This window comes from Ailuropoda melanoleuca, chromosome 11 (genome assembly GCF_002007445.2).
Source record: "Ailuropoda melanoleuca isolate Jingjing chromosome 11, ASM200744v2, whole genome shotgun sequence".
Lineage (NCBI taxonomy): Eukaryota > Metazoa > Chordata > Mammalia > Carnivora > Ursidae > Ailuropoda > Ailuropoda melanoleuca.
The window spans coordinates 101,281,197-101,425,375 of record NC_048228.1 but is presented as its reverse complement, the minus strand read 5'-3'; the positions used below and the strand labels follow the sequence as shown (position 1 = coordinate 101,425,375).

General features: G+C 39.7%; 1 protein-coding gene and 1 pseudogene across 2 annotated transcripts; both read right to left on the bottom strand.

Moving 5' to 3' along the window:
• Window positions 1-31,765: 31,765 nt before the first annotated feature.
• RAB28 (RAB28, member RAS oncogene family) lies at window positions 31,766-139,079 on the bottom strand. 2 transcript variants are annotated; one of them, XM_034672116.1, is made up of 8 exons: window positions 138,808-139,079; window positions 134,121-134,217; window positions 128,894-128,982; window positions 116,645-116,774; window positions 55,236-55,339; window positions 41,887-41,964; window positions 33,924-34,018; window positions 31,766-32,669 (listed from the first exon to the last, which is right to left on the bottom strand). In XM_034672116.1, the coding sequence occupies exons 1-7, from the start codon at window positions 138,880-138,882 to the stop codon at window positions 33,929-33,931; spliced, it is 663 nt and encodes a 220-aa protein (XP_034528007.1). In that variant the 5' UTR covers window positions 138,883-139,079; the 3' UTR covers window positions 31,766-32,669; window positions 33,924-33,928. The 2 variants fall into 2 exon arrangements, with proteins under 2 accessions (XP_034528007.1, XP_034528006.1); XM_034672115.1 differs by lacking the exon at window positions 33,924-34,018.
• On the bottom strand, window positions 69,800-85,055 carry LOC109489588 (annotated as a pseudogene).
• Window positions 139,080-144,179: the final 5,100 nt, after the last annotated feature.

Below are 144,179 nucleotides of genomic sequence, written 5' to 3'. Positions count from 1 at the left end.
TGCTCTGGCGTTCCCACAGTGGAGCGAAGCTGGAGATGGGCTGTAACTTGTGTGTGGAGGGAACCAGCTTCTGCTCACTTACATCATCTAGAATGTGACTTTGTGACTTCCCAATCCTGAGAATGGAGAGTCTCTGTGAACAGCAAAGGCTTCCTTGGTAGACAAGAAGCCGGTAGAACCAAGTATCTTTTGACAAATCTCACCTAGACAACCACAGTGTTCAACAAGAGGACTTGGAAGGGATTTCACTGTAAACAGATGCTCTGTAAAGTGCAAGCCAGAAGCCCAAGGGATGTATGCTTTTCAAGAATTCCCCAAGTTCATGTCTTGCTGCTCATGTCTGGAGCACAAGTGGGTCAAGGTGCATATTTCCTGCTTTCCATCAGGCTGCTTTGAGCCCCGCGGTGGTGACAAGTTAGCGCGGAGGAAGAGCACTGTGTTTTGGGAAGCAGAGTCCTGAGCTCAAGGCCCCATTCTAGCTGTGTGACCAGAAGAGAGTGGCTCAGTTTAATTGTGTATAAAAAACAAGGATGAAAATACTGCTCATGCAAAGTTGAATGAAATGAAATGAAACAGACAGAAATACCTACCATGGTGTCCGGCCTNGAGCACAAGTGGGTCAAGGTGCATATTTCCTGCTTTCCATCAGGCTGCTTTGAGCCCCGCGGTGGTGACAAGGTAGCGCGGAGGAAGAGCACTGTGTTTTGGGAAGCAGAGTCCTGAGCTCAAGGCCATGCACCCCATTCTAGCTGTGTGACCAGAAGAGAGTGGCTCAGTTTAATTGTGTATAAAAAACAAGGATGAAAATACTGCTCATGCAAAGTTGAATGAAATGAAATGAAACAGACAGAAATACCTACCATGGTGTCCGGCCTAAAATGACAATTCGATATGCTATGCCTGTCTTCTCAGTAAAAACTACTGACCTTTGAAAAGAAGGTTCTAGACACGGAGCATGAGGTGACGTTGAAAGGTGGTCCATCAGTTGGTGTCCCTTGGTGGGCACATCCTTTGGGAACGCATCATGGCCAGGGTCTGGTCCTTAGTCTCTGAGGCTTAGAAACTGGTTCAGCATGGGGCACCTGGGTGGCTCAGTCATTAAGCGTCTGCCTTTGGCTCAGGGTGTGATCCCGGAGTCCTGGGATCGAGCCCCACATCAGGTTCCTNGCTCAGTCATTAAGCGTCTGCCTTTGGCTCAGGGCGTGATCCCGGAGTCCTGGGATCGAGCCCCACATCAGGTTCCTCGCTGGGAGCCTGCTTCTTCCTCTCCCACTCCCCCTGCCTGTGTTCCCTCTCTCACTGGCTGGCTCTCTCTGTCAGATAAATAAATAAAATCTTTAAAAAAAAAAAAAAAAGAAAGAAATTGGTTCAGCATACCCAGGGAAACAATCAATCTCTTACTGATGGCGGATATGAGAAGTCTACCCTGTTCCTGCGATCCCTCCTAAATGTCAAGGGTTGGTCATCAAAATCATCCCATAATGAGCAGAATGAAAGCAAAAGTATGGAAGGACTGAATCCAGATGTCATCTAGACTGCTGTCCTCTGAGGATTAAGTTTTCATTTAAATCCTGTGTTTTGTTTTTGGTGATAGTCTTTTGAAAAGCATAAAGTATATTCTAGATCTACCACATGTGGTTACCAAATTTTTTTTAACTTTTTATTTAAACTCCAGTTAGTTAGCATACAGTGTAATATTAGTTTCAGGTGTGCAATACGGTGATTCACTTACATACGACACGTTGTGCTCATCACGACAAGGCTACCAAATTGTAAATTCAAACTGATGAGAATTCAATAAGTTTAGAAGTTCAGCTCTTCGGTCACACCAGCCACATTCCACGTGCTCATGGCTACCACAGTGGACAGCACAGAAAGTTCTATCAAACGATGCTTTCCTACATCACTGTCTCATCAAGTATTGATGTAAGAGTTAAGATTTTTTATTATGATTTGTCTTTACCCCTGAATTAGAGCCACGCAATAGCACTTTGACAAAGGCTAAGGCTGAAAAACCGAGAACTCAGTGAACATGATACGCGGCTGTTGCCAGCAGTAGCGACAGCCGTACTAAAACTGTACTGAAGTTGTCCTATCAGCACAGAGAACAGGCAGGAAGCGACAGGAGGGGTCGCTGTGATGGTCTCTGCAACCAGAGTCGAGATGGCAGAGGTATGACCTGTGGCTTCTCAGGCTCTTGCAGCCTGAGAGCAAAACAGAGTCCACAATCCGAGTGAAAAAACAGAATCAGCAGGCTCCCCAGGAGCCCCTGCCCCCTCATTCCTCTCAATCCACCCAGAAGCTCTCCACGCAGTGTGCCCTGTGTGCCTGAGAACACACAGATTGTTGGTTGGAAACAAGGTCTTCCCGGCTGAGGGACAGAGCCTGCCATGTCATCTTCTCCTGTCGGGCCTGGTCGGGTGACTCTCTGCCTCTTCCTGCCCCGGAAGCCGGAGACCCCTGCGCGGCCCCCTCCCAGCCTGGGGAAGTCTGAGGGAGAGGAAAATCTACCACGTACTTGGCTTTGTCTCTTTAAGTGACATCTTTCAGACAACAAGATGTGTGGTAAAGACATTGTTTGGGGCGCCTGGGTGTCTCAGTCAGTTAAGCGTCTGCCTTTGGCTCAGGTCATGATCCCAGGGTCCTGGATGGAGACCCATGTCAGGCTGCCTGCTCAGCACGGAGTCCGCTTCTCCCTTTCCCTTTGCCCCTCCCCCCTGTTCTTGCACACTCTCTCTCTCCCTCTCTCTCAGATAAATAAATACAATCTTTAGAGAGAAAAATACCATTATTTTATTGTTATATTTTACTCCCTTCGGACACCAGCAAGGGTCCCCAGCAGGAGGCAAGAGCCAGAAGACTAACCAAGTGCGAGACACCATGCCCTCCGCACCCTTCCCACCGCACCTCAAGTCCTCAAAAAAAATGTGCATCTTCATTTCATTTTCCATTGAGATGCACTCCTTCAATCCAAGTGGAAAAAAATTAAATTAAAAAAAAAAAAAGAGAATCTAAGATCCTTAGAGATCTATGAGGAGCTATGTTAAATATATATGTAAGAAGAAGACAGGAAGGTATGACCTGTGGTTACGTGTGGGTAATGAGACTCCCTTGTTCAACAACTACCTCCTGAGTGTCTTCTAGGTGCCAAGCAGCGTCCAGGCACTAAGGACACCGCCTTGAACACAGCCAACAAACCAGTCTACGTTCATGGCATCCAGTAGGGGGAGACACAATGCGAAACAAGTAAGATACATAGTCTATCAGACGCTGATGGTTGAGTGCCGTGATGACAAATGAAGCAAAGATGGGGGACCGGCAAGGCTCAGAAGGTGGAGGTGAGGGGGGGTTGAAATAGAGTGTTCACTCATGAAGAATCCCGCTGACCAGACAGCATTTGAACATGGACCCCAAAAGGTAAGGGAGTAGCCCAAGCCCAGTGGAGAACCTGAAACTCCTCCCTCTGGGGGCTCAGCCTTCTCTCTCTCAAATCCTTAAGAATCACTTCTGTCTTCCAAATACCACCACCAGCCAAGATTTTATTGAGCGCCACTTTCGGGAATTTGCATTAACAAAACAATACCCTGGGTTGTTTGGTTTTGTTTTTTAGCATTCCAAACATAAAAGTATAATATTAAACTTCCTCTTTTAAATCAGTCACGGCCCAGAAATTCCATTAGACTCTCTGTCCCCCAAGTAACTGCCTTTTGGAAGCAACACTTTCAACCGGTGGTATTCTTCCCAAGCCCGCTTTGGGTTTCTGTCTCTTTGAAAATTCGCATTTTCACATCCCCTCTCACTCACAGACATTTTTGCATTTTGCATATGCCCACCCGTTCTAGTAGCAGTCGAGGAACAGTCTGAAAAATACCCTTTAGGTATTTCACAGAGGAAGAGAAATCGGTTCGAACAGAAGCACGGGGAGAGCTGAAGAGCGCCCATGTGAGCGCCAGGGAAGGCCTCCACCAGCTCCCTGATTCACTACTAGCTTTGAGAGGGTCCGAAGTCGAAGGAGTGGGGGAATGAACGACCACTGACGACAACCACAGGCAGCAAAGGGGTAATTCGAGGGTAACACCTCGAGGTCACCACAAGACCTCCCGCTTGCCTGAACCCACACATCTGCCCATGGCTGCCAGAGGCGCAATGATGCTGATTTGGTCTCTGTTCCCCTTGTAAGTCCCACCTGAGTCCTGTTGTCGGGGACAAAATCTAATCAGGGAGATTGTTGCAAGGAATTCTGGAAAGGGTCATTCCCAGGCTCCAGCCCCTGGGATTTAGGAGAGAGCCCAATATCATCACCCTAGGTCGGAGACAGCAGTGCTTACGTTGACAGGAGACTGTCCTGCCCCGTCAACTCACCCTGATTTTCAGCTGACAAAGGGAGCTCATGTAATACCCCTTCCCTGCCATCCCCGCTCAGGGCAAGCATGGGACAGGCTCAGTCGAGCTTCTCAAGCCGAGTAGGAGAGCTTCATCTCCTGCGTGTCCTGAGCCTGACAGGCGACCTGAGGGAAGGCAGCAGGTGGAATTCTCCCAGGGGCAGGACTTAGCTCCCAGGATGGCGTCAGCGGGAGGGCTATGGATCCAATTCCCCCTCGGACAAGAAAGCTGCACAGGACACCTCCAGCCCCCTTTCAGGGTTCAGGTTGTCCCTTTCTCTTGCCCCCTTCCTCTTTGCAGCCCCATCACCCCATCCCATCCCACCCGACCTCCCACACAGAAAGCCCTGGAGTTTGAAATCCTCTCAATACACCCTGACATGCCATCAGGAAGAGCCCTCGTGGAGCATTAACACAAATTCTCTCCTGAGTATCAATGAAAGCGCATTCCCTTGGGCCCCGTTTCCCACAAAACATTGTCTAATCTCCATTCTCCCCGGGAGGTGCTTTCTCTCAACCCAGGGAGACATGACTCCCCTCTTTGGAGTGGCCCCAAATATTACTTCTTTTAACTCCAAAAAGAAAGACAAAAGGAGTTGAGTGTTCCAGTCATTCTGGAAGGGTGTTGAGCCCCCGGAGCAGCACTTAGTTGGGTTCCCAGGCTCTGAGACTGAGGGAAGCAGTGGTCTGCAGTGGGCTCTCCCTACATGAGGACGCTCAGTTCCCACGAATGGGAACTGTGGAGGTCCTCTGGGGGTGACCGTCGGGGGCAGTCAGGCCTTAATAAAATCACGTGGTGTGCAAATGACATCCTACAGAGAGCAGAACTGTTTTATTGATTCCAAGTGAATTGGCAGCCATCCTATCCTAGAGGATCGAGGGGTGGTCGGATCTGCACGGTAGACTGTGCTGGTGAAGTGAAGCCAGACACCACGTCTGCTAATAAGGAACTGAAATCACAAACACGCTCACACTGCAGAGTGAGGACTCAAAGCACACCTGTGTGAATGACGCAAAGCATGTTCCTGGATAAAAATCAAACGTCGTATCTCCTTAAGTTAGCCCAGGAGCGTGTTTAGTAGGAGGTCCATATTATGGCCTTTGCCCTTAAAAGCACCTGAAGTTCTGGAACTTTCCGATCACAGACCCTTTGAGAATCTGGCGAATGACACAGCCTATGTTCCATGTGTTCTTCCGGCTCCCTCCTTCCGGCAACTGTGTGGACCTCCTCCCCCAACATGGTTCCGTAAGGCTGCCGATATCAGTGTGTACAGATAGGGTGCAAACGGGTGACCCAGGTTGATCAACCAGAGGGGCTCAAGGCCCTAGTGCCAGGGAATGGTGACCCATGCAGGGGACTGAGAGTCACTGTCTCACCATCTGGGAAAACTAATCTGGGAGGGATGGGAGTAGAGTGCTTGATGGCTTTTTTTGTCCACCAAGCAGAAAGAACCCCAAATCAGAAGGAAGTGACAGGCAAGTTGAGTTGAGAGGTGGAAAAAGAGAAATAGAATAACCATATTCAGCCATTCTGGAAGCTATTAGTGCCCTGGGTATGAGCCCGTGAAAAATAAGCCAATAAATTACCTTTATGCTCAAGGTTTCTGTCTTATACAACCAAGAGAGTCCAGGATAAACAGATCCTCTCCCTAAAGAAAACACACATACCTACTCGTGCATAAAATAATTCATATAATATCAGAGTTTGAAGTCCTTCCAAGGATCCTACGTAAAGAGCCCTGCCCACCCCACTTTCTAGATGGTCTTAGAGTAGAGCCAATTTTACCATCAAAACCTTCTTCCTGTGCATCAGGTTTCTGCTGCATGTTAAAATGTTAGACCCTGGAAAGGTAAATACCACGAGTCATTACTAGTCAGTAACAACCATTTACAAATAGTCCGAGGATAATAACTATGATTCAGAACTACCCACATAGACGTTATTTGGCCACAAATGATGGACAAGTGACATTTGGCTCTTAGGATTTGAGTTCAAGCAAGTCATTTTCCCCATTCAAGTGGTTTCCCTATTTGTATAATGAAAAGTCTGGATGTGTGTCCAAAGGTGCTTTCGCTAAAGGATCTGTTAAATTAACCACAAGTGCTTCTTCCATCTTCGATCATAATGCCATTTAAAGCTGGGTCAACAAAGGAAACATTTCCTTAATGAGCCCAACACTTTGCCTTCCCCCATCTGTGAGTCCCGATGTTACGCTGCCTAGCTTGGTTTCTTGTCCGCTGGAGTTGCTTATTAAAATAGCAAGCAGAGGAGCCTAGCAGAATCAACAGTGCCTCCCATTTCCCTTTTCATGGCTGTTCTTTGAGTTATTCCAAGAAGAATCGAAACTCAATTAAATTCTCTAGGTTCTGCGATCTCCCTGGGAGGATTGGGAAATGAATGTATTAGTCGGTACGTATTTATATACTTAAAAACAGAGCCAAACATTTTAAGATACAATGCCCAAGTACTTGGGAATATTCTCATTGGAGGAATAAAATGTAGACCTTGCAATTTGAAACACGGAAGCACCTTTGTGCTAGAATCATCTCCAGAGAAAATGAGCAGATGAATAACTGTGGCCAAAATATGGCATCTGTCTCTTCAAAATAATATACTGGAATCCTGGACTGAGCCTCCTCTGTGTTCACCCTAAGGCTTTGTCACACCTGCAATGATGGATGCACAGGGGGGTCCCAACAGGAGATAGATAGATATATACATCTTTTGGAAGTAGGGTCCTAGCCCAGTGTGGAGCCCAACATGGGGCCTGAACTCATGACTCCGAGATCAAGATCCAAACTGAAATCAAGAGTTGAACCCTTAACCGACTGAGCCACCCAGGTGCCCCACCAACAGGAGATATATATATATATTTTAACTTTATACTTACACTTTATTTTTTCCCCATTTATTTTTTTACTATGTTCAATTAGCCAACTATAATATGTCATTAGTTTTTGATGTAATGTTCAACGATTCATTAGTTGCGTATAACACCCAGTGCTCATATATTTTCATAAGCGAGAGAGATAAGAGTATCCTGGTAGAGAAGAGCTCTCCACCCTGTGAGCTCCTGTACACAAGTCTGGCCAAAGAGTAACGTGTTTGCATCAGTGGGGTGAGCCTGGGTACAGCTCATGTTGTCAGTTAGACAGACAACCCAGAGGTCCCATACATAGGGCTCTCACCAGATTTGTGGGAAGGGGGTTGCCATGGAAACATGAATCCAAGTCAGAAGAATGGGCCAGCTTTAGGACAAGGGACCTTCAACCAGGACGCCAAGGGCAGGGGCACCAGCTGGACCTGGCGTGTCTGAGGCCAGTTTCGGCATCTTGAGCAGGCACTGGGGGTCTCAGCAGCCCTGGTGCAAGATTCAACAAGCCGTGCCCAGAAGACGTAGGGTTCTAGAAACCAAGAGTGGCAGAAGAACAAAGCTGAAGCCACACAATGCTGAGATGGCACATTCCTGGAGGGCACAAGATGTAGCCACTTCTTGGGGCTCTCTGGAAGCCTCTCAGGGGTACTCGGAGGCTGGAGCTTCTCCTCTCCCCACTGTCACCTTCCCTGGCCCCTGGCACAAAGGCAGAGTTGTTTTATTTATGTTTTTACTGTTTTTACATTTCATGGCATCTTATTCGGAGAGCCGCCCTATTTTCCCTCAAGATGACATGGGCAGCAGAAATGCCAGTGAGGTAGGCCAAATGGAGCTCTGCCTAACCGTTGGTCAAAAGATAATTAGAACATGGAACTCTTGGGTCGGGTCCTACCATTTCGGGCCCTCTGTCCAAGTCGACATTATAGCGTCAAACAGACCAGCTGCCAGATCTCTACCTCTCCTCTCTCTGGATTCCCTTAGTTCTAAAGCAATGCTATGCCATCAGCGTGGAGAGCTTTTAACCGAAACACCCAGTGATGGCCAAGGTGACAAAATGAGATTGGAATATTCCAGACAGAATGTGATGGAAATGAAACTTTAAAATCTTGACCTAAAACGAGGGAAGGGGGGCGGGCCTGTTTCCTGGCAAGTGGACCCTCTCTAACTGTCGCAGTCATCACTGTTCCGCGGTCTGCTATTCAAGAGTCTGTGCTGTGCACAAATTGACGCCAAGAAGTATGCAACCTGGTTAACAATGAGGCAAGACATTAGTTGCCATTTGTGCAAAGAAGAGATGCCCATGGGCAATATGCGCGTGAAAAGATACTCAAAGTCACTCATCTTTAGGGAAATGGAAATCAAGACCACCGTGAGACACCACTTCACAGGTGGATGAATGGAGAAACAAAACAGCATGTAGACATACCGTGGAATGTGCCGTGGCTGTAAAAAAAGGAATGACAGCCTGGCACATTCTATAACATGGCTGAACCTTGAAGTGAAAGAAAACAGGGACGAAAAGGGCAAATATTGCATGATACACCTAGCGCGGCCACATTCATGGAGACGAGGGCTGCCAGAGGCCAGGGAGGGGGGAGTGAAGACCGACTTCCGTTTGGGAAGCTGGGAAAGTTCTGGAGATGGATGGTGGTGATGCTTGAACAACAATATGAATATACTTAATGCCATTGAACTGGACGCTTAAAAATGGTAAAAATGGTTAAGTGTTACGTTATATAGATTTTACCATAATTTTTTTTTTAAAGAGGGTGTATTTCCATGCGTGCCACACGTCCTTGAGCAACGATCGTGTTTCCAGGTGGAGTATCTTTGGCTTTTGCTGGCCCCACACGTTTGTGGAGATGGACGCCCTGTCACCGAGACAAGCCTTACATCACCCGGATCAACAAAGCAGACACTCCAGAGGTTTCCGTTGGCATCCAGGAGTAAGCGGATTCACGAGACCCTGTACAATGCAGGCTGGCACTCTGTGGCAGAGAACAGGAAGGGACAAAGCAAAATGGGACGTCAGTGTCCACATGGTGGGCCCCCCCCCGCCGTGTCCCGTGGCTGCAGGAGCCCGCAGAGGCATGGAGCCTGCCGCCCGGGGAACCCGGGGGTCCGCAGTCAGCTTCTCGGCCCGCTCAGCGGCCTCTACAAGACGCCGGCCCCCCTTACGCAGCACATGTGGTTTACAAAAAGGAGAAGCAGCAGCAAAAAAAAAAAAAGAAAGAAAAGAAAACCACACCACTCCATATGCATATGAAGCCCTTGTTTAGAGAGTCTCAAAAGGGAAGTTCTTAGTCTATAATATCTCTTCTCTGAAATTCCTTCCGGGCCTCCTCCGACCTCAGCACCATATAGAGACATCAGTGTTTATCCAAATCGCCTCCTGCTTCCTGTGGCTTCTTGGTCCGCTGGGCCCCTGGCAGTCCTGGCTTCCCTCGGACGCCCAGAGCTGATTTGCTAGCTTGCCTCTTCCTTGCCCATTCTTTTCATTTTCACACTTACTTTTAGTTCACCTGTTGGCCCCCAAAGGCTGGTGAAGCACATAGACACTGTAAAGGTTAGCAAAATAGACATAAACAAGACCTGGGTGTGGGGGGAGGACAAAAATACTTAAACTATAAAAAGTACAGCTGCTGTAGCTTGACTTCAGAGATGCATTGTCACATCAGCTATCTTCCTCTAAATGAAGTCTAGAAGTTTCTAAGCCAAGCAAGACTTTCGAGGGTGGTAAATTCTGACGTTTCAGGGATACTGAGTGACACGGTCGTGTTCTGACTTCCAGCACTGACCTCCTGGAGATTTACCTGAGTGATACCACAAGACCGTTTTCTCTTGGGTTCTATCCTCTTTGACGTGGCCAAATTGGGGATGAACGGGTCTCCCAGTTACGAACTTTTTCTATGACATATTTTCTGTCATATGGAAAAATTCTAGCACTGTGGTAAAGCCAGTGAGGAGCCATCGTGTCCCCTTGCCCCGTGAAGTCCTTCCTCCCTGGTAACTCTACTCTCCATGTCACCGTATCTGACTACCAGACCCCCTGCCCACCGACCTGTCCCATTACAGTGTCTAAGCAATTGAAAAATGGTTGGAAGAGCCATGTGGGATAAATTTCCCACAAGGTTAATGGTGGATTGGTGAAGGCAATTGGACACAATGCTACATCCTATTACCACCTCCCTGACTTGAAGAGAATAGTGGTCAACCTCCCACCTACCCTGGGTAAAACACAAAAGTGAGCCCAGAAATCCATCTCCTTTGTCTACTACGTGCCAGAAGACAGGCTGGAAACCTGAGTTAAGCCCACAGAAGAAGAGAGAGAAGGAAAGGCAAGCAAGGAAGTAAGCTTGAACAATGACCTTTCATATAGTAAACCCACTGATTACTAATTTAGGATAGCAGTCTATTTAAAAATAATAATAATTGCATTGAGTCAAATAGCAGACTTCTGGATAGACCTGCTTGGCTATTTATCAATTATTTCCCAGTGTGGCAGACATTGGTGGTTGGTTGACCCAATTGTCATGTCCAGGTGCCACCTCCCTATTCATATTTTCTACATTGTTCTAAAAGCTAAAATTTGACCTTCTGGCCTGTCGTGTACTCAGGATGGCCTTGTGATGGTTCAGCTCTGATCAGTGGGAGGTAAGAAATAGCCCCTGGGAAAGGTGTCTGTGGTGGGCGGGGTGACAGCCCCCAAAGCTGCTCATGTCCTGGTCTTTGTGACTGTTATCTTCTCTGGCAAAGGGACTCTGCAGATAAGTTGAAGGTAAGGGTCTTGAGATGGGGAGATTATTCTGGATTACCAGTAGGCCCAATGTTACCACAAGGTCCTCATAAGGGACAGGGAGGCAGGGAGTCAAAGGAGATGTGACGACAGCAGCAGAGTCCAAGTGATGTGAGAAAAGAGAGACCCAGCTGGCCATTGCTGGCTTTGAGCACAGAATGGGACCACAAGCCAAGGACCACAGTGGCCTCTGAAGCTGGGGAAGGATTTTCCCCTAGAGCCTCCGCCAAAGAGCACAGCCCTACCAGTCCCTCAGCCTGAGCCCAGTGAGAATCCATTAAGGACTTCTGACCTCCAGAACTATCAGATAAGAAATTTGTGTTGGTTTTAGCCACTGTTATTTTGGGGTTAAACTTGTGATAATTTGTTACAGCAGCCAATGAGAAACTATACAGTGTCTCTTCCCAAATAAACACATGTCACCCTTTTTGTCCTACCCCCTTCTTGCTGCCTGGGATGTGAATATGGAGTCTGGAGGGATGGCAAGCACCTTGCAGTCTTGCCACAACACCCATGAGGATGAACAGCCCATACTCAAGACGGCGGAACAGAAAGAGTCTGGGTCCCTGGTGACTTCACCGAGCCACCAGCCCTGAGCTGCTTGTCCCTGAACTTCTTGTCTCATGAGAGAAATAAAACATGAATGTTGAAGTCACTAGAGTAGGTCTTGGTGCAGGGGTATCCTGGAGCGGACTGAACCAGCTCCTGAGAGAGAATTGTTAAATTTTCGGTTTAATTTCAATTTAATGAAAATTTAAGTTATATAATCTTACACTCAAATTGTTAAAAGTCATAAATACTCAAAAGTCATCAATTCCCAAATATGTTACAAATTTTGCTATCATCTGTGTTCATGAGGCTACAGACACACATTGCCCCTGAATGTGGGGATCGCACGTACCTCCCAACTCCATACTACTGGATGGCACACGCTCTGCGAGATACTATAGAGCTTCCAAATCCACATTTGGTGACATCACAATGGGACTTGCAATCAGCCATGGTGGGAGTATTTCCACCATGGAAATCAGCAAAAACTACAAATCAGCATTTTATTTGTCCCCAGTCACTTGTTAATCATTTACTGTCTCGCCACTGGTTTCTGTGCTCTGCAGCCAAATACATTTCTAACTGACGCATCCCTAACGATATTCCGTGCTACTCGTAGTCAGAGAAAAGCCTCAACTTGTCAACTCAGATCCCATGAACATTGAAGTACCAGGTACGGTGTGCTAGGCAGGCTCTTTCTTATTCCACCCCACAAAATCCTTCCTCTATCCCTGGAACGTAAATATTCGAAACCCATTTCACACACGAGGAAACCAAAGCTCAGGGTGAAGAGGGCTTTGCCAATGAAGTCCGGCCAGTGAGGGGCCAAGATAGGATATGAACACCCTTCCATCTGACCCAGAAATCTGTACTCATTCTCCAGCAACATGATGGGTTTTAAACATCGCAGGCACTGAAGAAATACTTGTTGAGTTAGTTATTGAAACAAATATTAAATATTCGTTCCAGAGAGTTAGGGACTCAAGAAGCGGAGCTCACGTGCAAGGCAGCTTTCACACCGTATGTGCAAAAGACATTGGCACAGAGCTACTTTCCCTGAACATCAAAGAGAGCCCTGAAACTCTTATGGTTAGAAGATTGGGTTTCATGAAAGTATTAAATTTATGTTTTTTCGAACAGCATCACTGGGGGAGGGACCGTGGTTACAACTCTCTCATCTTGAAATAGACACAGAGCAATTTCCTTCTTTGCTGGTTGTCAGCCTGGCTCCCAATCATTGCCCCCGGAGCTGGCAGAATTTCAATGACTCTAAAATTAATCTGTGGGGCAGAGAGTTTGTCCAGAGCCTTAAAGTTCCAGGAGCTTTTCTGTGGTCGAAAAGTTAGTGCCTAAAATGGGAAGTCGGGAGGTCAAAGGTGAAAGCCCAATTCTTGGCCCACCTGGGGACTTTGGATGATCCTGTGGACACATTTCTCCCCGGTTTTATGACGGGAAACTGCACAAATTATGCTGAATTAGAGTGTTCAGCCCCTAACACAGAATTTCTAGGTACCTACATGGGATTTTTAAAATTAACTTGTTCAACATTTGTTTGGATTCCTAAGGAAGACAGACATGTGAACAGATAAACAGTGTGATGTATGTAGTGAAGAGGACATGTCCAGGCTGCTAGGATTGCACAGGACCTGCAGTGACCCAGCCCATGAGATGGGGAGGAGGAGACCAGGCAAGGCTTTCTGAGATGATGAAAACTGAGGCTAGACTTAAAGAAAATATTGAACTCAGAAGTGAGACATGAGTATAAGGGATTTCAGGTAAAGGGAGTAATGCCTCTATTAAGCAATTAAGATGGTTAAACAACAAGAAGGTCAGTGTTATAAAGCATAAGAGTGTAAGAGTCAGAGTGGCAGAAAAATAGCTAAAGGGGTAAGCGAGGGCCAAGATGCCCTTGGATATCCCCAGCAGAGTAGGGAACTTGGATATCCCAGGAGAGCACCTGAAGTCTACCCCATATGCAATAGGAAGCCATTAGAAGTTTCAACCAGGGGATGATGTAGCCAGATCTGTGGTTAGGAACATCCTAAAGGCTCCCAAATCCTTTAAAGGGTAACTTCAGGGGCACATGGGTGGCTCAGTGGGTTAAGTGTCCGACTCCTGATGTCAGCTCAGGTCATGATCTCAGGGTCGTGAGTTCGAGGCCTGCGTCAGGCTCCGTGCTTAAAATTCTCTCTCTCTCCCTCTCCCTCCACCCTTCTCCCCCTGCCCCCCACATGCAAACACTCTCTCTCTCTCTTAAAAAAAAAAAAAGAATGAAAGAAAGGTAACTGCAAAAGAGTAGATAGGAGATGAGAGCCAAGGACAGAGCTGTAGTGGGAGGGGAAAGGGTCAGCATACAGATTCAGAAACATTCACTGGCAGAGTCACAGGATGTAGGGATCGCGTTTAGAGCTAGTCTAGGGTAACCCTGAGTCTGTGGCTTGGGCACCTAGCTGGGGGTGATACCAGTCACTAAGTACAGGCATGGAAGCCAGTCTGGGTCAAGAGGAGTTGTAGAATGTGTGTGCATCATCCAAGCAGAGACGTCCAACAGAAAATGGACATAAGAGTTTCAGAGGCCATACTTCATTCATTCTCAAAGCTAATCTAGAGCAAATCCCAGCACACATAAAGCTCTTGACAAGTATTTGTACATCGAAAGGTTGGAAGCCTGAATAAGGTTTGGGAGAATGGCTCAAGTTGGTAATAGAGGTTAGCGACTAGTGAGAGGGGTTGAAACTGAAAATGAATGAAATGGCAGAGAAAGAGAGTCTCTAAAGTAAGAAGATAAGAGGGCCAAGAATGAGACCCTTGGGAGCACCAACATGCAGGAATGGGTGAGACAGCCCAGTACAAGGGGATGGAGACCAAGGCACAGAGAGGTTGGAGAGGGACTAAGACAGCGACGTCATGGAGGCCAAGGAAGTCAGGTGGAGAAGCAGGGGCCTAACGATGCTCACAGAGAAAGGTCCACAGGAGCCTTCCAGGGGCCTCTGCAAGAGCAATTCCAGTAGAATAAAGGAGACAGAAGCCAGAATACCCTGGGACGTAACATGGGGGTGAGGAGAGGGATACTAGGTGGGATCATAAGAAGACTCAAGCTCAATGGGGGGAGGGGGGATGTTTTAGGACATGGCTGGAAATGTTAAAGGGTTGAAAATATGGGAAAGAGATGGGATCATCCACCCTCTAAGATGCCACAGGAGGTGCCCAGGCAGGAGGTTGGCCACAGAAGTGGAAAGAATGGTGCTGTGGCTCCATCGGAGACTGTGGAAGATACAGGCAGGCAGAGATTCCTCTGCAAGAACAGAGAACAGAAACTGCATCATTCACTATAGCTAAAAAGTTGAGGAAACTCTATGGCCATAAAGAGGGAAATGGTTGTGTAATTATATCTACCCAATAAAATATGCTCATAAAAGTAATAGTTTTGAGATTCTATGACCACATTTAAAAAGGAGTTATAAAATGATGCTAAACGAAAAAGATGAATGATTCCTAATTCAGGAGTTACAATTCTTTTCATAAGAAACTTCAGAAAAATTTCTAAATTATTTCTATCAGCTGTGATCATGTTAAGGTGTGGAGATTTTGCAGGAGCTTCTTAGTACTGTGTTTTTGATTTTCTACAAGTTTATTGACTTTATTGTGAAAATTTAAAAAATAATAAGATGGGACTTACTTAATAGATAAGCTTTTCTTAGGCAATAATTCCCTTCCTTCCACATTAATGTATCCAAGGATCATTAGCTCATATCATATCATATCATATGACCCAAGATCATATCCAGGAGCTCCAGAGAGCATTTCCCTCCTCTAGAAATCTTCCTCCCGTTCTTCAAGTTACACGTGATGGGACCATCTGATCCGCCTCCTAATCTACTCACCTTTTCCTCCCCTGCCCTTCCGCTGGAGAATCCGGAGGCCACCTCTGCCGTGAACACAGGCTTTCAGTTGCTGTGTCCAAAAAGCTGCGTCCAAACCACAGCAAAGCTTCTGTCCTCACCGTGGGACAGGTGGCTGAGGTGCCAGCCAGCCCTGAAATTAGCATGTGTTCCATTGCATACTTTGCCAAAGGTCTCACCTAATTCTGCAAATGTAATTGAGGCAGGGACTCTACAGGGAGAACTCAGGGACTGGAGTGAGACAGAACTGGGTTAAAATCTCCGTGCCCTCTTCTTACTAGGATAAGACCCAAAAATGGAGCCTCAGTCTCTACAATTGTAAAATAGGGGTAATGAAACCTGCCTCACTGACTTTGGAGAATTTTTAAAAAGCATCACGGGGCGCCTGGGTGGCTCAGTCGGCTGAGCATCTGACTCTTGGTTTCCGCTCAGGTCATGCTCTCAAGCGTTGTGGAATTGAGCCCCATGCTGGGCTCCACACTCAGTGCATCATCCGCTTGGGATTCTCTCCCTCCCCTTCTCCATCTTCCTCCCCCACTGCCCCTCTCCCTGCTCACACACTCTCTCTATATATTTAAAATAAATAAATAAAATCTTTTTTTTAAAAAAAGCATCGTGTGTGTGTATACTTATTTTATCTATACATGACAATATCTATATTTAAATGTCTATATTTACATCTATAACTACTCTAGAATTTCACAGCTTGGGGGTTGCATTTCCATGCGTTCATTCACAAACTGTCTGAGACCCTGAGCAAGTTATTTAACCATCAATGACTGAGGACAAGACAGGATAACGGGGGACATCCCTGTGGATGCTGGGGAGGATAGATGGTGGTAAAGACCAAATGTAGCAGCCTTTCTAAAAAGCTTCCAGAACTTGTCCGTGACCCTTGGGAAAGATGGAACACACCATTCAGATATAAAAGGGGCTTGAGACAAAAGTTAAGTTTGTTGTAGAAAGATAAAGATAGATTTCTTGCTCCCCTGAGTTTGCGCACCAAACAGTGCACGGTAATTTGGGTGAGAAGGTAGAAATAGACTTAGCTGCAAGTGTGGGAGAAGGTAGCAAGACAAACCCATGCCCCATTCCTGATCTAATACTCTCATTTCACGAAGCAGTCAGTGGAAGGCCAGACGGATGAAGCAAATTGTTCTTAATCACATAGCAAACTAGAATTTAGGTCTTCTAAATCTCAGGCTCACATTGCCTCCCAAAATAGTTTGTTATGGTTTTACCGAAAGCAATAGAATGGGAATGTGATGCCCTAGGATGGACTGACCAAAGCACTGAGGCTGAGCCATTTTCCCAAATTGCAATTGCTTGAAGGAGGAGTCATTATGGGAAAGGCAACGCCAACGGTTCCTCAGTGATGTCTGGGGACACACACCAGTGCGTCCGAACTGACTGACCTGAGAGATTGTCGCCTATGGAGTCTACGTATATCAGAGTTTGTTGAAGCCGTGACGGTCCAGCCCTGTGGCTGTCCCCTCATTGCTTCAGCCCTGCGGCCACTCCCACGTCCTTCAGCAGCACTCATTCTTAAGGCAGGATTGCCTGTGTGGATCTCTGCCAATGAGGCTCTCTTGAACCTTCAATCCAAGTGACATTAGGTCATTTTCTATCTAAATTATTGTGTTGCTTAAGATGACTTTGGCTGCCAGTAAATGAAACCTACCTTGATTTAGCTTAGGTAAGCATGTGAGTTTCTGGTAAGGATGCTGGGTCTCACTCAAGGACAGACAGGTCTTTGGACTCCAGGATATATTGATTGAGATATATCGTGGACTGAGAAGTCAGGCAACTCTGGGGTTGGATTCTGGTTCCCAGGGGCCTGAATGCCATCAAAAGCTCTGTTTCCCTCTTTCATTTCTAAGCCACGTTCCATTCCTAAATTCAGTACTCCTAGGGAAGGAACTCACTGGTCCGTTTGGATCAAGAACTCACCCGGAGCTAACTTGGCTAGAGAGGTCGAGTCACAATTAAATGTTCCAGTTTCTGCTTTCACTGAAGGATGAGCTGGGAGCAGACAGGCACTTAGAGTTCATTTTAGTTTTTATTAAGTGCAGAGCTCTGTACTAGATTCTTGTAGAGAAGAGCAGCAAGGGAAACAGATAGCTGGTGAGGAATCAGATTCCTCCCTCCAGGAGACCCCCGCTTTGTAAGGGAAAATGACATAATAGAGTCTATGCAGAGCCACTACCATGGGGATGGGGGGTATAGAGAGAATGAAATCCCTTCTTACCCAGGGCTTGGATTCCAAAGTTAGCAGGCAAAGCAAGAAAGGTCTGCAGTCAAGTACGATTGCCCTAAATACTTGAATCACACCCAACACAACAAGATTCTCAAGACAGGAGACAAGCAGAGCCACACTGACTCAGCACGCACCCCACATCTCCCACCTCTCTCTCCAAAATACGTGTTCAACTGAATGGACGGACAGGCAAAATCACCCACATTATTTATAATAGTTCTCTTCTTTTCATGCTGTTTTATCAAGCAGTTAAATCTTCAGATATTAAATACATTAGGATGTGACTCATGACCTTGCCAAGCCACACAGCACTGAGTTTGGGAACCAGAATCCAACCCCAGAGCTGCCTGACTTCTCAGTCCACGATCACGCCCCTACACACTGTCTCCCGGAGTTACTTCATCCTCCATTGTCTGAGCCTTTAAAGGTGGAGGGTCCTACCTGATCCTCCGTGCCAATCCCTGGCCCCCAGCCCAGGAGCTGCGCAGAGCTCTGCTCAGGAAAGTCCACGTGAGTAGGGCTAGGATGGGCTGAGCGGGATCGGGAGCTCGTCTGGACAAGCACAGGGGACAATGATTGCAGGACAGCTGGTGCAATGCCATTCATTTTCCTGGGTTGCATATGCTACACAGAGCTTATCAAGGAGATGTTTATAAATGGGGAGAAGGGAGGACATTGCTGGTTTTAACAGATTAACTATAACATGTTGGTTCAGTGACCTGATAGTGCATTTCCACGAACTGTTCGTTTACACTTGACTCTTTCCTGGACGGTAGGCAGATAAAGAGGCCACTGGGTTGACAGCAGGGAGGCTGGCCATGCCCAGAGCTTCCATTAGCAGCGAAGCGTGGACCCTGCAGGCTCTGATACAGCCTAGAATCCAGCCAGAACTCACACTTTGCTCTTTCCTACAGGGCCATTGAAGACCTTCCACGTCCCCTCGCCTGGAGCCCCTCTCTGACCAGCTCTGTGCCAGGACTCCTGCCCAAAGGACACAGAAGAACTCAGCTGTTGCTGCCTCGGTCAGATATTCGGTCACAACTGCTCGGGTCAGGCGGAAAGGACCCCAGCGCACGTGCAAGTCTATGTTCTTATCTGGAATAGGAAAACCCACTCTCTGGGAACACTAACACATACCGAGTCCTAATCCGTGCCGGCCGCTCTCACGGTGCTCGTCTTGTTTAACCTCCGTACTACTCCGAGAGGTAATATTATTCTCCTCATTTTGATAAAACCGAGGCTCAGAGAGATCAAGTTAACCAAACTGATGCAATCCACAGGTGGCAGAACGGGGGTTCTCACTCAGGTCTGTCGGAGTTTAATATATGTTCTTCTCACATGCCATGTGCCCCAATCCAGGTATCGTAACTTTTTGAGGAAAAGGGGGTGCTTGTCATTTTCAGAATGCTTGTGGTGATGGGGCTGACAGAGAAAGCCACTAGGCAGTTTTCTTGAATCATCAATGAGCCTAAGAATCAACTAGGGAGCTTGTTAAAAGTGCAAATGCGCAGAGATTCAGAGACACTGGATCTCAGTTCATCCAGGAAGCTGCATTTTCAATCGTAAGCAGCTGTGGTCATGCTGGTGCGGGCCGCTCAGAGCGCGTATCACAGCTGCAGGGCCTCCTCTCCCTTCCGGAGGGCAAGGGTCTCAGGTGAGCGGGTTACGAGCTCCTATTCCAATCCTTTCCGGAGCTTTCCTAGCTCCCTGTAAGTGCACCTATGTTGGCAGTTTCTTTTGGATGTCTAAATACCCGCACGTCCCTTCCCAGAACTTCAATTTGGCCAAGATTTCCCTCGGCCATGTGCTTCACTGAAGGCTAAGGCACCCCCCACATCAAGGGCTAAAACTTGGGAGAGTTACAGCAATGATTCTTAACCCTAGACCCTCATCCTGAAATGTGTATGCACACACGTGCTCCCCTGCATACTCACCAGGGCACTAACCAGGGCTCAACCAATCTCTAAGGGTATAACGTAGACAGCAGTATGTGTTTTAAAGACTTCCCAATTCATTCTCTTCTGGAGCTGAGAGTCACTGGCCCTAGCCATTTCCCTTACCACTAGTCTGGAATGAGCATTTGACAAAATTCTGGCCAACTAAAGGAATGAGAAGTCTTCTGGGAGGTGGGGCTTTGGGGGAAATTTTTCTTCTTTCTTTAGAGGAGACATGAGAATGGTATGGACACCTTTTCCTGTTTCTGACCTTTGGGTTTTGTGGTATAAAGATGTAAAGCCTGGAGTTATTGCAGCCATTTTGGGACCATGAGGCAGCCAGCCTAACAGCCAACAGGCTGAGAATGGCAAAGAAGAAAGGGAAGTATCTGTGAACCTGGTGGCATCTTTGAGCAACTTAGTTCAAAAACCCTGGACTCCGCTTACCCTGATGATATTTGTTGTGAGAAGCGATTGATAGTCTCAATTGTCTAAGATGCTTCAAATTAAAAGTTCTGTTACTTGAAGCCAAAAAAATCTCAGCAGATATGCACACTAATGAGCTTTACCTGCCTCCTGCCTGAGCCATTTCTACCTGGGGCAGAAGGACAGCAGCAGCTGGGGCCCATAGACAGTAAGGCCTAGTGAGAGTCCGTCTTGCTGCCTAAAAGATGAATAACTAAAGTGAGCCCCAGGCATGTCATTAAATACCTAGTTACCTTGAGAGCTATTCCAATAATAACTCTGACATTTATTATGCACTTACTTCATGCCAGAAACTGTGCAAAGTGCTAGAAGTAATGGCACTTCATTCCATCCTTAAAATTACCCAGTGAGATAAGTATTATCTATGTTTTACACATCGGGAAACTGAGACCCAGAGAAGCTAAGGAATTGGACCGAGTTTGCGTTGCTAGAGAGTGGCAGAGACAGAATGCGAACCCCCATCTGTCAGACTGTCAAAGCTTTTCTTCTCTCCAGGAGACCATGTTGTTTCGTTCCCCGATGACTTATGATGCTGTGTGTTCGCACATTCACTGAAGCGCTTAACGACGTGAATAAAACGCATTAGTCATTGTAATCCCTAATAGAGATAACAGAAATATTAGCAAAGGCTGCGGGGAAAACCGTTCAAGTGAGGCCTAATTTTTTACAAGGCCAAGGAATGATTTACTTTATCATAGCAAAGAATTTTATTTGACAAACGCATACTTTATCATCTCTGGTCTGCTGAAAATGTGAGTTTACATTTTTCCTAGCCATAAAATTGAAATAATTTTGGCTCCCAAAACTTAAAAGACATCCCATTCTAGGCTCAAGCGTTTCCCTGGAAATGTAAAGGCTAAATACGGAGCATGAATAACCACCACTCCCGTGGGGCAGGACAGACTCCGGAGTCACGGAGAGCAGGGCTCAAATCCCGGTTCTGCCTCTTGTGAACTGTGTGATTTTGGACGGAGACCCGTCACTCCTCTGAGTCTCTGCTTTCTGGTCTGTAAGGGGAGACTCAAAGCTGCCACTGCAGGCCTGGGGCGAGGACTCGACGAGACGGCCTCTGTACATACTGCACGGCAAAGAGGACGTGCTAGAAAGGTTGCCTGGCCTGAAAGATAGGTACAGAATGCCTGGTACGGGACCCGGCGCTGAGTAGCTCGCTACCCAGTAAACCTCTGATGCCTTCCCTCTATCCTCCCTCTCCTGCCCCCCATCTTCCCGTCTTCGGGGCTGGGCCTCTGAGGACAAGCCGGACTAGGTCACACCGGGGGGTGGCGGGGGAGAGGTTGTGAGACAGAGGACACATCTTGGTTCACTCAGCTGTCTGTTAGCTTCTAGAACATCTTCCCTCCATCCCGACCCAAACACGGGGCAGCACGCCAGTCTGTTCGTGGGCCACCTGCCAGTTTGGAAGACAAATCTGAAAAAGTGTCAGGGGATTGGGATAAGGGACAGAACAGGGGGTGGGGATGGGGTGAGAGGGAATGGTTAAGCTGGCTCAAAAGCCAAGGGTCTTTGGGAAGCCAGGTGGAGACAACCCTTCACCCCCAAATTAGAAACAAATGAGGCAGTTTCAAGGGAATCTAGACTGCTGGTGGAAGAAGCAAAAGAGGGGCCTCAGCAGGAGACTGTCTACCTCTCACAAGGGGGCTCTACAGGCTCCGTGAGCCAAACTGGTCTCCAAGTCGCACCAAGAAAACAAACAGGAAAGATCGATATCCACTCACTTGTTTGGAAGTGTTGGAAGTTTTCCAAGTCCTTCCTCCCATGATTAGAGTCTCCCATCAGCCCCAAGAAGTTCCTAGGATAGTCCCATGGTTATCATTCCATTTTACAGATTTGCAAAGTGGGGCTTCAAAACTGGCGGTGAGTTCTTGGTCACTGAGCGGTGAGTCCGTCCAGCGGTTTCCAAACAGCCTCCAGGCCCCTGCATCAGGGTCGGGCCCCAGACTCGGTATCTTGTTAAGCTGCTTGGGTCATTATGATGATCAGCCAGGTTTGGGAACCAACTCGCTGCGGATAAAGACACGGAGCCTGACGGAGGCAGAGGAACGTGCCCAAGGTCATACAGCTGGCTAGTGGCTCGGCCAAGGCTGGCCCCTCTGTCCACAGTCACGGCTCTTCGAGAGCTCATGGTCGGAAGGGGAGAGTCACAGCCGCGGGACGGGTGGGAGGTGATCCGCAAGCCCGAGCTCCCCGGCCGGGGTGTCTGGTGAGGCTGCCGTCAGACGAAAGGTAAAGGATTCACCTCCATGTACAAGTCAGGGGCACGAGGGGGCTTAGAGACTTCTGCCCAAGGGGAGAAGGGGTGCGGCGGGAAGGACTAAGACTTCAGAGGAAGGCAGAGAAAAATAAGGAAAACAAAGACTCCTTATATGGAAGGCTGGTTACTTCTGTTTTAATAAGCCACTTGTGTGTTGTGATTTTATACAACTCATGTTAGAATAAACGATTTTGAATGAGAGCTTTCTAAGGATATTTACGGGGTATGGAAGGCACAAGCTGACATCTAAAATACGTGAACACCAAAATAGAGGCAGCGGGAAAATGCTCCTGTGGACACGCGTCTTCATTGTCGCACAGAGACCGTATCTGCCTTTGCTCACGGATCCTGATGAAAGTCAGTCCACATCAGTGCTGTGTGGGCGCGAGGCAGGAAAGCGAACCCGCTAAATTTACATGAGGAATTCACTGTTCTCTAATGTCGCCGAGGTCATGGGGAAGTGACTCTCAAAGTCAGCCTCACTTTGCAAATCTCACTCTCTTAGCAGGGTAAGTTGTACAATATTTCTGAATCGCAGTTTGGTAAACTTTATGAAAACACAAAATTATATTCAAGATGCCCTTTGAACCAGAATTCTACTAGAACTTTATTCCGTGGATACATATATCAAGGCAAATATAGAAAGTTACACATAGGACGTTCAACAAAGCATAGTTTCCAGTAACAGTGAAAACTTGGGAAAACAACACATGTCCATAGATGGAGGAATGATTAAATAAATCATCGCATTATACACTCGAAAACCAGGAAGCCATTAAACATGATGATTTGTGTTCGTGCTTATGGATGTAGGAAAGTACCTATCCTTTCACTTAGTGATAAACGCTAATTTAAAAATGAGTTATTTAATATAATGAAACTCATTATTAGCATAGACTTGTGGACTGATACACAGAGACATCTGGAAGGTGGCTTTTCATCAACATGTCAACAATAATGAGCAGGGCAGGAGTGGTTTTAATTTCTTTATTTTTCTCTGTATTACTTTAAAGTATTTTTAAGTAACTCTTAAAGTTTTATCTGATATATTTACATCTTGAGTGTACTTGTGGTGGGAGGCAGGGATCCAGGTTTATTCTTATTCCTCACTGTTGGCTGCTTATCCTAATAATACTTGTTGAATGATACACCCTTTCCCCACTGATTTGAAAAGTCATCTAGTGATTATTGCTGAAGAATAGAAAGGTTTATTAGGCTTTTTTTAAAATTATAATTGTCATACAATATTAGAGTAGTTTCAGATGTACAAGATAGTGATTTGATATTTCAGATAGTGATTTGATATTTTTATACATCATGAAATGATCACCATGACAGGTCTAGTTACCATCAGTCACCACACAAAGTTATTACAATATTATTGACTATGTTTCTTATGCTGTACATTCCATCCCCATGACTTATTTATTTTATAAGGGGAAGTTTGTACCTACTAATCCCCTTCACCTCTTTCTCCCATCCACTCCCCCCCTTCCCCTCTGGCAACCACTAGCTTGTTCTCTGTATCTAAGAGTCTGTTTTGGGGAGCCTGGGTGGCTCAGTCGGTTAAGCATCTGCCTTCGGCTCAGGCCATAATCTCAGGGTCCTGGGATCAAGCCCCACATTGGGCTCCCCACTCAGTGGGGAGTCTGCTTCTCCCTCTGCTTGACACTCCCCCTGCTTGCTCTCTCTCTCTCGCAAACAATAAAATCTTCAAAAATAAATAAAAATAAATAAGAGTCTGTTTCTATTTTGTTTTGTTCATTTGTTTTCTTTTGTTTAGATTCCATGTATAAGGGGCGCCTGGGTGGCTCAGTCAGTTAAGCGTCTGCCTTTGGCTCAGGTTCCTGGGATCGAGTCCTGCATCTGGCTCCCTGCTCAGCGGGAGCCCGCTTCTCCTTCTCCTGCTCCCCCTGCTTGTGTTCCCTCTCTCTCTGTCAAATAAATAAAATCTTAAAAAAAAAAAAAAAAGATTCCACGTAGAAGTGAAGTCCTATGTCATTTGTCTTTCTCTGACTTACTGCATCTAGCAGAGTACCCTCTAGGTCTGTCACAGATGGCAAGATCTCATCCTTTTTCACAGCTAATGTTCCTCTGGACATATACACAGCATCTTTATCCATTTATCTATCAAGGGACACTTAGGTTGTTTCCATATCTTGGCTGTTGTAAATTATGATGCAGTGAACATAAGGGCACATATATCTTTTCAGATTAGTGTTTTGTTTTCTTCAGAAAAATTCCCAGAACTGGAATGACTGGATTGCATGGTGGTTCTGTGTTTTATTCTTTGAGGAAACTCCATACTGTTTTGTACAGTGGCGGCACCAATTTACATCCCTACCAACAGTGCATGAGTATTTTATAATCAGAAAAATGACAGGGGATCTTATCATTCGCAGATTAAAATTTTTGAAGAAATTAGTCCTAGGCAATAAGAAACTCCAATGTGATTTAATGGAGATGGCAAATATTTGTTATTTTTAGTCTGTATATACATGTAATTCATTTATATATTCAGTCATCAAAGCAGTTTGTTTATTCGTTGGAAACTGCTTAATAAGCACTCAGTGTGCATCGGCCACAGGGATACTAATAAGTAAGGAGCCTCACACAATAGTTAAGAAGTCAGGCTTCTGGGGCGCCTGGCTGGCTCAGTCGGTAGAACGTGCAACTCTTGATCTCAGGGTTGTGAGTTTGAGTCCCACGTTGGGTGTAGAGATTACTTAAATAAATAAACTTGAAGAAGGAGGAGGAGGAGGGAAACAGGGAGGAGGGAGAGGAGGAGGAGGAGAAGTCAAGCTTCTGAGCCCAGCAGCCCTGGGTTTCAATCCCTGTTCTATCACTCCACAACTGTACAACCTCCAACAAGTTATTAAACTGCCCTAAGCCTCAGTTTCCCCATCTACCAGAGAGAACACAGATATCCACCCCCCTAGTCACCTAGTGCTGGGAAGCAAATTGTCCCAAGATTTCACGACTTCAAACAACATTAATGATTTATTAGCTCTCGTCGCTTCTATGGACTGTGGGGGCGCCTCTGTTGGGCGCATCTAGGACAGGGCCTCTGGCGAAATTGCAGTCAGGTGAAAAGCCAGAGGGTTCACTTCCAAGCTGGCTGCATCAATAAGCTGGCAAGTGGATGCTGACTGTTAGTGGGATGTCTTCTTTCGATGGCGCTCTCCACTTTGTTGCTTGAGTGTCCTCGTGGCTTGGTGTCCGGCTTCCCTCAGAAGGGGCAGTCTGAGGCACCAAGGTGGAAGCCGTAATGGTCTTATGAGCTAACCCTGGAGATCACACTCCACACTCCACCCACCACCTGTGGGTCACATGGGTTAGTCCTGCTTCAGCGTGCGAGGGGGTGACACAGCATGTGACTAGCCGGAGGGGAGGGTCCTAGGGCCATCTTGAAGGCCGATTACCACACGCACCAGCTGAGAAGATGGTACAGAGGCCTCACGATGCACCTGCACTGCGTCCATAATACGCCGCGGTAAAGAGCAGACACAACTGCTCTTCACAAACGGGTCTCAGGAAACTGAGCCCAGAGACAGTAAGTGGTTCAACTCATCAAACAGCCCACTGGTTCTGAGCCAGCAGGAGCAGGTTCTAACTTGATGCTTCGGGGTCCCTTTTTCCATAGAGAAAATCCCAGTAGAGACACACAGGTGCGGGACCACTTACTAGAATGAAGTGGTCACCAGAGTTGAAGAAATTAGTCCTAGGCAATAAGAAACTAGATGTGACACAACATTGCATAAAGCAATCTCTTCCCTCCTTGAAGATGAACGGGTGCCTCAGAAGAAAGAGTGGGGAAGCTGTTAGAGGATTCTGAATGTCAGGCTGAGGGAGTCATTTTCCTTTCATAGAAAAGGCCGCGGGGAGCCACTGAGGAGTTTGGAACAAGACGGTTCATTCAAACCCGTGGGCCAAGTTTATTCTCCCAGCTGCGTGTGCAGCAGCTGGAAGTCTCAGAAGGAGGCAGGCCGTGGGAGCAATGCAGGCATCGGGGATGAGGGCAGCGATAGTGGGCAAGGAGAAGCGGCCTGGCACACACCGTGGCCGGGAATCCCATCCATGGGCCACCTGCGGATGTGGGTGCACTAAGGATGGAGGAGGCCAGGGCCCGAGGCTTAGGTGACAGCGGTTCAGTGAGCTGGCCCACATGCGGCGCCAGTGAGATCTGTGTCTCCGACCCAAACTACAGCCCCGAGCCTCCCTTCAATCTACAGCGTGGGAGGCCCAGGGACATTCAATACAACTTGGAAGCAGGACTTTAAAACAAATAGTCTACCTTTCCTCTCATTCCCTGCTCTCCAGTGTAGAAAACTAAAGCGATGAAGGAGCGGACAGGATGGAATGTACGCGGTTCTGAGCTCAGCCCAAAGGCCCTCCTCCTCTGAAAGGTTCACTTCCTGGGGCTGAAGGTGCTGGAGGGAGGGTGTTTCAGGCCAGGCTGTCAGTCCCGGCCTCACCTCCCTTATCAAAGCCGTCCTGACCACTCCCTCCCGCTGCTCTGGGCAGGGCTTACCCACTCTCAGGGCCCTTCACCTGGTTTACCAGCATGGCTTCTCTCCTGACACTCAGGGTGCCACGGTGCCCTAATAATGCGAGCGCAGAGACCAGAGCCCCGGGCATCGTATGGCCCCAAGGCCCAGCATGAACACTAGGATTTTGTTTTCCAAGTACAAGTTTGACAAATAATTTTCTCTTCTAATTTCATCAGTTTTACATCCAGACACAAAGGTTTCCAGTCACAAGGGTTGCAGTCTGGCCACCAAGGCCATCCATGGGCTGCCACTCACATCACAGGGAGAATAGAGCTATCACCCATTTTCCGGGACGGCAAAATGCCTTGTTCTACCAAAATAGCATGGCAATTTTCTAAAAGAGGGAAGCAAAGTGACTTGTTCTAAAAGAGGGAAGCAAAGTGACTTGGGAAAGGAATCTTTGTTTCCAGTTGGCACAATGATTCTATATGGGCTAGAAGTGGCTCTATATACACATAGGCTTTACTGGGCCGACAGAACTTAAAAACTGGATGGGAACGGCTTTAGACAGGGCACTCCAGCTTCACCCCCACTCCCTACTTCCTTATACGCTTCCTCGCTTTTTATTCATTTGCCTGCCCAGCCCCTGATGCCCCATGTTTGTGGACCTGAGATGTGACACAACATTGCATAAAGCAATCTCTTCCCTCCTTGGCAAGCAGATGTGTGCAGTCTTCTTTCTAGAGCTTCTACCCACCCATCCTATTTCTGGGGTCCAATAGGTTCTATAATAGATTAGCCTTTTTCTAAAGCACAGCCTTTCGCCTATTTAAAGACTACCATCGGAGTCTCTCCGAGGCCCGCTTTTCCATATTAAGCATATTGTCTTCCTTCACAGGACATCGGACCCCCTCACTGTTATCAGAACATGCTGTCAGCCTCTTAAAGAGAGACCCTGTGTAAGGGGAAAAGTATTGCGAGCAAGGTCTAATCCCTTGCAATCTGAAGTGTCATCCAAAAGCCAGCAGTGTCAAATATCACTCCGGAGCTTGTTATAAATGCAGAACCTCACATCCCACCTGGGATCTACTGACTCAAGGCTCTCCAGGGGAGCCGCACGCACAAACCACCTCGGAGAACGGCCTCTCTTTGCATTAACGTAGCCTAAGATGACATTCCCTTTTGAAGGCGATTATGTTACGCGGGGGACTCTGATTCCTGTTATCTGAAATCCCTATCTGACCACACTCACTGCTAAGCCACATCTTCCTGTATCGTATTACAGTTTTATTGAAACATTTAACAGTCCGATCACATTTTTATGAGTTATACATGTGCCTAGACTAAGATCTTAAGGACCAAACGCAGATCATGTTTACCCCTGTCTTTGGTGCCAAGCCAAAGCCCAATACGTAATAGTTGCTTGTGTTAAGAATTAAGAAAAAAATAAACAGTAGCTGAAATGAAAAAGGAAATTGAGTCACGCTGTTAAAACAATTTGTGACATGGCTTGCTCGGGGGTTCCACTTCAGGGACTGGTATTCTCTCACTTCTCCCCTCTGCCCCCTTGGGATCAGCTCTGTACCTGGGCAGCCCCTCCCTCGGTGTTCTCAAGATAGTGGCCAAGGTTGCTCAGAGCCATAACCTTTCTCGTTCAAAGCCAGTGGGCAAAGAGTAATCTGGAAACTTCAAGGGGTGGAAGCTTTTTTCTTTTCTTTTCTCTTTTTAGAAACCTCAGCAAATGTCCCCTCCAGTTTCATTAGCTTTCATGGAGTTACCCCCTCATTTCTGAGCCAATTCCTGAAGCCAAGAGAAATTAATATCCTCACGGGTTCAAGCCAATGAGGATCCAGTCCTAGAGCTCTGAGTGGCTGGAAACGGAGGGGGGGCTCCACCAGGCAATGAGGAAAAGCTGTTGGGAGGAGTGGTGGCATGGATGCCAGGGAGACGGCGAACAGACGTCCACCATGGTGCTCAGTAGGTCTGCATTTCCACTGCCTTTGAATCTCGCGACCGTTCTCCAGGATGGCCAACATTACAGCAATCACTAGCATGGGCTATGGCCAGAAAACTTTTCTATTTTTAAATGACACACAAATTATTATGCTCCATCGCATTGTTTCAGTGATCGACTTTAAAGGGCCCTGGCTTACCTCCTCCTGGAATAATAAAACAGTCACAGGAGTTCTTTGGGCCCCTCCAAAAACCACTCTAGAGCGGTTTGCCACACATAATAGAGGGTGCACTTGAAAGGCAGCATCCAATGACCAGTTCTGGCCGAAAACTTTTGTGTTTTTTGAAAGTTCAGTAAGCACCAGAAGTGACCACAATGTGTTTGAAACTTTATAGCATGTGTCTTCAGGAGACAAAGTGCCTAAAACTAGATGGAAAGACTTGTAATTTTTTAAATTAAAAACTGTAGACAGGAGAGGTAACAGTCAAAGTAAAATAAGCATGAATCCTACGTTTTTGTTTCAAAAATAAAACCCGAGGTATGGGGAAAATTGTAATATGGAATTCAGAAATCTGCTTTGGCCATATGCTCTATTTCATGGTCACTGTGCCTGCTTTCCTTGGCCAAAAGGCTCTCAGTGATGGGTCAAGCCTCGCTGGAAAAGACATAAAACCGATGGGACCAAAGGCACAGGGTGGGGAGGGGGGCACGTTTCTATCCTCACCTTGGTGATCAGAGGGGACATTTACCATCACCGGCCTCTTCGGACTACGTTACTGGTCTAGGTGGTCGTGTGGGAAGGTGGAGGGACCAACACTGGCCATCACTACTGCCTGAAACACTCAGGCCTGGTCAACTCCCAGGAAGGAGGTCAGGTGTGTGATCTTCACAAATGAAGGCAGCCCCCACGGCTACCGGCCTTGTCCATCCTATCTCAGCAGTTTGTGTGGGTCCTGGCTCCACCACTGACTCCAGGAAGGAGTTGGTGCAGTCACTCACTCACTCTCGGCTTTGGTGTCCTCATGTGTAAAATGAGGGCAATGATACACCTGTCATAGACTGATGTGAGAAAAAAAACAGCTCATGTGGCAAGTGTCTGAAAATGTCTAGGAAAAGCCACCCTACAAAGGCCATTCTCCCTCCTGCCCCCTGCTCAGTCCCATTCAGTGCTCGAACCGCATCAACACACAACTAAAGTGCTTTGATCACAGACCTCTTGTCATTTCTCTCTGCCTCCTCCAGAATGCCTTGTAGCACTCAGCTTGTACAATCCTATGTATGTGTTAAGTCATACCTGCGGAAATCAGATTAAGAAAAAGATCAAGAAAATCTTCCAGTTTTCACATAGATGTAAAAACAACACAAAATGACCACAAGAGCATGGCCTCGTCTCTTACTGAACATACAATCTAGGGCAAGTTTAGTTGAACAGCAGACTTAATCAGAGCTTTTAAAATAGCAACAACAGGGGCACCTGGGTGGCTCGGTCAGTTAAGCATCTGCCTTTGGCTCAGGTCCCATGAGGGTCCTGAGATCTCGAGCCCCAGGTCAGGCTCCCTGCTCAGCAGGAAGTCTGCTTCTCCCTCTCCCCCCACCCTTCCCCCTGCTTGTGCTCTCTTTCTGTGTCAAATAAACAAAATCTTTTAAATAAATAAACAAATAAATAAAATAGCAACAACAAATCTCTCTCCTATTAGGCTGTAAAGTCCTTGAAAGTTGAGCTCTCTTTTATTTAAATTTATATTCTCCTGAGAAACAGGGAGACTATCCTCTCCCTAGAAGGCTGGCTGGCATGTTAGGAGCTGCCGAAAGGAAGGATAAAATGAAATACTTTGAAGGGCTTATCACTTGAAAGGTGTAAAAGGCTGCTTAATTGCTATAAAGTAAAAAACACAGAAATCAGAGTTAAGAAAGATTGGACTTGCTACCTGATGACTACAGAAGTCACAATCCTTAAATTTCTTCAACTTCAAATCACTCTTGAGAAGTGGTGACCCCTGGCCTGGAGACAGATTTCCTCTCGGGTCTAGCTTTGATCCCACGTCCTCTGGCAAGTTCTTTTTCTGTCCAAACTTCAGTTTCCTTAGCCACACAGGATATGAAATAACAAGTTCTCTAAGATCCCTTACAGCTGTAAAATGAGGTGTCCAAAATTCCTGCACACATTTGTGGCAAGTCTCCTATGAGAAAGGCACCCTGCTCGGCGCCCCGCAGAGGCGGGACATAGAACAGACCCAGACTGTTCTCAGCAGGCTCGTGGCTTATTAAGGAATAAAACACGAGGGCACAAATCGCTGTGATTCGAGGCAGGAGAGGGTCACAGCCATCCCATAGGTACTCCCGAGGCACTTGCGCCGTATAGACGAGGACTGGCTTTGCGGAGGGGCGGCATTCGTTCCTGTTTTGATGTGGCAAATACGAAGCACCCACTGGGCCAAGCACTGTGCCTTCGCACAGAAAACACAACCGTGACCAAGATACACAGAGCCCTGCCCTCACCGTGCCTGAAGGCTGGCTGGCAGAAGACAGATTTCGGGGTGGGGGTGGGGGGAGTTCCAGGCGGGGGGAGCCGTGTGTTCAGACAGGAAGGCAGAGCATCATAAAGCACGCAGCAGTGAGTCCGGGCTCTACCTACGCAGAGGTAAGCAGCACGGAAGGTCGGGATGAGAAAAGGGAGAGACGCAGGGTGCGCCTCGTGCGGAGCCCGACATGCCGGCCGTGGACCTGAATCAGTCCCACAAAGTAACCTACCCGTCCGAGAGACGGAAAGCTTAGGAAACGTGACGCACCCCCTCACTCTGTATCCAAATACACTTTGTCTGCTGTAACTAAAAGGCAGACACCCGAAAGAAAATTCCCCCAAAAAAGTAACTGAAATAAGTTTATTTGCAGGAGAAGAACATCTGAACATCAGGTACAGTCTGACCCACAACGATCCAACAACAGCCGTGCCTCGTGCCAGGAGCACGGACGGGTCGGAGGAGACATCAGCTGAACACATCAGAAAGCCATCGCACCTCAGTGACACAATACGTAGTGACCATGACTCAGGAATAAAAATACGACAGCAAGTACGACACTGTGAGCTACGGTTACAATACCAACAATTTAGGCCCTTTTTAAAAAAATGAAAAAAATAGATTACAGCTTTATTTCAAGCATTTTCATTTGGATACAACTTTATATATTTTCACTCACAATAGACAGCAAAAGAATGCCTTCTGAAGTATCTGTAGATAAAATATATAAGTTATCTAAACGTGTGCAGTGGGAAGCGCCCCGCCAGGCAGGAGTTCAGGTGAGAGAGTGAAACCGTGCCGGCCACATCCTGGCTGCCGGTCAAGACTAGCACAGTCTTCACACTTGTCTAAAAAGGTTTACGTCAGAGATAAAAGACGGGAAAGAGAACCAGCATCATTCCTTTTCAGTGAAGCATTCTAATGCCAGACAAGGGGCTTTCCATGTTGGATTCCAAGTGTGTTGTCCCGAAGTGCAATCCAGTGCAATCCGTCCGGGCCGAGGAGCTGCCGGAGGCCGTGGCGGCCGCGCCGAGGAAGCCGGGAGGAAAGTGTTAACTGAACACTACAGAGATGGCCACTGATAACAGAGCTTCTAAAGGCCCTGGGCCCACACGGGGCGAAGGGCAGCCAGGACCACGGGTGCAAAGGTAACGTGCGCTCACTGAACTGCACACATAGAGCTCCTGGGAGGGTTAACAGTTCTCGACATAGGTTCCTGGTTGTAGTTTACAATATCTGCCTTCACCACCCTCTGTCATAAAAGAAAACAGAGTTATTATCAGCACATCAGAACATTTAGAAAGAGCTCGTTAAAGTATATTTTTATTTTCTGAACTTTGGTGAACTTCTGATGACAGACATCATAAATGAAGCCAGAGCTGGTATTAAAAGAATCAATCAGAACAAACTGATGTAGAGCTGAGATGCTGGGCAGTGAGGGGCTTGGGTCTGGTTTTTGGGTTTTTTGTTTTATAAGGATAGAAGAGCAATTCTTTTACTGAGTCGTCCCTGGTTTTATAACATTAACTTGAGGTTACAAGTCTAATACAAAATTGACAAATCAATATGAAAAACTAAACCCTGGATATAATTTAAAGCAAAGGAATGAGAATTAATCACTCACATGTTTTAACTCATAGCAAGACCTCATAATTTCAAGTAAATATATGTCATTATTTATTAATATTTAAATAAACCATTATACCCAGCCATAACTTTTTTAGAATGTCTGCAGCAATTTGCAAGTTACCAAGAAAACGTGTAAATGTTAAATAGGAGTCACATATAAAGGAGAAATGTTTTGAGCAACCCAATTTTTAAAACTTTTCCAATTTTTAAAACTTTCCTCCCAAATCCCTAATTTACTTCCAAAGAGTTCACTATTGGGTTATGAATAATGACTCTAAGAAAATACAGAATGAAAAATTTAGAAAATTACCTCATATTCATGTTTTACTAAAACAATTTAAACCAAGAGACACTTTTAACTCTTCTTTCCATCCCCCCAACCCACACTTCAAGGAATATCTTCAATGATGAATTTAGCAATATGCCCTAAGTAATAATTAAAACTAAAACAGCTCCTTCACTGTTCTCAACTCTATTACTAAGTCTGCATACAGAAGCAGACAAAGAAAGGTAATTCAAGGCAAATTTTAAAAATACTCTTTCAATTTCCCTGCTATTTCAGGAAAAAATGGGAAGCACTGAATAATGTAATAACTGTCTCAATTCTCCACGCACATGTGATAAACACAACCATAAAGACAAATATGTTTGAAAGTAACTGAAATGCTATTTTAATTTGTTCCAATTCCTTGTTTGTCAGTCTCCTGGCAAAGAATCAATTTTTCAAAGTTCTAAAACAGGATTTACCATGAACAATATTAATTCCCAATAATGTACAATAATCATTTGAACTTCTCTACTCATAAGGAATAAGGAGCAAGATAGCTAGTCCCCCCGCCCTCCTCCCCCAAATTGCAGTCGATTTACCCATTAATACCTGCACTACTGTACTGAACAGATTCTACTCTGAGCAGAGTTGGTATGTTGATTATCTTCTTCCGGGTACTTCACTATTTCTGCCCTGACAATATGCTGCCAATTCCACACAACATAAACAAGATGAAGAAGAAAGAGGGCGGAAAAGAAAAAAAAGAAAAAATGGAAAGTACGTTCAATGACTGAAAATAGAAGGGAACACCAAAGCAGAAAAATACATACATAAATTTAAACATGTCACAGAAAAAAACAGCAGAATATATGCATATAAAAGGAAAGAAAATGAGTGAAGATCCATGAAACATTATTCTTTGCAACTCTATTTAATTATTGAAATAGACGTGTGTACCGAACCTCCCAGACAAGTTGCGAGTTCTCTTTTTGGTATTACACAGACACATTATATCTATAACACCCAGAATTTCAGAGGACAACAAAGAATTACAGGGCTTTTCTATACTAAAGTGCAGTAAAAGTATTTAATTCCATCTTTTTCAACAAATATTACTGAAGATCTCTCTGTGTGCCAGTCACTCTATATTGGGACTGCACGGGTGAATTACACAGGCTCTGTTCACAAGGTGCTCTGGACTAAACAGAGAGAGAAACATGTACACAGCTAATTGCCATACAAGATAAGAGCTTTACTAGTGGACTTACAATATGTTGAGGGAACACAGGAGAAGGAGTAATTAATTTTCTTTGAAGGTGGGGAGTGGACGCATAAATCAAGAGGAAGCCATGTGCCACTTACAATCTTTACACTTAATAATATCTATTACTTGTCAAAGACTTCTTTTTGATGCTCATTCCCTCATCCCACACAACCCTCACCTCCATGCTTCCAAATTCCATATAGAAATAAACACGTTCGAAACACACTTTTCTATCATTTAAGAAAAAGTCCAGACATATAGTGTTCAGGCACAATAGCTACTGTTTCAAATATCAAAAGTTTTGCTAAATAAAAAATCAAAACTACTTTGATAGATTTTGGATTGCTATAACCCTTAGGATGAAAAGAGCATGTATGAAAAGTATGTATGATAGAGATAACGTGCTCCCCTCAAATTTCTTACACTTGAAATTATCCTCACTTTTTTCAAATATCGTATTTCAGAAAATCTTTCTTCATATTACTATCTATTAATTAACACATATAGAAACACATGTTAATACGGGCAGTTGTTTGTGATAACATTTATAACGACTGGATAAACAACGGAGAGTAAATGAAGAAGATTCTATGTATATTAGCCTTGGATGGGCTCTGCTCCAATTCTCTAGCAAGCAGCATTAACTTCTGGACAAGACTCATGATTTACTAGGCATTCAGCCTGATGCTATCAACAGAAGAATTACCAACTGCCACATGAGGTATTAACGTTGAACACCATTATCCGACCTCCCCAAACCTAACTGTTTCATGCCAAACTATGGGTTACAGTAAAGAAAAGGGATTTTCATAATCAGTAAGCAACTCATTAATCCTCCACAATGTTGGTTTAAATCCTATCCTATAAACACAACCAGGTTACTGACCTGTGGTCAAGACATTTTGGTTGAAGTACTGACTAACATAAATGACTTGGATTTTCACCATTAATTTTCATCAAATTAATGAAGAACTAACAAGGCAACATCTTTCTTGGAGGCCTTGGCTGTCTGACATAAAGCTTTCTACAAAGTTTCTCAACTGGAAGCCAGACTAAGGCTCTGCAGATTCAAAACTTTGCTTTCTATGAGGAGAAAAACATAATTTCCATGCCATAACTTCATGGTAGCTGGTTTCATAGTAGTCAGCTTGTTTACAAGCCATTCACTGATGTTTTCAGAGAAAATGTTACCTACAAAACACCACCTTGTACCTGTGGAGTCACAAAGTACACTCTGCTATTGTTCTCTGCAATTAGTTAATGGAGTGAAAATAAAGAAATGGCCCTAAGAGGAAAGAAGCCGTGTGGCTAAACACCAGCTTAACCCTTATTTTGTCAGAGTATTTACTTGTGAGTGGATATTGGAAAGGGAAGCGGCAGCTACGCAGAGGTGAGCAAGAAAGCAACCTAGAAGCTGGGGCAGGAAGGTGTGGAGAGTAGAGATGGACTCTTGGGAGGACACTGAAGATCAGTTTGGCCCATTCTGCGACTGTGTCTTAACCCAGATAGTAGCAACACATCTGCCATTGCAAAAGTTGTAGTTTGTCATGTTCAGGATATGGAGTAAACATACCCTAAAGGTTTCAACACTTGTCACTATCACTCATCCAAAGCTAATCACTATTCTAGATATTGAAGACATTCAGATAAATAATACATAATCTCTGTTTCCGAGATGTGTAAGAGTCTAGCACAGAATACAGAGATGTAAACTATTAAAGAATATTATGGTTGATATATATTCAAAGTGCAACAAAATTATAGATTACCACTTAATGCATGGTTATAGCATTTTTTAAAGCATGGAACTTTGCACACAGTAGGAACTTAAAAGAAACTTCTTTTCTTTTTCTTCCATATAAAGTGCCCTTAGATGCAGCCAGTAACTTTCGTAACTTTGGGTGCAAGTTACTTTCCCACTTCAGTGTTTATAACCTCCTGATATAAAAACACAAGGTTTATCTACAACGTCTCTAAAGTCCCACCTTTAGATCTTGAAACTATATGAAAAGTAACTTTAAGAGGTGATGAGGAAAAGAAAAATATGGGCTATGATATGGAAATCCATTAAGCAATGTTCAGTGTCTGAGAATTAGAATAGTATGTACAAAGCGAGTAAGTTCTGCAAGGAAGACAACTGACGTTTAGGATAAGAAAGGAATCTCAGTGCAGTTTTTGTAAACAGACTGGAAAAAATAATAAAGATTAACATCTACGTAAGAAAAATCTAAGCTCCTTATGGCTCCTTAAGGAAGGTCAATATTCAGATAAAGCTACAGAGACGGACCCTAGGATCAGGGGTTAAATGGGCACTTGAGTTGTACAGTTATGTGCATGCCTACTACATACCAGGCCCTATGCTAGACATGTTCATATGCAGCATGAAAATATTCAGAGGGGACCTATATATATATATATTTTTTTTTAAGTGAGTTTAGTGTCTCAGACATGAGAGAAATTTTTGTTTTGAGGAAACTAATGCTTACCGAATTCAAACCAAACAGAAATTCATAGTTTATTTTTTTTTTAAACATTTTATTTATTTATTTGACAGAGAGTGAGGCAGCCNAAATTTTTGTTTTGAGGAAACTAATGCTTACCGAATTCAAACCAAACAGAAATTCATAGTTTATTTTTTTTTTAAACATTTTATTTATTTATTTGACAGAGAGTGAGGCAGCCAGGGAGAGAGGGAACACAAGCAGGGGGAGTGGGAGAAGAAGAAGCAGGCTCATAGCGGAGGAGCCTGATGTAGGGCTCGATCCCATAACACCGGGATCACGCCCTGAGCCGAAGGCAGAGGCTTAACGACTGCGCCACCCAGGAGCTCCAGAAATTCATAGTTTATTAACTGACAAGTGAAAATGTCAAGGCTTAAAAATGCATTAAGAACTCTTGGGATCCCTGGGTGGCTCATGGCTCAGTCCGTTAAAGCATCTGCCTTCAGCTCAGGTCATGATTCCAAGGTCCTGGGATCAAGTCCTGCATCAGGCTCCTTGTTCAGCAGGGAGCCTGCTTCTCACTCTGCCAGAAGCTTCCCCCTGCTTGTGCCCCTCTCCTTCCCTTTCTCTCTCTCTCTCTGACAAATTTTTTAAAAAACCAACCCTCTTAACATCAGGTATATACTGCAAAACCTCCTTGCAATTCAGACCGAAAGAGATAAGACACAGGAGTATGCATTTTCTCCTTGGATTATCTGGTGCATCACTGAAAAGCTGAATGCTGCACCTTTGAGACAACAGCAATTAGAAATTCAGTTTTTTTCCCTAAAGGTTTGACTACTTTGTAAATAAACAAACAAACAAAAAAACTTGAACAATATGGGAAATGAGGACATTATTAACAACTAGTCCCAGTTTTTACACCATCTTAGAGGAGAATAGTTAGGGGAGAAAAGAGGACTGATAAATGACACAAATGCAACTACTGCTTAAATCAGGGACTGTGGACAAGGCAGCTAGAGTGTACAGAAGTGTTTAAATAGCTGTCTGCCCCACCTATTCTGGGAGCTCCGTGAGGACAAGGACTTCCACGTATTCCTCTCTGGATTCCCAGATTCTACTGTGGCCCCTGGTAAGAAGTAGACCACCAAAGAATGTGTGCCGTATTCATGAACTGTGTTCCCTTTCTTTCCTCCCTTTTCCCCTTCCCCCTCCTTGCAAAGCTTGCAAAATATGCTGGTAACTCACTTTAAAGAACTCCCTAGGAGGAACAAACAAGGTTAGAACTAAAACAGCGGAATCTCTTTAAATAATCACTGAATACAACCAAGACTATAACCTGATCATAAATACCTATGTCACAAACTGAATTACTATAGCATCAGTTTCCATGTGACTGGTGAGTCTAAAGACCAGCTCCTTCTCCAGAAAATAATACAAAACACTTTCAAATGCTACACCAAATTCCCTCAGGAATCTTTCAAAAAACACAGAAAACAAGTGTGCACTCTCTTTCCCTCTTTGCCTTGCCTCCCTGCCCCACCTCTTTTTCTCTCCCCCTCTCTCAGTCACTTACCAGTTAGAATGGCCATCATCAAGAAGAAAGCAATAAATGTTGGGGAGGAAGTGGAGAAAAGGGAATCCTTTTACACTGCTGGTGGGAATGTACATTGGTACAGCCACTATGGAAAACAGTGTGGAGGTTCCCCCCCAAAGTAAAAACAGAACTACCATACAATCTTGCAATTCTAACTCTGGGTATTTTGCCAAAGAAAAGAAAAACACTAACTTGAAGATATATGCACCCCCATGTTCATTGCAACATTATTTACAATAGCTCAAGATATACAAACAACCTAAGTGTCCATCAACAGCTGAATGGATAAAAAAATGTGGTACATATATGGGGCACCTGGGCGGCTCAGTCCATTGAGCATCCGACTCTTGGTTTCAGCTCAGGTTGTGATCTCCTAAGTCATGATCTAATGGATCATGAGATCAAGCCCCATCTCAGGGTCTGTGCTCAGCATGGAGCCTGCATAAGACTCCCTCCCCCTCTCCTACCCTTCTGCCCACATTCAGACACAGGCGTTCTCTAAAATAAATAAATAAATCTTTTTTTAAAAATGTAGTACATATATATACAATGGAGTATATATATGAGAAAGGAAGACATTCTGTCATTTGTGACATGGATGGACCTTGAGCATGTTATGCCAAGTGACAGATGTCAAACAAAGACAAGTACTGTGTGATATCACTTATATGTGGAATTTTAAAAAGCCAAACTTGTGAAAACAGAGAATAAAATGGTAGTTGCCAGGGATCGGATGTGGGGAAGACAAAGAGATGTTGTTTAAGGGTACAAATTTAAAACAAATAGTCAATAAGCCCTAGAGATATAATGCACAGTACAGTGAAGACAGACAACAATATTGTATTATAATCATCAAACGTGTTAAGACACTAGAGCTTAATTATTCCAACTGCTAAGAGAAAAGGTAATTATGTGATACAGGTGCTAATTATCACTACAATGGTGATCATATTACAATACATAAATGTATCAAATTAACATGTCATACACCTTAAGTTTATCCAATGTTATATGTCAAATATATACTTTAAGATTTTATTTATTTATTTGACAGGGACAGAGAGAGCGTGAAAGGGAACACAAGCAGGGGAAGTAGGAGAAGGAGAAGCAGGCTTCCCGCTGAGCAGGGAGCCCAATGTGGGGCTTGATCCCGGGACTCTGGGATCATGACCTGAGCTGAAGGCAGATGCTTAACGACTGAGCCGCCCAGGCGCCCCGTCAAATATATTTCAATTAAAAAAGAAATAACTGTGCTCAACACAGCTTGCTGGCTTGCATGTAAGTTCTTAGAAACCTCTTTTTAAAATCTAAACTTTTGAAATGTTTCCACTGAGAAATGTTGTTAATTGTGAAATCAATAATTTAATTGGCAAAGACACCAAATTCATGAGATTCGGGAAAGAAGAATGAGATTTCCCTACACAAAGGATTCTGACAAACAATAAAAGAGGGCTCTCGTAATGTGAACTCATCTTCAAATGAATGAATTCAAAGTAAACTCCACCAACAAACTGAAGACTGAGTTAAGTGTCATCACATAATAAACAAGATGGGGTGGACTAAAAAGGTAAGGTGCACAGGAAAGGTAGAGCTATGCAGTTAACACATCTGATACCCTATTTAGTTAAAATATGCCTAGATGTTAAGTCCATCTCTAAAGTCAAGATAGTAGCTTTCTGGCTCTTGTGACTAAGAGTGAGCTGAGAACATTAATAAAGCATCCCTAAAATTTTGCCTTTTAAAAATATCCAAGTTAGTCCATCTCTCTGGAGTTACGGCTGAAACTGAGCACTGTTGTGGAGATTAGGCAGTATACGGCATTCTTTCCCAGAGTGGCTGCCTGTGACCTACCAGCACACCTTCGCCTCTAGGAGGGCCCACCAATCACTCAAGCTCCCTTTTTTCCATTCCAAGAGTCGGAAGCGTAACCTAATGAGCCACCAAAACGCCCCTCCTCTTAAGATTTTCTTAAAAACATTTTCTTGTCTCTAGCTTATTTAAGGAATACAGTACATAATATATAAAACATACAAAATATGTGTTAATCAACTGTTTATCAGTAAGGCTTCCAATCAACAGTAGGCAACAGTAGTTAAGTTCTGGGAGCATCAAATGTTACATGTGGATTTTCAACTGTGGGGGGATGGTCTGTGTCCCCAATTCCTGAGTTGATCAAGAGTCAATTGCAACTATTTTTATGTGTCTGGGAGTAATTTACATGGCATAAGATATCTTAACACCGTGACTGAGCATAATAAGTGCTGAAAGAAATGTCTTTTGAAAAATGAGAAATAAAAAGAGATTTCCAGAGTTTCAAATATTGTAATCAAGTCCTAGAAAGAGTCACATCAGCATAAAAATTTTCAATTGATATCTGCTTTGTTTTAAAACACACACACACACACACAGAGTGACCATGAAAATAAGACAGATCACTGAAAAAATTAAAGAAAATATAAGGATGGGAAAAGACAACTGTATCTTTTTAGCTGTATGGGATGGGCATAGAGTGGACAGGATTGAGGAAAAATGTAATTTATTTGTTGCTTCTAGCAAACCAAAAACTTAACTTTAAACTCTAGGCTCTTACTCTGATTTTTCATTCTATCAAACATGTAAATTGGTATACCATTATGGTGGTATTTTTAAATGCTTGATTGTTGGTATTCACATTTATTTTATTAGTCTAAGAAATAGTGAAAGAATTCCAAAATCTTCAATAATTAATACCATTATTAAATTGTGCATTAAATTTACAATAAAATAACATCGAGAATTAATATCATTACAGTAGGGGGTGTTTTAGAGAAGAAGAGAGAACACAGACTTAAAGAAAAAGTAATGTTTTACCAAAGTGAACATGGAGGATGCCAAATGGAGTAAACTCTAAGACTAAACTTAGATAAATTGTTGGGATTTTTGTATGAAATATAAAAAGAATATTGTAGTACAGAAATCCTGGAAGAACTTAAAGAAGGAAGTACAAAACAATATGGTCAGCATCTTAACCCATTATTTAACCACTGATGAAATGTGTATTAATCTCAATTTTAGGACAAAATGAAGTTTCAAGGGTATCATAATTGGGCAAAAAGTTAACATCCTCCATCTTCCACAATAAACACTGATTCATTCATACACACAATTTATTCCTAAGGCTTTTAGGGATATGTACATAGAATGCATAAATGTGAAAGGAATCAGTGGTGAAAATTAATATCTTTTAGGAAATAAATTGATTTTTAAAAATATAAAGTTCAATATAATCACCTGTGACTGTTCTATTTCTGCTTTGTTTAACTTGATTCCAAGGATTTCAGCAGCAACTTTCTGAAAACACAGGAAGACCTACATAACAAAAATAGGTTTAAATGATTTAAAACAGGCATGCTTAAGTTAACCTTCAAATAAATTGAACTTTCTAAAAAATGATAAACATCAAGAATTGTGAAAATATGATGTACCAGGTTATTACAAAAATAGCTTTGTCAAATATACTAACATTTTAAGTGTAATAATTTTTAAATGATTAAATCATAATTTGAAAACCATGCAATTCACTAAATTGGTCTAAACACAAACACATTAAAAATTTACATTTTAAAAATTTTATTTTTTTTAAGATTTTATTTATTTGAGAGAAAGAGAGATCACAAGCAGGAGGAGGGACAGAGGGAGAGGGAGAAGAAGGCTCTCCACTGAGCAGGGAGCCCAACGATGCAGGGCTGGATCCCAGGACCCAGGGATCATGACCTGAGCCAAAGGCAGCCGCTTAACTGACTAAGCCACCCAGATACCCATACATTTTAAAATTTTTAACATAAGAGTTAATTACAGATGCCACATTAAAAAAAAAAAAAAAAAGACTACTAGCATAATAAACTCCTAAAAGTACTGGGGAAAATAAATTAGTCTGTACTTTAGTACCCAGGTTTTTCACTGCCAATTCTATATTGGTCTTTTGATCTGGCTTTAGCCTATCTTAAAAGATCTTACCTTCCGACCGCGGCCTCGCCCTCGCCCTCGCCCTCGCCCTCGCCCTCCGCCCCTGCGCCTGCACCGGGTAGGCCGCCCCCCCCACACACACACGCGCACCCCGTAGGCGACCCCCGCCCGCGTCCCAGCCGGCCCCCCCTTTCCAAATTTAAAGGGGGCGCAGCAGTAACGCCTCCCGCCTCAGGTGACCTCTCAGGGGGTCTCCCCGGCAGAGGTGCCCCGCCGCTGAGGAACATGGCGAAGGTGGAGCAGGTCCTGAGCCTCGAGCCGCAGCACGAGCTCAAATTCCGAGCATGATGTAGAAATAAATAAAATTATACCCACAACTGCATCAAAGACAGAAACACCAACGGTATCTAAAGCTCTGAGTTCTTCTTTGGATGACACTGAAGTTAAGAAGGTGATGGAAGAGTGTAAGAGGCTGCAGGGGGAAGTGCAGAGGCTCCGGGAGGAGAACAAGCAATTCAAGGAAGAAGATGGACTCCGGATGAGGAAGACCTCGCAGAGCAAGAGCCCTGTTTCTGGGTTGGCCACGGCTGTGAAGGAGGAGGGCCTTAGCGCCCGCTCCTCGCGCTGGTGGTCGTCGTCTTCATCGTTGGCGTGATCATAGGGAAGATCGCCTTGTAGAGGTGGCAGGCAAAGGGTGGCACACTGGATTGATGGGCCGCCATACCATGGGGTTTGAATTTATCATAACCATGTGTAAAAAGAAGTTAACGTGTGATGACATCTCACAGGTCTTGCCTTTAAATTACCCCCTCCCTTCGTGTGTGCACGCGTGCACATACACACACACGCAATTATAACATAACAATCTTTTAGAAAGTGAAAAATGTATAGTAAATGATTGGGGGGAAAAGAATGGTCTTTATTAATGACAAGGGAAACCGTGATTAAATTGTAATGGCATGTTGTGTCACTTTAAACATTTGTAGCCTTGGTACATGTGGCTGGGTTGATTACCTCTCTTAGAACAAGACACTCTTCCTGCCTGTTGGTGCTGGCCCTTGGGGAGCGGAAGCCCAGTGCGGCGGGGAGGGCCGTCACCTCCACGTAGCAACCCCCACCTGTTCACTCAACCCCCAACCCCGGGCTGACGCTCCACCTTCCTCTCTGCCCTGCCCCTGGCTGTTAGTTCCTTGGGACTGATGAACAGGGTCAGAGGCCAATGGCATTGTGCTGTGGTGGCATCAGATCTGCCTGTCGGGAGTGGGAGGCGGATGCTGACCGACTGACCCAAAACTTTGGAAGTGAAAGTCAATGCTTTGTTCTCTTAAAGGGACCAAGCTAAATTACTGTTGGTTCATGTAGTGAGATTGAATTGTTATTCAGAAATGTTTAATGCATATTTAACTTATTTAATGTATCTCATCTCATGTTTCCTTATTGCCACAAGATTTATAATTAATGCTGTGGCCTAAAGATCACCTTTGCTACCTAATGCCGGTGGGTGACGATGGCATTGCTGCTGGAGGGCCGTGGGCTCCTTTCCCTGTGGAGGTTCTGGGCTCTCCGTACACATGGAGGTGTGGTTGGTTAAAATGTTGGAGAACAGCTGCCAGGAAGTGTTTCTCTGTGTAAATAAATAGCCACCGTCAAAGAGAGGGAAGTTCTTAGTAGCAGCAGTGAACTCTGTTACCCTTTCAAATGGAGAAGTAGCCGATCTTCTGTTCCTTCATTGCCCCTCTACCACCACGCCTACTTCCAGCACGTGTGCCCCTGGTCTGGTCCCGACCTTTCCCATGTGACCCTCGCTCAGAATGGGGCGCCAGAATGGTAGCAGACAGGGAACCAGCTAGGTGGGGCGGGGGAGGGGTGAGAGGCTCTTCAGATAATCGTCGAGTAGTGATGGAGAGTTTGACTGTAAATGAATTTTATGCCATAAAAGACCAACCCAATTCTGTTTGACTATGTAGCATCTTAAAAAGAAAAAAAAAATAAAGCCCCAGAAAAAAAAAAAAAAAAGAAGATCTTACTTTCCAACCCTTTAATAATCTTTATGGCTTTCATCAATTTCAATAAATTCTCCATATCTCTTGAGCAAAACAACTTAGTAATCTTTATTTTATTGGTTCAGGGTAAAGGAGCAGTATACTCTGTTATCATTAAACAGAAATCAACAGTATTTTCTATAAACAGCCTTTCATACATACTTAGCTTATGCTGGGCCCACTAGGATTCCTAGGACTTCAATCCAGACACTGATGGCAATGATATACTTGTCTCTGCTTCTTAAGTGTCTTATCATATTTTTAGCCCTACTTATCTCATGATTACTTACTGAATATTTATTGCAACTAATTTTGATTTCTAAAAAAAAAAAAAAAAGATACATATCTCCAAAAGGCTTATGCCATTTATACCCTAAAAATCATTACATATGATAGTTCACTGATGGTCAACATTCAAGAAAAATAAGAAAGCTAGTGTGGTGGAACGGAGAGAAAGTGGGGGATTGTGAAGGAAAATAAGCAAAGAGATTAAGGGAGTACAAATCACATGAGATCTGGTAGGCTATGGAAAGATTTTTACTGAGTTAAATGGAAGCCATGGGAAGGTGGCTTGATGTGACTTCTATTTTAATAGGGTCAGTCTGATTACTGTATTGAGTATTCTCACTACAGAAGATGAAGGGAACAAAAAGAGGAGCCAGCAAGGACACTAACGTAAGAGATGATGGAGGCTTGAAACAAAGTGGTAGTAGTAGAGAGGGTATATCCAGACGTATCTGCATACATCATGAAAGTAGAACCAAGAGGACTTGGCAATAGATGTGGGGTATAAAAGAAAGAGAGGAGTCAAGAATGATTCTAAAATATTCTCCGCCTTAGCAATTAGTAGAAGATCTTCCATTTATTGAACTGGGGAAGACTATGGGAGATTTCAGGAAAGACTTCAAGAGTTCAGTTCTGAACCTGAGTAAAATTAGGGCCGCTTATCAGGCAGCTGAGTGGAGGTGCTGGGCAGGCAGCTGGACTATAGGAGTCTGGAGTTCAGGGAAGAGGTCTGGTCAAAGCCCTGGGCCTAAATGAGGTAACTAAGGGGAAAAGTTTAGAAAAAGATATCCAAGGACTGAGCCCTAAGGCACTCCAATATTCAGAAGTTGGAGTGAGAGGGAATCAGCAAAAGGAACTGAGAGAGAGTAGCTAGTGAGGTAGGAGTAAACAGGAGGTGTAGTATCCTGGAAGGTAAGTGAGGAAAGTATTTCACAGAAGAGAGGGATTAACTGTTTCATATGCCTCAACTAAGTCAAGTAAGATGAGGACTAATAACTGACCACCACATTTAGCAAAAACGAGGTCACTGGTGACTTTAATAACAGTAGTTCAGGTGAAATACTGGATGAAAAAGTCCAGCTGAAACTGTTCAAGAGAAACTGTAAAGAGAAAACTGTAGACACCTCTTTCAAAACACATCCCACTGGAACTAGGGGAAAGAAAGAAAGCAACAGCTAGAGAAGAGTGTGGGACCAAGAGTTTCTTGTTTTTAAGATAAGTCATGATATTTTGTATGCTGAACGAATAATCCAGTAGACAGAAAACAAATGATGATGCAGGAAGGAGAGAGAATTGCTGAGTAATCAATGTTCATTACTAGGCCAAGAGAAATGGGACTAATGCAAAGTGGAGGAATGGGCCCTAGCCAGGAGCACAGAAGGTCTGTCCCACAGTAACCGCAAAGAAGACAGAAGATATGGGAACAGAGGCAGGGAGTGAGGCGAGTGGGGGCAAACGTGGTGGTAAGAGTATGCAGTTATCTTCTCTTGACTTCAAATTTCTATAGAATAGGAAACAAGGTCATCAGCTGAGAGGATGGATGAGAAAATGTTGAAGATCTGAAGAGAGAAGAGAAGCTATGAAAACAGTCATCTAGGTGAGAGGGAGTGATGATGGCCTAGGGACACGTGGTAGAATTACTGAGCAGCATTAAGGGCTCATGTCAGGCTAGTGATTGCGAATTTTAAGTGAAACCTCCAGCATGGCTCTGTCTCTCTCGCATCATGTTCAAATGCCTGGGGGCTGCCACAGAACAGTGGGGGCTTGGTTTAAACCAGAGCTAAGGTTTAGCCAAATGAGTCTGATAAAGTCAAAGAGAGGAAAGGGAACTGAGGGCATATGCATGGCAATGATTTTTGGTTGGCCATGAGATTTAAGTTAGGAAAATGAGGACATGAAAGCAGGTTAAGGACATTAAAAAGGCGTTAAGATCAGCGTCTGGCAGGTCCTGCCAGGACTGCAAATGGACTGGATGAGGGCACTCAGGACTATGAGCTGGAAAGACCGGAGGGTGGTCAGTGATTAGGATGTCTGACACTGAGATAGGAGGTAACAGAAGAGCTGTAGTGATTTGTAATGACAAAGCCTGGGAGTGAGTGGCTGAGATGGGGTGCAGGACAAACAAAGACACTGAAATCACTAAGAATTACAACAAAGGTATTGTTAGAGAAAGTACAGTCAGGAGCTCAACTCCCCGGTGATGAGGAAAATAACCTGAAGATGGAGATGACTAAAGTCTCAAAGTGATTCCACAAGAATAAACCACTTCAAAGTTGCATTTCGAAAGAAAATAATGAGAATTTTTAAGGATGGTTCGATATAAGTACACAAAAAATATGGAGTGGTTAAACACAAGATAAAATACCGGAAATTAAAATAATTCTAGGGGCGCCAGGGTAGCTCAGTCAGTTAAGCTTCCAACTCTTGATTTCAGCTCAGGTCGTGATCTCACGGTCGTGAGACTGAGCCCTGCATCAGGCTCCACACTGGGCAGGGAGACTGCTTAAGATTCACTCTCTCCCTCTCCCTCTGCCCCTCACATGCTCGCTCGCTCCCTCTCAAAATTAATTGATTGATTAATGACAGAAGACCCCAGAAAGGTAAGTGAGGGTGAAGCCCAATCCATGAACTTATCAAGAAGTACTGATTTTATATATTTTTAAATAGCATGTGTGGGTGGGTATGCGCCCATGTTTGCATTATCTTGGGGGAAAGGGTTCTGACAATAATCAGAAAATAAACTTAGGGGGAGGAGGTTAAGATGGCGGAGGAGTAGGGGACCCCTTTTTCAGCCGGTCCCCTGAGTTGAGCTGGAGAGGTACCAGACCAGCAGGAACATCCACCGGAATCAGCCTGAGACGCAGGAAGATACATCTGGATCTCTACAAATGAACATCTCCAGCGCTGAGTATCGAGGTACGAAGCGGGGAGCCGTGAAACCGCGCACAGATATCGGAAGCTAAACAGAAGGGGGAGGGAGCCGCCGTGTCAGGGCGCCGGGAAGCGGTAGCCACCTGCAAGGGGGAGCGGACAGACCGCGGACCCGCACGCTTGAGACAGCAGGCTGAGAAGGGAGCTCCGGGAGCGCACGCGGGACGGCTGGCGGTTGGCGGGCCACCTGCACGGGGGAGCAGGCGGACTCGCGGACGGCACCCGCGAGACAACAGACTTAGAACGCGAGCTCCAGGAGCGCGCGCGCAGGGCGGCTGGCGGGCCACCTGCACCGGGGAGCGGGCGGACCGCGGACCCGCACTCTGGAAACGGCAGACTGAGTCCGTGAGCCGGGAGCGTGCACCACCAAGCATCTCACGGAGCTCCGGAGCTCCGGTGTGCTCACTGGATCGAGGCTGAGACCGGGAGCTCCGGGAGCGTCCGCGGGGCGGCTGGCGGCTGGAGGGCCACCTGCACGGGGGAGCAGGCGGACTCGCGGTCAGCACCCGTGAGACACCAGACTGAGACGGGGAGCTCCGGGAGCCCGCGCGGGGCGGCTGGCGGCGGGCGGGGTTGGAAACACAAAGGACAGAGACGTGCCGGCCCTGGAAGTGAGGGCTGGGACGCCGGGTGTGGGGCGCACAGCCCGGGATGCTGCAGGGTTGAGCAGCACCAACAGAAACAGAGTTAAAGTGGCCAGAACATCAGTGGAGAACGATCCGCGATCCCTCTGTTCTGAGACAGAGGCTGAATTTCAGCCGCTGCTGCTCTCTCAGAAGAGGCATAGCAAACCGCCAGGGAAAGCCGCCAGAGAACAAAAGCCCGGAAATACCGGCTCACAGGGTGCCCATCCCCATCCCCCCTCGCAAGGGACACAGAGACTCTACCCAAACAGGGTTTTCTGAGTACCTGCAGGCAGGCCCCTCCCCCAGAAGGCAGGCTGAAAAATCAAGAAGCCCACAACCCGGAGCGCCTGAGTGGCGCAGTCACCAAGCACCTGTCTTCGGATTAGGGTGTGATCACAACGCTCCGTAAGGAGTCCTTCATCGGGCTTCTCCACCGGGAACCTGCTTCTTCCTCTCCCACTCCTCTGCTTGGGTTCCCTTTCTTGCTGACTGTCTCTCTCTCTCTCAAATAAATAAATAAACTCTTTAAGGAAGAAGCCCACATCCCTAAGATCTCTATAAAACAAGGGCGCACGGCCTGGGTCCCAGTCAACACTTGGGCTCTGGACAACCCTGCAATCTCTCTTCATCAGAATGACGAGAAGGAGAAGTCCCCCCCAGCAAAGAAAAGATAATGAGTCTGTGGCCTCTGCCACAGAATTGGCCTCGGCCACAGAATTAATACATATGGATGTATCCCAATTATCAGAAATGGAATTCAGAGCAACAATGGTCAAGATGATGAGTAAACTTGAAAAAAGCATCAGAGAAAGCGTTGCTGAGAATATAGAATCCCTAAGGGCAGAAATGAGAGCGAATCTGACAGAAATTAAAAACTCAGTGGGCCAAATACAGTCAAAACTAGAGGCTCTGACGGCCAGGGTCACCGAGGCAGAGGAACGCGTTAGCGAATTGGAGGATGGGTTAGTAGAAGAAAAAACGAAAATAGAAGCTGGTCTTAAAAAAATCCACGCCCACGAATGTAGATTACGGGAGATTACTGACTCTATGAAACGATCCAATGTCAGAATCATCGGCATCCCTGAAGGGGTGGAGAAAAACAGAGGTCTAGAAGAGATATTTGAACAAATTGTAGCTGAAAACTTCCCTAATCTAGCAAGGGAAACAAGCATTCGTGTCCAAGAGGCAGAGAGGACCCCATCCAAGCTCAACCAGGACAAACCTACGCCACGGCATGTCATAGTGCAATTCGCAAATATTAGATCCAAGGATACAGTATTGAAAGCGGCCAGGGCAAAGAAATTTCTCACGTACCAAGGCAAAGGTATCAGGATTACGTCAGACCTGTCTACAGAGACCTGGAATGAGAGAAAGGCTTGGGGGGGCATTTTTAAAGCTCTTTCAGAGAAAAACATGCAGCCAAGGATCCTTTATCCAGCAAAGCTGTCATTCAGAATTGATGGAGAAATAAAGACGTTCCAAAATCGCCAATCATTAACCAATTTCGTAACCACGAAACCAGCCCTACAGGAGATATTAAGGGGGGCTCTATAAAGGTAAAAAGGCCCCAAGAGTGATACAGAGCAGCAAGTCACAACCGATACAAAGACTTTAAAGAGAAATGGCATCATTAAAATCATATCTGTCAATAATCTCTATCAATCTAAATGGCTTAAACTCTCCCATAAAACGCCACAGGGTTGCAGATTGGATAAAAAGACATGACCCATCCATTTGCTGTCTACAAGAGACTCATTTTGAACCCAAAGATGCATTCAGACTTAGAGTAAGGGGATGGAGTACCATCTTCCACGCAAATGGACCTCAAAAGAAAGCTGGAGTAGCAATTCTCATATCAGATAGACTGGATTTTAAACTAGAGGCCATAGAGAGAGATACAGAAGGGCACTATATTATTCTTAAAGGAAGTATTCAACAAGTGGATATGACAATTATTAATATATATGCCCCCAACAGGGGAGCAGCAAGATACACAAGCCAACTCTTAACCAAAATAAAGAGACATATAGATAAGAACACAGTAATAGTAGGGGACCTCAACACCCCACTATCAGAAATAGACAGAACACCCTGGCAAAAACTAAGCAAAGAATCAAAGGCTTTGAATGCCATACTCGACGAGTTGGACCTCATAGATATATATAGAACACTACACCCCAGAACCAAAGAATACTCATTCTATTCAAATGCCCATGGAACATTCTCAAGAATAGATCATGCTCTGGGACACAAAACAGGTCTCAGCCAATACCAAAAGATTGAAATTATCCCCTGCATATTCTCAGACCACAACGCTCTGAAATTGGAACTCAACCACAAGGAAAAACCTGGAAGAAACTCAAACACTTGGAGGCTAAGAACCATCCTGCTCAAGAATGACTCGATAAACCAGGAAATCAAAAAACAAATTAAACAATTTATGGAGACCAACGAGAATGAATACACAACGGTCCAAAACCTATGGGATACTGCAAAGGCAGTCCTAAGGGGGAAATACATAGCCATCCAAGCCTCACTCAAAAGAATAGAAAAATCTAAAATGCAGTTTCTATATTCTCACCTCAAGAAACTGGAACAGCAACAGAGGGACAGGCCTAACCCACTGACAAGGAAGGAGTTGACCAAGATTAGAGCAGAAATCAATGAATTAGAGACCAGAACCACAGTAGAGCAGATCAACAGGACTAGAAGCTGGTTCTTTGAGAGAATCCATAAAATTGATAGACCACTGGCAAAACTTGTCCAAAAACAAAGAGAAAGGACTGAGATTATTAAAATTATGACTGAAAAGGGAGAGGTCACGACCAGCACCATTGAAATTGCAAGGATTATTAGAAACTTTTATCAACAGCTATATGCCAAAAAACTAAACAATCTGGAAGAGATGGAGGCCTTCCTGGAAACCTATAAACTACCAAGACTGAAACAGGAAGAAATAGATTTCTTAAATAGGCCAATTAACTATGAAGAAATTGAGTCAGTGATAAACAACCTTCCAAATAATAAAACTCCAGGCCCAGACGGTTTTCCTGGGGAATTCTACCAAACATTCAAAGAAGAAATAATACCTATTCTCCTAAAGCTATTTCAAAAAATAGAAACAGAAGGAAAGCTACCAAACTCATTCTATGAGGCTAATATTACCTTGATCCCCAAACCAGGCAAAGACCCCCTCAAAAAGGAGAATTACAGACCGATTTCTCTAATGAATATGGATGCCAAAATCCTCAACAAGATCCTTGCTAATAGAATCCAACAGTACATTAAAAGGATTATCCATCATGACCAAGTGGGATTCATACCTGGGATGCAAGCATGGTTCAACACTCGCAAATCAATCAATGTGATACATCATATCAACAAGAAAAGACTCAAGAACCATATGATCCTCTCAATTGATGCAGAAAAAGCATTTGACAAAATACAGCATCCTTTCCTGATTAAAACCCTTCAGAGTGTAGGAATAGAGGGTACATTTCTCAATCTCATAAAAGCCATCTATGAAAAGCCTACTGCAAGCATTATTCTCAATGGGGAAAAGCTGGAAGCCTTTCCCTTAAGATCAGGAACACGACAAGGATGCCCACTCTCGCCACTATTATTCAACATAGTACTAGAAGTCCTTGCAACAGCAATCAGAAGACAAAAAGGGATCAAAGGTATCCAAATCGGCAAAGAAGAAGTCAAACTGTCTCTCTTTGCAGATGACATGATACTCTATATGGAAAACCCAAAGGAATCCACTCCCAAACTATTAGAAGTTATAGAACAATTCAGTAAGGTGGCAGGATACAAAATCAATGCCCAGAAATCAGTTGCATTTCTATACACGAATAACGAGACTGAAGAAAGAGAAATTAGGGAATCCATCCCATTTACAATAACACCAAAAACCATGCGTTACCTTGGAATTAACTTAACCAGAGACGTAAAGGACCTATATGCTAGAAACTATAGATCACTTTTGAAAGATATTGAGGAAGACATAAAAAGATGGAAAAATATTCCATGCTCATGGATTGGAAGAATTAACATAGTTAAAATGTCCATACTACCCAGAGCAATCTACACTTTCAATGCTATCCCGATCAAAATACCGAGGACATTTTTCAAAGAACTGGAACAAATAGTCCTTAAATTTGTATGGAACCAGAAAAGGCCCCGAATCTCCAAGGAACTGTTGAAAAGGAAAAACAAAGCTGGGGGCATCACAATGCCGGATTTCGAGCTGTACTACAAAGCTGTGATCACAAAGACAGCATGGTACTGGCACAAAAACAGACACATCGACCAATGGAACAGAATAGAGAACCCAGAAATGGACCCTCGGCTCTTTGGGCAACTAATCTTTGATAAAGCAGGAAAAAACATCCGGTGGAAAAAAGACAGTCTCTTCAATAAATGGTGCTGGGAAAATTGGACAGCTACATGCAAAAGAATGAAACTTGACCACTCTCTCACACCATACACAAAAATAAACTCCAAATGGATGAAAGACCTCAATGTGAGACAGGAATCCATCAAAATTCTAGAGGAGAACATAGGCAACAACTTCTATGACATCGGCCAGAGCAACCTTTTTCACGACACATCTCCAAAGGCAAGAGAAATAAAAGATAAAATGAACTTATGGGACTTTATCAGGATAAAGAGCTTCTGCACAGCCAAGGAAACAGTCAAAAAAACTAAGAGACAGCCCACGGAATGGGAGAATATATTTGCAAAGGACACCACAGATAAAGGACTGGTATCCAAGATCTACAAAGAACTTCTCAAACTCAATACACGAGAAACAAATAAACAAATCATAAAATGGGCAGAAGATATGAACAGACACTTTTCCAATGAAGACATACAAATGGCTAACAGACACATGAAAAAATGTTCAAAATCATTAGCCATCAGGGAAATTCAAATCAAAACCACACTGAGATACCACCTTACGCCAGTTAGAATGGCAAAGATAGACAAGGCAAGAAACAACAATTGTTGGAGAGGATGTGGAGAAAGGGGATCCCTCCTACATTGTTGGTGGGAATGCAAGTTGGTACAGCCACTCTGGAAAACAGTGTGGAGGTCCCTTAAAAAGTTAAAAATTGAACTACCCTATGACCCAGCCATTGCACTACTGGGTGTTTACCCCAAAGATACAGACGTAGTAAAGAGAAGGGCCATATGCACCCCAATGTTCATAGCTGCATTGTCCACAATAGCCAAATCATGGAAGGAGCCGAGATGCCCTTCAACAGATGACTGGATTAAGAAGCTGTGGTCCATATATACAATGGAATATTACTCAGCTATCAGAAAGAACGAATTCTCAACATTTGCTGCAACATGGACGGCACTGGAGGAGATAATGCTAAGTGAAATAAGTCAAGCAGAGAAAGACAATTATCATATGATTTCTCTCATCTATGGAACATAAGAACTAGGATGATCGGTAGGGGAAGAAAGGGATAAAGAAAAGGGGGGTAATCAGAAGGGGGAATGAAACATGAGAGACTATGGACTATGAGAAACAAACTGAAGACTTTGGGGGGGGGAATGGGATAGACTGGTGATGGGTAGTAAGGAGGGCACGTATTGCATGGTGCACTGGGTGTTATACGCAACTAATGAAGCATCAAACTTTACATCGGTATCTGGGGATGTACTGTATGGTGATTAACATAATATAATAAAATAAAATAAAATAAAATAAAATAAAATAAAATAAAATAAACTTAATGAAATTTTTAAAAGTTCAACCTCGATAGCAATCAAAAAAATTCAAGCAGCAAAGTAGCTTTTTTTTTTTTTTTTGGCCTACCAAACTGACAAAGATTGAAAAGTAAATAAATAAATCCTGGACGTTAAAAAAACACCACAGTGATATGGCACTAATACAATGTTGGCGGTAGTACGGATTATTAAATCTAATTAAATCTGATGATTAAATCTATTTAATAATATTAAATGACATGGCCAAATTTTCTGTACATAAATATATTAAATAAAAAACTAAAACACCAAATTATTTCTGTATTTATGATCTTAATTTTTTTTAAGGATTTTATTTATTCATTTGACAGAGAGAGAGGCAGTGAGAGAGGGAACACAAGCAGGGGGAGAGGCAGAGGGAGAAGCAGGCTTCCTGCTGAGCAGGGAGCCCAATGCGGGGCTCGATCCCAGAACGCTGGGATCATGTCCTGAGCTGAAGGCAGACGCTTAATGACTGAGCCACCCAGGCACCCCTATTTAGCGCAGTTAATAACCCTGGAGTGTCACTACTTAGGTTTACAAATCCTATCCCCACCACTCATTAGCTGTGTAACCTGGACCCCCATTACATAATCTCTCTGAGACTCATCTGTAGCGCAGAGATAATGGGAGAAGCACAATGCAAGGCACAAAGCAAGCATTCAGTGAATGCAATTCACCAGCAGCAACAGCAACAGCACGAGCATTTGTGAGCATCAGAAAACTATAAGGAATCATATGAGGTTGTGAATGGTCATCTCTGGATGCTGACATAGTGGGTGATTTTTTATGTTCTTTCTTTTTTTTGTTGTTCTTTTTAACTCTCATACTTTTAAATTCCCTAAAATAACCATAAACTTATGTTAAATGAATTATAAATGTAAACAGAATTAACATTTTATCTATTTTATGTTTTCAATAGGAATTAATTTGTTCCAAAAGTTAAGCCTGGGAAGTGTACTTCCTGTGAATATCATTATTAAACAAAAGATCACTCATAATATGCAGTATTCATTGTTTTACTTACCGAGTCTCCTGTCTTTGCTGAGACAAAGTGGCTACTAAAACCATTTTCCCGGCAAAACCGTAAGTGTTTTTCAGGTTTTACTGTTCGCATGTGCTCCAAATCAACTAGAAAAGTGAACAAAAACAGTGAACAAAACTCGATATTAGAGTCAATCAAAACACTGTTAACATGTTTAAATTTGACTTACTTTCCAATATCATATCCCAGCTTAGACACTAGCTGTGTCACCTTGAGCAATTTCTTTATCCTTTTAATGCTTGAGTCTATAAGTCTAAAAACTGAGACTAACAAATACACCTGCCTTATGTAGAGTTATTTGAGAATGAATCCATGGATGGTGCACAATGACCAGCACATGAAAAGTGCTTGAAAAATGAAAACTATCATTCTTATTACCTACAGCTTCAGGAATGCTGATGAGACCCAAAACAGATCTACTTAGCATAACATGTTTAAACATAATGATTATAGATGACCCTTGGACAAAGTGTGTTTGAACCCAGATGTGGATTTTTACAGTTCAGTACTGTGAAAGTATTTTCTCTTCCTTGTGATTTTCTTAAGAGCGTTCTTTTCTCTACCTTACTTTATTGTAAGAATATAGTATATAACACACATAGCAAACAGAACATGTGTTAATTAACTGTTTATGCTATCAGTAAGTCCTCCAGGCAACAGTACGCTGTTTGTGGTTACGTTTTGGGGAGCCAAAAGTTATACATGGATTTGACGATGCAGGGGATCGGCACCCCAACCCCAATGTGGTTCAAGGGTCGACTATAACTAAAAGTAAGATGCACTTACCCAAGCACATTTAGTTTGGAACAATTTAATTACTTTAATAATTACAATAGTTCTGCAATCTCTATAAACTTCAATGTTAACACAAACACAGAATTAATTTTGTGCCAAAAGGTAGCAATATTTTGTTGCATGTTTACTTTATTTGAAACCATGGTTTAATTTCACAAAGATACATCTCAGTTGCTTTCCAAAGCTAAAGTCTACATTCTGAAAGCACCGGGTCAGGGAGTATTTCCTTGAATAGGTGTCGGTGCTTTAGAGCAAAGCAACGGTACTCATGGCCAAGAGTGGTTTTAACCAGCACAGTCTATTTTTTCAAATGTGATCCTTTATTGGACAGTTTCTCTTTTTACAACACTAAAGACCCTATAAGGGTGTTGACTCAATGCCGTCAAATTATAAGGCAAATATATTCACAGGATTTAAGGACAACTAGGCTCTTTGAGTCAATATAGGAAAAAAAAACTTAAACTGATTTCCTGAGGAAGGGACCCAACTGACTTGTAAAAACTTGTAAATTTGCAAATCTAGTAAGCCTACATAATAGTGGCAATTGATTATCAACTAAAAAATGTTCTCATGCTACATAAAAGGCTTTATTTAAAATTATATTGAAAGTCTTTAGTTTGTAGGCTCAAGAGATCTTTCTCTACGAGATTTTTGATCTAGTGGGGATTTCTGAGTCTCATTTATATTGCTTAGCTTGGATAATATGGAGCTTTTTTCTTTTCTGGCCACAAGTTGCTGTTCCTTAAACATCACTGAGACCTTATTTACAAGAACAAGCCAAAAAACGTCCAGATACCACAGGCATCAATTTGTAGAAGACTGAAATAAAATACTAAGCTATTAGCACTGACATTCATACATCTAGTTTATCATAATATTGAGGCTAAAATGCTTTCCTAATTCAACATGAGTAAGAACAAATCATGTCACTAAGAAAATTACCCAATGAAATCACTGTCCAATTAAAAATAAAAACAAACATGAAGTTTGTCATTTAATGTGTGTATGCATCCATCTTTTCGAATGCAATAGTCTACCATTGTTCTGTTTTTTTTCTTCCTTGTTTTTCCTCCTTCCCTCCTATCCATCAGCAACCTAACTACCGCATACACTTATCTATAGCCCTGGGGAATTTACTACCCAAGCAAAAGGTTTTTCCTAATGAAGATAACCATGATTGGGCACCTGGGTGGCTCAGTAAGCTGAGCGTCTGACTTCTGGTTTCAGCTCAGGTCATGATCTCAGGGTTATGAGATCAAGCCCCACATCCGGCTCTGTGCCCAGCAAGGAGTCTGCTTGAGATTCTCTCCCTCTCTCTCTGCCCCTCCCCCAGCTCACACACTCTCTAAAATAAATAAATAAATCTTTAAAAAAAAAAAAGATAATCATGAGAAACTAGTACTATCACTGGTCAATTGAAAACAACAACATTTATCCATCAAACACTTCTTGAACACCTTATCTCTACCAAGCACTGTGGGAGGCAGTAAGAACCCAAGGATGAAAAAGAATACAGGTCCTTAAAAAGCCACCACCCATATTTTAGGAACATAAAAGACCATCAGCAATCAGAAAAGTTATTTTAAATAACTGAGATTCTGACAAAGGAGGCAGCAGATATAGAATAGGCCCTCCCAGAACTGCACCACGAAGTTTTCCTTTGAAGATAAAGTTATAGTGAGACACTGGTAAAATCTTTCCTTTCTGCAATTTTAAAATTATTATCCAGTGATAATACATACATGTGATAACACTCTATCATACATGTGATAACATTCAGTGCTTTGATTTAATTTCCTTTATGTCCTTCAGTGAACCTCATCATCTTTCTAGTTCTCATATTTTTTGAAAATGGAATAAAAATTTCCTAATAATGGTAATACATATTCATTACCCAAGTATTCAGAAAAACAACCATGAAAATGAAATGTCAAATGTAAAATGCCATTAACTACAGACAACTACTGATAACATTTTCATGTATATCATTTCAGTACCTAAGCAACTGAAGGACAAAGGCATTAACATTGTATATACATGCAATTTCTTTTACCTCAGGCGTACTACAAACATGCTTAAACAGGCGCTTACAAGTTTCAAAGGAAACCACTTTATAGATCATTCACTTGTTCAGTTAACAAATATTTGAGTGCCTAGTTGGCCAGGCACTGCAGATACAAGGAGCTTACATTTTAATAAAGGCAAGAGACCAATAGGTAAAATACATAGTCAGAGATGATTGTTAAGTGCAAAGACCCTAAAGGAAGATTATGCTTAGCAATAAGAGAAAAGCAGACCAGGGTGGCTGAAATGAGTTAGCAAGAGAGGGAAAGAGCGGGAAATGAGGTTTAAAAAGCCAGGAACCAGATCACAGAGGGTGCATTGGCCACTGTAAGAGAGATGGGAAGTTACTGGGGGTTGTAAGAAAAAAAGAAAAAAAAGATGTAATCTGGCATTTTAAAAGGTTCCTTTGGGCTGCTTTGCTGAGAATAAACTACAGAGTCAAATGTAAAGCAGAGAAGCCACTGAGGAAGCTACTGTAAAAATCTAAGAAAAAAAAAATCAGGGAAGAAAGCAGAGCCAAGAGAGACTGGGTTGCAGTGATACATACATATTTTTTGAGTCCCTGGATCACACCACAGCTGAAGACAAAACAGTTACTGGGTTTTTCAGTTATGTGAGGCTATAAAATTCCCTCCATTTTTGGTAAAAAAACAAACAAAAAACCTAAAGAAAGAGAAGATGATAGTTTGGACAACACTCTACTTGGTAACAGTAGAGATGGTAAAAAGTAGGGCAGATTCTCAATAGATTTTTGGAATAAAAAGTAAGTACAAAATGCTAACGGTTTTGACGTGGGATGTGAGGGATTCAGAGAAATCACTTAAGACAGTTAACCTGGATTTAAAATGAGACACAGTATGTTACAGGTTTTGTTCTAACCACACTCAGCTACACGGGAGGAGGTGCTGAGCAGATGAAGGTTTGCATTCGAGCAGAGAAATTACTTAAGTAATTAAGCAGAGAAACTGTACCAAGCACAATTACTAAAAAGAAGGGCAGGTAAGTTGAAGATAGTAGACGTAAGGAAGTGATTAGCCTGATGGAGCATGAAATATAAGTTGAGTAAGGAAGGGTTCAGGAAATTGAAAATTGTTAAGATATAATTGGTAACTATTGTTAAGGTTTTGTGTGAGACTAAAAATTACTGGAGTTGAGTTACTAATGCAGCTGAGCTGGAAAGACAGGAGATAATGGATAGACTGGGATACATGAAATTAGTATCAATATTACAGAGAGGGCCCAGAAACTGACACGACTAGGTCTTCAGAATAAGTATGTTAGTGTAGGTCGGGGATAAGACGACTAGAGGTAAAGAACTCAAGGAACATGAGAAAGCAAGGATACTCTGTGTGGACGCTGGAATTACCAGGAATGGTGGCAGCAACAGTAATGGAGTGACTGTGACCCAGGAGAAATCTCTGGGAGTTCAGGCAGGGGTTGGCTGATAACGCTAAAAAATACAAGTAGCTAGCTGGAGGGACGTATAATCATTTGGCTTGATATTCAAATCCAAGGGTTTTTAGGGAAAACAAGGAGAATGGTCTGAAAAGAGCAACATGGAGCAAGGTCACCTATCCCGCCTCCAGTCCTGACTAATAAGGTAGATACAATAAGGGAAAATCAACATTTGAAAGAGCTTCAGGAGGGGTGCTTGGCTGGCTTAGCTGGTAGACCAGAAGAGTCGTGATTTCAAAAGCCCCACGTTGGGGGTAGAGTTTACTTAAAAAATAATAATAATAAAATAAAATCTAAGAAAAGAAAAACAAAGAGCTTCAGGAGAAGACAGCATCATCCTCATAGGAGATAGACTATTCCAAGAAAAGAGACAAGCGAGTACACACATTATATGGCAGAAGTTTTAAAACTTTTGTTCAAGGAAGATATTAAAAATACAGGAATTTTACTGATGTGGAAGGGTCTCAGAAATTAAGAAAGGATCGAAACTAGCATCTGAAAATGGGAGGTCAGGGCTGTATAGGATAAGACTGCAGGAGATAAACCAATGATATCAACGCCCTACGCTTTCTCGTGTAGCTAACATAAATGGGGATAAAAAGCACAAAGATGAAAAAATTCTAAGTCTACATTAGACAGACAAGAAAATCCAAATTTTTTTATTGACAAAACCAACTATGCAAAAAAAAAAAAAATTACTTGGCTCATTCATCCTGACCTGTATATTAAAATGGAAAAGGAAAAAAAAAGATGTCAAGATAATAAGTTGAACTGTCATGCTGATAAAATCACATGATACATGAAACAGAAGTTGTATGGGAAGCCTAATTTTGGTTAACCACCTTAATTTTGATAAAACTTAGAAAGATGTTAGAAAAAACAACCTGTACAATTTTTAATGTATTTTTAAAATACAATTTACAATATTTCATATTTTATAATTTAGATTTACATCAAGAAAGAGATACCAACAAAAGCATATGTCAGGGTTTCATGGAATATTAACAATCCAGTGAGAAGTGGTATTTTCTCAGAAAGGTAACTAATAATTATATTTGACAGAATGTTAGCCTACCTTAAAAGCCTTTTTAAAAATGTTTCACATAAACCTGTGAAAGCATCGTTCAATCAGTATGCAAAGAAAAGCAAGTGAAAAAAAAAATAAAGAACTGAGGTTTACCTTTCAAGTAGCAAAACTGAAAGAAAAAAAGAAACAAACAAAATAAAATAAAAATAAAAAAACATGAGAACACCCAGGGTTGATGAAAGATGGTACGACTAGCTTTTTGAAAAGCAACTTGGAAATCTGTGCTGAACCTTAAAACATTTATACTCTATGACCACGTAACACAACTTGGAAGAGTTTATCTTGAAGAAAGCATCAGGGGTGTAGAAAAATAACAATTATAAATTAAGATCTTCACCACAGAGTTATTTGTAATATAAGAAGTGTCAGAAGAAGAATAAATCTACCAAAAATGACACAGTTAAATTATGACACAACCACATAAAGCAATACACTCTCTGGCCATTAAAAATCATAGACTTAAAGACTATTAACTGAAATCTTGGTAATGATTTTTTTGGTTTTGACACCAAAAGCAAAGGTAACAAAATAAAATATAAACAAATGGGACTACATCAAATTAAACTTCTTCACANTCTTTAAAAAAAAAAAAAAAGAAGAAGAATAAATCTACCAAAAATGACACAGTTAAATTATGACACAACCACATAAAGCAATACACTCTCTGGCCATTAAAAATCATAGACTTAAAGACTATTAACTGAAATCTTGGTAATGATTTTTTTGGTTTTGACACCAAAAGCAAAGGTAACAAAATAAAATATAAACAAATGGGACTACATCAAATTAAACTTCTTCACAGCAAAGGAAACCATCAAACAAAATGAAAAGGCAACCCAGAGAATGGGAGAAAATATTTGCAAGTCATATATCTGGTAAGGAATTAATATCCAAAATATATGAAGAATTCATAAAACAATCCAATTATAAAACAGGCAGAGAAACTGAATAGATATTTTCTCAAAGAAGACATATAAATGGCTAACAGGTACACAAAAAGATACTCAACATCACTAGTCATCTGGGAAATAAAAATTAAAACCACAATGAGATACACCACATCTGCCAGAATGGCTATCATCAAAGAGACAAGAGACAACAAGTGTTGGCGAGAACGTAGAAAAGGGAACCCTTGTGCACTGTTGGTAATGTAAAGTAGTATGGAGTATGCAAAAAAGTATGGAGGTTCCTCAAAAAAATCCCGCTGTTGGGTATATAACCAACGGGAATGAAAACAGGATCTCAAAAAGATATCTGCACTCCCATGTTCACTGCATCATCATTCATAATAGCCAAGATATGGAAACAACCTAAGTGTCTGTTAACAAATGAATGAATAAATATGTGATATAGGGGCACCTGGATGGCTCGGTTGGTTAAGCATCCAACTCTTGACTTCAGCTCAAGTCATGATCGCACAGCTGTGAGATCAAGCCCTGCATTGGGCTCCAGGCTGGGTGGGGAGCCTGCTTAAGACTCTCTCTCGCTCTCTTCTCCTCTGCCCCTCCCCCCACTAAAAAAAAATGTGGTGTATATATACCACACACACACACACACACACACACACACACACACACACACAATGGAATATTATTCAGCCATGAGAAAGAAAGAAGAGAATCTTACCATTTGCAAAAACATGGATGAAACCTGTGGGCATTATGCTAAGTGGAGTATGACAGAGAAAGACAAATGCTATATGATAGAACTTGTATGTGGAATCTAAAAAAGCTGAACTCAGAAACAGCAAAGTGGTGGTTACCAGCAGCTGAGGGCTGGAAATGGGAAGATGTTGGTCAAAGGGTACAAACTTCCAGTTCAAAGATGAGTAAGTTCTGGGATTTTAATATACAGCATTAAGCTGCTAATCTTAAATGTTATCACCACAAAAATGAAATGGTAATTATGTGAGGTGATGGAGGTGTCAGCTAATGCTATGGTGGTAATCATTTATGCAGTATGTACGTGTATCAAGTAAACATGCTGTATACTTTCCGTTTACACCATGTTACACATTAATTATATCCCAATAAAAGTGAAGAAAAAAGACTCTTAAGTGAAATAAGCAATAGTATAGGATGTTAAATTTAAAAGCAGAGGGACGCCTGGGTGGCTCAGTCGTTAAGCGTCTGCCTTCGGCTCAGGGAGTGATCCCAGAGTCCTAGGATCGAGCCCCGCATCGGGCTCCCTGCTCTGCTGGGAGCCTACTTCTTCCTCTCCCACTCCCCCTGCTTGTGTTCCCTCTCTCTCCAGCTGTCTCAATCTCTGTCAAATAAGTAAATAAGTAAAATCTTTTAAAAAAAATTTTAAAGCAGAGTACAAAATTGCACATTTAATAAAACTTCTATTTTGTAAACATATGTTTACATATACATGAATAAATAAATGACAAAAATACACTAGAATTTGTTACATAATTTTTTGAAAGATTTCATTTATTTTATGAGCAGGGGGAGGGGCAGAGGCAGAGGGAGAGAAAGAGAATCTCAAGAAGACTCCGCAGTGCAGCCCCAACGCCAGGCTCTTTCCCATAACCCTGAGATCATGACCTGAGCCAAAATTAAGAGTCGGATGCTCGACCAACAGAGCCACCCAGGTGCCCATTACACCAATTTTTAAAAATTAAAATTGGGAAGAGTAAAATTGTTAAATGACAGCTTTTGTTTTAGACAATTCTTTCAAAGATGTTTTCACAGCAAGCAGCCTACATAGAGATAGTGCCTTCCTCAGGATAAAGTGTAAGTCTGTCCACTGTCTGGTATAATAAAGCAAAGCCCAGAGCAAAGTTCAGAGGTGTACCTGTAACCCGTTATAAAGGATTTAGGTTTCCTAAGCTCAGGGTTCCTCAGCTGTGATAAAAACCACTGCATGCATATCATCTGTGTAGGCCCCTCACACTGCCCTACTGGAACTTAAGAGCAAGGAGAACCAGTGCAAACAGGGAGCTGACCTTGCTTGCTTGCTATGGTATGAGTAACAAAGTCCTTTATCTCTGACCCAGGATCTCATGCCTTTTGCCAGTGTCCACAGTGGTAGCAGGCTAACTTGCTAGCTTCCAAGTAAGGTAAAATCTAGGATCCTGCACTGTTCTTAACACAAAAAGAGTAAAATAGTTATATAAGGGTAAGATGGCCAGAGGAGAGAGCTGTTCATCAACCTACACTGCATTTCTCAGTTTGGCTTGCAGTTTGGTGTGGCCATAACACTAACTTCTGATCAGTGTAATGAAGAAAGAAGTGACATGCATCACTACTTGGCTTGACCCATATAAGCCTTCCAGGTGTGAGCGCCTGGGTGGCTTAGTCGGTTAAGCGTCAGCCTTCGGCTCAGGTCATGCTCTCAGGGTCCTGGGATCAAGCCCCACATGGGGCTCTCTGCTCAACAGGGAGTCGGCTTCTCACTCTCACTCTCCCTCTGTGCTCGCTCTCTTGCAAATAAATAAACTTTTTTTTTAAATGAATAAATTACTAAATGAACCTTCCAGGTATGGTAGTCCTTATTCTCCTTCTGCACGGTAACCTTGAAGCCATCTGTTGAAAATGGCAGCTCCAGAAAATCGAAGGAATTTTTATCTGAAAGGGGGATGAGCCACTAATGATAAGCATTACCTGGTTTGGGTCTTTACATAAGCAAGAAATAAATTTCTATTGTACTAAGATGGTGAAACTTTAGGAATCGTCTGTTGATAGCATCTAGCAGTACCTTAACTAATACAGATTACCTAACTAACATGAAATACAGATCTACATCATTCTTGTTAACAATTAACCTCTTCCTGAGTATACTTTGGGTCTTGAGTTATTAAGTAATGCTAACTTAAAGTTAAAATTAGCGAGATAACAAAAATCTAAGCATTGTAACTGTCTCTTTGATTGTGGTTATGCCCTATTCAAATAGTCACAAAATTAAATTAAACAATCATATATTGAGAAGACTCTTTGGCATTTTTTTTTTTACTTACTAGGGAAAAATAAAAACAAAACATGAAATATTGGAGAAACATCCTTTCTTCTGCCATTAAATGGCTCAAGTAATACATGGAAAATTGTATGAAAACAAAAATGTATTCTTTGTCACTACATTTTGTTGGAAGATAAAAGATTCTTCAAAAATTATCAACTCATGACCAATCTTGTTTTATTCATATCCCCACTCTCAGATTATTTTAAGAAAATCAAACACATTATATATCACTTCATCCATAAATACTTTAGTAACACGTATTCTTATTTTGTTTTGATTTTATTGAGGTTCATAGCTTTGACTTAGAAGCAACAAATCAGAATTTTGAATCTAAAGTTGTCACTTTCATTCTTCATTTGGCCGTGCTAATTCCAATGGAACACTAACTCTATAAATTGATGTGATGGTTCAAAATTTATTCACTGGATAACTTCCAGGATAAAGTGGCCTATATAAAGAATACAGAGACAGGTTTTATGAGTAACAATAAGTAAATGATGTTTAACAAACTAGAATTCTAATAAAAGTCACATCATATCAAATATCACCATAAAGAGTTAACAAAAAATTTATTCATACCCCAAAAGATGATCTTTGTTACTATTTTATTGATATAGAGTGACGACATATGAGAATTAAACTCATACAAGAAATAACTTTTCTGTATTTCTCAATTGTTTGTAATAAGGCAAATATAGAAAAAAACTATGGTTCTTCAATAATTCACCAATTTATGTGAAGAGGAAATAAGACATGGTAAGTAAAGAATGCAGTCTCCAGAGCTAGACTGCCTGAGTTTGGTTTGCTGTTCTATTACCACTTGTGGAATTTTGAATAAATCAATCTCTCTTTATCTTAGTTTTCTCATCTATAAAAGGGGGCAACAACAGTACCTGCCTCATAATGTTATTACGAAAGATAAAATAAGTAAATACGTATAAAGTACATACAACGATGGCTGGTACTTGATAAGGCACATAGCATATGACTGGCACATACTCAATTAGTATTAGCTAGCGTTATTGTGGTTTGTCTATCCATTCATTTATTCATGAACTACTTAGCACCACCTAAGTGTTAAATGCAAGGAAGGCTAAGAGAAACACATGCAGAAAGCTGTAACAATGGAATTCTGAGACCAAGAGAACAACAGTGTTCTATTAAGACAGGTACAACAGGAGAATAGAGAATGGCAATTTTTAGAACTGCTTAGAGGGACAAGAAAGATCTCACAGAGAAGATGACACTTCAGTTAACTACTGAAAGATGAGGGGAAAAAAACAGAAAACCTTGGGGGTAGAGAGGATGTACATTCTTCAACAAAGGAAAATGTGTAAAAGCATCTGGAAGAATCTGGCTTCCAAGAGCTGGTGAAATTAGTAGGGCTGAGACATGAGGGTCTTGTATTGGGTGCTAAGGAGCTCATATGAATATAGGTAACATCTGCATAGCTCCATTTTTTTTTTTTAAGATTTCATTCATTTATTTATTTATTTGAGGGAGAGAGAGTGAATGGGAGGGAAAGGGAGAGAGAATCTGAAGCCAATTTCGGTCTGAGCGCAGAGCCCAACATGCGGCCCAATCTCACAACCGTAAGATCATGACCTGAGCCGAAACCAAGAGTCAGACACTCAACCGAGCCACAGCGACACTTTTCACCCATCTTACCTTACATATTCCAGTCCACCTGAGCAAAAATATAGGCACAAACAGGAAATCCTTGTGAGTGACATATATTAAAAAACCTTCAACCTTCCCCTGTTGGATTCAAAGTACTTCCATTCACTATAAAGTAACAACTCCTTGTTTCTAAATTCAGAGAGCATTCAAAAGGAAATTACAAATGATAAAAAAAAAAAAAAGGTTACACTCCTACAGGTTTCACGAATGTGACACTTTTTTCTGTTCAGCCATCTTGTATAACTAGTTACCATTATCTATGTAACTTTAAAAATAAAAGATGGCAAGTTTTACACTTAGACACATGCAGCTGATTCTTTTTCCTCCCAAAAGTTGTTACAATTCTACACATTAATCAACCTAAAAATGACTCAGATTACCTGTGTAGTGCAAAAATCACAGGTCACAAAAAAAAAGCTCATGTACTTCTTTAAAAGAGGTAAAACAATACCTTAAGATTCATTTATTAAATAAACACCCATTATGTGTCAAGTACTGTGCTAAGCACAAGCAAGAACAAAACAGACACTACCTTTACTCTCACATTAACAAGGGAGAAAGACTGATAAACAAGTAAACACATACATAAGGCAATGAAACAATTTTCGTAATCTAAAATTGGGGGGGGGGACAGATGAACAGTGACAAGAACCAAGATAGTAATTATGCCAGTTTTATATGGTAGCTATGGAAGACCTCTTTGATCTGAGATATAAAGGATGAGGCTAAGCCAACCAGGCTAAGAGAAGACTGGAGAAGAAAAATGTTTCAGTCACTGGAACAGTTAGGACAAAACCCAACAGAGGAAAATGACTGAGTACAACTGAGAAAAACCAAGAAGCATAATGAGCAAGAGTAAGGACATGTAGCGGGTATAACATGAGGATATTACCCAGATTCGGCAACGCGAAGCCCTTGCAGGGTTGTAACCAATGGCACAATGTGATCTTGCATTTTGAAAAAACTACTTTGGCACAGAGAGAAACCATTCCAGGAGATGTGGGAAGCAATCCAAACTCTGTTTCAAAATTTGCAAAATACTTTGAGAGCTCATAACACTCCTGGAAAATAGGTAAAGCACTCATCTAATTCACACCTAAAAAACCAAGGCTCAGAATGACTTAACCAAAGTCCCAGTGCTAGTCATCATTAGCATGAGAATTAGAGCTGAGCCATCTAATTCCACATCCAGCTAGTGTCTTACAAAGAATGAACATCAGCTTTGGGGATGATCACTTAACAGTCTACCTTTTATTGACAGTTTTAGTTAGAAGAATAAGACATAAAACTTTAAATGCTCACCATTATAAAAATGTGAACTAATATACCTGGTTATTGCTTATTAGTATTTTAAAAGTATTCATTAATAACAATAAATCATAAAACTGTAAAACTAAGATACTCTTTGCCTTAACACTTACTTGATTGTATAAAGTTCTTTACAAAGTACTTGCAGCTGTACAAGTTGTGAAATTACATGTTTAAAAATGATCCATCATGATTAGCCCAAATATGATAAGTAAAATACCCTTAATAATGTAATAAATTTGATTTACATGTGCTCAAAATATGTACATATTTTGACTTCTAAAACACACACTAATTAGCCATGTATACGACAACTTCCTTTTTTGGTCCTATTTGTTTACTGGCATTCAGGCATCCTTATTCAGGAGTTCCAAAGCATCTACCTACAGGATTACTGATATAATCAACAGAACAGTCTTCAAAGTTACAGTACTAATGTAATAAATAGCTTAAAAACTAGGTATATCAAATGTGCAATATTCAGACCTACTGATCAGACTAAGTGATGAAAAATCTTAAGATTTTTAAAATCTGAAAAACATTGCAACAGTATCATTTTTTTTTTGGCCTGAAACTTTACAATATTCCTATTTTCCTAAATATTCATTTCCAACATCCTATAAAAACATATTCTACAACAAATATGACTTTTTCATCAAAACCAGAATGTATCATTACACATTTTTACAAAAAGGGAAAGTGCTATATGATGCTAATCATTATAATGTCTATTTCCTATAAATGGAAAGAAAGCATTAAAAGGAAATTTTGTTCCTCAGTTCATATATGATGGCAGAAACAGAATATTCTCTGTGAAATGACTATAAAATATGTCACTGTCTAACTTAAAGAAGTAAAAGCAAAATACAAATATAGCACTTGTGTAGATTTTCACAGTAATTTTTAGGGTATCAAGGAAACATCTAGAGTGTTGATCTGGTTATACTCAATTCAAACAAACTACTTGTCACATTAACTACCTCCAGGAAGTTACTCCAAACACAAAATAAACTGTTTATGCCCCTACTCAGATAGATAACATGACAGATTGTTATTAGTTGAAGACAGATGAAATACATTAATTTGATTGTGAGCATGTGTTTAATTTTACCCTGCCATGCACACTCTCTAATGCTGTCTTTCTCTGATGACACAGTAAATCATACTGTATTAGAAGAATTGCTAATGCCACAAAATAAAAAATGACCAGAACTTGACTTTGACTCTGTAGATTCTTAAACCAATCTTCTTAAAAAGTAGAACTGCCTGAAAATCACTGTTCCACAGATAAAGAAAAAGGTATCATCAAAGAAACTACTTTCTAGTATAAATTTTAAAACCTCAGTGAAATTTAACATTTTTCCTGTATATTAGTTTTTGTATTTATTTATCAAATGTCTCTTCCTTTTCTATTTTCTACTGTGTTTTATGTGTTTCACCTTATCAATGTGTATAAGCACTTTCTCTAATAAGGCCATTTGCCAAATTTGTTCCAAATATTCCCCTCAGGTTAGGATTTTCCTTTTAAATGTTTCATGATGCTTTTGAGACAGAGAAATTAGGATTTTATGAAATCAAATATACTGATGTAATAAGCTCATTAGTTAAGCCAAGCTTATTCAGTTCTTTTGTTACATGCAGCTAAAAACAAAAGCAGGTGAGCACAAAAAAGCACATAATAGCCACTCAAAAGTATGTGTTGAATAAAGACAAAAATATTTTTAAGCTTTTAAAAGAAATACGAAGCATCAACTGTGTCTAAGATAATATACAGTTGACCCTTAAACAACACTGGGCTTGAAACTACAGATCCACTTACATGTTGGCCTTTATTTATTGGTGGGGTTTTGGGGTGGGTTTTTTTGTTTTGTTTTGTTTTGTTTTGTTTTTTGAGTTCCAGTTCTACTTCCTTTTTACTTAAATAACCAAAGCAATTGACTTGGCACAGCAGAGGGAAGCTGGACTGGAGTGCGTAAGAGGTGGCAGTAGTGTGGCCTAACTGGGGGAGTGGAGGGAAAGCAGTGACTGGGTCACTGTGGGCTCTCCAGATCCTAAGTCAGGTTCAGCAGTCATGGCAGCAGAATTGGGGGCACTAGAGAGGAGACATCAAGTAGTGACGTCCTGCCAAGTCCCAGAGACCTGAGGGATGGGGTCTAAGTCGGCTCTCTCCAATGGCAGAGCCAGGGCATCCCAGTCAGGGGTGACAGGGCCTGGAAGGCAATTTTTGAGCCCCAATGGCTGCAATGGCAGCTACAGTTGGCATCACCCAACTGAAGACACCAGAAGCAAAGTCCTGCCAGGCCTTCTGAAAGCTGGCGCCTGTGTGGCAGTGCAGGGAGTGGATCTGCCTGAGCACCACGACTCCCAGGACAGAGATGCTAGTGAAGAAGAGGACAAACAGCAGCATGAGCACAGCTACAGCCGTGCCGGCCTTCAGCACCATCAGAACAGAGATCCAGCCACTGAGCCCCCAACCTGGAATGCCTACCACCCAGAAGACAAAAAACATCCTGAACGGGGACGCCTGGTGGCTCAGTCGTTAAGCATCTGCCTTTCAGCTCAGGTCATGATCCCAGGGGCCTGGGATCGAGCCCTGTATCGGGCTCCCTGCTCAGCGGGAAGCCTGCTTCTCCCTCTCCCACTCCCCCTGCCTGTGTTCCCTCTCTCGCCATGTCTCTCTGTCAAATAAATAAAAATCCTTAAAAAAAAAAAAATGCTGAACAAAAAAAATGAAGAAAACAAAGAAACTGAATGAACTTTTGCTCTAGAAAGCCTTAACACATGGGGCAGTACCAGCACACAAAGGAGCAGGGAGTGAAAAGGAGGACCCAGAGGACAGAGAGCACAAGCCTGAGCCACTGCTGGTGTCTACGTGAGGCTGGGCAGACGAGGACATTCAGGAGAAGAGCCAGAGTGCTGCTCATGCAGAGGCAGTACAGGTTGGATACGGTTTTCGGAAATTCCTGGAGGATCTCCATGGAGACGTCCTGGACAAAGTAGGGCTGAGCTGCGCAAAAAAAAAGGGCCAACTATTCTGCCGAGTGGTTGTGTTCCCTAAGGCAGCATGCTGCAGCCCTCACTCTCTCTGGTCCAAGCCCTCTGCCTTCCAGCTGAGCTGCTTCTGCCATGACTGCTGCCAGGGAAAGCCTGGGTGCTGTAGGGGTCATAGATCTGACCTTGTGAGCTTTCTGGAGGACTGCAAGGAGGGAGCTAAAGATGGGGGCAACAGGGCAGGAGCAGAAGGCTCTTAGGCCAGTGGTGGCTCCAAGCTCAGAGTTGTAGACGTCGAGCATGGCATGCTGCAGGGGCTGGGTCAATGCAGGGTCACACAGCTGGGACCTAACAGGGGTTGTGAAGCTCGCTTTGAGCCCTGTTTGCTACTGCTGCCAGGGCCGCTCCCTACTGTCCACACCCTTGCCAGGGTGGTGGCCGCCACAGTAGCTCTTGGAGCTCCCTCCTATGTGTGAATTTTTTTGGATAAATACAGTACAGTACTATAAATGTATATTATTTTCCTTATGATTTTAATACCATTGTCTCTTCTCTAGCTTACTTTATTGTAAGAATACAGTATATAATACATATAACATACACAATATGTGTTAACCAACAGCTTATATTATCTGTAAGGCTTCCAGTCAACAGTAGGCTACTGGTCGTTAACACTTTGGTCAAAAGTTACATGTGGATTTTCAACTGCATGGGGGTCATACCCCTATCCCCCACGTTGTTCAAGAATCAACTGTATCCTTTCTTATTTTGCAGGAATACTATGCAGGACTGAAAAATTAATGACATCTCACTGCACAGTAAGAATGAATATCACAAACATATGTGAGCAAGAGAAGCAAGACACAAAGGAATACACATACATGACAGCATTCATAAGAAATTTTTTAAATGACCAAAACAAATATTATTTAGTGAGGTATATACAGATGATAAAACTAAAAAAAAAAAAAAAAAAAAAAAAAAAAAAAAAAAAGCAGCAAGGAAAAGATCAGGACAAAGGATAATAGTTATCCCTAAAGTTACTGAAAGGATTGAGAAAGGCACTTCATAGGCCTCTATTTCCTAACCCAGGAAGAGCTATTCTATATCTTACATATTCTTATGTATGTATATCTCACTATATTAAAACTTCCTCTTAAAATTATAATGATGACAATCTTCACTTCAAACCTAATTTTCCATATGATCATAAAGAAGGGTCGCTGTTGAAAAAATATCCATAGTGTTGACAGTTTTTCCCAAGGACCTCTATTAATCCTTTATCAGATCATATTCTTTTGTATGTGCCATGAACCTCGTGGGTTTAATTATTTATCACCTGACTCTGCCAGATCCTCATTTGTTAATTACTTTGCTTCTAATAACTCTCCAACACTTTTATAGATTTTCCATATTATTACAAAATTTGCCAATCACTTTGCATTGCATTTCTATTGTAGTCACACAGATATCACAAACCAATGTAGGAGAATTCTGAAGCAATAATGAATGTGAACTCCGTAGTGTCACCAGAGCAACACCAACAGCAGCCAGAATCAAGGACAGGAGGGAGTATGTAAGAATTCTTATTATTTTCTCAACTTATTTAGTAGCATTAATTAGATTACCTAACTTCTTTCTGGGGATAGATAATGGATAATTACCTCTCCTCTAACTTCATGCTAAAATGAAATAATAGGTCTGAGACCACGGCAGCACTACAGAGTAATAAATCTTTCTACATCTGTGGCTGTCTACAACTTTTTATTGCTTTCTATAACATGCGTGCGCAAATCATGAAGATTAGCGTTTGCCCACATGCCAAAAGCCTAAAGGAACTGAAAATTAATTCATGTTTTGAACATTCTCCATAGGAATTCTTACTAGAGAATTTCATACCTGCACAGAACCGTACAGGTTTGCAAAATTCTGCATGATATATAGATATAATAGGGTCCAAGTTCACTCATGCCTTTCATACATAGACTTGCATGGGAAGAAAAAAAAAAAAAGTGTCTTTGTCCTGCCTAGATACCAGCATACTCTGGGATCTTGCAAAGAACAAAAGCCACAGTAAGAATTGCCTTAATTGGCAATTATATTACAGTTATTTAATTCTTCTTTGTATTTTCCAATTCCCCACCATATATTAGATCTACTGGGAGGAGAGGGATGAAAGAAGATCATTTAAAATAACAACAAAAAGTAAATAGTAAAGAGAAAAGTGCCTGACAGCAAAAGATCTCAGAGTAATAAGAAGAGCTAATATTTCTAGAGCACCGTTTTTACAGGTACTTTATACGTATTAAATCATTTCATCCTCACAACAGCCATCATATGACACATGAAAATCCTGAGGCACAGAGAGGGTAAATGACTTATGGAAGGACACATATCTAGTAAGCAGGGGAGCCAGAACTCAACCCCACGTAATCCAGTTCCAGAGTCCACATTTAACTCTCATACAATTTTCTCTTCATTGTTGTAGTCTTCTGGGACTGTCTTTTCTATACCACGTTTTTCATGCATGTTATCCCAAGTAGAATAGTTCGCTCATTTTCACTGCCATAGAGGATACCTCCAATGAACATATCCAATTTATATTTCTTTTCTCCAACTGATGGACACTCGAGTTTTTTTTCCAACTGTTAGCTATTACCAACAATGATGCACTGTGACTATTCACAGTACATGTCACCTGATATGTACATGAAGCAGTATGAGAGTGGAAAAAAAATGATGAATCATAGTCTATGAATGTTCATCGCTTCTCAGCCTGTTGGCTAAGATCAAGCATAATCTATGAATGTTCTTTATAGAATAATGTCAAATTATTTTCAAAGTGGTTGTACCAATTTGCAATCCATCTAGCAGTGAATATGAACTCTGGCAGATTCATATTATGTCTCCATCACTGTTATTCTTAGGCCTCTTGATTTGTACCTTCTTACTTAACTGTGGTCATATTTTGCATTTCCTTCTCAGTAATGAGACTGCACTTATTTTCATGTCTTGGGCCCTTTGTCTTTCTTATTCTGTGGCATTCCTATTTCTGTTTTATGTCCATTTTTTCTACTGAGTTGTCTTTTCCTTGTATATTTGTAAAAGTATAGTAATCTTTTGCCATTTACTTTTGTTATAAACACCTTCTCCCAATTTGTGGCTTATCTTTTTTAATTCTTTAATGTGTCACTGGATAGAAACAAATGTGTTTATTTTCTGTGGTGTTTACCTTCTGTGGTTGATGTATTCATTACTTAAATTTAGCATTTGCATCTGGTTTAAAAACTCCTTCCACATACCAAAGTACGAAAGAAGTTCTTTTATTTGTTTCTTCTAAAAAGTTGTGCCATTAACATTTCATTCCAGGTGAACTAATTTTTTGTGATGGGGATAACATAGGGATCCACTTTCTTTTTCAAATAAACAACTGTCCCAGGACTACTCATTAAATATTCTACTTTCTCAAAGATTTTCAAAACCAGTTTCAAAATAACACCCACGCTCCGTTTACACGAGCTTTATTTCCAGCATCTCTCTTCTGCTTCCTTGAGTGCATTCCACACTGTCTTTATTATAAGCTACTTATAAAAAGTCTTGGATCACTGGCATGGTATATGTTCCTCACTGTGTAATTCAGGAGCACAGCAACTATTCTTGGCCCTTTACCCTTCCTTATACATTTTAGATATGGTTTGTTTAAACACCACACACAAAAATACCAGCAGGCTTTTACTGAAATTATGCTGAATCCATAAATCAATTTGAGAAGAACGTACATTTTTGTAATATTCAGTCTTTGTATCCTTTAATGTAGTATTTGTCTTATTTTATTTGGGTCTTGTTATGCTTGTACAATTTTCTCAACACAGGGATCTTCAACATAATTAATCATATCTGAGAATTTGGTCATTTTGTTTCTTCATTTTTAATCTATATGTCTTATCTTTTTCCTACTGTCTTACAATAGCCGGGACCTCAAGAAGGATGCTGAACACTAGAATCAGGAGAGTAGACATCCTTGCCTTGTACCTGCTCTTAGGAGGAAAGCATTCACTCTGTCACTACTCAGTATGATATTAACTATGGGTTTTTCATAGATGCCATTTATCAGGTTGAAGAAGTTCCCTCTCATTCCTAGTTTGCTGAGAGTTTTTGTAAATCATGAACTGATATTGAATTTAGTCAAATGCTTTTTATACATCTACTGAGATCATCAAATGGGTTTCTTCTTTAGCCTATTGATATAGTAAATTATATGAATTGATTTTGAACACTGAATTAGCCTTGCATTTTCAGGATAAACCCCACTTGGACATGATGTAGTATCTTTTTTATACTGTACATTGCTGAATTCCTGTTAGTATTTTGTTAAGGATTTGCTGGGTGTGCACTTAGTTCATGAGGGATATTGGTCTGTAGTTTCCTTACAGTGTCTTCATCTGATTTTAGTATCAGATTAATGCTGTTGCTCAACAGTGAATTGGGAAGTGTCATACCCCTTTGGTTTTCTGGAAAAGTTTAAATACAATTGGTATTATTTCTTCCATACATGTTTGTTTGGTAGAATTCAGTAAATTCAGTAAAACCATCTGGGTCTATAGTTTTCCCTGTTATGATTTTAAATTATAAATTAGTTTTTTTCATAAATATAGTAAGTATTCAGTTTATTTTTTCTTGAATGAACTCTGGTAGTTTGTATCTTTACAGAAATTTGTTTATTTAAGCTAAGTTGTCAAATTTATGGAAGTAACATTTTTCTTAATATTCCCTTACTCTCCTTTTCATACCTCCAGGATATGTGGTAAATTCCCCTCTTTCATTCCTGATATTGTAATTTGTGTCTCTTTTTTTTCCATGCTCAATTTGGCTAGAGGTTTATCAATTTTATTGCTCTTTTCAAAGGACCAGTTTTTGGTTTCATTGATTTCTCTACTGGTTTTTTGTTTTTGTTTTTGCTTTTTTTTTTTTTTTTTTTTTGGGNTTTTGGAGAGGAAGGGGGTAGGGACAGAGGGAGAGAGAGAATCTTAAGCAGCCTCCAACCCAGCACAGAGCCCCATGAGGGGCTCAATCTCAAAACCCTGAGATCATGACCTGAGCCAAAATCAAAAGTTGGATGCCTAAATGACTGGGCCACCCAGGCACCCCAATTTCTCTATTGTTTTTGATTTCTACTTTTGCCTTACTTTTTCCTTTCCTTTGCTTGCTTTAGGTTTAATTTGCCCTTCGTTTTCTAGTTTCTTAGGGTGGAAGCTTAGATCATTGATTTTGAGGATTTTTTTTCTTTTCAAATCTAAGCTTGTAATAATGCTAACCACTTCTCTCTAAACACTAATATTTTAGCTGCAACCTATAAATTTTGATAAGCAGTGTTTTCATTTTTGTTTAATTCAAAATCTTTGACCCACTGGTTACTTAGAAGAAAACTGTTTAATTTCCAAATATTTTGGGATATTACAAATATCTCTGTTACTAATTTCTAGTTTCATTCCATTATTGACACAGCACATATTCAATTCCTTTAAATTTGTTAAGGCTTTTTTCATAGGCCAGAATATGGTCTATCTTGTTCCATGTGCACTTGAAAGCACATTTATTCAGCTGTTGCTGGATGGAACGTTCCATAAATATCAATCAGGTCCAGCTGGTCGATGCTGTTCATGTCATCTATGTCTTGACTGATTATTTGTCTATACACCCTACCAGTATTGAGAGGAGTACTGAAGTCTCAGCTGCAATGTTCTATCAGTTTTTGCTTTTAGTAGTTTGAAGTTCTCTTTGTGAGTATATAGATATTAAGGATTGTGATGGCTTTTTAGTGAATGAACCCTCTGAATACATTTTCTTTTTTATTTATTAATTTTTTTAATCTCTGCACTAAATTCCTTGTTTATATTTTATCAATATTGCTACTCCAACTTTCTTTTGATTAGTGTTTGCAGAATATATCTTTTTCATTCCTTTTACTTTTAACCTATCTGAATCTTCATACTTAAAGTGGGTTTCTTATAGACAGCTTATAAGTGGGTCTTGCTTTTTTATCCACTCTGACTACCTTTATGTTTTAGTTGGTGTATTTAGACAAGGTTTTGGCAAATTTTCTCTGTAAAGGGTCAGACAGTAAGTCTATTAGAGTTTGTGGGTCATATATTCTTCATAGCAACTACTCAACTCTGCCATTGTAGTGAAAAAACAGCCACAGACACAATGTAAAAGATAAGTATGGCTCTCTTCCAATGAAACTATTTATTGGAAATTATTATTTCATATAATTTTCAGAATATCCTTCTTTTGATGTTTTTCCAACCATTTAAAAATGTAAAAACCATTCTTAGTCAAAAAGAGGACCCTTGCTCTACACTACTGGTCAAATCACTCCTCTGTTTAAAAACCTTTAGAAGCATTCTATAGCTCTTAGGAGAAAATCTAAACTCCTTAACACATTATCTGTTTCTCAACTCTCCTTGCCTTACACCCTAACCTCCAGCTGGGACAAATATAAATTTTTATTATATTTCAGACTGCTTCCTAGCTTCTAAGGTTTTACTTCAACCTGGACTACTCTTTCTTGCCCTTTTCTGTATCATACGTTCCAGCATATCCCTTAAGATTCTGCTTACGAATTTACTTGTGCTGTAAAGTCCCCCTGTGTACTAAGCACATCACTCTAGGACAACACTATCATACTGTCTCCCTCACCATTGTGCTTGGTACAGCAAAGGTACTCATGAATGAATGAATGAATGAAAGGGTACTTTTAAGTATAAGAGGAAACTGAATGTGTGCAAATATTTATAATATAACAAATTCCAACACACAGTTGTTTTTAATGGTTATCAGTATGCATTTTAACCAAACTGATTGTAGGGAAAAAAAATTTCTAATTCTAATAAAAACTGAAAGCATTTTCTTAATTATAAAATGCCCCTTAGACTTTGACAGTAAACTATTATATAACAGACTCAGAAGATGGTGTTAGCCCAATATGTCAGTAGGCAAGAAATGAATAATAAGACAACTATCAAAGAAAACACTTCCTCTAAAAAAGTCTCTACTTAAGGAAAAGGCACAAATATAGGTAATTCCTAACAGAAAAGTTCCTTTGAAAGAGGAAAATTTTACTACTGACCTAAGATTAAATGTAAAATTTAATCAACGTTTATCAATTCTTATTTAAGTATAGAAGAGTGATCAGTAATTTATTTTTTTTTAAAGATTTTATTTACTTATTCGACAGAGATAGAGACAGCCAGCGAGAGAGGGAACACAAGCAGGGGGAGTGGGAGAGGAAGAAGCAGGCTCACAGAGGAGGAGCCTGATGGGGGCTGGATCCCAGAACGCTGGGATCATGCCCTGAGCCAAAGGCAGACGCTTGACAACTGCACCACCCAGGCGCCCCAGATCAGTAATTTATAATGCTTAAAACAAGAGATCCCAAAGAAAGAAGGAGCTTAACTGCAAACCTAGAAAACATTCATCTCTGCTGACAAAGAATTCAGTTCACGGGCTCAATAGATCAGTATGTCAGGTTATAACTCCATAGATATAAGTAGCAATGGTGGGGAGGAAGATGGACTAAAGAATGAAACAAAATTATACAACCACCTTCGGTGTTCAGTTTTAAACCAAAAATACTTGTTTACTGAAACTAAAATGGACAGATTTAGTTGATAAGTTTTAACAACACTCACTTGTTTTTTGCTTGTTTCCAGATACATGCCATTTTGTTTTGGGTTTTTTTTGGTTAAGACTGACCTGAGTCCGCTGTACTTTTTGGCTAGTCACAAATTACAGAAAAATGCTAAAGTAGGATTTAATAAGCACTCCTGAATATTTTTAAAACTCTACATTCAGGGGCGCCTGGGTGGCACAGCGGTTAAGCATCTGCCTTCGGCTCAGGGCGTGATCCCAGCGTTATGGGATCGAGCCCCACATCAGGCTCCTCTGCTATGAGCCTGCTTCTTCCTCTCCCACTCCCCCTGCCTGTGTTCCCTCTCTCGCTGGCTGTCTCTATCTCTGTCAAATAAATAAATAAAATCTTTAAAAAAAAAAAACTCTACATTCAGGTATTCATTTTCAAAAGATTTCATTTTTGTGTAGAACATCTCTGTCTCCTAATGAAAATGTAAACCCGTATTTGAGAAATAAATGGCTTGTGTTGGAAGACTGAGTAAAAATTTTCTGCACCTAGCAGGAAACAAGCGCACATAGCCAAAATCTCAAATCTAAGAATATCTGACTTAAAACTAGTAGTCTTTCTTTTATTGGGGTATGTTACTATATGATACATTCTAACTTAAAAATACTTATTTAAAATTAAATCCCAGAGGGACGCGTGGCTGGCTCAGTGGGTAGAGTAAGTGACTCTTGATCTCAGGGTTGTAAATCTGAGCTTCACGCTGGTTGTACGGATTACTTAAAAACAATAATAAAAGGGGCACCTGGGTAGCGCAGTCATTAAGGGTCTGCCTTCGGCTCAGGGTGTGATCCCGGCGTTATGGGATCGAGCCCCACATCAGGCTCCTCTGCTGGGAGCCTGCTTCTTCCTCTCCCACTCCCCCTGCTTGTGTTCCCTATCTGGCTGGCTGTCTCTCTATCAAATAAATAAATAAAATCTTTTAAAAAATAAAAATAAATAATAAAAATCTTTAAAAAAAATTAAAACTCAGAAATATATCTCATGGGTGCAATATGTTCTATGAAGCTGAACCAATAAACACAAGTTTACACTCAAAGGAGGCAAAAGAAAGCTGTCGGCGTATATGAAATATATTGTAAGTTAAAGAGACTACAGAACTTAACATTATATGTTAACTAAACTGAATTTAAATTAAAAAAAGAGATTATAGAAAATCCATCTGAAAACTACTGTTCTCATGTTAATGAATCATCTGATTCTAAGACTGTCAAAAAATAGACTTCTTTTACTGACTCCAAGAGAAAAGCTTTTTTTTTTTTTTTAAGATTTCATTTATTCATTTGACAGAGAGAGTACAAGCAGAGGGATCTGCAGGCAGAGGGAAAGGGAGAAGCAGTCTCCCTAATTAGCAGGGAGCCGATGTGGGGCTTGATCCCAGGACTCCAGGATCATGACCCAAGCTAAAGGCACACACTTAACTAACTGAGCCACCCATGCGCCCCGAGAAAAACTTTTAATAAGAAAAGCTGGAGCGCATTCCTTCCAATTCTATGTCAGTAATACAATCAGTATTTATGGATAAAATTCTGAGATTTCTTTATGAATATTGCAGTCACAGGAGAGCAATGAACGGGAAACTACTGAACTCTGATTCCCATTTCTCAGAATACTCAACTCACTATTTGAAAAAATAAATGAAGACTACACCATGAGAATTTTAAGTGAATAAGCATTATAGCTTTTCAGGTAAGAACACTAACAAGAATTTTCCATTCCTCCTTTTAACAGCCCAACTATCACCTTCTCAGTTCACTAGGATCTATTACTCATTTAAGTTTGACTCTTGGTTCACTGTCCCCCTTATAATAGTCAACGTTATAAAAGTCATACTTCTTAGAAATAATCACAAAGAAATAATCATAAATAGAAAAATGAGTAAACTATGCAGCATCCAATCAGTAGAAATTTTAGGTAGTTCTTTAAAATATTGCTTTTAAAAAAGTCTGCACACAAGAAAGATATATAGGCTTAAAACCTTAAGTGAAAAGAATATATATACAGAAAGAGATTAAAAGAATACATGCACATATTAACAACCAGTTGGTTCTGTGAGGTAGAATTAGGAGTGATTTTTTCCATAGGTTTCTGCACTTTCCAATTTTCTAAATCGAATATATAATGATTTCTTTATGCTAAAATCCTGAAAAGTATCTATTACAGGATAATTGTAGAATAACTTTACGCTAACACTATAACAACATCTTAGAATACATTACACAAGTGATATATTTTAAATAATTCGCTATGCTAAAACTTCAATATGAGACATAAATATACAGAAAAAGTGATTTTTTAAACAAGGATATCAATGGCATCTTTGGCATCAATGGCACTCTAAGAAGTTATGAAGTTACTCCACTAATACTTAATAATATATTTTATTAAACTTTAATAATATTTTCAGATCTCCCTATTTGGTATTAATCCCTTCAACAATCATTTATTACATCATCTTTTAAATATAAGTGCCTCAGAAAAAAATAAGGCACTATAATAAAATCTCATTTGGGGCCAAAAGTGGTATCAATTAAACTGAATGGCTATAAACAAATTTACCAATTGCCAATAAAAATGTCAACCTCAAAAATCAAGATATGCTATCTCTGATACTAAGAAATCATAATGAAAACAAAAGATTTGCAAGCCAATTCCAATGGCGTACTACACGTCACTGAAACAAGCATTCAAACTTTAAGGTTGCCAAAAAGAAAAGTTTTAGACCTGACTTTTTATTGATCACATCACATTACACTACCCGTCTATAGCATAATGCAAAAATATATCTGAATATTGGTTGTCAAACATCTCTCATTACTGGTGATTTAAAATGACCCATGATGCTAATCTAAAATGACACTTCTGTCTCACTCTAGGCCATTTAAATGTAAAAACTTCTCTGGGTTTTTCCTACCTTCTCCAGCTCAGTGTTTTGTTACATAAGTCTTCATGGTAAAAAGGCTTCAACTGTCTTTACAAGATTGTTATGTCTGTTAAATGTTTTTAAAACCAGTACTTAAGCACAATAAGGATTTTTTAATCCAAAGTATTATTTAGGGTTCAAAGTACCATTGATACGCCAGATGAAATATTAAAAATGAGAATACAAGCAGTATTTTTAAAAATATAGGTGTCAAAAAAAGAAGAGAGAAAAAAATTTCTGAAAGATAAAATAAGCTGGTAGAAATAACTCTAAATATGGGATTTAATACAAAAGGTTTCTAGTAGGAATCCTAGAAGAGTAAAGTGTATCAACTAGGGTTGCATAAAAGAAGCAGAACCAGTATGGGTGATAAAGAAGAATTTATTATAGGGGTTAGACCTTGCGTAACTGGGGAAGCTGCTGGAGCAGCAGGTGTAGGCTGTTGCCTCTGCATCTGATCTTGAGCCTGAAGTCACGACAGGTCAGCCACACCAGCAGTCAGGAAAGGAAGTGGATAAAAAGAGGAGCAAAGACAAATCGGAACCTGCAAGGATGAGCTAGAATGGAAAAGACAACTGAAATCTACAAGAACAAACTGGAACCTGCGATGACAATAGGAAATGGCAATGACAAACTGGAACTCACATCTGTCTCTCACCAACTCCAACCTTGACACCAAGGGTGAGCTATGGGAGAAGCCTGCACCCTGACCTAGGGGGGCTGTACATGCAGGGCAAGCACTCAGAGATGATGAAGGAACTGCTGATCCACATGCAATCCCACACCTCCAAGGTGAGCTAACAAATCAGTGATACTAAGAGAGCTGACACAGTGCCTGGTACTCAGCTCTGACCCTCAGAGAGACAAAAAGCATGCCAGCCACTTCCTGTGCAAAACTGTCTCTTGTGATCACTAATAACCAAAATCTGGGGAAACATTTTCAGGTTAGCCAAGCTGACCTGATACAATGCCACCAGAGAGAGAAACCAAGTCAGTACCTCCACATAACCTTCAACTATTGCAAAGGTATAAAGAGTGAAGAAGGATAGCTGTACAGACTGGTACGTCAGTGGTAAATCAGTCTAAGGAAATTCCTTCTTAACTTCTACAATGGGCAGGGGACTCACTTATCACCTGCCTATGTTCCTGTATTAGAAGCCTGACTTGCCCATACGCCACCAATACTCTAAAGTCAGGGTGAAATATACTGCAAGCCCTGAGGTCCATCCTCACATTCAAGGTAACGACTGCTGAGAAAATCCAATACTGACTATCACGATAAACATAAAAACCCAGATCAGCTACTAATACTATTCAATTCTATCTTTATATTTTAATAAAAATAAGCAAGTATCCACAGATCATAAGGAATCAAAAACACAAATGTGAGGCCACAGAGCTGTTGGATCTCAAGAAAAGTCATAAAGAAAATGAAGAATAATACAAAAAAGAAAAAAATGCAAGCATCCTGTCCTCATCTCTAGTCTCTTCCCCTTGGGCAGATGGGACTGCTGCTGCTAATTCTTCCATTTCAGCATCATGGTAGAGACAATCGCTGCAGCGGGATATGGAGGGCAGTGAGGAAGGCTGGGCTCATCTAGGATGGTAATATTCTGTATTTTATATGGAATTAGGTTATACAGGTGTGTGAACTGTCAAAATCAACAAATAATACTCTTGAGATCTTTTCATTTCACTGTAAGTAAATATCACCACCAAAAAAATTGAATTCTAAGTAACGATATGTAAAATGAAATGTTTAGGTGTAAAAAGCACTGTCTGCAACTTATTTTGAAATGCATTAAAAAGTAGATGAACTGCTAGACTGATAGAGGGACAAATTTGTGATAAAGCAAACATAGCAAAATATCCCTTGTAAACTCTAGATCAGGGGTAAGCAAACCATAGCCTGTGGGCCACATCCAGTCTGCCACCTGTTTTTGTTAGGGCCCATGAGCTAATACCAGGTTTTACAATATTTAAAGGTTGAAAATAAATGAATAACCCATGACATGAATGTGAAATATGAAATACAAACTTCAGTGTCTATAAAGAGCCACATTCATTCACACAGCCACATTCATTCACTTACATACTGTTCATGGCTGGTTTCGCACTACAATGGGACAAGTGAATAGTTTTAACAGTTACCGTATGGCTTGCAAAGCCTAAAATATCTACTATCTGGATCTTTTCAAAAAAAAAGTTTGCTGACCCCTGCTCTAGACAATGAGTACACAAGTGTTTACTGTAAAATTCTTTCAACTTTTCTGTGTGCTTGAAAATATTTATAATAGAATGCTTAAAAAACAAAAAACTGATTCTACATTGGCTCACTGGGAGGTGAAGGGAAATGCTATCTGATGGAAGTGCTGCAGTCAGCTTTTCTAAAACCTACCCAGAAGAAAAATCATGTGCTTACAGTTGCAAACAGAGAAAACTACTACCAAGACTCTTACAAAGCTAAGAATTCTGAAGAGATGCCTCTGTCCATTAAAACTGGATAGAAACATTCTACCCAACAGCCAATGAAAGTGTCAAGGCAGTCTGACATCATATGAAGTCATAGGTCAAAGAAAGAAAAGAGATATCCATAAGAAATCAAAACATCAAGCCTTCCTCCATTCCCACTCCAAGTTGAAGACTGGTGGTTTCCCAGGGCTGCCTTAAGAAAGTATCACAAACTAAATGGCTTAAAACAACAGAAATTTATTCTCTCACAGTTTTTAAGGCTAGAGGTCAGAAATCAAAGTACTGGCAAAGCAGTGCTCCCTCTGAAGTCTACAGGGAAGAACTGTGCCTTGCCTCTTCCTAGTTTCTTGAGGTTTCCAGCAAACCTTGGCATTCCTTCGCTTGCAGCTCCATCACCGCCAACTCTGCCTCTGTCTTCACATGGATTGCTTCCTTAATTGCCTGTGTGTCTGTCCAAATTTCTCTTCCTTAAAAGATACGTCACTAGAGGTCAGGATTTCAATATATCTTTTTGGGGGAAAACAATTTAACCTACAACAAAGACTATTCTTCCTATTTCACTGAGAAACTGGAAACAGTCAAGAGACTGTTCACCACATGTGTCACCAAATCTATACATCAAAATGGTATAAGAGGCATGCCTGGGTTGCTCAGATGGTTAAGTGTCTGTCTCTTGATAATCAGCTCAGGTCATGACCACAGAGTCATGAGACTGAGCCCCACGTGGGGCTCTGAGCTCAGCACAGAGTCTGCTTGAGATTTTCTCTCCCTCTTCCTCTGCCCCTCCTACTCATGGTTTCTCTCTCTCTCTCAAATAAATAAATATTAAAAAAAAAAAAAGATTCTCCCTCTGCCCTCCCCCACCTCTTTCTCCCTCTCCAATAAATAAAATAAAATAAAATAACACGGTATAAGAAATTGCCTATACTCCTGTTACTATGAATCAATAAATGGTCCATGCTCCTAAAGCCAAACCATTTATTTGTACAGTAAATCCTATCCCCTTCTCAACCACACAAATGACACCACTCCAATGATTCTTACATCTCTCTCCTAAAGCATCAATTTCACTTATTTCCTTCCTACCAGCATACAAACATATTTCTCCCATCTGAAAAAAAAAACAAAAACAAAAACAATTTTAAAACTCTTGACCACTCCCCCCCCACTTCTATTTCTCTGCTTTCTTTATAGAAAACTCCTCAGAGGGCACCTGGGTGGCCCAGTCAGTTAAGCATCCAACTCTTGATTTCGGCCCAGGTCATGATCTCAGTGTCATGAGATCAAGCCCCACATCAGGCTCTGCCCTAGGCATGAAGCCAGCTTCAGAGTCTCTCCTTCTCCCTCTGCCCACTCACGTTCGTCCATGCACGCTCTCTTTCTCTACTTTCTCTCAAAAAAGAAAAGAAAGAAAAGAAAAGAAAAGAAAAGAAAAGAAAAGAAAAGAAAAGAAAAGAAAAAAGAAAAAAACTCCTCAAAAGAATAATCTGTATTTACTGATTCCAATCTGGCTTTTGTCCTCACCATTTCACCAAAATTGATCTTATAAAGATAAATAATGAATTGTTGCTAATTCTAATAGTCAGTTATTGATCTTCTTACACACCTATCAGCAGCACTTGCATAGTTGATTCTTCCCTCTTTGGAATATTTTCTTCAACTAGCATCCAGAATATCATACTCAATACCAAAACTAGGTAAGTAGTATTTCTCTGAAATGTTCTAGAGTACACTGAGATGTAGTACTTTAAGGTATTCTTTGAAATTACATCAATTTAGAATATCAGCAAGGTTGCAGGATACAGGTTAATATAAAAAAAGCCAACTGCTTTCATATATTCCAGGGATAAATAACTGAAATTTTTTTTTTTTTAAAGATTTTATTTATTTATTTGACAGAGATAGAGACAGCCAGCGAGAGAGGGAACACAAGCAGGGGGAGTGGGAGAGGAAGAAGCAGGCTCACAGCAGAGGAGCCTGATGTGGGGCTCGATCCCATAACGCTGGGATCACGCCCTGAGCCGAAGGCAGATGCTCAACCGCTGTGCCACCCAGGCGCCCCAAATAACTGAAATTTGAAATTAAAAACATAATACCGCTGGGGCACCTGGGTGGCTCAGTTGGTTAAGCGTCTGCCTTCGGCTCAGGTCATGATCTCAGGGTCCTGGGATTGAGTCCCATGTTGGGCTCCCTGCTCAGCGGGGAGTCTGCTTCTCCTGCTCCCCTGCTCCTCCCCTTGCTTTTTCTCGTTCTCTCAGATAAATAAATATCTTTTTAAAATATTTTTTAAAAAACCATATTACCATTTACATTAAGTAACCACCCCCCAAATTAAGTCCTTAGGTATAAATCTGATAAAATATGTGCAAGATCTATACCTTGTAGAGAAAATATATATGTAGAGGAAAACTACAAAACTCTCATGAACAAAATCAAATAAGAGCTAAATAAATGGAGAGATATTCCATGTTTATGGACAGGAAGATTGAATATTGTCAAGATGTCAGTTCTATCCAACTTGATCTAGAGACTCAATGCAATCCCAATCAAAATCCCAGCAAGTTTTTGTGTATAATGACAAAACTGATTCTAAAGTTTATATAGAGAGGCAAAAGACCCAGAATAGCCAAAACAATAATGAAGAAGAGCAAAGTTAGAGGACTGACACTAATCAAATTCAAGACTTATTATAAAGCTCAAGTAATCAAGACACTCCAGTATGGGCAAAAAAAAAAAAAAAAAAAAAAAAAAAAAAAACACCAGACAAACAGATAAATGGAACAGAAGAGAAAGTCCAGAAATAGGCCCATATAAATACAGTCAACTGATATTTAACAAAAAAGCAAAGATAGTACAATTGAGCAAAGATAGTCCTTTCAATAAATGGTGCTAGAACAACTGGACATCCATATGCAAAAATAAATGGATCTAGATACAGACTTTACACCCTTCACAAGAATTAATTCAAAATAGATCACAGACCTAAATGCAAAGCACAAAACTATAAAACTCCTAGAAGATAGCATAGGAGAAAACCTAGATGATCTTGGGTATGGTGATACCTTTCTAGATACAACACCAAAGGCACAACCCATGAGAAAAAATGATGAGCTGAACTTCACTAAAATTAAAAACGTCTACCCTGGGAAACACAATGTCAAGAGAATGACTAGGCAAGTCTCACACTAGCAGAAAATACTTGCAAAAGATACATCTGATAAAGCAATGTTATCCAAAATACACACACACACACACACACACAAAATCTCTTAAAATTCAGTAATAAGCAAACAAATTGAAAAATGGACCAAAGACCTTAACAGACACCTCACCAAAGAACATATACAGATGGCAAACAGCATATGAAAAGATGTTGCACATCATATATTAGTAGGAAAATGCATTTTAAAACAGAACGGCCAAAATCCAGGACTGACACCACCAAATTCTGGCAAGGACGCAGAGCAACAGGAGCTCTCAATCATTGCTATTAAGAATGCAAAATATTATAGCCCTTTTAGAAGACAGTTTGACAGTTTCTTACAAAACTAAACATATTCTTACCATATGATCCAGCACTTGTGTTCCTTGGTATTTACCTAAATGAGCTGAAATTACATGTCCACAAAAAAAAAAAAAAAAAAAAAAAAAAAAAAAAAAAAAAAAAAAAAAACCCACACACCAAAGTTTATAGTAGTTTATAGTAGTTTTATTTATAATTGCTAACTCTTAAAAGCAACCAAGATGTCCTTCAGTAGATGAATGGAAATAGACTGCATTAAAAAGAAATTAGCTATCAAGGCATGAAAAGACATGGAGGAGATTTCATGCATATTACTAAGTAAAAGAAGCCAATCTGAAAAGGCCACATGCTGTATGACTCGAACTACATGACATTCTTGAAAAGAAAAAACTATAGCGACAGTAAAAAACATCACTAGTTGCCAGAAGTTGGGCAGGGAGGACAGGGGGGTGGAGGAAAAGGTGAAGCACAGAAGATTTTTAGGGCAGTGAAAATACTCTATATAATACCACAATGATGGACAAATGTCATTGCTTATTTGTCTAAACCCAGAGAATGTATAATACCAAGAATTAATCAGGGAACTATTGACTTTGAGTGATACATGGTATGTCAGTGTAGGTTCGTCAATTGTAACAAATGTACCACTCCAGTGGGGTGTTAATAATGGGAGAAGCAACACCATGTGTGGGATCGGGGGTATATGGGAAATCTCTGTACCTTCCATTCATTTTGCTGTGAACCTTAAACTGCTCTAAAAAAAAATCAGCCTTTTTTTTTTAATGATTTTATTTATTTATTTGACAGAAAGAGAAAGCACAAGCAGGGGGGAGCAGCAGGCAGAGGGAGAGGAAAAAGCAGGCTCCCCACTGAGCAGGGAACTTGATGCGGGTTTCAATTCCAGGACCCTGGGATAATGACCTGAGCCAAAGACACTTAACCGACTGAGCCACCCAGGAGCCCCCCAAAATCTGTCTTAATAGTAATATATTTAAAAAAAAAAGAGGGGCACCTGGGTGGCACAGCGGTTAAGCATCTGCCTTCGGCTCAGGGCATGATCCCGGCGTTCTGGGATCGAGCCCCACATCAGGGCTCCTCTGCTGTGAGCCTGCTTTTTCCTCTCCCACTCCCCCTGCTTGTGTTCCCTCTCTCACTGGCTGTCTCTATCTCATAAATAAATAAAAAATCTTTAAAAAAAAAATAAAATAAAAAATAAAAAAAAAGAATATCAGTAAGCAGTCAATTGATTCTGGAATTAAATAAACTTGCTTGGATATTACTAAAATTAAAGACTGAATCCCATGTAAAACTATGTCAACAAATACTGTTTTTCTGAAATACTTCTTAGTAATATAACAGATCTTTCCATTTCAGAAGCAAACATTAGCAAATTCAATCTCCAGCATCATGAAAAGCACTCAAGATCCTATATTAAAGCTGTGTGTGTGTGTGTGTGTGTGTGTGTGTGTGTGTGTACACACATTCAGTTGAGCAGGAGGAATTCTTAGAGAAAGCCAAATTTGATCCATACACATTTTTTCAAGATCTCAATGAATTTGGCATTATAGAAGGATCAACAGAAGCTTCTAACCTCCAGCAAAGTTCTTGGCTTTAATAGATCCTGGCAGTTTTTTGGGTTTTGATTTCTTAATTTACCACATGTATACAGACTTCTGTGGCAAGAAAAATGTGACAGTATGATAGTCACACTTTGGAGCTGAATCAATTCTAAACAATACATAAGTGACTATCCTCACAGGATGTCACTTTCAGGTACTACTTTCCCCTTCTACTCCCACTTAACATCTACTTGTATTCTAGTAGTGAAATATAAAAGAAAAAGAAATTAAAGCTTAGGTTAAAAGTGAGATTTTATTTCAAATTTTACACTGATAACTTTAGATTAAGTTTAACGACTATCATATTGTATCAAATCTATTTTCTCTAGAGATTTAAACTTGAGATACTGTTCAAACTGAAGAGGACAAAAATTTGCCTGATTGCTGCTTCAACCTGGAGACCGTCTCTTTGACATCCCCACATCTTTTGAAAAAATTCCTGTTGAACTCCATAAAGACTCTGTGCAAAAAAGCCTTATTCAGGAAGGGAGGGCAGAGCAGAATTCACCCTCTTGTGAGCCTCAGGCTACTATCTAGTCTCATCCAATCTGACAGGAATCCTACACAATTCAGAAAGCAACCTTGGAGAAGAATCTCTGAGGAAGGGAACCTGGCATGAGATCTCAACAGAATGAGGACCATGGGGAAAAAAACTAAATGAACTCATAAAACCCCAAATGATACTTCAACAATATCTATGACTTTCTTATTCCACAGTGTTCATGTGGTATTGATCCTTTACCTCGATCCCCATTTAATATCCACCTTCCCCTGCCTATCCATACATCCAACCTCATAAATCCAACCTTCCTCATAATTTTATGGCCATATCTTGAAAACTATCAGATCTTTAAGGGTAGGGACTATACTTTACTCTTCCTGTATTCCCAGTATTTAGTATGATTCCTAGGCAAAACAGGTCCTTAATAGATGCTTCCTAAATAAAAGCATATTACCATATTACACTGATGAGATGATACCCATGTTATTCAACACTGTTAGTCAAAATATCTGGCTGACCTTCAAAGTGCTTAATTATTAGTATTAGTCTTAGTAATCTTTACTCTCAAGATTATGACTAATAAAAATATTTTCGGGGAGAGGTTAAGATGGCGGAGGAGTAGGGGACCCCTTTTTCAGCCGGTCCCCTGAGTTGAGCTGGATAGGTACCAGACCAGCAGGAATATCCACGGAATCAGCCTGAGACGCAGGAAGATACATCTGGATCTCTACAAATGAACATCTCCAGCGCTGAGTATCGAGGTACGAAGTGGGGACCCGTGAAACTGCACACAGATATCCGAAGCTAAACAGAAGGGGGAGGGAGCCGCCGTGTCAGGGCGCCGGGAAGCGGTAGCCACCTACAAGGGGGAGTGAACAGACCACGGACCCACATGCTTGAGACAGCAGGCTGAGAAGGGAGCTCCGGGAGCATCCGCGGGGCGGCTGGTGGCTGGAGGGCCACCTGCACGGGGGAGCAGGCGGACTCGCGGTCAGCACCCGTGAGACACCAGACTGAGACGGGGAGCTCCGGGAGCCCACACGGGGCGGCTGGCGGCTGGCGGGGTTGGAAACACAAAGGACAGAGACATGCCGGCCCTGGAAGTGAGGGCTGGGACGCCGGGGTGTGGGGCACACAGCCCGGGATGCTGCAGGGTTGAGCAGCACCAACAGAAACAGAGNCAGTCAAAACTAGAGGCTCTGACGGCCAGGGTCACCGAGGCAGAGGAACGCGTTAGCGAATTGGAGGATGGGTTAGTAGAAGAAAAAACGAAAATAGAAGCTGGTCTTAAAAAAATCCACGCCCACGAATGTAGATTACGGGAGATTACTGACTCTATGAAACGATCCAATGTCAGAATCATCGGCATCCCTGAAGGGGTGGAGAAAAACAGAGGTCTAGAAGAGATATTTGAACAAATTGTAGCTGAAAACTTCCCTAATCTAGCAAGGGAAACAAGCATTCGTGTCCAAGAGGCAGAGAGGACCCCATCCAAGCTCAACCAGGACAAACCTACGCCACGGCATGTCATAGTGCAATTCGCAAATATTAGATCCAAGGATACAGTATTGAAAGCGGCCAGGGCAAAGAAATTTCTCACGTACCAAGGCAAAGGTATCAGGATTACGTCAGACCTGTCTACAGAGACCTGGAATGAGAGAAAGGCTTGGGGGGGCATTTTTAAAGCTCTTTCAGAGAAAAACATGCAGCCAAGGATCCTTTATCCAGCAAAGCTGTCATTCAGAATTGATGGAGAAATAAAGACGTTCCAAAATCGCCAATCATTAACCAATTTCGTAACCACGAAACCAGCCCTACAGGAGATATTAAGGGGGGCTCTATAAAGGTAAAAAGGCCCCAAGAGTGATACAGAGCAGCAAGTCACAACCGATACAAAGACTTTAAAGAGAAATGGCATCATTAAAATCATATCTGTCAATAATCTCTATCAATCTAAATGGCTTAAACTCTCCCATAAAACGCCACAGGGTTGCAGATTGGATAAAAAGACATGACCCATCCATTTGCTGTCTACAAGAGACTCATTTTGAACCCAAAGATGCATTCAGACTTAGAGTAAGGGGATGGAGTACCATCTTCCACGCAAATGGACCTCAAAAGAAAGCTGGAGTAGCAATTCTCATATCAGATAGACTGGATTTTAAACTAGAGGCCATAGAGAGAGATACAGAAGGGCACTATATTATTCTTAAAGGAAGTATTCAACAAGTGGATATGACAATTATTAATATATATGCCCCCAACAGGGGAGCAGCAAGATACACAAGCCAACTCTTAACCAAAATAAAGAGACATATAGATAAGAACACAGTAATAGTAGGGGACCTCAACACCCCACTATCAGAAATAGACAGAACACCCTGGCAAAAACTAAGCAAAGAATCAAAGGCTTTGAATGCCATACTCGACGAGTTGGACCTCATAGATATATATAGAACACTACACCCCAGAACCAAAGAATACTCATTCTATTCAAATGCCCATGGAACATTCTCAAGAATAGATCATGCTCTGGGACACAAAACAGGTCTCAGCCAATACCAAAAGATTGAAATTATCCCCTGCATATTCTCAGACCACAACGCTCTGAAATTGGAACTCAACCACAAGGAAAAACCTGGAAGAAACTCAAACACTTGGAGGCTAAGAACCATCCTGCTCAAGAATGACTCGATAAACCAGGAAATCAAAAAACAAATTAAACAATTTATGGAGACCAACGAGAATGAATACACAACGGTCCAAAACCTATGGGATACTGCAAAGGCAGTCCTAAGGGGGAAATACATAGCCATCCAAGCCTCACTCAAAAGAATAGAAAAATCTAAAATGCAGTTTCTATATTCTCACCTCAAGAAACTGGAACAGCAACAGAGGGACAGGCCTAACCCACTGACAAGGAAGGAGTTGACCAAGATTAGAGCAGAAATCAATGAATTAGAGACCAGAACCACAGTAGAGCAGATCAACAGGACTAGAAGCTGGTTCTTTGAGAGAATCCATAAAATTGATAGACCACTGGCAAAACTTGTCCAAAAACAAAGAGAAAGGACTGAGATTATTAAAATTATGACTGAAAAGGGAGAGGTCACGACCAGCACCATTGAAATTGCAAGGATTATTAGAAACTTTTATCAACAGCTATATGCCAAAAAACTAAACAATCTGGAAGAGATGGAGGCCTTCCTGGAAACCTATAAACTACCAAGACTGAAACAGGAAGAAATAGATTTCTTAAATAGGCCAATTAACTATGAAGAAATTGAGTCAGTGATAAACAACCTTCCAAATAATAAAACTCCAGGCCCAGACGGTTTTCCTGGGGAATTCTACCAAACATTCAAAGAAGAAATAATACCTATTCTCCTAAAGCTATTTCAAAAAATAGAAACAGAAGGAAAGCTACCAAACTCATTCTATGAGGCTAATATTACCTTGATCCCCAAACCAGGCAAAGACCCCCTCAAAAAGGAGAATTACAGACCGATTTCTCTAATGAATATGGATGCCAAAATCCTCAACAAGATCCTTGCTAATAGAATCCAACAGTACATTAAAAGGATTATCCATCATGACCAAGTGGGATTCATACCTGGGATGCAAGCATGGTTCAACACTCGCAAATCAATCAATGTGATACATCATATCAACAAGAAAAGACTCAAGAACCATATGATCCTCTCAATTGATGCAGAAAAAGCATTTGACAAAATACAGCATCCTTTCCTGATTAAAACCCTTCAGAGTGTAGGAATAGAGGGTACATTTCTCAATCTCATAAAAGCCATCTATGAAAAGCCTACTGCAAGCATTATTCTCAATGGGGAAAAGCTGGAAGCCTTTCCCTTAAGATCAGGAACACGACAAGGATGCCCACTCTCGCCACTATTATTCAACATAGTACTAGAAGTCCTTGCAACAGCAATCAGAAGACAAAAAGGGATCAAAGGTATCCAAATCGGCAAAGAAGAAGTCAAACTGTCTCTCTTTGCAGATGACATGATACTCTATATGGAAAACCCAAAGGAATCCACTCCCAAACTATTAGAAGTTATAGAACAATTCAGTAAGGTGGCAGGATACAAAATCAATGCCCAGAAATCAGTTGCATTTCTATACACGAATAACGAGACTGAAGAAAGAGAAATTAGGGAATCCATCCCATTTACAATAACACCAAAAACCATGCGTTACCTTGGAATTAACTTAACCAGAGACGTAAAGGACCTATATGCTAGAAACTATAGATCACTTTTGAAAGATATTGAGGAAGACATAAAAAGATGGAAAAATATTCCATGCTCATGGATTGGAAGAATTAACATAGTTAAAATGTCCATACTACCCAGAGCAATCTACACTTTCAATGCTATCCCGATCAAAATACCGAGGACATTTTTCAAAGAACTGGAACAAATAGTCCTTAAATTTGTATGGAACCAGAAAAGGCCCCGAATCTCCAAGGAACTGTTGAAAAGGAAAAACAAAGCTGGGGGCATCACAATGCCGGATTTCGAGCTGTACTACAAAGCTGTGATCACAAAGACAGCATGGTACTGGCACAAAAACAGACACATCGACCAATGGAACAGAATAGAGAACCCAGAAATGGACCCTCGGCTCTTTGGGCAACTAATCTTTGATAAAGCAGGAAAAAACATCCGGTGGAAAAAAGACAGTCTCTTCAATAAATGGTGCTGGGAAAATTGGACAGCTACATGCAAAAGAATGAAACTTGACCACTCTCTCACACCATACACAAAAATAAACTCCAAATGGATGAAAGACCTCAATGTGAGACAGGAATCCATCAAAATTCTAGAGGAGAACATAGGCAACAACTTCTATGACATCGGCCAGAGCAACCTTTTTCACGACACATCTCCAAAGGCAAGAGAAATAAAAGATAAAATGAACTTATGGGACTTTATCAGGATAAAGAGCTTCTGCACAGCCAAGGAAACAGTCAAAAAAACTAAGAGACAGCCCACGGAATGGGAGAATATATTTGCAAAGGACACCACAGATAAAGGACTGGTATCCAAGATCTACAAAGAACTTCTCAAACTCAATACACGAGAAACAAATAAACAAATCATAAAATGGGCAGAAGATATGAACAGACACTTTTCCAATGAAGACATACAAATGGCTAACAGACACATGAAAAAATGTTCAAAATCATTAGCCATCAGGGAAATTCAAATCAAAACCACACTGAGATACCACCTTACGCCAGTTAGAATGGCAAAGATAGACAAGGCAAGAAACAACAATTGTTGGAGAGGATGTGGAGAAAGGGGATCCCTCCTACATTGTTGGTGGGAATGCAAGTTGGTACAGCCACTCTGGAAAACAGTGTGGAGGTCCCTTAAAAAGTTAAAAATTGAACTACCCTATGACCCAGCCATTGCACTACTGGGTGTTTACCCCAAAGATACAGACGTAGTAAAGAGAAGGGCCATATGCACCCCAATGTTCATAGCTGCATTGTCCACAATAGCCAAATCATGGAAGGAGCCGAGATGCCCTTCAACAGATGACTGGATTAAGAAGCTGTGGTCCATATATACAATGGAATATTACTCAGCTATCAGAAAGAACGAATTCTCAACATTTGCTGCAACATGGACGGCACTGGAGGAGATAATGCTAAGTGAAATAAGTCAAGCAGAGAAAGACAATTATCATATGATTTCTCTCATCTATGGAACATAAGAACTAGGAGGATCGGTAGGGGAAGAAAGGGATAAAGAAAAGGGGGGTAATCAGAGGGGGGAATGAAACATGAGAGACTATGGACTATGGGAAACAAACTGGGGACTTCAGAGGGGAGGGGGTGGGGGAAGGGGATGGACTGGTGGTGGGTAGTAAGGAGGGCACGTATTGCATGGTGCACTGGGTGTTATACGCAACTAATGAAGCATCAAACTTTACATCAGAATGGGGATGTACTGTATGGTGATTAACATAATATAATAAAATAAAATTAATTATAAAAAAAAAATATATTTTCACCCTGTGGGTAGCAACATGTACTTTAGAAGTTTGTGTTTTCAAAGACACTTCCTTAAAAAAAAATTGTTTGTATGTTTCTTAATCATCATTAACATTGTCCTTCTCCTTGCTTTCCATGAAATCAAGATAAGCATGGTGTAAGAAAATGGCTCAGCCTCATCGTCCAAATGAATGGAATTCCCTACAGATCTGATATCCTGAAATAAACTCCTCTATTTTTGAGCTTCTCTAATTATTTCTAGTTTTGAAACTCTCTTCACAAAAACACCTAACACAAAAGGTTGGTATTATTTGATTTGAGAATTTGAAAATATAAAACATTTTGAAGTTATAAAATACTTGAAGATTTAAAACCCTTCTTAAAGTACTTTCAGTTATGACAGAATAATCTGAGACAAGATTTTCCTCCTGCTGTAAATCACCAGAAAACTGGATGAAATATGTAAAGCAGACACTGAACATGAGGCTGGATGATCCTGAGAGATGAGATACAAATAAGGTGAGCTTTATAGTCACTCTGACTTTCTACCTGGAGGTACTTTCTGGACCACACAAAGGAAAAGAAGAACTAAAGGCAAGCAGCACTGGCTTAGTGACTAGGGAAAACTGAGAACACAGTTCAAATAAGCAGAAGCCCTTGGGACTCTGTGAAGCAAAGTACTGGAAAGGACAACACTACAAAGAGAAAAAGGTCCAGAAATCTTTAATGGAGTCTCTTTGAGCCAATTGTGAATACTAAGCTATACATATAAAGGCAAAACTCCATGAGGCTGGGCAAAGAAGAACTACAAAAATTCCCAGAAAAATTCCTGGGATGGGGCGCCTAGGTGGTGCAGTCGTTAAGCATCTGCCTTTGGCTCAGGGCATGATTCCAGAGTCCTGGGATCAAGCCCCACATCAGGCTCCTCCGCTGGGAGCCTGCTTCTTCCTCTCCCCCTCCCCCTGCCTGTGTTCCCTCTCTCGCTGGCTGTCTCTCTCTCTGTCAAATAAATAAATAAAATCTTTAAAAAAAAAGAAAAGAAAAATTCCTGGGAGATATTCAACTTCCAACCAACTACAGAGGAAGGAACTCATGGAATTACCAGGGCATTCAGTAGAGAATACAACAGGGTAACACCTTAGGAATGGAATTAAACTAGCCCTAGAGTATAGGCACTCTAACAAAGCTCAAAGACTATCAAGCTACAAATAATTTAAGTGCCTACCAAAGCACAAAAGATAACAAAATATAGCACTTTAGAATGTCCAAAGCCCAGGGGCGCATGGGTGGCTCAGTCAGTTAAATGTCTGCCTTCAGCTTGGGTTATGATCCTAGGGTCCTGGGATCCGTCTTCGTGTCAGGCTCCCTGCTCAGCGAGGAGTCTTTTTCTCCTTCTGCCCACCCCACCCCCCGCCCCCACTCATGCTCCTGTGCACTCTCTCAGATAAATAATATCTTTAAAAAAAAATGCCCAATGTCCAATAAGAGAAATATTACATATATAAAGAAACAATAAAATCTGAGCAATACCAGGGGAAAAAACAATCAGAGAAACAGACTCAGAAATAATAAAAATCATGGGTTAATTAACAAGTACTAATGAAAAATTCACTATAGAAGTTCAATAGCAAATTCAAGCAGGCAGAAAAAATAATCAATGGACTTGAAGAAAGGTCAATTGAGACTATTCATAATCAAACTGGAATACAGAAAAAAAATTATTGTCTCCACAGATACAGAAAAAGCATTTCACAAAATCCAACACTCTTCCATGATAACAACATGACAGGGATGTCTGCTCTCATCATTTCCATTCAATGGAAGTTCTAGCTGGGGCAATTAGGCAGAAAAGTTAATTAATTAAAAGGCATTCACACTGGAAAGGAAAAAGTAAAATTATCTCTACTTAGAGATGACATGATTTAATATGCTGAAAATCTTAAAGAATCCACACACACGTAAGACTAACAGAACTAATATACTAGTTCAGCAAGGTTGTAGAATATAAGATCAATATACAAAAATCATTTACATTTCTATACACTGGCAATAAACCCAAAAATGAAATTAAGAAAACATTTCCATTTATAATAGTACAATAGCATTAAAAAAAATAAAATACTTGGGAATAAATTTAACAAAAGATATGTAAATTTCATTCTCTGAAAACTTTAAAACATTGTTGAAAGAAATTTTAAAAAACTAAATAAATGGAAAAGCTTCCCATGTGCATGGATTGGAAGACTTAAACATGGTTAAGATGGCATTACTCCCCAAACTGATCTACAGATTCAATACAGTATGTACCAAATTTCCAGCTGACTTCTTTGCAGCAAATGACAAGTAGATCCTAAAATTCATATGGATAGGCAAGGAACTCAGAATAGACAAAATACTCTTGAAAAAGAAGGAGAAAGTAGGAGGAATCACACTTCCTGATTTCATACTACAAAGCTGTAGTAATAACTCAATGTGGTACTGGCATAAGGATAGACATAAAGATCAATGAAATACAAGTCCAGAAATAAACCCATCTATGGTGAATTGACTGTGACAAGTGCCAAGACCATTTAACGGGAAAAGAATATTTTCAATAAATTGTGTTGGGACATACACATATCCAAAAATAAGAATCTGGACTCCTATTCACATAATAGAGAAAACTGATTCAAAAAGGACTAAAGTCCTAAACTAAAGAGCTAAAACCATAAAACTCTTAAAACATAGGCATAAATCTTCATGACCCTGGACAGGGCAACAGTTTCTTAGATATAGCACCTAAAGTCTAAGCAACCAAAGAAAAAAATAGATAAAATAGATTTCATCAAAGTTTAAAATTTCTGTGTATCAAATAGCATTACCAAGAAAATGAAAAGGTAAACTACAGAATCAAAGAGTTATAAATCATATACCTGATAAGGCTATTATATCCTATAAAAAGCACTAACAACTCAACAATAAAAAGTCAACCCAACTTAAAAAATGGACAAATTATTTGAATATACATTTCTCCAAAGAAGATATGCAAATACACATTTAAGTACATAAAAAGATACCTAACATCATTAATCATTAAGGAAATGCAAATCAAAACCACAATGAAATATCATTTCACACACATTAGGATGGCTATTGAAAAAAAAAAAAGAGTATGATAACAACTGCTAGTAAGGACATAGAAAAATTACAGCCCATTTGATAGAAATGTAAAATGGGGCAGCTGCTGTAGAAAGCAGCTTGGCAGTCCCTCAAACAGTTCCTCAAACATGACCCAGCAATTCCATTCCTAAATATCTTCCCAAGAGAAATGAAAACTTATGTCTACACAAAAACTTATGCACAAATGTTCGTAACGGCATTATTCATAATAGCCAAAAATTAGAAACAACCCAGTGTCCATCACCTGATGAACAGGTGAACAAAATGTGATAAGATATATCCATACAATGGAATATTATTCAACCATTAAAAAAATGAAATAATGATATGTATTATAACACAGAGTACCTTGAAAATATCATTATAAGTGAAAAACCCAGACACGAAAGGCCACATATTTCATGATTCCATTTATAGAAATGCCCAGAATAAGCAAACCCATAGAGACAGAAAGGTTAGTACTTGCCAGGGGCTAGGAATGGGGAAGAGGGGGGAGAAAGCAAAAGAGCAGTGACCGCTAATGGGCAAAGAGTTTCTTTTTGGAGTAATAAAAATGTTCTGGAATTAGACAGTGGTGATGGTTGCATAACCTAGTGAATATACCAAAAACTATATACTTTAAAATGGTGACTCTTATGGTATATGAATTATACCTCAATACAAGAAAAAGATCCCCTAGGGGAGCCTGGGTGGCTCAGTCAGTTAAGTGTCTGCCTTCAGCTCAGGTCATGATCTGAGGGTCCTGGGATTGAGCCCTACATCAGGTTCCCTGCTCAGCGGGGAGCCTACTTCACCCTCTCATTCTACCCACTGCTCCCCTTGCTTGTGCTCTCTATCAAATAAAGTATTTTTAAAAAGAAATCCTGCAACAATAGCATCTTAAAATTACAAAAATATAAAATGGTCAATCGTCTCTTGGGGTGATTAAAAAGTATTTTGATTCCTATTTTACCAACCTGAATGAATACATGGATAATGTATTTAAATCATGCATACAAAACTCCCAGATCCTCTCTTAATCCTCAAATTTTTCTTAATACAAAAAACCATGAATAATGCCATCAAACACAAGTATGTATGTACAATTACTAAAGCACTGACTATCTCCATCCATTTCTCTCTCTTTAGTAAGCATATCAGAATATAAGGTAGTATTTTATATATACATATATGTTACTATATATCACACATATATATCTACTTTATTATTACTACATCATTGGTAACACAGAGCACAACTAATCACATCAAGTGTGTCATGACTGCCTTTATTGCGCCTGAAAATTTTCCCTGTGACGATCCACTTGAAAAAACAGCTTTTGTCTCTTCCATAAATGTATTGGGAAAACTGGACAGCTACATGCAAAAGAATGCAACTGGACCACCTCTTTACATCACACACAAAAATAAACTCAACATAGATTAGGGACCTAATTGTGAGACCTGAAACTATAAAAATCCTAAAAGAGCACAGGCAGTAATTTCTCTGACGTCAGCCATTACATCTTTCCAGGTGTATCTTCTGAGGCAAGGGAAACAAAAGCAAAAATAAACTATTGGGACTACATCAAAATAAAAAGCTCCTGCACAGCAAAGGAAACCACCAATAAAAACTAAAAGACAACCTACTGAATGGGAGAAGATATTTGCAAATGATATATCCAATAAAGGGTTAATATCCAAAATATATAAAGAACTTATACAACTCAATACCAAAAAAACAAATAATCCACTTAAACAATGGGCAGAAGACACGAACAGACATCCCTCCAAAGAAGACATCTACATGACCAACACACATGAAAAGATGTTCAACATCACTCAACATCAGGGAAATGCATATCAAAACCACAATGAGGGGGCACCTGGGTGGCTCAGTAGGTTGGGCATCTGACTCTTGATTTTGGCTCAGGTCATGATCTCGGGGTCCTGGGATCGAGCCCTGCGTCGGGCTCCTCACTCAACAAAGAGTTGGCTTGTCTCCCTCTGCCCCTACCCCTGCTCACATGTGCTCTCTAAAATAAAAAACAAATCTTAAAAAAAAAAAATGGGATATCACCTCACACCTGTCAGAATGGCTAAAATCAAAAATACAAGAAACAAGTGTTGGTGTGGATGTAGAGAAAAAGGAACCCTTGTGCACCGTTGGTGGGGCTGTAAACTGGTGCGGCCACTACGAAAAGACAGTATAGAGGTTCCTCAAAGAATTAAAAATAGAACTACCTTATGATCCAGTAATGGCACTACTGGGTACTTACCCAAAGAATATGAAAACACTAATCTGAAGGGATATATGCACTCCTATGTTTACTGCAGCATTACTTACAATAACTGAATTACGGAAGCAGCCTGAGTGTCCAACGATAGATGAATGAATAAAGAAGAGGCGGCATATATACACAGATTATTCAGTCATAAAAAAATAATGAAATCTTGCCATTTGCAACAATATGAAAGGATCTAGACAGTATAATGCTAGGCGAAATAAGCCATGTATGATTTCTGTACATACTGTACAAAATACTGTATGATTTCAGTCATGTGTGGAATTTAAGAAACAAAAGAAAGAAAAAAGAGACAAACTAAAAAATAGACTCTTAACTACAGAGATCAAACAGGGGGTTACCAGAGAGGAGGTGAAGGGGGATGGGCGAAATAGGTGAACAGGATTAAGAGTACACTTATTTTAATGAGCACTGAGTAATTGATGATTTGCTATACTGTACCCCTGAAACTAATACAACACTATGTGTTAACTACACTGGAAGAAAACAGAAAAAATAGAGAAACCACCGTTGACATCAAAATCTTTGATTATATAGAGACTAATAGATTTTAAGACTAGAGCTTCTTTTTAAAACAGTTACTTTTAGTCAGTGTCCAGTAGCTTCTTGAATAGATAGTTCATTTGTACCTCACCATCTAGCAAAAATGACTTAAAACTGATAGCTTCATATGTATTATATTTATTAAACTGGAGAAGGGGCGCCTGGGTGGTACAGCGGTTGGGCGTCTGCCTTCGGCTCAGGGCGTGATCCCGGCGTTGTGGGATCGAGCCCCACATCGGGCTCCTCTGCTATGAGCCTGCTTCTTCCTCTCCCACTCCCCCTGCTTGTGTTCCCTCTCTCGCTGGCTGTCTCTATCTCTGTCGAATAAATAAATAAAATCTTTAAAATAAATAAATAAATAAACTGGAGAAAAATCAATAGAACAGCATTAGTTCAAAAAGAGGTAAAATAACCAAACTTTTGGAATTAAACCTACCATATTCATTAAAAAAAAATAGCGCATTTGAATCTTAGATATGCTTCTAAAAGTGATATGTAATATCGTATTTCTGTAAATCAACTTACTTTCATCCTTCCTTTGGTTTCCGTTAGTTTTAGAAGTACGGGGACAGAAAAAAAAGGAGGGCACCATTTACTTTTAGAAGCATTCTTCCTTAATTTGCATAGTATATTCATTTGAGTCTCCTAATACCAAAAAAAAAAAAAGCTATTTAAATAATCTGATTCATTACCGTAATAAACTACATTTTTATATACTAAATATTTAAAGTTACTTTACAAATTTAATTCCCACTAATTTTTATGTTTTCAAAAGAGTTGTAATTTTGGTTTTCTCATTAGTAAATAAACTAATAAAATCAGAAGAGTTCTAGATTCTTCTAGTTTCAATTTCTATTATTCTTTGAGATTTATTTCTAACATATTAAACATAATGGTTCTATTTTTGGCTTAACTACATTACCCTCATCTCCCCAAATTCATATGTTGAAGGTCTAACCCTCTTATTCCTTAGACTGTGACTCAGGGGATAGGGCCTTTAAAGAATAAGATAAATCAAGGTCATGTGGATGGACTCTAATCCAAAATGATTGGTGTCCTTACAGGAGATTAAGACCCAGACATGCAGAGAGGAAAGAACATGTGAAGACAAACAGAGATGACTGCCAACTACAAGCCAAGGAGAGGGGTCTCAAAAGAAAACCTAATTCTGGACTTCTGGCCTACAGAACGGGGAGGAAATAAATTTCTGTTGTTTAAACTACCCAGTCTGAGGTACTTCGTTATGACAGCCCTGGTAAACTAACACAGGCTCTAATATTTTTGAGTTATTTAGATCTCCTTAGCATGGAAACAAACACCAAAATAAAGAAGTGGAACTCGTATTTTAGGAAACTCTAAAATGAGTTCTTTGGAGACCTAAATGTGTAAAAGGGCTCTAGACATCCTTTCCAAGAAGCTGAACTATTTCAGTTTCAGCAGGATTTCAGAAATAGTAAATTCCACATCCTAAAGCAAAAGTTAACTTCCTACTAGCTTTTTGTGTTCTGGTATATGTATACACATGTTTGTTTAGTTGGCATTTTTTTAAATGCAAAAGAACCAACATTAAACTCCATATGGACAGATATCCTTGAACTGGCTCAAAACTTAGTTGTAACAAGATGGAGAGAAGTAAGGTATTTTGGAGAAAAACAGCTGGGTTCAAATCTTGGCTCCACCTCCTCCTAGCTATTCAACAACAATCAATCTACTCTCTCTGAGATTGTTTCCTCAGTCATAAAGGGAGATCATTTAGCATGATGCCTGGCACATAACCGATGCTCTATATAAAAGGGGACATCATTTCATCATTTTCCTTAAACAACTCAGCATTAGCCACAAGGAACAGTAAGCTATCTACCTAAACATCGTGTGTGTGTGTGTGTGTGTGTGTGTGACCAATGTGCCAACTGCTATTATCTAATTTTTACTATAACTTAAGTAATAAGGCCCAATTAAAATCAAATTGACACAAGAGCTTATATTGCTTTGAAAAATAGTAAATACTCGGATGGACTCTATTTAATGACTTAAATACTGAAGGATTCAAGATTTCTGTCAAATTCTACCTAAATACACTATCTTAAAATGTTAGATTTTGCCTGAAGTTCAGTCCTTCCTTTTATGTACCCAAACCCTACTAGTTTTGCAAAGACTCAGTTTAAGTTCCACATTCCTCTTACTCCTTAGGTGACAATTTTTCCCTACCATTGATACAACAGTACTAAATTATATGTTGTCTTTCCTTTGTACTTTTAATGTAAATCTTACTTTCACAACAAGACTTGAAGTTTCCTGACAGTAGGATTCATAATATATGTGCCTAGGAAGCAGCCATGTGCTCACAGAAAGAATTTACTACTTTATGGACTGACTGTGTTAAGTAGTTACAATGAGGTTTGCTACTGCCTTTCTATGTCACTTAATTTAAAGGTATTTCAAATTAGGGAGAACGCAGAACATATATAGAACCACACACAGATTTGAAAGTATCTTAAAGAATCACCTAATTTAGCCTAATTAATTACCTAATTCTTTAAAAGTAATTATTAGATAAAATACAGACCACAATAACGTTTTATTTTTTCTTATTTTACCATTGTTAGCAATATATCTCTTTTACAGTCTACAGCAGTTAATCTCTACCAGTCCCTGAATGATAATGAGATATATTTTCACAGTAGCAACTGGTGACATTTCAATAAATCAATGTGCTGCAGTGATACCTAAATAAAAGCTTATTTCACTATAATGATGCTTCCAGGCTTCCCTCAAGTCAGGTGGTTACTTGCAGTTAATGATCTGTGACATACCACACAAGTAGTCCTAAAAAGACTTCTTATCCACTGCATGTGCAACAATATTTGCTTTATGGATGGCTACATGAATGAAGACATTCAATGTAACTGTAAAAGTAAAATCAAAAGAAAACTTACAAGTAACATGTTTTCTTTAAGTAAAAGGGCTGTGACCATTTTCCATTAATACTTAACCTTTTGCTGGAGCAGTGGAACCACATATAACGCTCAAATCCATAAAGCCCAAGAGCTGTTCTGGGTTAATGCTAATTAACTGCCCCCAATCAAAAGAGCAGGAACTTTCCAAAAACGTGAGATCATCAACCTCTATTGCTGACATCAAAGTCATATCACAAAGCTTAATGAACAATAAAAAAGACAAATACACTTTACATATGTTAAGAACCCATCTTTTGACTGATTTTCTATATACCTGTTCAACAGAAACATGCTGAGAAAAGAATTATTATGCTGCACACAAATTTGCTAATCTCAAACGATACTGTCTTTCATAGCTGCCAGACTTTGCAAGCATTCACATGTTTACCATTTATAATTTTATTTCATTCACTAGACTCAGCTTTTGTCCACCATATGTCCACTGTGGATTAACTATTCCCTTAGGTACAATTAAGGCCTTTCCATTTGTTGTAAGAAGAGCTAAGTATGAAGGACACAGCCAGAAATAACATTTATACCTCAACCAAAAACAGAAGCACATTGAAACTCAAGCTATGGTTTATGCAGCATCTTTTTTTTTATTAGACACATGTCTACATAGCAAAATAAACTTGAGATAAAAATTCATGGCAACTATACACCAGCTTTCACCATTGAGATTAGATATCAAAATCATATCACCTCCACCAACTGAGTTTAAATAATTTTTCAGGAAAATATATTTCTAAAATCTAAGTTAAATGAAGGCTAGCTTCCAAACATTAATAACTGAAACTTTAATCATTATTTATGTATTTCAAGGACATTTCACACAATTTTTAACGTTTTTTTAATTTCAAATCCTTAAATTAAATATATATACATATATACTTAGCAATACTTCTTCCCATTATCCATAACTAGAAGACAGAATTTGAGGAGACAGAAACACAATAATAAGAACTAACACATATAACACCTGTTACATGCAGGCATTGGTTCTAGGGGCTTTATACATACATAACTCTTACAACAACCTCCCTATAACACACGTGCTATTATTATTCCCACTTTACAGATGAGAAAATTGAGCTACAAAGAGGGTAAGTACCTTACCACAGCCAACAATTAATAAATGAGCCCTTATCTGAACTTCGGTGGTCTTACTTAGAAGTCTGTGCCCTTAACCACTTCTCTACACTGTCTCTCTATATTGATGATATTAATGTGCCAGAACACACTCTAACTAACATAAATATCTATAAGGGAAAATACAATTTCTCATCTTTTTTAAACTAAAATTTTATATGAAAATTAAGAGATTAATTAGAGTTAGGAGTCTGTCTTCAAAAGAACTATGTAATGTAGCAGGTGTCTTGCATGGTCTGATGTGGTGGTGACTCATAAGCACGAAGTGAGTCTGTCAATATTAAACTCCTCTTCTGATTGAAAAATCTGGGGTCAGAGTCCTACAGAAGCCAGAACAGTATTTTCACTTTATCATCTCAAAAGGTCTGTAGTTCCATTTTTCACTGAGAGAATTATACTTCTCTAATCATTCATATTGAGCACTTCCGGTGACAGAGACTAGAACGACAGCCATGAATAAGGCAGTCTCTGCCTTCCTGGAGCTCAACTACAGAATGCCTGGATAACTGCAGGGCGGGGAGCTTTCCTCTAAAGAAGGTGACTTTTTCAGAAGAATCACACAGTTCAAAAAGTGATAAATAGTAACTATTAAAAAAAATTCAAAAGATGAAAATAAAGAGAAGATAAAATGCAGCATTTTAACAACTGGGAAAAAAAAAAAAAAAGCAAGTGAGGACCTACCTAGCATTCTGTCCTAGTCCTCTTCTATTTATTTGTTTCTCTCAACACTCTAAAAGAGTTTTAAGATTAAGGAACGTCTTCACAGACCCCTCATGTTCTACTTTTTCACTAAATCAGAATCAATGCAACAGACTGAAGATTAAGGAATGGAGATGACTCATTCAAAAATATATTTAAAAATAGAACAAGTTCAAAAACAATAAAAAGACAGGCATTTTATGTCATCAGGTATTTGCACACATACCCCATGTCTGTCTTTCTCTTCCCATGAACAGAAAACATGCTGGATCTCCCATCATTTAAAAACAACGCACAGAGTTCTAACCCACATTCCCTCCAGCAGCTGCCCCATTTACCAACTCCCAGAGTGGTATTACACATACATGTTTCTTCTATTCACTGTCTACAATTCATCGACTTCCCTTCTCTCTTCAACTCACTCTACTCAGCTTCCACTCCAATGAACCTGTTTGCCAACGTCAACACCCATCACTTCTATGTACTTAATCTAATAACCATTCTTGGTCCTCACCTATTGATCACCCTCTTCTTAAAACACCTTTACATGCAGCTTCCAGGATACTTCACTCTCAGGATTTTCCTCTGATCTCCACTGGCCACATTCCAATTCCTTTGCTGATCTTTCTTTATCTCCCCAAACCTTAAAATATGGCTGTAACCCACGGATCAATCTTTGGACTTCTCTTTTTATATTCACTCCTACGTAAAGTTTATCCAGTCTCAGGAGTTAAATACTATCAATATGTTGTTGACTCCCAGACTTTTATCTCTAGACCTCCTCTTGCCCCTGAACTCCAGACTCACATATCCAACTACCTATTAAATATCTCCACATAGATGATTAATGTACCTCAAACTTAACATGTCCAAAAACAAACTTGTGATCCTCACCCAAAATTGTTTTTCCTGCACTTTCTCAAGTCAGTAGACAGAATTTTAGCCTTCCAGATGCCTAGACCAAAAATCTTGGCATTATCTTGCCTCTTCTCTCCTCTAACTCCACAACCAATCTATGAAAAAATCCATCATCCCTACCTTCAAAACGTATCCAAAAGCCAACTCCTTCTCACTACTTCTACTGTTGTCACCCTATTCCATACCACCATTATTTCTCACCTGAATTATGTCAAAAGCCTCTTATCTGTTTACTTTGCTTCCATGCATACCCACTATAGTAAACAATTCTCACAACAAGAACTGTAGTGATCCTTTCAAGTTAAACCACTTCACTCTGCTGAAAACCCTCAGTGGCTTTCCATCTCACACAAAGTAAAAGTTGAAGCCCTTACAAAGGCTTTCCTGATCCGTCCTCTTCCTAGATCCTTTCCTCTATATATCTAATTTCACGTCCTACACTATTCTTTCACTGACTATTCCCTACATATAGCCACACACACAGCTACAAACACACACACACAAACACACACAAACACACACACTCACACATACACGCCTTCTTGGAGTTCCAAAGTGGGGTGAAAAAAACCAAAATACTACCTCAAGGGCTTTGCTCCTACTCTTCCTTCTACTTGGATAACTCTTCATCCAGATATCTCTGTGGTGCTCTCTCTCTTCCTTTCTCTCTTTTCTCAAATGTCGTCTTCTCAAACTTTCCCTGCTACCATATTTAAAACCTTAACACCTTCTCCCAAGTCTTCCTTTTTCTCCCTTCCCTGCTTTATCTACACAAAACTTACCATCATTTAACATATTACATATTTTCTTACTCATTTATTTACTATCTTCCTCTGCTTGAACCAGGCTAGATGAGGGCAAGAATTTCTGTCTATTCATTGCTGTATTCCTAACACTTTGTTAAATGAAATGAATGAATAAGAGAAGACATTGAAATTAAAAAAAAAAAAAAAAGGAAATACCTGCTGAGACATTTATGTGAAATTTTAGGAAATAATATCACAGAAAGTAAAAAGTAATTAAATTGTAAGCTCAAGAAAAATTTTAAATTAAAAAGAAATGCTATTTTTAGAGCCTCCCAAACACTCCAAAGTTGACAATATTTCCAAGGTGTGCCTGGCAATTAGTAAGAATTCAGCTAGAGTTATCAGGGCACCTGGATGGCTCAGTTCGTGAAGCGACTGTCTTCAGCTCAGGTCATGATCCTGGAGTCCCAGGATCGAGTCCCAGATAGGTCTCCCCGCTCAGCAGGGAGTCTGCTTCTCTCTCTGACCCTTCCCCCTCTCATGCTCTCTCTCTCTCAAGTAAATAAGTAAAATCTTTAAAAATAAAAAAATCTTACCTAGAGTTATTATTATTACTGTTATTAGATATGTAGACCTATCCATGTATAAAGAAAATAGATTCTTAATAGTCTAACAATTAAATAAAATGAGCCTAAGAAACCAGCTGCAAAGATAAGAAGATAGGGTTTACAGGACATATAAAGTTAAAATTAAACTCTCTTAAAATTACATGGCAGTAAATATGTTCAATTAAGCAGACTTATTACTAAACATGTTTGGGTCATCATATTTTAGGAATAAAAGGTGCTTATGATTACCAAGTATAATCCCTCACTTTATGCACGAGGATGATCCTAAGTGATTAACTGAATTGCCCAAGGTGATGTAACCAGATAAAAGGACAGCCCCAGGACAAAAGCTAAAGTTTTCTGATCCCCACTCTAAGTCTTCCTTTTAACTTCCTGGATTTGTTTCACAATCACTGTAAATAAAATTAAAATAAATAATTAAAGAGGCTTAAATCACATTAATGAAAATTTTAAATCTCCTTTTCACAAAGAAATGTTTTTATAGCTATGAATTTTTTAATTTATAAATTTTATAAAGCTATGCATTTTTATAATTTTAATTAAATAAATTAAAATTAAATTTAATATGTAATAATTTCTTCTAATTTTTAAAATCAGAGATTCACCATAAAAGAAACAAAAAGTAGGGGTACCTGGGGGGCTCAGTCAGTTAAGCATCTGCCTTCGGCTCATGTCATGATCCCAGGGTCCTGGGATCCAGCCCTGCCTCGGGTTCCCTGCTCAGCGGGGAGCCTGCTTCTCCCTCTCCTGCCTGTGCTCTCTCTGGCCATCTCTGTCTCTCTCTCTCTCAAATAAATAAATAAATAAAATCTTTAAAAAAAAAAAAGTATAGTGAATGACCTTTTTTAGCATTTAATAAAGTTTCTCTGTCATGAGAAGATGAACAGAAATTTCATAAACAGATTGTTATGACAGTAATGCTTACACAATTCCCCCAAACAAAACAAAACCACAGAAACCTTAATGCTTCCTAGGCTAAAGGACATGATAATACTGTCAAATGGCTTAAAGTAGGCTATACTATGAAATGACATAATAATATCACTACAACAACTGTCCAGTGAAAATGATTTTGATGATTATTATGAAAAAGCACTCATTTGATGTTTTCTTTCTCAGTAAGTATCAGTCCTAACACCAGTCTGAATGCAATCTTATGCATTTAATTAGAGCAAACTACTCCACCAACTGAACTGGAAATGCTATCAAAATGTTCTGAAAGTACAGCAGGAGTGTTAAGTATCATGTAAAAGAACAGCTATGTTAAAAGGCTCTCTCAGTACACACAATACTGATGCTGTCAGTATCAGAATCAGATGCTCTCAGCATCTTCCAGTAAATAAATAATCATAGCTTTAGTTAACAAATTTACATGCAAAGAGAGGAAAAAGAAAAAAAATGAAGTAATAGAAACACAAATATAAAGTCCAGCTGAAAAAGACACTTGGATCTGATACTTTGGGATTACTATTCCCAGAACAAAATAGAACTAAAGTATTAAAATAAATGCGCAAGGAGACAGAACGTTCTAATTCACAACGTAAAGAGAATGAACTTTTCAAATTCTCAAAAGAGTTTCTGTTCATGATTTATGTAAATTATAAACTCTCTAAAGCAAACTGATAATAATGACTCACTCGTTCACTTTGTTATAATACTGTAGATAACTTTTATAGAAGTTGATATGAATCCTTCAAAATAGGAATCAAAATAAATGTTACGTACTTCACATTTTCTACTCTCCAGATAAAATAAGAATTTTTGAACACTCAAAAGAGTCACAGGATAAGAAAGCACATTTGTGTAAATTCCCACAAGTTTTTCAAGCTGAATGTATAACCATATCTTATACTCCTCTGTCACTAAGAATAAAGAATAATCTTTTAAAAATTTTGCGATAATTTTATTGAGGGCATCAGTTAAATTTTCCAACCTGAAATTTACTTGTTTTACTAATACATTTCCATTGAGTTCAGGGAACACAACTACAGAGTACATTAAAATGTAACCTTTGAACCTCGCAGTGTAAAACATCACTTCCTGGGCAGAGATAGCACTCCAAGAACAATCGATCACTGTTAAGAAGAATATACACTCAACATTGTTAATTAGTGTTGATGCACTCTCCTCTATGCCCTCATCTGTCATGAAGATTGTTTAAAAATCTGAGTTATTAGTCTTTATTTGGGAAAGGATCTGGTTAATATCTTTAAGAGCAGAAATCATTCATCCATCCACTCTATCCCAGAGCGTGATAATTCCTACCCCCAATACAAGTTACTGATAACCACCACCTCTCCACTAACTAAGAAGCTATAAATCAGGAAGAGGGCAGCTTCTATGCAACCCCTGTTAATTTCTGTTTACAATCTATCCAACTGAGAATGTTAGCTAGTCTGGGGAGAAACTAGCTGATGGATCAGATAATAGGAAAACATAACAGCTTAAAGATAGAAAATAACAAAATGACAAATTAAAATGTCATGTGCTTATAAAACATGGATTGAATTTAAAATTAATCTTTAAAAAATTAATATTCCTGAATGTGCATTTCATTTCAATGGGAGCCTTTGCTAAAACACTAAAAGAAAAATTAAAACTAACTTCAATGCAGATGGTTTTTGGAATTAAACACAAAAATTTAAAAAAAAAGTCAAAAGCACAGGTTTCTACCATTACGTAAAAGTCACATTAGGAAAAAGCAAAATTCTTAATTCTTTCATATTTATTTAACCTAAAATCAAGATATATAATCTATGACATCTTATCTCAAACATGATCCAGCACAATATAACTTCAATATACTTCCTAACAAACTCTCTGACGTTATTCACCAAGATGGAATTCAGCAGGCCAGTTGGACCTGAAGGCCATCTAACAGATTCTCTATATCTACACATGTATTTTTCCTCATTAAGACAACCATATTCCCTTAATAACACATCCCGGGCCATAAACACTTCAAATTTCAACGGAAGCTTCATGAAAAGGCTTTTATTCATTCATTCAGTATTCATTCATTCAGGTACTGTTCTCAGTGATGAGGTCCCTAGGTTTCATTGAGCTTAGATTTTAGTGGGGAAAGACAGAAAAGAAACAAACAAGAAAAAACATCAGATGGCACTGAGGCTCCACAGATAACTGAAACCAAACGTCCTGACAGAAAGGGACTGCATGACCTGTTTACGCTGAGTGGCGGAGAAAGGGAACTCTGACAAGATGACATTTAAGATGAGATCCAAATGATAAAATGGAGCCAGTCAAGCAAAGACCAGAAGTATTTCAAGCAGAAGAAACCCTATGGTACAAATTAACTTAGAATGTTTTAAGTACAGAAAAAAAGACCAGTGTGCCTTAGCATAGAGTGGCAAGGGAACACACAGTAGAAGAGGTCTGAGAGGCAGGTAGGAGCCAGATCACCTAGTGCTTGGTAAATGTGAAGAGTTTGGAATTCGTTCTAAGTGTGATGAGAAAGCACTAGAAGAGTCATAATGACATGATTTGCCATTTGGGAACTGGACTGTAGCAGAGCAAAGCCAGAAGCAGGAGGGACAGTTAGGAAGCTACTGCAGTAGTTCACATAAGAGGTGATGTAGTGTTTTAGACCATGGCCAGGTCCACCCATAATAAGCCCAGAAGCAGACAAAAATAGAAAACCCTGAGGCTCTGCGGTGCAGGCCCCGATCAAGTCAGAGAGCAAGACTTTCAAGGCCAGGAAACCAGGTATCAGACCTGGTAAATCTGGCTGCATGAATTGCAGAAATTGCCTTAGATGGTAAGAGAATGGTTTCCAGCTGCATATCAGTTGTTCCATTCCACACCAGGCTGCAGACACAATCAAACTTCAACTGAACTTCTGTGAAGTACACAGAATAAGTAGATGACTTACCCTCTTTCCCATTTTGGAAGTTACCTACCAGGAATTTATGCTTACCTCGCTAGAGAAAAGTAGGGCCTTCCATGAAGATTTGGACATAATTATACTTATTAAAACCAACAACCAAACAGAGCAAAAGAAAGGCAGTCAAATTTTTAGAAAACCTGGAGGCAGCTAAGCAAAAGAATAAAATTAAGACTAATTAATTAGGTTAAAATTAAGGTTAACAGGTCCCTACCACTCCTTAGGCACGCTCTTTGTCTCAACCTTTGTGCAAATGAACGTCTAACTGAATACACACAGCTGGCACTCCAGAGTGTTTGCTGAATTGAATTCCCCACCCATCACATGGTCAGAGAAGTATGATCTAAAAACAAAAACAAAGGAAAACCCCAAGGCATAAGATGATGACAAGAGGATTCTCTAGGAACCTTTACCTCCAGGCTGCTTTTGTAAGATACCTGTTTCAGCTCTACTAATTTGTGATCATTCAAATTGAAGCTATAGTCAGTGTTTTTAAAAGGCTATTATGAATGATAATAATTATGATGATAATAGTTATTGAGCACTTACAGTCTACAGATCACAAGCTAAGTGCTTTCCATGTAATATTTCATTTAACCTTTAAACCAACTTTATCAGACAGCAGCTATTATCCTCACCTGCAGATGAGGAAGTTGAGGTATCTAGAAACAAAGTAACCTGTCTGATGTCACACTGCTGTTAAGTGAAGAAACTGGGCTTGTAAAAGCTAAGTATGCTGAAATTCAAAGCCCTATGATCTTAACCACAATTCAATACTTCATTTAAAAATTTAAATAGTACAGGGGCACCTGTCCATTAAGCATCTGCCTTCAGCTCAGGTCATGATCCCAGGGTCCTGGGATCAAGCCCCACATCAGGCTCCCTCCTCATCAGGGGTCTGCTTCTCCCTCTCCCTTTGTGCGCTCTCTCACTCTCTCTCTCTGGTAAATAAATAAAATTCTTAAAAAAATAAAAAGATAAAAATAATAAAATCTTTAATAGTACAAAGAAAAAACACTAATTAGTGTCTTACAGCCTTTCAGAATAGAATGTAGACTAAAATAAATTTGTTTTAAGCACTATACACTGAAATAATTTAGTCGTTACCAATTCTTTTTTTTTTTTTTTTAAGATTTTATTTATTTATTCGACAGACATAGAGACAGCCAGCGAGAGAGGGAACACAAGCAGGGGGAGTGGGAGAGGAAGAAGCAGGCTCATAGCGGAGGAGCCTGATGTGGGGCTCGATCCCGCAATGCCGGGATCACGCCCTGAGCCGAAGGCAGACGCCTAACCGCTGTGCCACCCAGGCGCCCCTAGTCGTTACCAATTCTATTTCATAAAAGCAAATCCGTTCCTCTACTGGCTACTTCATTAACCTATTCTAATTATTCTTCATATTTAAACATAATAAAACAATTTTTAATAAAAATAAACCCATAATTCGTCCTTACCTAAGACTATCCTCAATCCTTAGCCCAAACTTCTGTGAGTTTGCTATATTTTAATAAAAAACAAATGACTTTATAACATTAATTATAAACTCTTCCTCTAAAACAAATTCAGACATACACATGCATATGCACACTCCCTCTCGTCTTCCTCCCTCTCTCTTCTTGTATAGAAATTTTCTGTCAAGCCTATCCTTCTGCTAAACTTTGGCTAAAAGTTGGCTACTCCTGGGGTGCCTGGGTGCCTTAGTTGGTTAAGTGTCGGACTCATGATTTGAGCTCAAGTCATGAGCTCATGGAATTGAGCCCCACATCACACTCCTCACTCAGCATGGAGTTTGCTTGGGATTCTCCCTCTCCCTCTGCCCCCTCCCCTGCTCACTCACTCACGCACACACACACACAATCTCTCTCTAAAATAAACAAATATTTTTAAAAATGAAATAAAAATTGACTACTGCTGCCAATATTTTCATAGCCTATACATACTTCTTTTCAACGTATGCTTTTTTTTTTGGAACTTTGTAAGTTGTAAAGAACAGAACACAATGATGAGTTTTAAAAAGCACATTTAGGTAGAAGATGACTCTATTAGATAAGGAACATAATAATCCAGTTTCAGATGTCTTCCTATCATGTTTCTTTTGCTTTGCCTTTAATTCATATGTAAAATCTTTGCTTTTTAATATAATCTTGTCCCCCCAAACAGAAGATGAGTACACACTACTGTACTAATGTAACATCAACATGGAAACACAGATTTCAAGATCTTTTATTACATGACCATATAAAATCAGGCCAGTGATAGATTATGCAGTAAATAATATCCAGGAAAATGTTCATCTTATAATCTTTTCATTTTACAAATGTAACATTCTGTGTGACTGCATACTTTATTCTATGATCTCGTTCTGAAAGAGAGTATTATAAATACAAGGAAGTGGTTAGAGCTAAGCCAAAAGCTAAAAAACTCAACTTTTTATGCTATTAAATCTCAAACATAACACTGCAATAATTTTTTTCATAAATTCATATAACCTACATAAATGTGTGTTTTTAAAACTTAGGAATGGCATCACCAGCACAGTCCAACAGCCCATCTAGTCTGATAGCCTCTCTTTGACAGTGACCAATGGCAGATGCCTCCCAGGACCGCATAAACACATAATATATGTAATTATGCACCACTACACCATTACTCTAGACGGTAGTCAGATTATGTCTTGAAAGAAATGAAAACAAATCTCAACCCCATCCTTTTCCTACTCTATAATTTCCTAAAAGGTGATGAGAAACTGCTAATAAAGCACAAATTTAACCATAATACAAGCCAGAGCTTCAGTAACATGGCAACTAAGAAATGATCTCCTAAAATCAAAAGCTGCACTCAGAAATAGAACCTAAGATCATCAAAACTTTCTAAAGGAGAATTTCAATGAATTTAAAAGCATCTGATTCATTCAATTAGAACTATTTATGAACAGAAGAGCAAAATTCAACTAAAGCTTTAAAAAACTGTATCTTTTACCCAAGACATCTATTTTATGATGTATAATACTATTTTCTAAAAAAGTATTATAAAATTTGTATTTTTAACTCTTCAGAGAAATGATATCCACACCTGTTTTGTAATGATTTTAAAGTAAGGCTTGGATTTATTAAATGTTCATCTAAGTGTGCAAAACTACATAATGAAGAAATCTTGGTTTAGTCCTTCAGGAAGTACTATTTCCTAAATAATTGCACACAAAAAAATGCACTATACTTTTAAAGACCTTTGGAGAAGATAATTCTCTTGGTAGTATACTTGAGTATTGGTTTAACAACGCTTGTAGTCAGGAAACTGCTCCTGACCTAAATCCTCCGTGGTATAATTTAAATTCATTTTCTCTTTTTCTGACCTCAAATAGTTGTATAAGATTAGGTCATATCATAATATTTTATACATTTAAAAACTCCTATTAATGTCTCCTTTTCCAGGTAACTGCATTGTAAGACTATGAACCAACTAACAGTCCTATACTAAATTCAGTCTTATAATTTTATATGCTGTATATCATAGCCCAAGAGAGATCTCAAAAATTACTTAACCACTATTTTTACCAAGCACTACTCGTCCCCCAATACACTGCTTCTTTAAAAAAAAAATTATCTACATTTTAGAACAAACCCCAAAAATTTAGAAAGAGAAGTTTATGAGAGATGGGAGCCAGGAACAAGGCACACAAAATTCCATCTAGGGGCGCCTGGGTGGCACAGTCGTTAAGCGTCTGCCTTCGGCTCAGGGCATGATCCCGGGCGTTATGGGATCGAGCCCCACATCAGGCTCCTCCGCTATGAGCCTGCTTCTTCCTCTCCCACTCCCCCTGCTTGTGTTCCCCTCTCTCTCTGGCTGTCTCTCTCTCTGTCAAATAAATAAATAAAATCTTTTAAAAAAAAAAATTCCATCCAGACACTGTTTTCTTTCCTAGAAAAGGGGACCATTTAATGAAATCTATGTCTCAAAATCTCTGGGGCAGAGCTGAAGCTGCAGTGCAATATCATAAAACCTGCAGCTGTGTGGCTGTTCTTAGCAGTCCATGCTGCTTCCTCAGACCACAGGAAGCCACACACACGGTCAGAACAGAACTTACCTGCACAGGAACTGGTCAAAGCAGCAGAGCAGTGAGGACAGATCAAGCATCAAAACTGTTATTGAAAAGACTCTATACATCTTTAAAAATGTTCTCCTCAAGCAGTGTACTTACTTCAGGAAAGCTGTATCTTTTATGTTTATAAACATCAACATTTTCATAGGAATAAAGACTGTGGGATAGGTAAATAAACTACTATACATAAATAAGCATTAATAACTTACTTTTATTGCCCACCAAGGCAACCAGTGGCTGAGTTTCTGACTCCTCGCTCACTTTCTTCACCACAGAATACCAGTCTTCTAAATTCTCAAAGCTTTGATAATTTGTAATATCATATACCAAGAGGATTCCCTGTCACAAAAGAGTTACAGAATCTTGGTAAGATACCTGGCATATGCATGGTAAGTTACAATGAACATAAGAAAACCATTTCATAGAGGTGAAAAAGCTGCTAGGTCTACAATCCTGCCTGTAACTTTCATGAGGTCAAACATGTAAACCCTTCAATAAATAACCATATGCTGCTGCTCTTTTTAAATATTTTCAAAAATGGAGATTCCATGACATCCCTTGATAGTCAATTTTAGTGTTTAACACAATTTTCTTTAAATGAAATAAGCTGATTTCCTCTTTTGGTCCTCTGTGCATTTGGAGAACAACATGAGAGTATCCTCCTCAGAATAACCCTTCATGTACTTGAAGATAGTTAAGTAACTCCTTTACCGTCTCCTTTCCAGAATAAACAAACTCAATTCCTTAACCCTGCCTCAAAGGACCTATTTTCTATCCCTTTAATCATAGTTGTTGGGTTCTTCCCAGGACACACTACATACAGTTTTTTGACATCCTCTTTAAAATGAGCAATGTAAAACTGGACATGATACTGTAATAAGAGCCTGAACAAAGCCAAATATAACAGAGGGATTGCTTCCTGCCTCTTATATATCATATTCCTTTTAATATATCCCATTATTTTGTGTGGGAAGGAGAAAAAGTATGTACACACACAAAAATAACAGTGCCACATTCTTGACTCTCATCCAGTTCGTGGTCAAACACTTAATACAAAGCTCTGCATACAGTATAAGTCTGGACCCTAATAGCATTTATGTCTCCTCCTTCTTAGGTTATAATCATAAATGTTAACTACATTTTTGTACCTACTATGTATCTAGACATATATTTAGATCTTTTCATTAGTCCTTAAAACAATCATGCAACGCTGGTATTCTTCTTCTCATTTTACTAATTAAACAGAAGTTACAATAACCAAGGTCATACAGCTAGGCAAGTGATGAAGCCAGACATGAATCAAGGGCTGAAAGAATATGAAGTCCATTCATTCATTCTATAAGCACTTATCTGCCAACTATATGCCCAGCACTGTGCTGGGTCCTAGGGGTATAAATTCCAAACCTCAAGAAACTCACAGTCTTGCAGCAAGGCCAGATACATAAACAGACAAGTACAGAACACAAAAGTGATGGCCAGTGATGGCCAGTGATATGCTGGTAAAGATTAATCAGCTGGCTATGGTGGTGGTCAGGGTAGGGAATTGCAGAGTGTGATTTGTAGCATTTGTCTATTTCTGTGGTGTAAATACTCCCCTAGGGCCATTTTCAAGCTATGGATGTCACTTCACTGAACAAAGGTGGGTAAGACACCACCATATTGCATCTGAACCATACAGTTACACTAGACATAAATAATTTCAAGAACATAGATAATAACAAAAATACATGTTAAAACAATTAGTAAATGAGGTATTTGAACATATATCTTTGTTTTTAGTATAATTTACGCATGTATATATAATTTTTAATCATGAATGTATTCAACAACTGGCTCACAAAAATTCCCCAAAATTTAACAACTGAGTTTCTCAAGCCAGTTCCAGCACACTACTCTTATAACTTTCTAGCACCATGCTCTTTTACTAAATTACACTGGCTCCCAAGTCACTTAGTTTCTCTGGGTCTCAGGTCGTTTGCCTCTAAAATTAGATCACTGAAAGTAAATGGACTGTAAGATCCTTTACAGTTTAAATAGTCTGTAATTTTTATGCAAAATCATTTGTCTGATTCATTTTGATAACTCAGACACCTATTTCTGTCTTCCCAAATGCTTTGAGATAATGTCCAACACAGAATTATTTGAAATAATCAGCGTAACTCCACTTTTCTTATTAAGAATAATGCCCCAGGAGCACCTGGGTAGCTCAGCTGGTTGGGCACCTGGCTCCTGGTTTTGATTCAGGTCACAATCTCCGGGTCATGAGATCAAGCCCCGGGCTGGGCTCCGTGTTCAGTGGAATCTGCTTGGAATTTTTTCCCTCTTCCTCTCCCTCCCCGCTGCCTCTTCTGTGTGCACACACATCTGTGCTCTCTCAAATATATAAATAAATAAATAAAATCTTTAAAAAAGAGAAAAAATGCTCCAGAACTGGCCTTTGAAGAAAACTAATCTTCAATCTATGGCCTCCACCTCCAGTTGACTTGAATGATACACTATACTGTATTAGAGTTCTGCCCTGAAAGATTGCTGTTGAACTACAGTCTTGGCCCTACCATCTACTGATCTTGAGCAATGCTTCTGTCATCCACCTCTATAATACCTGTCATGTCTACGTGATTATGGGAAGTAATAAAAATAGACTTACTTAAAAACTGACATATTAAATAATTGTTGGGAATTTTTTCTTTACTCTTCTGAGTGAATAAGAATCACATTTTCAAGGCAACTTTGAGGTAGTTTCTACACTCACAGATTGAGCCACTGACCTATGATATCTCTTAAACCTTAAGGTTTTTGGAACTCTTCTAAATGAATATATGAAAATCTTCATCTCAACATGTATCAATATGCGAACATGATAGAATATGCAAATAAAACATGGCCACCATCTCTTTATGATCAGTACTAGACCAGAGCTATAGAATAAAAATTAAATACTACTGGGAAGCCTGGGTGGCTCAGTCTGTTAAGCCTCCAACTCTTGATCTCAGCTCAGGTCTCCATCTCAGGGTCATGAGTTTGAGCCCCACACAGGGTTCCATGCTAGGCATGGAGCCTACTTAAAAAAAACTGGGACATCTGGGTGGCTCAGTCAGTTAAGTGTCTGCCTTAAGCTCAGGTCACTGTCCTAGGGTCCTGGGATTGAGCCCCTTATCAGGCTCCCTGTTCAGCGGGGAGTCTGCTTCTCCCTTTCCCTCTCCTTCTCCCTCTGCCCCTCCCCCCCACTCATGCTCGCTCTCTCGCTCTCTCTCTCTCCAATAAATAAATACAATCTTTTTTTAAAAAATTAAATACTACAGGAGTTGGTAAACTATGGCCCCCAGGTTGAATTCAGCTCAAAGCCCATATTTGTAAATAAACTTTCGTTGGAATGCAGTCATACTTATTTGTTTAAGTATTATCAATGGCTGCTTTTGTACTACAACTGCAGAACTGAGTAGCTACAAGAGACAGTATGGCTTCTAACTGGCTCTCTAAGGAAAGGTTTGCCAATTCCTGATCTAGATCAGTGTGTCCAATATTCTTCAGAGAGCAATACCTATGAATCTTTCAGAACTCATAAGAAAGGCAAAAGGATAAATGCCTTTCATTAATCTAGCTATCCACCAACCCAAACATCTGTTCATAAACCCCATTCTCAATAAGAACTTAATGTAAAAAACTATGATTCCCTCTTTGCTCCTGACATGACAAACTTTCATCAGTTCTGACCTACACCAATGTGATCAAAATCTGAAAAGGGAAAATGAGAAAACCAAAAAAAGACATTTAAACACAAAAGTGTTCTAGAATTTTCAGTTTCAACTCTAACCTGTAGAAAGCCTGGAAGTCATCATATCTGTCCTAGCAGTAAGAAAAAAATCTAAACAAACTGAAAATCAATGACTTTTCTTGGACAAAACAGACAGCTGAGTTTTCAGGGTAAGTCGCCACCCTGAAATCTTGGAAACAGGTAAATCCAAAGAGTCACAGCCAAAACGTGCTTACCTGGATCAGAAGCCACTACAGCCAATAAGGGGTGGGAACACTTAAATGATAATTTTGATAAACTGCTGGAGGCAGTGTGTGTGTGACCCACTTAGAGTAAAAAACTCCCAGGTGACACAGAATGGGAGTACTCTCACACACTCATGGATTTTACCAACAGAAACCCTATCAGATCCTTTTGGTAAAGCATCAGAAAAGATCCCCCACATGGTTCTGACATGGTGAGGGAGAAATTAACCACTGTAAAATATGCCGGGAGTATTACACATTAAAAAAAAAAAAAAAGGCGTACTGTCCAGGAAAAAAGGTTAATCAGTGTGTTATATCACATGGGGGAAAGACAGTTCCCATCTCCAGGCCCTTCTATCCATCCTGTCTCACCTAAGTGGGAAGAGCTAATAAACACGTGTAAGGTCACAACCCAGGGACAAAGGCCCGCTATAAGGCTGTGACTTAATCATAAGAGGATAGAATGCTTCCCTGCCTCCATACTTTACCACAACACCAACTGGGCTCCAGCATAATAGTAGTATATTATATTTGAAAAAGCTTCAAAACACAAACTTCAACTGAGGAAGAGTTTTTTTGAGATGCCCAAAAAGACAAGGGAGAAACAAACAAGGACACTAGAGGAATTGGGTGTCTCTGGTACCTAGAGCCTCAGCAAACAAACACAGACCAATTCCTGGCCAACTAACAAAACCTCACACTAAAGGCCTATTTACCTGAGTTCTTATTATTCTATACATCACATCTCACTTTCAAAAAAAAAAAAATTAGAAGGCACACTAAAAGGCAGTTTGAAGGAAATGTAAGTCTTAGAACCAGACTCAAATATGATACAGATTTTGGAATGATCAGATCAGGACTTTAAAACAAACTATGATAAGTATTTTTAAAAAGGTTCCAATGGAAAAGGCAGACAACATACAAGAACTGGTGGATAATGTACCCAAAGAGATGGAAACACTAAAGAATAATGAAAAGGAAATGCTAAATATCAAAACCACTATAAAAGAAATGAAGAATGCCATTGATGGGCTCATCAGTACACTAGACACAGCCTAGGAAAGAATCTGTAAGCCTGAAGATAAGGTAATAGAAATTTCCAAAAGTGAAATGCAAAGAGAAAAAAGAATGAATAAAACAGAACATCAAAAAACTATGTGACAATTCTGACTGGTACATCATATATGTAACTGGACTACCAGAAGGAGAAAAGATAATGGAACTTAAGAAATATTTGAAGTAACAATGGCCAAGAAATTGCCAAAATCAATTAAAGACACCAAACCACAGATCTAGCAATCTCAGAAGACAACAAATAGGATAAATACCAAAAAAAACCTACATGTAAGCACATCATATATTCAAACTGTATAAAACAAAACACTAAGAGGGGTACCTAGGTGGTCCAGTCAGTTAAGCATCCAACTCTTAATTTCAGTTCAGGTCGTGATCTCAGGGTTGTGAGATCTGCATGGAGCCTGCTTAAGATTCTCTCTTCCTCTCCCTCCGCCTGCCACCTCCCGCCCCTCCCGCATGCTTGTTCTCTCTCTCTTAAAAGAAAAAAAAAAAAAAAAAAAACTAAAAGAAAATCTTAAAAGAAGTCTGGGGTGAGGGAGGAGTTGGTGAAAAGGAATACATTATCCATAGAAGAACAAGGATAAGAATTAAAGAGAATTTCTTATCAGAAACCATGTAAGAAAAGAAAGGAGTGAATTACGTAAAATATTGAAAGAATGCAAAGAACCAATCTAGATTCTGTATGTAAAATTATTCTTCATGGGGCGCCTGGGTGGCACAGCGGTTAAGCGTCTGCCTTCTGCTTAGGGCGTGATCCCGGCGTTCTGGGATCGAGCCCCACATCAGGCTCCTCCGCTATGAGCCTGCTTCTTCCTCTCCCACTCCCCCTGCTTGTGTTCCCTCTCTCGCTGGCTGTCTCTCTCTGTATCGAATAAATAAATAAAATCTTTAAAAAAAAATTATTCTTCATAAGCGAGAGAGAAATAGACTTTCTCAGATAAACAAAACCTGAAAGAATTCATAGCTAGCAGACCTGCCCTGGAACAAATGTTAGAAGAGGCTCTTCGGTGATAAAGAAATGATATGGATGACAAATGTATTTCTACATAAAGAAAGGAAGATGGGGCACCTGGGTGGCTCAGTTGGTTGGGCGTCTGTCTTCAGCTCAGATCATGATCCCAGGGTCCTGGGATTGAGTCCCACATCAGGCTCCCTGCTCAGGAAGGAGTCTGGTGTCCCTCTCCCTCTGCCCTGCTCATGCTCTCTCTCTTGCTCAGTCTCTCTCTCCCTTTCTCAAATGAATAAAAAAAATTTTTAAAAATAGAAAGAAAGAAAGGAAGGAAGGGTATCAGAAAAGGAGTAAGTAAAGGTAAAATAAAAGCATTTATTTTTCTTATTCTTAGCTGATCTAAAATACAACTGTTTAAAGTAATAATAATAACAATGTATTGAGTGATTACAGCATATGGGTAAGTGAAATGAATGACAACCACATCATAAAGGATGGGGGGATGCATTAAGGATATGCTTTTATGAAGTATCTGAACTATACATGCAAAGCAATACAGTGCCACGTGAAGGTGGACTTAAACTAGTTAAAAATATATATTGGAAACTCCAGGGCAATTGCTAAAAAAAAAAAAAAAAAGTGTTTATGCGTAACTGATGGGCTAAGAGAAGAGTTAAAATCCTCAAATAAAACAACAAAAGCAAGAAAGGTTTAAAGAAAACAAAAGACTAGCACAAGAAATAGAAAAAAATACAAAAGAAATTAACCAAATTGTATCAATAATCACTTTATATGTGAATGGTCTATATATACCAATTAAAGAACAAACAGAGGGGATGAAAAACCAAGATTCAACTATACATTGCCTACAGGAAATTCACTTTAAATATAAAGACACACATTAAAAGTAAAGGGATACAGAAATACCAGGCTAACACTAGTGAAAACAAAACTGGAGTATTCATATTCATTTCAGACAAAGCAGACTTCGGAATAAGGAAAGGTATTAGATATAAAACCTGGCATAATGATAAAGGGGTCAATTCTCCACGAAGGCATAACAATCCTTTATGTATATACACCTAACACCAGAGTATCAAAATACGTAATGAAAAACTGATAGAACTGTAAATCCACAGATCCAGTAGTATTGTTGGAGATTTGAGCACCCCTTTTTCACTGACTGACCCATTAAGCAAGCAGACAATCAGATTCACATGAAACATTTACCAAAACAGCCTACATTCTGGGTCATAAAACATACTTTAACAAATTTGTAAGAAGAGAAATCATACCAAGCATGTTCTTAGACTACAAAGGAATTAAACTAGAAATCAATAACAGAAAGATAGCTGGAAAAACTCGGAATATTTTGGTGATTAAACAACATGCTTTTAAGTAACACATGGGTCAAAAAAGAAATCTCAAGAGAAATTTTAAAATATCTTAAGTTAATAAAAACACAACCTGTCAAAACTTGTGGGATTTAGCAAAAACAGTGCTTAGAGGAAAATGTATAGCATTGAATCATATATTAGAAAAGAAGAAACACCAATGATCTAAGCTCCTACTTGAAGAAACTGAGGAAGAAGAGCAATTTAAGCTTAATGAAAGCAGAACAAAAAAAAAAATCATAAAAACTAGAACAGAGATCAACAAAATTTAAAAGAAGAAAATAACAGAGAAAATCAACAAAACTAAAAGCTGGTAAATCTCTAGCCAGGTTAACCAAAAAAAGAGAGAAGGGAAGAAAAAACTCAAATTAATGAGGGGCCATCACTATTAATCCCACAGACATTGTAAGAATAATAAGGGAGTAATATAAACAACTCTATGGCCAGAAAGTTAATCACAGAGATGAAAGGGACCACTTCTCTGAAAGACACAAATGACCAAAGCTCGTACAGGCAGCCACTGAGCCCCGCCAAGGCCTCTACCCACCAGCTTCAGCACACCAAAGTCAGAGCTCGAAGTACTCACCTCTTTAGCAGCCTATAACACAAGCACCCTCAAAGCCCTGAATCTCTCACCACATCCATCAATCTGGACCTCTTCTGACTGCTTCCAGAAAACTATCAGAATCTTCTCAGCCACAAGAAAGTATAACTCCTCAGAAATGCAACACATCTTGGCAACAACTGAAGCAGTCTACCAGGAACTGCTGGAAGTAATTTTCTTGGCAACCCTGTGGCCATGGAAACCCATCTCCATGTCTCATGTCCCTGATCCACTTTTATCACCTACCTACCTGCCATTCATCTTTCTCCAATGTCTCTTCCCCACACTGCTCTGTGCTTGCTTTTCCCGATTTACCCTCCAACTACTCCTCTTCATCCCCCATCTTTTTGCTATGACTTTTGGAAATCAGATTTCAAGTTTAATACATCTTCAAATTCTTCAACCAAAATTCCCTATATTTTCTATGCCTTAACTTCACTTTTTCCCCCTGCAATTCCCAGAAGACACTATCACCCCTTCTCTTCATAAACCTCAACACTTTTAGTAAATATTGCATAAAGTTTCTTCACACAGTATTTTGTTTTCATCTATTTCATTTATCACCATACCTAATGAACATGGTGAACCATTAACCAGACAGATAGATAACATTTTCAAAGGAATACTGAAGTCTCAAAGGACAATACCTAAGTAGTGTAAGTTATTAAACAGATTTAGTTCTGAAATTTGACAGGCACAGTACACACACAATTTAACCTTCTGCAAAATGAAAGGTTCCCAGTTCCCGTAACGCAGGTATTTTTTTTTTCTCCCTGATTTGTAAATAAATAATCAACTTTAGCTTTTAATTATAAGTGGAAATGGGTTAAATCATATAGATTGTACCATAGTCCTTACAATATATACTTTGCTGAATAAGTACAACCTGTAAGAAGAAACACTAATGCAAGAGAGGTCTGTATAATCAGTTATAAGTTGGCAAATATCCAAGTAAAAAATGTACAGTAAAAGACAACAGAGGGTCTCAGAGAGCCCAGCTTTGCGATGCGCTCTCTCGCCAGCCGCCATACAGGCAACCAAATCCTTTTGTTGGTGGTTAACAGGCTGGCTCATCTGTGTGGGGCACTGGCACACAATAGTAGTTATGTTCTGCCTCACAAATGACTACACTTCATTGAGTTTATGCTCAGTAGGGCAGTGTTTGCAAACCACTTAGATTCCAGGACGGAAAGAGCTACAAAAATGAAACACCCAGTCCTTCTCTGAGGTTTGTTACTAGCCTCTGTTAGCCACAGGTTACAGGGCACTAAACACTATGTACTGTGTATTTGCTCGTAACCACTATGAAAAATAGCCTATAACATCTTTCTGAAGACTCCTAGAAAATTTTAAGTTAATTTAAAATCTGGGAATTTAACTGGGAAAAACTTCAATTCTTAGAACTAATTCTTGTCAAAATACCTCACTAATTCTTTCTTGGGTGTCAATCCAATTTTGTTTCAACCAACGCTATTCAATAGATGATTGCTGAAGTTTAATGCTACTGGGGAGAAAATGTGAACAGGGTAAAACAATCATTTCTATTTTAATCTAAGTTCATTCCCAGCCTACCAATAACCTTCTTAACGTTAAGAAAAGCTTTAAGAAAAACAGATTCACTAGCTTAATAGCCCAGGTATGTATAAGATAATTCTTTCTATACATAATACATGAGTTAGAGAACCTAAACCAAAATCCTAAATAATACATTAAACTGATGTCCTCAAAACAGCCTGTTGAAACATCATTTCTGAACAATTTCTATCCTGTAACATGTATAACAAAATGCAAAGTATCCATAAGACGAGCAATATAACATCTATAAGAACTCTAGAAACAGTATAAATCCACTTTGAAGAAAAATTATATGCCTATATAATATAAAGTTATCAAGTATGTTAAAATGCAATTGGAATGTTTTTGAAAGCAATGTTTTTGAAAAGTAACATTCCCCCAGTTTATGATAGTGAACTATATAGTCAGAGCTTCTCTGGCCTAGAAAAAAAACTTACAAATATTTTACAAAATAAAATATTGGTAAATATACTTTATGTATTTTGCATAAGCTAATTTAGAATGTCTGGAAAGCAGAGAAAATGTATTATATTTTCATTAATTTATGATAATTCATTTTTATCATGTCAGAATTTGTAGTTTCCTGGCACAATTCATGAAGATGTTCAGGAACTTCACAGAAATATTGTACTTAATATCATTGCTCAATAAAACAAGGTATAATCTTATAACATTCACAGAAATTGTACAGTATAAACAATATAAGGCACCAACAAAAGAAAAAAATCTCATACTTACCTTCAGAACAGAAATCTTATTTGACAAGTTATAAGGAGGAATATAACATGCTCTTCTCACAAGATATGAGGGAAATTAAAAGAGAACAGACATTTTACTAAACCCAGGTCCTCTCAAAAAAGATGAAAATTTTTTTAATTCCTACAAATTTGACCAATTATGTCTGCTGGTTTTAAGCAGTTACATAATAGCATAACACACTGCAAAAAAATTATTCAAAAGAACAGCCACGTAACATTGTGAATGCACAAATGCCACTGATTATATACTTTTACAATGGTTAATTTTAAATCATGTCAATTTCACATCAACATTAATTTTATATATAATTTTGTATTAATAAATAAATTTATATAAATCAAATAATAAATTTTAAACGATATAAAGGTAAAATTAAGAGAATCCAAATCATGAGCATTATATACCCCCAATTTTTAGTGAAGAAAAATTTGTTAATTGAATTTTATATTATTATTTGCCCTGAAGTTCATAAAATCTTCCTGTACTCCACTAATTCTAGATAAATCTATAAACAATAAAAAGTTACATTATTTGACACTCAGAGTCAAATATTATGAGAACCTTGACTAATATAATGTTCATTTTTTTAAAAATCCAATATGTACCCTTGAAGGCAGACTTCAATGGACAAAGAGGAAAAAGATTATTTTCAAAATCCATTTTACCAAATAGGTGAGCAAAACAAAGAACTGTGGCTTCAGACAAATCTCTGTCCAGCAATTTTTATCTTAATATCTACTTTGAACATAATCAGTTTAAAACAGAAAAAATTAAACAAAAAAGACATATACAAAAATCTGAGATGTATCTTTTAAAAGAAAAATGAACATGCATAAAATATCAAATCATATGGTCACAAGTGAAAATGCTAAATGAGCAGAAAGATTTTCCATGAGACAAAGAACAATGTAGAAAAGGCATAGAAGTAGCTTTAAGAGCCAGATCTATATATCAATAGTCCAAAAAACAAAACCCTAGGGCCTTCACATGTGACTCAGAACCATACGAGCCTCATTTCTCCTTCTCTGAATGTTTTAGAAAATAATTCAGAATCCATTTTCCATCCAAAATTAAAGCAATGGTTTATGTCAAGCATCGAACTTCATACAGAACAATGCTTAACATTCTGTCTTTGTCTCCCAGACTCACTTCTTAGAAGCAACACAGTTCCACAGAACCAAGGTAAGACTCTCCCACTTAAAACATTAAATTCCAATAAAGACCTAAAGAAGAATTACAATTATTATCCCCTCTTATGCTTCATGATGGTGTGAAAGACACACACTAGAGGGAAAGAAAATGCAAAAATAAATAGCATGTCAATAATTAACTTTTTCAAGTATATCACCATCATGCATATTTTCTATTTGTATAATAATTTAACAGCTTATAAATTATGTCACTATAAGCTCATGTGGCCAAAGAATTTTGTCATATTATTATTCAAGCAGTTTTTCTCCATCTACATAGATTTTCTTCTGAAAAGACATCATTATATTAAATAATATGAGCTTTATACATAGAATTATTCACTTAGTTTGCTGATACACTATTATTGATATGTATTAAATCTGAAGATTTATAAATATTTAATAAACTAATTCATAGCACAAAAATATATAAATATGCTTTCTGTCCTTACACCTTAAAATGAAATTAAATTTTCCCCTTCTATATTTTCATTCAGTTTACATATTCTGAAAGCAGTCACTATAACCAAATCAGCTAATAAATTAAAATATCACCTATCACTGCATTTATTCAACTGCTGACAATAATACCTAGCAATATAAGGGAGCATAGGAAAGCTATTAGAGTCACACCAGTTCCCTGACCCAAATCATTCCAGACATAATTTGCGGAGGATGAAACCAAAGGCTTATTAGCACAAAGATAAAATCAGTCTCTCTACCTATCAGATAAAAATCAAGTTATAAAGGGAGGGAGGGAGGGAAAAAGAGAGAGAAAGAGAGAGAGAGAGACAGAGTGTGTGTGTGTGTGTGTGTGTGTGTGTGTGTGTGTGTGTGTGTGTACCCAGTTGTATATGCTTGTAAGGAATACTCCTTTCAGTACTGGAATAATCACAGAATTTATGTCATACCTGTGCTCCATAGATATATTTATCCAACATCTTGCCTCCTATTGTCTGTCCTCCTATATCCCAAACTTGAAGAGTAACATTCAAGTTCCCTTGAATATAAAAACAAGAATGCAGAAAAGGTAAGTAACAAAATAACAACTGAATACAGTTTCAGAGAACAGGAAGTCACAATGATAAACTGTGAGCCTAATCTGCCTTTTATTCTGCATGCTCATATGGTCAGATATTTGGAACTGGAAAATAATGTTGTCAAAAGAAATCATAATGGGGAATTTAGGTTTATACTTTTACCCTTTCTATAGAACCATATCTATAATCATCTTCAAAACAAAAAAAAAAAAAGCTTTCATTCATAAACTGCTCAAAACTTTAAAAAAAAACACATTTTTTTAAACAGAGAATAGGACAATAGAATACTTGTACAGAGGGTAAAAAATATATATATACTTAAAAAAAACAGAACTTTATATACTAACTACCCTATAGCACATAATGAATTTTACTGTAAACTCTAAACTCTATAGGTTCTAATACTCACAGATTAATAATAGACTAAAAAAATGGACCCAGAGTTTCAACTCAAATTAATGGACTTTTAAAATTTAAATGTCATCTATTATATGTAATCTACAGGTTTTCTAATTTAACCTATAAAACATAAACACATATGACAGCCCTCTTCAGAACAGATGTAGGATACATACCCAGTATATCACTAAATATTACATGCATTTACTGTTGAAAGCATTTCCACTGAAACAAATCATAATATGTGCTTCAAAGCCTTCATAAAATGGTGGAACAAATCTTCCCCATACAAGCATTATAAAAAACATTTAAAAATACTAAAAAGCAATCTTTAAAATTCTTTTGTCTATTTTGTAAAATATTTGGCTGAAACAAAAATTTCTGAGATAAGCTATTCTCTCTTATGAATGCATAACCCCAGAAGTTAAAGACCATGTCCAACATACTTTTTAGTTTATTTCAAAGTATTTCTTCTAATAATGCAGTTGTCTCCAAAAGGAGACGAAGTCTCAATTAGTATCTTCAAAATGAGCTCCCATACAAAAAAATGTACCTTTCTGAATGATTTGCAAATCAGAAAAACTCAAAATAAAAACTTAAGACACTAAAAAAAAGTTCTCGCTTCAAAAATAACAATAAAAAGATTATAAAGACATGAATTTTTATGTCAATGCCAAACATTAAAATCGGAGAATGTTAGTCACACCATTCAACTGAAAAGCAAGTATAACACTGAATTAACCAGCCAAGTTTTATCCTTAACTCTAAGTTTTGTTGGGTTTGTATTACAATCTTTCCATTATTTTGAGGTAGGTCTGTTGCATCGGCCAACGTGCAAAGGATTTACATGAGGAACTTCCATTAACATTAATGAGAGCTCCTCAAGTTTATCACCGTCATCATTCCCACATACACACACTTTCAATGTTCACAGAGTAATGACGAAAATGGTCTTAAAGCTCTGTGAAGACGAAAACCAAAATGTCACAAACTAAAGGTAAGATTTATCCAACAACTGGGATAAACCCACTTACTTAAAAATCTAAATTTTTCAAGCTTCAAAGCTGAACTCATTCTCCTATGATGCTCTCTCAAACGAAGCAGGTGAGAAAGCAGTCTCTAGCAGTATGTTAAATCGCTTCAGAAGCCTCTAAACAGGCAGTACTCTATTCATTTTACTTGCACACTCTTTACAGTCATTTGTTTACTTCAAAAAAAACAGTGCTTAACAATATTAACTTTCTTAACAGTAAGATTGTAGGCAATACTTCATAAAAGGCATTTAATCCCATTTTCTTCAAGGCCAGTATAAATCCTATCACTTAGTTTTGCATCAAGAAATACAAAGTTTTTCTCCCTTTAAATTCTGATAGTCAGATCCAATCTGAATTAGTTATTGTGAACATCTTAACTACAACTTTACGAACATGATATTCATGTTTCCACATCCTCACTACCTCAATTCAAGACTAAATCATTTACTCAGTTGCCTCCCATCTGAGAAGTTTATATTTATATTCATGTGTTGCAGGTATTTTTTAAATTCATACCTTTCTAAATAAACACCGTTTGTTGTTGTTGGCTTGTTTTTTTAATATACATGTTCTAGTGCCTCAGAAATCAAAATAGTTATGCATTAACCAACAATGCTAGCCAAAAAAAACCCACTTTTGCTATCATTATAGCTTCCACAAATGATACTAGCTTCATAGTTATTTCATATATCTAGAAACATGTATTTAACTTCCACATTTGAATTTTAGGCTTATTAACAAATAAAAATAAAAATTAACAGGGGTTCTCTATTTGGGAAACAAAATCACATAAAGATGGAATTCCAATCAATATTCATTTTTGTTTCCCTAAATATAAATATATAAAGCCTGCATGTATATTTTCAAAATGACATATCTAATAACCTATAAAAGTAGTATTCAAATTATCAATACTGTAAAATTTTTTTAAAAATCAAGAATCCATCTAATATAAATTCCCCACTAATAAAGAACATTAAGGAAATTGTCAGCAATCCAATCTCAAATGCAAAATGCTACAAAATTCCTGCTCCCCGGTAAGAAATGACATGTAACCAGGGGAAAAAAAATAAAATAAATGAGGTGACAAAATACAGGTAAGTTGCTTTTGGTATGAATCAAAGCCACCAAGAGGACTCAACAGTGACCTTGTAAAAGTACACTTGGTGCCTTGGTTAACCTTACTTAAAGTGCTGCATAGTCAAGATGGAACTAAAAACACAAGTCTGCCCACTTCTTGTACTAAAGACTTAGAAATCCTTTTCACAGTAGAACGCTGTTTACTGGACTGTACCCACAAGCTTCCTGAAAGTATTTTGACTAAGGCTCTTAAGAAGCTCTATCAGCAGAATCTCTGACTAACAGATACACTATTTTAAGCAGTAAACTCTGCACAGTGGTTGCATCCAGACTATACAGCATACCGGAACATGAAATATACTAAAATGGATGAATATTTACAAAGTAATGACCTTGAAAAGTTGCATGAAGAGAATGTCAATAGATGGATAGGAGGTATTCACCTCCAACAATCTGAACGGGCAGAAGACTTACTAGAATACTTAACAAACATTAGATTCGCCTAGTATGCTCTTTACTATAAACTCAATAATGCTGCCTGTAATGTTTTAGCAAATGATACAAATATTAATCATCCTACATTTGACACTTACAATGAATTAAAATTAAGGTTAAAATAGATAAAGGATATACTGTGAACCTTGTAATTTATTTACCTCATTTCTTAATGTACTTATTAATTACATAAAATCAAATTACATTAAAACAATTTTTTCCTACTGAAATTTCTAACACAATTTTGAGTCCATTAAGAAACATAAAACCAATTGCCTTTGAAAAAAAAAAGAAAAAAGAATTTTTTTTTCTGGAATTCTACCCATCAAAATAAAAACTTAATCAGGAATTCATTAAAATATATATTCATTAAGAGTATAAATTTCCTAATGTCATTTTTAATATAAGAACTTTCTAACTCTAAAATATTATACTATAAATTTTGATTTCAAAAATACCAAATATTTTTTACAAAGTAATCAAAACTTTAAAATGAGTAGTATTCTGCAACAGATGAGAAATCATCATATGTATATATAACCTATATAAAATGTTCAAAACCAGTCTTAAAATATTTTTAATGATTGAGTGGTGCTTGTTGCTATATTTAAGCCTTTGAACTAAAAAAAGTCAGAAAAACTAAATAATATTAATGGTACAGAAAGCTGATGCTCTGCTAATTAGGATTAAAAACAACAGTCAATAACTAAATACATATATTGAGGTTCTCTCTGTGTACAACTGGCATCTCTGAAAAAACTGTTGCAAAAAATAAGCTTTCAGCATGTATATTATATGATTTGTATATGTATTCTATTGACTGCTATAAACACTCTGAATGTAGCATTGACCTCTCCATACAAATGAGAATAACAAAAATAAAATGAGATTTTTCAGTTTTGAATACATTAAAAGGAAATACAAATGAAACAAAATATGTGTACGTTTCTCATTATGCCTCTTGCTGAACAATAACTTACTGACAGAAAGCTGGAATTCTTTTCTCATACTATATCTTTCAATTTAGTTTTCACTGGTAGCTGAAGACAGATACTCGCAAAATAAAGCATATTACTAGTGAGATATGCAAAATACCGTCAATTACAATGAGTTTTCATTAGCTGCTCTAAAACTTTTATGGAGAGTTGTCTGATAGATGGGGTGTCTGAGAGGTTAACATATTTCAATAATATTGGAATTTATTAAACCCCTTCCCACTATATCACTCACACTCCAGTATATGAATCTGACACTACACTTGCAACCGTTTTTATTCAAATGTGTTTCCTTGGAGAGGAGAAGGATGGACTGGTTTAGAAAGTCAATCAAGATAAACTGCTTTTAATAAAATACTTTAAACATATAATTTAACCATCACAAATGAATGGACAGAGCATTTTAAAGCCCCAATTGTTCAGAAACTAACTTAAAACAGAAACCACTCTCTTTTTGTTATTATTTCCCTGTATTTCCCACAAAATGTGCTGCAACTGGCATCTAAATAGTTTCTTTGCATGGTGAACTGAAACATCTTGAATGCTCAAACTGTATTTTTATGAGTGCCTAGGGACCCTAAATTTTAGTGGTCTATTAAATGCCAGCAATTTCATGCTGCCTTGCATAAAACAGCATTCACATATTAGAGCACAGAAGTTCCATAGCTACATTATACTTCTGTTCCAACTTTCTCTCAAACAAAAAACTGAAGCAGAGGCTAATCAAAATAATATTTTAAAAAAATAATCCTTTCCAGTCTTTTCACATTTAGTTTATACAATATCTGTTTATAATTGTATAGCATTTGATTTTTTTTAACTTTTAGAATTTTATAACCAACTATTGTTTATCCTCGAAAAATGTGTGGAGTGGTCAAAAACAGCGGGAAAGTGGGGGAATATATAAACTTTTCTCTCACACCCATGGACAATATGTCTTCATGGGAGATCCTGATGAAAGTTAACCTCCCTATGATAGATTTGCTAATTATATATATTTTCATGCAGAAACAGCCCCCAAATTTATTTTACATATTTCTGCTATTATTGTAAGATATGTACAATTTTCTATGTTAAGATTTTTTAGTCTCTTACCTGGCAATGTTATCCTTCTCAAAAAGAAATCCAGTCCTATAGTTTGTTTGTACTGTTTCCCAAAAGTTTCTTGAGCAAAACACGTAGCTAAGGAGGTCTAAAAAAATTGATGCACAGAATATCAAAATTAACGTCTTTGTTTTAGAAATGTAAACATAAAATCATTACTAAACTTTATTAAGTACTCTTAGTATTTATACTACCATTAGTCCAACAAACAACTTTAAGTAGTTCTAATCAGTTACAAAGGGAGGAGGGACTTAACACTCCACCAGGTAAACTTCACTAGCCAACAGCTATCAGCGGGGACAACAGACTAATCGGTTAGATCTCTTTAAATCCCCTGATAGTCAAGCTCCTTCTCCTTGCTGGAAATTAGAATTTGAGATTTATCAACAAGAAAACTAAAACAACATGACTAAAGATCTGAATCCTATATATCCATATATACCAGTTCAATGCAAATTTCAGAGAATTCTAAATTTCATTTCTGAGGTTAAATACTCTGAATATTTGTGCTCCCAGCCAATAATAAGAAGTACTAATTAAAAAGGGGAACGCCTGTTCATATAATTTTTCTTCTTTCCTTACAAAAAAGTATCTTTAAAGGTCTAATTTTTCTCTATATTAGAGATGTCAAATGAAAATTATCCTACAGAATGACTGAGATAATATTTATCTTTAAAATTAAAAAATCATTATTTTTAAGACTAATATTAAGCGGGCAAAAATAAGTATTTTCCATCCAAAAACATAAAGATTAAAAGTCACAAGAACATTATAACCAGAACAGATATGTATTTCTACATTTTTTTAAATAACAACTCACAGTTGTATTCAAAACTCTGGAATACCATTTCCTATCAAAGCAGAATAAAAATCATTCTGGAAATAACTGAAATAACTTGATAACTTAAAATCTTCTTAAATATTTTAAATGCACTATTTATTTGTAAACTTCACCAAAAAGAAAGGCAGCTTCACGAAGCTTTATGCTCTTTAAGAAAGATTACCAAAGTTAAGTGAAAATTGTCCTTTTTTATTTTAAAAGTTAAAATTAAACATCAACTCCCAAAATAATGAAAACTAAAATAAAATTTCCAAGATAGCTTAGTATAATTAATTATGACATAAGTGCTGCAATGCAAAAGAAAACTTGGCCAAATTTCAATTTCTTCAAACAAAAAGACATAAAATTCCTTTTGACACAAGAACCATATATTTCACACAAATGACAATCTGCACACCCTATCTCCAATTCTTTTATTATTTAAATACTCAGCTTTTGTAATAAATTTCTAAGATATGGGGTCAAATATTTATTGAGCACCCTAAGAAAGATGTTCTGCTAGAACTGAGAAGTAAACTCACTACACTCAAATGAAAATTTGTTTGGCTTCCTGAAGCATATAACAATAATATAAAAACTGAAAGACTGTAATTAAAAAGGTAAGCATTCCTTTCTAAAACTTTTTGTTTTTCATTTAGCTTTATTTACACCATTGAGCTTGTTTAAGTTAGAGTACAAAATCTTCTGTTAAGAGGTTCAGAGTTACAGAGAAAAATAATTGCCACTATTTAACTATTACAGATATTTCAAAATGTTTAATATAGGGATGGTTGATATAGTTTCATAAGACAAAGAGAAACTCAAGTCACATGTAACATTAGCATAGTGCCATTTAAGGTAATTTTTCACTTTCATGTAAGGTTCTCAAAGTTCAGTATTTTTATATTAATGAAGATTTTTAAAAATTCAAAGGTTCTTTCTTGGAAACAGGACTTCGAGATTCTGAAAGCCCTACCTTCATACTTTTGAGGCAAACATAAAGCTAGGATTTTTTATTGCAATAAAGTATAATCTATCAAAAGTATAGGCCCATGGGAACATAGAATATTAAAATGTGTTATTATACCATCTTTGGACATACTATAAAAATTAAACAGAGATTCAACTGAATCAGTGGCAGGCACTTCCTCTTCAATTCTCTAGACTTTTTGCCCTTTTTCACACTTAATAATTTCTCTCAAGTCATTATATAAATATCCTTCTTAAACAATTATGAAGTGAACAATCATCTACCATATGTGAAACATCTTTATCTGATTCTTTATATTGTTTTGTTTGGTGAGCTTCTGCTAACAATTTTTACCATACTACATTTACAAATATCAAAAAAAAAAAAAAAGACCAAGAAAGAATATTTTGCCCCCAAAAAATCTTAAGAAATATGTAATAAAATCAAAAGTATGAATCAAAACAGAAAGAAATAGAAACACATGTTACCAGGAGGAGGAGCTAAATTTCTCTTGGAGGAAGTATTAGTGATTACCTCAGTACTCAATTGCTTCCATCAATGTGTATTTAAATGCCATGAGTTAAAACTGACAAGAAAAACTAATGCTAGAAAAAACAGCCAGGAGTTCAATCAGGATACAAATAAGAATGAAAGAGAAGCTGAATTCATAAAAGGATAGTAAAGGAAATAGACTGGGAATGTTGGTAGCTGCCAATAACTTGAGAGCTGAACAGGGTATGGAGAAGAAAAAAGCTTGATACACAAATAATGAAAAAAGGTTAGGTTTCTGATGTTTGTATCTGAAAATCTCTGGCAGAAAATGCCTTTACTTTTAAAGTGATTAGTCAAGATGATAAAGACCAAATCAGAACACCATATAGAGTTATTATTCTTACCCTTTTAAGCAGAATGACAGTCCTAATTCAACAATATGGAAGGGGAAAAAAATCATGCCTTGTCCTACACTAAACAGAATTTTAGACAGAGATGAAAAACTGTAATTATTTACGCTAAGTTAGCAACAAGAAGAAAACACATGACAAGCTAAATAAAAAACCCAGATATGAAATTATGAACAAACTTCAACTAAGTAACACATGTATGAAACTAACTGATAAATATTGGGAGAAAAAGAAATGAACAAAAGTTTAAAGAATTATGATAGAACGTAGGGTAATGGACAATTTTTGTCTCTTTTAACAAGTGTATTAGTGCTATAGACTGTCATTATAATTTTAAACAGGAAATGAATTCAGTTATGAGTTGACCATAAAAGGATTTAGGAAATGAAAAACTAGAAGGTATTCAAAATTGAATAATTAGAAAACTATACAAATAAACCTTTAAATTTTTATTGAATAAGAGTGTTAGAAACAATGCTGATTTATTTAAGACAATAGAAATATTCAAAAAGTTGCTTCCCCAAAGCCTTTTAAAGGTAATCAGAGCATTGTTTTTCCTCAAGGATAAAAATCAGTAACAAAAGATCATCCGGGAAGGCAAGAAGAAATTAACAGAATGCTCCAAATTTTGCATATGAATGACCCCTAACCCAGGTGCCCTAGGAACTCAAATCCCAGAACTAAAGACTGGGGCAGCTCTGCAGGGCCAACTGCCAGGGAAGATGCAAAGAGCAGTCGTCACCAGAGAAACCAGGGTCCAAGCTACACCAGTAAAAGGGAATCGTGAAGCCGGAAACTGGTAACAGAAACAACCTGCGTTTCTGAAGACTCTGGCTGGGAAAAGGGAGGGAAGAAGAAGAAAGGAGAGAGACTTTAGCAATATTCCCAGAAACAGTGTTGGCGCCTTGGACAGAAGCGACAGGTGTAAAGACACCCGGGCAGAGGCTCCTCACTTTATTTGGGGGACGGTCACCGACCCTTTTGAGATCCCATGGACCCTCCCAAAGAGCAAGCACCAAGAGATGATTATTCCATTTCAGGAGCTCCACAACCCAGAGTTAACAACCCCAGCCTAAGAGGTAAGGAGACTGGCTGTCGGATATTCTCACACACTCAGTCTCATTTATTCAATCAACCGTCACCAAAGACTAGACTCTAAGCAAGGATCGCCTCTGTCAGGATAGCAGCTCTACACTCAGCATCAGCCCAAATTTAGGAGCTCAAAAGATATTTGTTCAATGAATGCTTGTGTTAACAGGTGCTGTGCTTGGAGCAGTGATGAACAGGTATGATGCTATAAAACAGCAACTAGCGTTTATTGAGTGCACACCATTTTCTGAAAGCTTTATGTGGACTTTCACCTTTAATGTGTATTTGCACATTGCACCCTTTTGGGCACCCCTATCAATACCCACCTTACCGATGAAGCACAAATAGGTTAGCAATTTTGCCCTCCAATGTCCCGATCAGTAAGTGATGGCGCCCCAGTGCTCACCCAGGGAATTTGATTCCAGAGCCAAGTTCTTGGGAGTGCAGTGCAGGTATGAGAAACCGTAAAGCGGCCGGGGGCGCGGGGATGGGGGGGGGCCGCGGCGGGAAAAGCAAAGTGTGACCTGGACTAAAGTAAAAAGACGTAAGATGCCTTGGCAGATCTTTGCCTGTCCTCAGAGGCGAGAAGCTGGAAAACTTCCCAGGAGGGCGATGCTGGCTCGACTCTTGAAGTAGGAGTTCGCGATCCAGACAGGGAGTTGGGCAGTGACTTTTTTTTTCTTTTTCTTTTTTTATTTTTAATTTAAGGAGAGCTGGACAGCTCTCGTCAGCCTTCACCCAGCGCCCACTTCGCGTCTGGCCCCAGGCCACGATCAGGTGGGCCCCGGCCCTTGGGGTAATGAGACGACGGCGAGCGGCGGGGAGGAGGCTGGGATTTGCCGGGACCGCGCCGGGGTTCCTGCAGGCCGGGGACGGCGGGCCCGCTGGAGGACTGACCTTCCCGGAGGTGCCGTCCCCCAGCACGACGATTTTCAGTTGCCGGTCCTGGCTCTCCTCCTCAGAGTCCGACATGGTGTCCCGGGAACCAGGCCCGCTCCCCCACCCCCACCCCGAGGTAGAGGGAGGAAAGGTAGAAGGGGGTCTCCAGGGGCGGGGGAGAGGAGGAAGGGCGGCAATGGGGGCAGGACCCCCCGCCCCGGTGTCTCAGCGGCGGCTGGACGTATCTAGGGTGAATCACTCGCCGGACGCCATCTTGCCCACCTCCCCTCCCCTACACGCCGCCCCGCCCCCCACGCGCTACGTCTGTCGCGCACCCCCTCCTCTGCGCCAACCCGCGCGGACGCGAGCCTCCCTAGCAAACCGGCCCATTTGCGGGCCTGGGATGGGGGAGGCGTTCGAACTGAGCAGGCGAGACGGCCGGTACTGTCGCAGGTGCAGCTGTGAAGAAGAAAAACAAAATATATCATTCAAACCAGGTAGAAAAATGGGAGCCGAGTAGCATTCAGGCATTCTATCATATTCTTATGTTTCCATCACCCCCTGTGAAGGTCCGTGAAAAGAATGGTTTAGCCCGGGGGGGGGGGCGTTGACGCCTGGGCTGCGCGCCACGGTTGCCATGGAAGCCGGGAGTTGGAGGAGAGACGGTGGGGCGGGGCCTGTCTCCGGGCGCCCGGGAAGCCGGTTGCCAGTCGCAACGCACTGGGGAGGGACCCCTGGAGCTGGTAGAGGCGCGGGGGGTCGCGCCGCGGGAGGAGCGTGGGCGCCGCGGAGGTTGCAGAGGACCGTTCTGCCTGCGGGGAAGCACCCGTAGTGGCTTTCAATTTAACGGAGTTCTGGCGCTGCCTCTTGTTTTGACCTCTCAAACCATGGGTTCTCTCGACAGAACAACGGAATCCGATGGTTCATTCACCAAGCAAACAACCTAGAGCAGCAGTTCTCAAAAGTGTGGGTCGGGGAACCCTGGGGGCCTCCAATAAAGTCAAAATTATTTTCATAATAATACAAACACCTTTTTTTTTTTTTTTGCCTTTTTCGTGTTCATTCTCTCACGAGTGTAAGTTTTCCAGGGGATGCATGATGTATATGATGTCATTACTCTGGCAGTTAAGGAATCATGTGCTTGTTATAAAGTTCCAAACATTTTTAGTATTAATTTCAAAGCAGTAATGATAGCTATAACTTACATAAACAAAAACTCTTTGGGGTCTACAATAATTTCTATAGAGTGTAGAGAGGCCCTGAGCCCAAAAAGTGTAAGAATTGCTGTACTGTCTCAGTCCAGTAGATTAGGTAAAAGATGTCACAGGAAATTTCAATGGAGATAAATTCTACAATAATAATGCTAACCTACTATGCTTGTCTCATCGTTAACTACTTTACTGGGATGATCACGGTTCATTCCTCATGAGTATAAGATAGGTAGAATTATCTCATTTTACAGATGACTATGCTTAAGGCACCAAAAGCTTAGCTCAGAGGCAGTGGTCCTGGAAAGAATGTAGGAAGTAGAATGGGAAGGCAGTACAGTTTTAAGAAATGCCCAGCCCTAGAGGGAGCACTGGAGTTCTAATCACAGACCTGTGCTTACTAGATGTGTGACCTTGAACCACAGTTACATCTATAAAATAGAGGAACTACCTCCTTCATAAGGTTGAAAATTAAATGAAGTAATCATTGTAAAGTAACAGCACAGTGCCTGGCATATACAAGTAACACTCAGTATTAATAGGTGTATTATCCTCTTCCTCATCATCAGTAGATATGGTCCATATTGGAGCATCACTGCTTCCTAGCCATGTTACCTTAGAAAGGTTTCTTACATAGATTACATTTAATTATATATTAGTAGTTCATTCTCCTTCTTACATATTATTATACATTAATGATATGTCCCATGTATATAAGCATGTGTATATTATGTATGCCAGCAGGATCCCTATGTATTATCGTGCATTAATGATGTACACCTTGCATATAAGCATGTACATCATTAATCTTGCATAAGACATTAAGTTAAACTAACACTTAGTTTATAGTAATACTTAAATTGGAATGCACTTCACTTATCCAGAAAAGACCTTGATCAGCAAGCCTCGAGATACCAGCAATCCTCACACAAACGTGTACCTCTTCTTGTTCCAGGCCCATAACATGTGGGGGTTTCTATATTAAAACTATACCTGGCATCAGGTCCTTCTTCAGGGCAATGTAACTCTTTACTCCTATCTTACAAATCCTCTCAAACAGGGCATGTAGATGGACTAATGACTAATCAGCCCATGATCACACATAACTGTGGTGTCATGCATTTGATATCTTTTAATTTTTAGTGGGGGAAAGCAGGATCACTCAGCCATGACTGTAAAGGTCTTGACATGTAGAGCCTAGTTTCTTCATCTCTAGGTAGGGTTAGTCCACAATAGTAGCTACCCAGTTACTACTCCCAACCACCACTGCTAACAACTTCCTACATTATCTGGTCTTTTAATGAAGATCAGTAGGAAAAAGTACCTGAAAGAGCTTTGCAAAATTCTTTATAAATGTTAGTTTGAAAAATCTGTTTCTAACGAAGACAGATTTAACCCCTTCTTGTCCATGAAGGGAATTAATGTTGCAGAAATTTGCTTTTCCATTCATCCTTAATGGAAATGGTTATGTAACCCAGTTCTGACCAATGAGACAGAAAAGGATGTCCTATGGGAGACATCTGGAAAATATTTTCCTCCCTGAAAAGAAGAAGAGGAGCACCTGGGTGACAGCCAGTTAGGCATCAGACTCTTGATTTCAGCTCAGATCACGATCTTAGGGTCATGAGATCAAGCCCCAGGTCATCAGACTCCAAGCTGGGCATGAAGCCTGCTTCCCTCTCAGTCCACCCCCCCCACACACACACACACACATGCTTGCTCTCCGTGTCTCTCTAAAAAATAAAAAGGAGAGATGTGGAAAGAAATACCTCCCCCTCCCTTCCCTTGCTGTCATTATTTGGGTGAGGACATAATGTTTCAAATTGCTACAGCCTTCCAGGCTTCTTGTTATGGGGCACTTTGGCTACGTATTCCATTACTCGCAGATAGAAACATCCCAACTGGCACAACTGCTTTGGCCCAAACCTAGATTTAGCTGAGGTCTTAAGACCGATTTTCATGTGTGGTTTCGTACGAAGGGAAATTTAGAAGAAAACTTTGCATTTTCCTATCATTACTTTCCTAGACGACTGCTTTGATGGAGAAACATCATTTATTTAGAAACGAATTCATCCCTGGGCAGTGCTGCTATATGAAACAAGCCAATTGCGTTATTTTAGTGACCATATTTTACACATCTATGGCAAGATTTCAGATTGAAAATTAGATTTGAAGACTTGCAACCATATTTACAAATTAAAAAGAAAAAAAAAGAGGGGTGCCTGGGTGGTTCAGTCAGTTAAGTCCAAATCTGACTTCAGCTCAGGTCTTGATCTCTGGGTCCTGGGATCAAGCCTCGAATTGGGTTCCCCATTCAGTGGGGAGTCTGTTTGCCCATCTCCCTCTCCCTCTGCCCCTCCTCCTCCCCCAGCTCATGCTCGCTCTCACTCTCTCTCTCTCTCAAATAAATAAATAAATAAAATATTTTAAAACTATGTTTCTCTTGTGGAGAAGAGCATGTTAGCTAGCACTGAAAGCTTCCAGTGTGGCGCATTGCCATTCTAAAGAGCAATAGAGCTGATCCACAGAAAAGAAAAATGTGGAGCTTATGTAAGATACCCACAACAGGGTCATAAACTAGGGAAGTCTTTTTCAGTGGTCATAAAACCAATAGATTAACAAAATGCTTAATGATGAATTCTAGAAATTTCAGGAGATTAGGGTTCTTTAGATATGAAGAAGTAAAAGCACTTACATAAGATAAACCTGACTACCATCTGCTACTACCTTCCCACCTAATTTTAAAGTATCTTCTCTAAGGGGATCCCTCTTACACTGTTGGTGGGAATGCAAGTTGGTACAGCCACTCTGGAAAACAGTGTGGAGGTCCCTCAAAAAGTTTAAAGATAGAGCTACCCTATGAGCCAGCAATTGCACTACTGGGTATTTACCCCAAAGATACAGACATAGTGAAGAGAAGGGCCATATGCACCCCAATGTTCATAGCAGCATTGTCCACAATAGCTACGTTGTGGAAGGAGCCGAGATGCCCTTCAACAGATGACTGGATTAAGAAGATGTGGTCCATATATACAATGGAATATTACTCAGCCATCAGAAAGAACGATCACACAACATTTGCAGCAACATGGACGGGACTGGAGGAGATTATGCTAAGTGAAATAAGTCAAGCAGAGAAAGACAATTATCATATGGTTTCACTCATCTATGGAACATAAGAAGTAGCAGGAAGATCGGTAGGAGAAGGAAGGGAAGAATGAAGGGGGGTAAACAGAGGGGGGAATGAACCACAAGAGACTATGGACTCTGGGAAACAAAATGAGGGCTTCAGAGGGGAGGGGGGTGGCGGACTGGGATAGGCTGGTGATGGGTATTAAGGAGGGCACATATTGCATGGAGCACTGGGTGTTATATGCAAATAATGAATCATGGAACACTACATCCAAAACTGGGGATGTTCTATGGTGACTAACATAACATAATAAAAAATTATTATAAAAAATAAAAATAAAGTATCTTCTCTAGCATCCCTAACAGATGATAATCCAAACTCTGTTGCAACACATCCAGATACAAGGAGTTTCTTGTATGAAAGCATGAAGCAACTTGGACTATGGACAGATAAGCCTGGTTATTAGAATATTCTTTCTGAGATGAACTGAAGCCCTTCACCATAAATTCCAACTAATGATATCAGGTATGTCTTTTGGAGTAAAACAGAACTCCCCCATTCTAAGAGAAGGTCTTCAAACGTATTCATTATAACTAGTGATTTATTTGACAAATATTACGAGAATGCCTACCATGTACCAGGCATTCTCACTCACAGCTGTTTTAACAAAACATACAAGAGCTCTGCTTCCATGGAACTTGCAATTTGGTAGCAAGGGGTAGTAGAGTGAATAGTGACTGCCCCACAGATAACAGGTCCCAATCTCTGGAACTTATAAATATTACCTTATTCAGAAAAAGTATCTTTACAATGTGATTAAGGATCTTGAGATGGAGAGGTTATCCTGGATTATCGGGGTGGGCCTTACATGCAATCACATGTGCCCTTATAAAAGAGAGACAAAGGGAAATTTGACCCAGACAGAAAAAGAGAAGGCATTGGGGCCACAGAGGCAGAAACGAGTGACTCAGCCACCAGCCAAGGAATGCCGGCCAGCACCAGAAACTGGAAGAGGCAAGGAAGGAATTCTCCCTCTAGAGCCTCTGGAG

Bases quoted from the DNA above. Each gene is read 5' to 3' on its own strand.
- RAB28 (XM_034672115.1), bottom strand. From the start codon at position 138,882: ATGTCGGACTCTGAGGAGGAGAGCCAGGACCGGCAACTGAAAATCGTC. The intron at 41,965-55,235 runs GTAAGTAAAACA...TTTGTTATGTAG, and splicing joins CAGCAAAGACAGGAGACTCG to GTCTTCCTGTGTTTTCAGAA. The intron at 32,670-41,886 runs GTGATTATATTG...CTTTTATGACAG, and splicing joins CAGAAATAGAACAGTCACAG to AGGGTGGTGAAGGCAGATAT.